The sequence below is a fragment of the Camponotus vicinus genome, unplaced genomic scaffold (genome assembly GCF_025532165.1).
Source record: "Camponotus vicinus isolate PSW18456_S1 unplaced genomic scaffold, iyCamVici1.0 SCAF_2, whole genome shotgun sequence".
NCBI lineage: Eukaryota > Metazoa > Arthropoda > Insecta > Hymenoptera > Formicidae > Camponotus > Camponotus vicinus.
Window position 1 is genome coordinate 22,203,382 of NW_028141956.1, and position 143,124 is coordinate 22,346,505.

At 34.5% G+C, this 143,124-nt stretch overlaps 16 protein-coding genes, 3 long non-coding RNA genes and 2 pseudogenes across 41 annotated transcripts in view; 10 read left to right on the forward strand and 11 right to left on the reverse strand.

Annotated features, from left to right (window-relative positions):
* Positions 1–5,334: 5,334 nt before the first annotated feature.
* LOC145966763 (uncharacterized) lies at positions 5,335–7,519 on the reverse strand (annotated as a pseudogene).
* A 1,358-nt stretch (positions 7,520–8,877) lies between these two features.
* Positions 8,878–10,487, forward strand: LOC145966129 (uncharacterized; annotated as a pseudogene). Its single transcript, XR_014436967.1, has 5 exons — positions 8,878–9,087; positions 9,247–9,387; positions 9,470–9,737; positions 9,853–10,003; positions 10,104–10,487. The product of XR_014436967.1 is annotated as an uncharacterized LOC145966129 (transcript).
* Positions 10,488–12,293: 1,806 nt separating this feature from the next.
* Positions 12,294–13,994, forward strand: LOC145966134 (uncharacterized). Its single transcript, XR_014436971.1, has 2 exons — positions 12,294–12,721; positions 12,877–13,994. It is a non-coding gene; the product is annotated as an uncharacterized LOC145966134 (long non-coding RNA).
* LOC145966131 (uncharacterized) lies at positions 13,863–15,877 on the reverse strand. 4 transcript variants are annotated; one of them, XM_083089948.1, is made up of 4 exons: positions 15,583–15,877; positions 15,072–15,457; positions 14,494–14,986; positions 13,863–14,405 (listed from the first exon to the last, which is right to left on the reverse strand). In XM_083089948.1, exons 3-4 carry the CDS (start codon positions 14,980–14,982, stop codon positions 14,295–14,297), a joined length of 600 nt encoding a protein of 199 aa, XP_082946074.1. In that variant the 5' UTR covers positions 14,983–14,986; positions 15,072–15,457; positions 15,583–15,877; the 3' UTR covers positions 13,863–14,294. The 4 variants fall into 4 exon arrangements, with proteins under 4 accessions (XP_082946074.1, XP_082946072.1, XP_082946071.1 ...); XM_083089946.1 differs by having other exon boundaries at positions 14,494–14,982; positions 15,583–15,874; XM_083089945.1 differs by having other exon boundaries at positions 14,494–14,982; positions 15,072–15,302; positions 15,583–15,873.
* On the forward strand, positions 15,775–18,665 carry LOC145966130 (uncharacterized). Of its 4 annotated transcripts, XM_083089942.1 has the most exons (7): positions 15,803–16,154; positions 16,302–16,478; positions 16,570–16,769; positions 16,907–17,033; positions 17,153–17,862; positions 17,994–18,202; positions 18,317–18,662. In XM_083089942.1, exons 1-5 carry the CDS (start codon positions 16,061–16,063, stop codon positions 17,305–17,307), a joined length of 753 nt encoding a protein of 250 aa, XP_082946068.1. In that variant the 5' UTR covers positions 15,803–16,060; the 3' UTR covers positions 17,308–17,862; positions 17,994–18,202; positions 18,317–18,662. The 4 variants fall into 4 exon arrangements, with proteins under 4 accessions (XP_082946070.1, XP_082946068.1, XP_082946067.1 ...); XM_083089944.1 differs by having other exon boundaries at positions 15,775–16,154; positions 16,570–16,824; positions 16,905–17,033; positions 17,153–18,202; positions 18,317–18,665; XM_083089941.1 differs by having other exon boundaries at positions 17,153–18,202; positions 18,317–18,664.
* Positions 18,666–19,154: 489 nt separating this feature from the next.
* LOC145966128 (uncharacterized) lies at positions 19,155–22,539 on the forward strand. 3 transcript variants are annotated; one of them, XM_083089940.1, is made up of 5 exons: positions 19,155–20,594; positions 20,923–21,229; positions 21,497–21,745; positions 21,902–21,975; positions 22,118–22,539. In XM_083089940.1, exons 2-5 carry the CDS (start codon positions 21,068–21,070, stop codon positions 22,479–22,481), a joined length of 849 nt encoding a protein of 282 aa, XP_082946066.1. In that variant the 5' UTR covers positions 19,155–20,594; positions 20,923–21,067; the 3' UTR covers positions 22,482–22,539. The 3 variants fall into 3 exon arrangements, with proteins under 3 accessions (XP_082946066.1, XP_082946065.1, XP_082946064.1); XM_083089939.1 differs by having other exon boundaries at positions 19,155–20,171; positions 20,422–21,229; XM_083089938.1 differs by having other exon boundaries at positions 19,155–21,229.
* A 9,902-nt stretch (positions 22,540–32,441) lies between these two features.
* Positions 32,442–33,463, forward strand: LOC145966132 (uncharacterized). 2 transcript variants are annotated; one of them, XR_014436970.1, is made up of 4 exons: positions 32,442–32,499; positions 32,568–32,727; positions 32,814–33,029; positions 33,114–33,463. It is a non-coding gene; the product is annotated as an uncharacterized LOC145966132 (long non-coding RNA). The 2 variants fall into 2 exon arrangements; XR_014436969.1 differs by lacking the exon at positions 32,442–32,499 and having other exon boundaries at positions 32,511–32,727.
* A 6,937-nt stretch (positions 33,464–40,400) lies between these two features.
* Positions 40,401–41,880, reverse strand: LOC145967003 (uncharacterized; the record flags this gene model as incomplete). The annotated part of the gene is made up of 3 exons (XM_083091545.1): positions 40,401–40,956; positions 41,479–41,706; positions 41,788–41,880. Coding segments are annotated over 3 exons (732 nt in total), but the record flags the coding sequence as incomplete, so codon positions are not given.
* Positions 41,881–49,167: 7,287 nt separating this feature from the next.
* On the forward strand, positions 49,168–50,903 carry LOC145966151 (pre-mRNA-splicing factor RBM22). Its single transcript, XM_083090011.1, has 3 exons — positions 49,168–49,329; positions 49,420–49,473; positions 49,681–50,903. Exons 1-3 carry the CDS (start codon positions 49,276–49,278, stop codon positions 50,806–50,808), a joined length of 1,236 nt encoding a protein of 411 aa, XP_082946137.1. The 5' UTR covers positions 49,168–49,275; the 3' UTR covers positions 50,809–50,903.
* Positions 50,904–51,150: 247 nt separating this feature from the next.
* Bbs5 (Bardet-Biedl syndrome 5 protein) lies at positions 51,151–55,458 on the forward strand. 2 transcript variants are annotated; one of them, XM_083090013.1, is made up of 8 exons: positions 51,151–51,194; positions 52,984–53,132; positions 53,252–53,301; positions 53,369–53,496; positions 53,774–53,909; positions 53,993–54,094; positions 54,294–54,485; positions 54,825–55,458. In XM_083090013.1, the coding sequence occupies exons 1-8, from the start codon at positions 51,154–51,156 to the stop codon at positions 55,038–55,040; spliced, it is 1,014 nt and encodes a 337-aa protein (XP_082946139.1). In that variant the 5' UTR covers positions 51,151–51,153; the 3' UTR covers positions 55,041–55,458. The 2 variants fall into 2 exon arrangements, with proteins under 2 accessions (XP_082946139.1, XP_082946138.1); XM_083090012.1 differs by lacking the exon at positions 51,151–51,194 and adding an exon at positions 51,789–51,889 and having other exon boundaries at positions 54,825–55,427.
* On the reverse strand, positions 55,164–66,667 carry Adp (WD and tetratricopeptide repeats 1). 10 transcript variants are annotated; one of them, XM_083090002.1, is made up of 16 exons: positions 66,415–66,666; positions 65,655–65,744; positions 65,087–65,143; positions 64,788–64,901; positions 64,470–64,600; positions 64,288–64,399; positions 62,439–62,822; positions 62,259–62,373; positions 61,972–62,142; positions 61,763–61,890; positions 60,307–60,434; positions 60,144–60,224; positions 59,687–59,829; positions 59,395–59,542; positions 59,082–59,274; positions 55,164–55,757 (listed from the first exon to the last, which is right to left on the reverse strand). In XM_083090002.1, exons 4-16 carry the CDS (start codon positions 64,851–64,853, stop codon positions 55,551–55,553), a joined length of 2,007 nt encoding a protein of 668 aa, XP_082946128.1. In that variant the 5' UTR covers positions 64,854–64,901; positions 65,087–65,143; positions 65,655–65,744; positions 66,415–66,666; the 3' UTR covers positions 55,164–55,550. The 10 variants fall into 10 exon arrangements, with proteins under 10 accessions (XP_082946128.1, XP_082946129.1, XP_082946130.1 ...); XM_083090003.1 differs by having other exon boundaries at positions 65,655–65,801; XM_083090004.1 differs by lacking the exon at positions 66,415–66,666 and adding an exon at positions 65,838–66,057.
* A 4,949-nt stretch (positions 66,668–71,616) lies between these two features.
* LOC145966504 (uncharacterized) lies at positions 71,617–72,721 on the forward strand. Of its 2 annotated transcripts, none has more exons than XR_014437057.1 (2): positions 71,617–72,394; positions 72,437–72,721. It is a non-coding gene; the product is annotated as an uncharacterized LOC145966504 (long non-coding RNA). The 2 variants fall into 2 exon arrangements; XR_014437056.1 differs by having other exon boundaries at positions 72,458–72,721.
* Positions 72,722–81,391: 8,670 nt separating this feature from the next.
* On the forward strand, positions 81,392–85,354 carry Trmt61 (tRNA methyltransferase 61). The gene is made up of 4 exons (XM_083090132.1): positions 81,392–81,944; positions 82,002–82,274; positions 82,471–82,640; positions 82,970–85,354. Exons 1-4 carry the CDS (start codon positions 81,590–81,592, stop codon positions 83,126–83,128), a joined length of 957 nt encoding a protein of 318 aa, XP_082946258.1. The 5' UTR covers positions 81,392–81,589; the 3' UTR covers positions 83,129–85,354.
* LOC145966204 (tubulin gamma-1 chain) lies at positions 81,702–87,273 on the reverse strand. 2 transcript variants are annotated; one of them, XM_083090131.1, is made up of 9 exons: positions 87,120–87,273; positions 86,624–86,826; positions 86,395–86,541; positions 85,350–85,486; positions 84,979–85,285; positions 84,395–84,526; positions 84,097–84,279; positions 83,438–83,673; positions 81,702–82,186 (listed from the first exon to the last, which is right to left on the reverse strand). In XM_083090131.1, the coding sequence occupies exons 1-8, from the start codon at positions 87,166–87,168 to the stop codon at positions 83,470–83,472; spliced, it is 1,362 nt and encodes a 453-aa protein (XP_082946257.1). In that variant the 5' UTR covers positions 87,169–87,273; the 3' UTR covers positions 81,702–82,186; positions 83,438–83,469. The 2 variants fall into 2 exon arrangements, with proteins under 2 accessions (XP_082946257.1, XP_082946255.1); XM_083090129.1 differs by lacking the exon at positions 81,702–82,186 and having other exon boundaries at positions 83,049–83,673.
* A 13,374-nt stretch (positions 87,274–100,647) lies between these two features.
* Positions 100,648–104,963, reverse strand: LOC145967204 (uncharacterized). Its single transcript, XM_083091860.1, has 7 exons — positions 104,529–104,963; positions 102,456–102,837; positions 102,136–102,394; positions 101,603–101,816; positions 101,264–101,497; positions 100,931–101,113; positions 100,648–100,848 (listed from the first exon to the last, which is right to left on the reverse strand). The coding sequence occupies exons 1-7, from the start codon at positions 104,961–104,963 to the stop codon at positions 100,648–100,650; spliced, it is 1,908 nt and encodes a 635-aa protein (XP_082947986.1).
* A 1,693-nt stretch (positions 104,964–106,656) lies between these two features.
* Positions 106,657–109,718, reverse strand: LOC145967205 (uncharacterized). The gene is made up of 4 exons (XM_083091861.1): positions 109,068–109,718; positions 107,634–108,966; positions 107,394–107,525; positions 106,657–107,279 (listed from the first exon to the last, which is right to left on the reverse strand). Exons 1-4 carry the CDS (start codon positions 109,716–109,718, stop codon positions 106,657–106,659), a joined length of 2,739 nt encoding a protein of 912 aa, XP_082947987.1.
* Positions 109,719–132,695: 22,977 nt separating this feature from the next.
* Positions 132,696–133,491, reverse strand: LOC145966863 (uncharacterized). The gene is made up of 2 exons (XM_083091270.1): positions 132,951–133,491; positions 132,696–132,853 (listed from the first exon to the last, which is right to left on the reverse strand). Exon 1 carries the CDS (start codon positions 133,454–133,456, stop codon positions 132,971–132,973), a length of 486 nt encoding a protein of 161 aa, XP_082947396.1. The 5' UTR covers positions 133,457–133,491; the 3' UTR covers positions 132,696–132,853; positions 132,951–132,970.
* A 183-nt stretch (positions 133,492–133,674) lies between these two features.
* Positions 133,675–134,702, reverse strand: LOC145966495 (uncharacterized). The gene is made up of 2 exons (XM_083090592.1): positions 134,585–134,702; positions 133,675–134,502 (listed from the first exon to the last, which is right to left on the reverse strand). Exons 1-2 carry the CDS (start codon positions 134,689–134,691, stop codon positions 133,944–133,946), a joined length of 666 nt encoding a protein of 221 aa, XP_082946718.1. The 5' UTR covers positions 134,692–134,702; the 3' UTR covers positions 133,675–133,943.
* Positions 134,703–138,162: 3,460 nt separating this feature from the next.
* On the reverse strand, positions 138,163–139,153 carry LOC145966497 (uncharacterized). Its single transcript, XM_083090594.1, has one exon. It carries the CDS (start codon positions 138,787–138,789, stop codon positions 138,163–138,165), a length of 627 nt encoding a protein of 208 aa, XP_082946720.1. The 5' UTR covers positions 138,790–139,153.
* Positions 139,154–140,202: 1,049 nt separating this feature from the next.
* Positions 140,203–140,947, forward strand: LOC145966496 (uncharacterized). The gene has a single exon (XM_083090593.1). It carries the CDS (start codon positions 140,320–140,322, stop codon positions 140,944–140,946), a length of 627 nt encoding a protein of 208 aa, XP_082946719.1. The 5' UTR covers positions 140,203–140,319; the 3' UTR covers position 140,947.
* Positions 140,948–141,373: 426 nt separating this feature from the next.
* LOC145967206 (uncharacterized) overlaps positions 141,374–143,124 on the reverse strand; it is a 6,132-nt gene continuing 4,381 nt past the window's right edge. The window contains exon 3 of the mRNA XM_083091862.1: positions 141,374–141,383. Coding sequence (XP_082947988.1) covers positions 141,374–141,383 — 10 coding nt within the window. The remainder of the gene's footprint in view (positions 141,384–143,124) is intronic.

Sequence of the window (143,124 nt, forward strand, 5' to 3'; positions counted from 1 at the left end):
GACAGTTTTGGAAATCTTCGACCATTCAAGGAACTTGTGCGATATTTCGGACGAGTGAAAATTGAATACAATTATACATCTTATCAAAGTTACAATCAGAGTATCTGTGGACAGTTGTGTTTAAAATTTCTTCAAACAGTTGACGATCAATTTAAAGCCTGACAATTTACCGTCACGACTCAGTATTCGCTCGACATGTCACTGACACTTACGTTGACTGGCAGAAGCAGCGTTCTCGCTGTAAGCTATTTTGCCGCTATAGATTTGACTGATGCCGATTACGAGCTCGGATTAACGGATTTCGAAACTTATCATACGATTCCGAACGTAAATTTTTCGAATAATAAATTTTACTTTGGCAACGACGACAAAGAAATTATGATTCCCGAAGGATCGTACGAATTGCACGCTATAAATGACTATCTCAAACGCGCAATTTTGCAAGATGAACACATTTCCAGAGATGTTGAAAACGATTATGATGAGGAATATCCAATAGCGCTTCGCGCCAATCATAGCACGCTAAAGAGCGAAATCAAATGCGCCTACAGAATAAACTTTACCAAACCCGACAATGTAGGATCCTTGCTTGGATTCTCGTCGAATCGTATATTGCAACCTCGCAAGTGGTACGAATCGGACGAACCGGTTAATATTAAAAACGTAAATATTATTCGTATAGAATGTAACGTGACTACTGGTGCGTACAGCAATGGCGTGCGCGTACACACGATACATGAATTTTCACCGAGCGTACCGCCAGGATATAAGATATCGGAAACGCCGGCACAGATCATTTATCTGCCGATCATCGTACGGAGCATTACGGATTTAACGATATTGTGGATCAAAGAAGTCGATTGCTCGATTTTCGAGGAGAGGAAATTACCGTAAGATTGCATATACGACGGCGACAAACATAGTATGCTCGTGCTGAACGAAATGGAGCACGCGAGAGACAATACTTTTACGAGGGACAATACTATTGCGGTATCGGGTGATAATAATAAAATAACCGTTAAAGAGAAGCTGAGCGCGTTGAATCGTGAATATTTAAAATCATTGGGGTTCACCGTACGAAAAGAATGATTGATATTTTGAATATCGGAAATGAGCCAGTCTTTGACGATCGCATCGTCAAGATTGAGACTCATACGTACAATCCGTACGCCAATACGACGCTTGGATACAGCGACGAGATACGAATATCTATACAACATCAGGATTTGTACACATTACCGTGCGAAAGCTTTTTTTACATCGAGGGAAAGTTGAATGTGCGTAAAGCGAATGACGAAATGAATATTGTATTGGGAAACAATTGCGTCGCATTCATGTTTGATGAGCTTCGATATGAACTCGACGGAGTAGAGATTGATCGTAACAGAAATGTTGGAATAACTTCGACGCTCAAAAATTATGTCTCTCTGACGCATCAGAAAAGTATAAACTTGAAGAACGCTGCGTGGGATTTGACGTACAACGGTGACAAAAATTATTTCAACTATTGCGTACCGCTCAACATGTTGCTAGGATTTTGCGAAGATTATAAACGCGTTGTGATTAACGCTCGTCACGAATTGATTCTGAAACGTTCGCGCAACGATAATAATTGTCTATTCGGACATCCATCGTCGGAAGCTGAGATTGAATTACTCAAGATACAGTGGCGTATGCCTCATGTAATATTGAACGAGATTAATAAATTGTCGATGTTACGAATGTTGGAAAACGGACGATACTTGAACTTGAGTTTCCGATCTTGGGATCTATACGAATTTCCTCTGCTACATAGCACGACTAAGCATTCGTGGACCGTGAAAGCCGCCTCCCAGCTAGAGAAACCACGATAAGTGATCTTTGCACTGCAAACTGGTAAAAAGAATTCAGTGTCACAAGATGTTACATTATTCGATGACTGCAAATTGACCAACGTTAAACTCTATTTAAACTCGGAATTTTATCCCTACGATGATTTAAATTTAGATTTTGAAAAAAATAGATTCGCCGTCCTATTCGACATGTACTCTCGTTTTCGCAAATCTTATTACGGATGCGATAACAGCACCACGCTATTAACCATTTCAAAGTTTCTACATTGCGGTCCTCTCGCGGTCATTGATTGCTCGCGACAAAACGAGTCTGTCAAAACTGCTACCGTGGACGTGAGAATAGAGTTTGAATGCAGGGAAAATATACCCGCGAATACTACCGCCTATTGTCTCATCTTGCACGATCGGGTTGTCGAATATAATCCATTGACCAATGTAATCCGCAAAATTACATAAGTCAGCAAATATCCCCTCCAATGCGCATGAAGAAAAATATAAAAGATTGAGATGTTTGACGATCGACATCAGTCTGCGATCGGATCTTGTCATCATGGCTGCGCCAACGTTTGTGGATCTACAAGGATTTATTATCGGGAGAAATTTTGTCGTGAAGGAAGCTGCGGTTCTGAGAAATGGATCCGTACTTTCTCATTACATTTTTACATGTTCCGTACCATGGCACATGTTCACAAAATCTGAGAGATGTCAGGTTTTATGGTTGATTAAAAATCACCATGGATTATCGTGGGATGATGGACACGTTTCATATTGGAAATCGAAACGTTTAATTACGACGGCAGTGATGAGTGCAACGGAGGAGGATGATGCGTCACCTCTCGTATACGTTAAAGGGCACGAAAAACGATAATGGCTAGCCGATATACTGGGCGATGATGCGAGAAACAATGTTATTATCGAAACTTTGGATGCGGACTATGAGGATGTAGCTTCTTTAAATAAGTTAGATGTTAAGAATACTGTGCGTTGTGAAAATCATGTAAAAAATTGCGCTTTACAAAATGTATTTAAGATTTATAATTGATGGTTGAAACATCATGATAATGATTCATCGAATCCATATTTATAATAAATTGATGATGCAATATATTTTTATCGTCTTTTTTATTCTCTCCTTTCTTTCCTTATCTATGCACGTGGGCAATATCGTGTTTCCGTACGTGACACAGCTGTCATTAGATATTGTATTTCGATTCATGGTAATACATTTAAATAATTGTTTGATAATTGAATATTGTTTTGCGTTTGATAGTCGTTGATTTCCATTCATTTCCGTTCATTTCCGTTCGACGGGCATTCATTTCCGTTCAACGATCGTTCAATTATCGTTCGATAGCCGTTCAATTATCGTTCGATAGCCGTTCAACAATCGTTCAATAGCCGTTCATTTCCGTTCGACGGGCGTTCGATGACCGTTCATTTCCGTTCGATGACCGTTCAATTGCCGTTCGACGGGCGTTCATTTCCGTTCGATAGCCGTTCGACGGTCGTTCGTTTCCGTTCAATGACCGTTCGACGGTCGTTCATTTCCGTTCGATGACCGTTCAATTGCCGTTCGACGGTCGTTCGTTTCCGTTCGACGGGCGTTCGATCAGGGTTGACGCATTATATTATAGCGTTATATTATATCATGCTAAGTTGCATGGGAACATGCATACTTTTGTCTTACGACGCGTTTTTGGTAAAGCGATAATGATACGTCCCTATTCTAAAGTTTCGTACCGATACGATTGTCTCCTCAGAAAGTCACGATATGATAATATTAATATTATATTATACCATGCTGAGTTGCATGGGACCGCGTATACTTTTGTCTTACGACGCGTTTTTGATATAGTGATAATGCTACATCTCTACTATAAAATCTCGTGCCGAGACCTCGTTGCCTCGTCACAGAGTTGCAAACAGTGCGCGAGTCAAGAAGTCAAATTAAGAAAAAAAAATGGATCGCGTTAATATCTATCCCGAGTGAAAGAGGAAATTTTTTGACCTATTGTGCATCGTGTTCCTGAAGCTGACGTTCATGTGGAACGTAAGTAGTGTTTTGTGATTATTTTGTGAAAAATTGTTAAAAATTGTGTATTTTTTTAAAATAGATAATTTTATAGTTCCAGGATGAAGTCCAAATACCGGGCTTCATCAACATAGAGCGTCGACAATAGGTGCGGACGGTGCGCCGGACAAGGAGAGGACATTTTTCTTATATGTGGGGTGACACCCCGGAGAGTCGCCAGCTCGAAGATATTTTCGACCTGCGACGGCTCTTCGAGGAAGAGCCCTACGATGAAATAGAAGAGGAATGGATCATTGAAGAGGAAGAGGAGGAGGAAAGAGAAGAGGAGGAAGAGGAGGAGCAGAAGCAGGAACAAGAGGATGAGGAAGAGGAAAGAGAAGAGGAGGAGAATGACGAAAGACACGAGAATGAAAGAGAAGAGGAATGGATTGATAGATGTGTTTTTTATTTTATAAATCTTATTGTAACTAGGTTTCCATTAACGCAGTATCTTTTCTCTTTTCTGTTTCAGGAGCGGTCTCCCCCTAGCCCGGCGCATCACCTCCCCCCATATATATATATATTTTTATATTTTTAAATTAAATTTTATATTTTATTATTATTAAATATTTTATTATTATTAAGCACACATACACACACACACACACAAATGTACTATTACATATTTCAATAAATTTTATATTTTATATTTATAATTGAAAAATGTATTTATTTACACAAATTTCCCTTGCGCTCCCATCCTTTGCGCTATCTCTCTCGCGCTAGTTATAAGTCTCGCGATATTATTGTTCTCTCTCGCACGCGTTGCTCTTGCGATATTATCGTTCTCTTTCGTACGCGTTGTTCTCGCGATATTATCGTTCTTTCTCGCACGCATTGTCTTGCGCTATTATCGTTCTCTCTTTCGTACGCGTTATCGTTCTCTCTCTTTCATATGCTCGTCGCTATCACTCACTCACTCACTTACCTTTGCGTCGTCCTTCTCCCACCTATGCGTCATCTTACAATGCGTCGTCCTTGTTCCACGTTGACGCCATCCTTGTCGCACGTTGATGCCATCCTTGTCGCACTGTCCTCTTCACACACTTAGCGCTATCCTTTTTCCACAACTAGCGCTATCCTTCTCACACCTTAGCACCGTTCTCTTTCCGCGGATCCTCCTTTCCCGCGCGGACCCCCTTGTCTATCGGTCGCGCCGCGGTTCCCCCTTCCCCGCGGACTCCCTCGTCCATCGGTCGCGCCGCGGTTCCCCCTTCCCCGCGCGGACCCCCTCGTCTACCGGTCGCGCCGCGGTTCCCCCTTCCCCGCGTGTGACGTCACTCACCGCGCGCCGCAATTCCTCCTTCCCCGCGCGTAACGTCACTCCCCCCGCACCGCGGTTCCCCTCGCACCTCACCCCCCCTGAGAGGACCTGGGTTAGAACTCTCCTATAACATCTACTCTCGGCTCCGAGTTATTTTTTGTGTGTCCGGATTTAGTAATCGATAACTTTGGTTTCCGAACAATATCCTACGAAAATCAATTTTTCAGCCTTCGGATCCCATTTTTGTCGACTCGCCTTTGGTATATGTGCGAATGCTTTGCATCCAAACACCCGTAAATGGCTCAAATTTGGTTTTAGACCCGTCCACATTTCTTCCGGTGTTTTTTCGTCGAGTCCTTTAGCCGGTGATCTGTTAATGAGGTAGGTCGCCGCTGCTACTGCTTCAGTCCAATATGCCTTAGGCAGGTTTGCTCCAAACAGCATCGTCCTCGCCTTTTCGACGATAGTTCTGTTCGCTCTGCTAATCCATTTTGTTGCGGTGTGTGGGGTGTCGTTAGCTGATGTCTTATTCCGTGTTGTTTAATAGTTGCTTGAAGTTTGTGATGTAAATACTCCCTTCCGTTATCTGTTCGAAGGATTCGTATTTTTTTACTTGTTTGTCGCTCAACGGAAGCTTTGAAATCCTTGAAAATGTCCGTAACCTCGCTTTCTTCTTTAGGAAATAGATGAACGTTTTTCTCGTGAAGTCATCGATTAGTGTGAGAAAGTATTTAGATCCTGCCAGCGATGCTGTTTCCATTGGTCCACATAAATCGGACTAGCATTTCTGTCGCCCGACTGCCTTTCTTTGGAAACGGTTGTCTATGGTGTTTTCCCTTGACACATGGTACGCATGGTATGTTTTCTATCTTTTCAAGGTGAATTCCACTGGATGGTTCCTTGCTCAACTTTACTATGCTCTCATAATTCAAATGACCAAGTCTCTTGTGCCACAGTTCTGCAGTCGGTCTTTTTGCTGCCAAGTAGCTTCTTTCTTCTCGTGTCATGAGTTTAAATATACCTCCTTCGTTTGTCATTATTCCTAAGCAGTGTCCATCGCTATCCTCGATTTTATTTCCGCTTGGAGTGAAATGAACAGAAAGTCCTTTTTCTACGATCTTACTTACAGATAATAAGTTCACTGTGCTGTCTGGCACATGCAGTACTTCCTCCGCCTTCACCTCTTCGATGCCTGTATTTGTTAGAGCGCTAATTCTAACGTTTCCTATAGACTTAGCCCGCATATCCTGACTATTGGCAGTAGTGATGGCGGTGCTGTCGCATGTCCTGACCTTCTGTAGATTATCTCCATAGTCGTGATGTGCGTTGATGCGCATGAGTCCACGTACCATGCGTCCGATGGGTTGCCGTTTGCCGATAATAGCACTAAAAAGGTTCTATTCTTAATCACTTTATTTTTTGTAGGTTCTTTCTTCGCAGCTTCACTATTTTCAGGCTTCTCCGGGCATTTGTTAGCAAAATGTCTCTCAGCATTGCATCTGTAACATTTTAAGGACTTTTTCTTAAATTTCGATTTTTTGGTGTAAAACGCGGTTTCCGAGTTCGTTCCTTTAGTAGTCTTAGACTTAACTTTCTGGAGTAGCTTTGTTTTGATAGCATCAGAGGTAATTGGTGGCCCCGAGCTCTCCAATCCCATGATCATGGGCCTATATTCATCCGGTAAACCGGCCAGAAGTAGAGTTCCGATCCATTCATCCGGTACGTTTAATCCTACGCCATTGAGCGTGTGTGCCATACTAATAATTATGTTCACATATTCCTCGATGGATTTGCACTTATCCAATCATGTGACCAATGTTTTTAATAAACTGACTCTTCGTGTCAATCCTGAATCCTCAAAGGCCTTGCCTTAACTTTTCCCAGGCTTCCTTTGCTGTGGTCGTTCCTTGAATATGAACATAATTAATAGAATCTACCGCTAGTAAAATTCGAGATCTTGCCTTTGAATCCTTTCTGGCATCCGCAGTGTACGCCTCCTTTCCCTGCACGCATCTCCACAAATCTTCCTAATCCAGGTACGCTTCCAATGCAATTTTCCAGGTTGGATAATTTTCGCGTCCTTTCAGCCTGTCTACTGGTAAGCCTAGTAAACCTTGTTGATTTGCCATGATGCTGCCTCGTGCGTACTTTTGTCTTTTCACTATTCGACGGATAGTTTCAATTTTATATATTTTTTGCTCACGTTTGCTATTATTACTTTTCTTACTATTCCGCGTAAGCCTGGACCCATAACCTGAAGGTTTTTGCATATAATAATAACGAACACCTTTAGGATATATGAAACGTGTATTCTTGAAAAGGAGGGAATCTTACAGATAGAGACCGGAAGAAGGTAAGTATATTGCACACAGAAAGTGACAACGAGAGAATTAAAAATTCTCCTAGTTATGGACTAGTTACGTACATCAGGTTCATATAGTATGGCGCGCAATATAAATGTTGATTTATATTCTAATACTCTTACAGCTACGAGTACTATAATCGCTACGCGAATGAACCTGACTGACTATCATTTGAATTCAACGCTACATGACGCTACAACTAACCCACCTCATGAGGAGAGGCATTTGAAGCATCTTCGTAGCAAATAAATATAATGACGTATTTTATAACGTCATAAGGGTTACTGAAGCGTCTCGTAGCATTAAGTGAATCGATTGTAGCGCTGCTACAAATGCTCCGCAGTACTTGTAGCGCTTACTGGACCGCACCATTAGCGGTAACTAACGGTGCGTTTCACTTAACGACCGCAACGATCGCAACGCCCATAAACTCGTTCCACATAACGACCGCGGTCGCTATGGGGTGGGTTCGAGGAAACGTTATTAGCGCTACGAAACGCCAATGCTAATAGCGCCGTTCTGGGAGTTATTGTGGCGCTCACGGCTATAAGCTTCTAGAACGTACTTTTTATGTTTTGTGAGAGTTAACATGGATGACAACGGGTACGTAAATATTGATGAGAACATGGATATTGACCTAAGAGCGCAACGGATTGCAATTTTACGTGGAATTACAACAATTTTAATGGACATTATTGATTTTTCTTCATCGTCAGAAAATGAAGAAAGTGAAGATGAAGGGTGCGTTCCGATTTACGCATGTAACGCATAGACTGCATTATTATTGCGCAGCGCTTCGAAATCGCTCCGTTTTATCAATGCGCATGAAGCGCTTTAATTATTCGGAACGGTGTCTGCGCATTCTATGCGCTAATACGATTTGAAAATGGTAAAATAGTAAAAAAAATAAATAAAAATAGAATAAAATAATAAATACAAATAAAATAAAAAAATAAATAATAAATATAAATAAATAATAATAAATATAAACATAAATAAATATTAATAATAATAAATATAAATAAATAATAAATATAAATAAAATAAAATAATAAATCAAGGTAAAATAATATATTAATATTAGCTTGGCTTGTTTTCTCCATATCATTTTTATTTAAAAACAGTTATCATTTCATTAGTTTCTTCAATTAAAACTGGAAATTCATATAATTGTTGTTTTTCCATCGTCACAAAGAATCTGTTATTTGTTATTGCGTTCCGAATTACGCATAAAACGCATAGATCGCATAAACGCATCAACGCATCAACTGCCTCAAGTCGAGAGTAGAGGCAGTCAATGCGCTGGAAGGGTGCTAAGAATTTAGTACGGTTAGTACAATCTAGAGAATTCTCAGCGCTACTAAAGCGCTATCAATGCGCGCATTGGTTAAACGATTTTCTATGCAGTCTACGCGCTTCATGCGTAATTCGGAACGCACCCGAAGTAGAACATGTCATGCAATTAATGGAAAAAAGAAAGAAGTTGCCAAGATTGGAAAATTATGTTGAAAACATTGTGTTTGCTTATAATAATCAACAGTTTAAATCACATTTCAGGTTATTTAAAAATTTTGTGAATTGTACATTTTCTATTACATAAATTATACACAACACACACACACACACACACATATACACACACAATCTCAACTGTTTTGTATGCATTCATAAATGTGTTAAGGTTTATTTGTCTTGTGTTTTTATTTTATCGTGCAGAATATCTAAAGGCACATTCGAGTATGTACTTCGTATTATTGCCCTAAGATTAAAAAGAACACGTGTAGGACTGCCAATGATTTCTCCTGAGAAGCAATTTTTAATTGCAATATAGCGCATGGCAACTCCTGATTCCTATAGGTAAATGTTGTTTATAAAATTAATATTTTTGAGTATTTCTATCAAAGTAGTTTTTGTCTACAGTCGCCAATTTGTCTTTTAGATCCATATGTGAAAAATTTGACGTCGGTCGAGCTACTGCTCTCAGTGCTGCACAAAGAGTTATAAAAGCATTATATGATTTAGCACCAAATATCATCAAATGGCCATCAGGCAATAATATCAATGAAGTTTGGACTGGATTCGAAGCTGTTAGTGGTTTCCCAAAAGTTATCGGTGCTATAGACGGCATTCACATTAATATTCCAGCTCCTCGTGTTTACCCAGCATCATATGTGAATCGTAAAGGACATCATTCCATTCAACTGCAGGTATGTCATGTTTGTTGCGACATGCAAATATTACTACTTATTACAAATTTAAACAAATGTAAGTTTTATCTGCATTAAAATATAATGATTAATGTAAGTTTTTTCTGATTTTCAGGAAGTGTGTAACCATAAAACACACTTTCTTCATTGTTTCGCAGGTCATCCAGGATCTGTTTATGACCAACGAGTTTTCCGTTTATCAGAATTGCAAGAATGGTTAGGAAATCCAGAAAAATTTCCGGATGATTGTCACATTCTCGGAGATGGTGCGTATAAATTACATCAAAATCCCATTGTTTCTTATCGTGACAATGGGCATCTCACTCCTAGATAAAAAAATTTTAATTTCTGTCATTCCTCTGCCAGAGTAGCGATAGAAAGGGCCTTTGGACTCCTGAAGACAAGATTTCGTAGTCTACGGACTGTTCTTGCAATGGATAGAGTTGATTTGATCCCAATGTTTATAATAGCATGTTGTGTCATGCATAATATTTGTTTGCTAAGAGGAGATGAAATCGAGCTTAATGAAATAAATGAAACAGAAAACAATAATCTGCATCAAGGTGTTGCACCATTCGAACAAGCAGGTGTTGCTAAAAGAAATTTAATATGTGAGAGACTTCCTATGCGATGCGTTTAGAAAATAAGTGTAACTTTGTGATAAATGGTTTATATACAGATAATTATGAATGTATGTAGCGGTTATGAATTGTTTTGGAAATAATTATTCTATTAAATGTTTACAAAATATATTTATTTACTTCTTCGTTCTAGTCATTACAGGAATAAAGATATTGTTACGTCCAGACCCTGGAATGGATGGGCCGTATGGAAGGACGCAACTTACTTACCCCGTGACACACTTTATTCGGGCGTGTGTATGGACCGGGTCGAACGAATGTGAAGGGCCTGACACAGGCGACCGAAGGTCTCTTTAACGCTGCGTTTTTAAGCCTATTCATTCGATGGCCCCTTTTCGGTAAAGGAATTTAATCCTTGTTACGCGGGATGGGACCTAGTGCGATCTCAGGATTTAGGGAAGAGAACGGTTTAAATAATTAAATTATACATTAAATTAAAAATACATATATTAAAAAAAATAATGAAAGAAAAATACATCTTAGCAGTTGTAGGTATGCGTGAGTGGGTATCTGTGTGTGTATGTATATATTCTCGCGGGTGTTACAATCGTTCGGAGGTCATCAGTCAGAATATACAGGGAAGAATTTAAGTTAAGAATTAAATTCTGACTGGTTAATACAATATACATATAATTAATATAATATAAGAAATAAAATAAAATAAAAAGTGAATGTGTAATAATAAAAAAAAATATGAATAACTCTTATTAATTAAGGGAAGTATAGAATTCGTTGCGCATATGTGTTATAGTTAAAATTAAAATTTTCTAAATTCGCTGAAACACAGGTCTAAATTAAAATACAATAATAAAATTAAGATAAGAGATTCGCCAAGTCTAAGTTCGAAAATTATTCATCTATTTCAACGGTTTCTCCCAAAAGTAATGATAATTCAAAGGAAAATAATATAAAGAGAAAGAAAATGATAATAATAATAATAATATGAGGATGGAAAATTAAAAGGAAACGGAAGGGAGTAAAGAAAAACTACAAATGAAAAGATATATATATATATATATATATATATATATATATACACAGGGTGACCCATTTTAACTTAGGCAGCCAAATAACTCGAAAAATAAGCAAGATAGAGAAAAATGTTTTAGACAAAAGTTGTATGGTTTCGAGGGGGCCATAAGATGGTATCATTGGTTTGACCTTGAAGAGTCATTTGAAGGTCACGTGAAGGTCACTTCAATTTTTTTAAATGGAATATCCTATATATTTTTGTACATTCTTGTAGCTCATCTCGAGAGCTTTCCAAAACACTATAATTAAGTACATTTTCGTTAAGTACTTTTTGAGTTATGAGGCTTGAAATAATTTCTTAATTTTACATAAACCGTAAAATATCTTGTAAAATATTCATTTTTCGATTACCTTACCTTAATAGTTTTATGTACAAAATAATGAGAGGAATCAATTGGTGTAAAGAAAACACATAGTTATTTCGAAGAAAAAATATGTAATTTGCAATTAACAATTCCATATTTTTTCTTAAAAACAACTATGTGTTTTCTTTACACCAATTGATTCCTCTCATTATTTTGTACATAAAAGTATTAAGGTAAGATAATCGAAAAATGAATATTTTACAAGATATTTTACGGTTTATGTAAAATTAAGAAATTATTTCAAGCATCATAACTCAAAAAGTACTTAACGGAAAGGTACTTAATTATAGTGTTTTGGAAAGCTCTCGAAATAAGCTACAAGAATGTACAAAAATATATAGGGTATTCCATTTAAAAAAATTGAAGTGACCTTCACGTGACCTTCAAATGACTCTTCAAGGTCAAACCAATGATACCATCTTATGGCCCCCTCGAAACCATACAACTTTTGTCTAAAACATTTTTCTCTATCTTGCTTATTTTTCGAGTTATTTGGCTGCCTAAGTTAAAATGGGTCACCCTGTATATATATATATATAGAAGGGGTGAAACGAGATATAAAGATAGAAAACAATATAAATTCTCGCTAAATAAATCTGAAAGAGCTAATAAAGAGAAATAAGGAATTGTTCGCGAACCACCTTGCGGAGATTCCAGGCAAATGGGGAATCGTTCGTGAACCGCCTTGTGGAGATTCTAGACGAACAGGGAATCGTTCATGAACCGCCTTGAGGAGATTCTAGATGAACGAGAAATCGTTCGTGAACCGCCTTGTGGAGATTCTAGACGAACGAGAAATCGTTCGTAAACCGCCTTGAGGAGATTCTAGACGAACAGGGAATCGTTCGTGAACCGCCTTGTGGAGATTCTAGACGAACGAGAAATCGTTCGTGAACCGCCTTGAGGAGATTCTAGACGAACAGGGAGAGATGAGGAAGATGATTAGGTGAGACAAGGATTGATTGATTGATAGTAATTAGTAAAAATTTAGTGGTTATTAAACCGTTCGAAATTATTTGTCAGACATAGATTTTAAAATATGAGATAGTAAGATATGGGAAAGGGAGAAAATAAAAATTACTCAATTTTACTCACAACTAGTTGGCATCACAAAAATGAGTGCGTTGATAAAATGCAATGGCTGAGGTCGGAGGTTTATAACATGAAGAGCTGGGTAATGGAGATGTTCATCAGAAAATTCACACGATGCACAATTAAATGTTAACAAAATCATTTTCACTGTGATAAAACAGATTAATAACTCAATTGCATAATGCAAGAAAAGAGGATCCCCGAGGCTATATAATTTTAAAATTGAATGACTAAAAAATCTTGACTGGAACTGTGAACTGAACTGTCAACTGCACTGCTGCTCGTCGGAAGAATTAGCGTACTGAACTGTCAACGGTAGTGTTAATAGCGCGCGTCGCGCCTTGCGCTTGCATTTTAAAGTTATTACTCCTCCTCCTTACTGGATGGTGGGAATCTTTTCTAATAATTTTAATACTCCCTTCTTAAGGACAAGGAGGCTGATTTTTGGGAGGAGAGGCGTTTCTTAAGATTTTTATAGGTTAAGCCCTTTGGCTCGAGACTTAGCTCCATCCAGTAGAGAGTGGGAGTAAGTTGATTAGCTTATCGTTCTTGATGATTTAAGAACGATGATTCGAAGAACGCTTGAGGATGGCCTGTCGAACGAGCGCACGTGCACTATCAATTTCAAGAATATTGCTGTATGTTTAGATTTTGACAATCTTCCCGAGAACCAGATCTTTATTTTAAAAATTCTTTAGATAGAGAGGCTTCGAACATAAAGCCGTACCAATAGATACGGGACAGTTGGAGTTTCTTATAACAACTTTTCGTCTTATAATTCACGAATTTATTTAGAGTTCCGTTAGCGCTATCTCGACTGGCCATTCTCTGAATTAGATTTGTTAAAGTTTAGTGGCGATACACGCGGGTTAGGTTGCGTTCTTCTACGCGTTATCTTTATTCCTAAGAAGAATCGCTTTACATTCCAAATGCAAGTCGATCCTTAATTTCTTTCTTCCACGAAATCGTTTCGAGGAAAGAAAAGAATTGTGGAGTCCACCGGACGTAACAATATTTTATTTTCATTACACAAAAATATTGTATCTTATTAGCTACTTTTTATAACAGAAATAAAAATATTATTTTACTTTTCATAACAAATAAAAATACCTAACTTTTTATCATAAGTCTTATTTTACTTATCTTACTTTTCATAACAAAAATATATCTTAACCTTTTTCATAAAAATAAAAGTCATATTTTACTTATCTTACTTTTTGTAACAAACATTGAATTTTTTATTATAACAATATTTTATTTGTCTTATCTGTTTCATTATAGAAATAAAATTATTTGCTTATTTTTCATCGCAGAACACAACATTACATTACTTTTCATCACAGAAATAAAATTATCTTACTTTTAATCATTTAATAAAAATAAAGATATTATCTTAAGATCTTGTCTTATATATCTTATTTTAATTTTCATAAGAAAATATCTTTTTTATCAAAAAAGTATCTTGCATTTTTAAACTCATTTCTATCACAGCATTGATTCCTTACATCACAGTTAACTCCATAGTGTGCTTCCATTTTCTACTAACAAAATCAAATTTATTGTACAAAATTTAATTTTAGAACAATCAGTCTGAAAGTAAAAATTAATAATTTAAGAGAATCTTACTTGCAATTTATCAATAAGCTTATTTAAAGCTTTTAATACTTCAGCTCGCTGATCCATTGTTTGTTGATGACGCCTTGATTTATTTTCTTCAGTCATTTTTCGACCATCTTCAGCCATCTTTCGACTTTTTAATATAACTTCCGCAATTTCAGTATTTTTTCTTTTGCGTGAGTTTAAAGAGCCAACAGAAACAGCGGTGTCATAGCTATCAAACGAAAAGGCGTCGCTTTCACTTTCTGTACAAGCTCGATTCGTGGATGAAGCCAGAGCAACGGGATTCATAAACGGTTTCTCTCCTAATAAAGATTCCATCAGCTCAGTGTAAAGCCAAGACCGTGGATTATTGCCTGATTTGAAATTATGGTCTTTGATGGATTTGAATGTTCTCTTCATGCTATTAAATTTGCTTTGGCACTGCGGACCAGTAACATTGTGTCCATGGTTACAAAGAATATCACTTATTGCATTCCACACTCGTTTTTGCGACATCTTGCTTGTAAAAAAAACAATAAATCTGTGAGAAAGCTAAAGATCATGCACAAATCATTATAACAAATAATCTAATATAATTTTCTTACCTGATATAACATCTTCCTCTCGCTTTCTATATTCCTCAATGAGGAGGAGAATGGCCCGGTGTGACCATTTAAAACCTGAATCTTCTGATTCAGGAGTTTCGACATCAGGAGCATTTCCTGACTGAGCAACTCCTGTTGATGATCATTGAGACTGTGGATGCCAAACTTGATGGTTCTGGTTCCCTTTTGCTTTTTTTAATGAAGACAGAATTTTATAAGCAAAAACACTATCTAAAAAATGTAAAAAATGAAAGTATTAGTGAAAGAATAGAAACACAATGTATTTTATAAGACTGTACTTGCATCACTCTTATTTGATATAAATTTCCATTTCTACATTAGGTTTGTTGTTTATAGCTGAACTAATATAGCTATGAAAAACCGATCTATTATAAATATTAATATTATTTTATTAATAATAATATGAATTTTCAATAATATAATTTATAATATATAATTATAAATATAATTATATAATTATAAATAACACTGATAACCTCTCATTACTTACCGATTTTTATTTTCCGCGCATCTTCTTGTGAAACATACGTTTCATATATTTCACCTGTTTCGGCATCTTGTAAAGAGATTAAATTATCCATTTTTATTTTTTATTGAATATTGGTGCAGAGAAACCTGGTGCACAGCACAGTACACAGCATTCGAGGAACGTATTTGAATGCTATGAACGCTATAAGCATACCGTGCCTCACCTCGAGATCATGAGCATGAGTTTGCGGAAATGATGACGTCACAACGTACAAACAATGACGTCATCACCATTTTGTTGGCGCTACAAAGCGATTCCACGAACAGCTTTAGCGCCCTCATAACACCAAAAGTGCGTTCCCCGAACGCACCCATGGTCGCGCGTGAAACGTCATAGATGACGTTATTGATTGCGACCACATCGAGCCCACGACGCCCACAGTCTGTAGATGGGTCGTTTCGGCATTTTAGCGCGCTTTTAAATTTCTTCGAAGGCATCAATGGCCACAAAGACAATTTCGTTTTACGATCCTATCAATGACAGGCTGGTGGAATTAAACCTGTTGACAGAAGATGCCACTCGTGCCCAAAATGGTAAGTAATATTATATTTTTTGTATATTGTGAAATTATGTAGCTTTTCTCAGAGAAGCAATATAACCTATGTTGCTCAAATGAATCTATGAACAGCCTACTTTTTAATGTTAACTCATCAGTATATCAGTAATATCCCTTTTTTCAGACATGGTATTTGCAACGTCACTGATGAATGCTGCTCTTCAAGAGCAGCAATCATGGAGAGTTACACCAGACAATCAGTTACCATCACCAGCTGTGGCATCAGCACAGCAAGAAAATTGTCAAGTTGTTAGCATAACAGAAGAAGAAAGTGTCGACAATTTAGATCTTGACAATGGAGGTATGTCAAAACTTTTATAAATCACAGTTTCAATCCTTTACAGTGACGCTCTAAATGAAGCAATTAGTGACATGTTATTGCATATTTTCAGGATGTCTTTATAGGTGGACAACTCCTTGTGTGCTGCTCCTGCTCGAGACCTACAAAGCAAATGAGGAAAAATTCACCAATGGGAAACAATCCCAAAAGAAAACGTGGGAGGTTTCCGAGATACTAAAACATAATGGACATAACGTGACAGGGCCAATGTGTGCTGCCAAACTGAGGAGTTTGAAGAAGACTTACAAAACAGTTAAGGACCATAACAATAAGTCAGGCAATGATAGGAGAACTTGGCAGTTTTTTGGAAATAAGAACATGGGAGACTTGTGAGTATACTAACTCCAACATCTTCATCGTTCTAATACACATTATATTATTCTTTGCAGATCATGGACGAAATTTTCTCCAAGAAAGCATGGTGTGCCCCTGTGGCCCTCGCATCTTCCTCAGGCTTATCTAAAAAACAGGATGAAGAAGGGAGTAGTGTGGGATCTGACAGTGGATTTACAGTTGGTTAGTTCCTTCTTTAACGTCTGTAGATTTCTCTTGAATTAATTTTCATTTTCTTATTGTATTTACGTGAGTGTATTTATATGATTGAATTCACGAATACTCTTTTTTTGTTTTTTTAGAACCATCAAAATCCAAACTGAATGCAAATACACTGCTTACTAAAAGATTGAGACAAAAAGAAGAACATGAAAAAGCCAAAGCAAAACGACACAAGGAGAGGATGGAAATGGACGAAAAATTCCTTACAGTCCTCGAAAAGCTAGCTAATAAATAATTCAATTAGTAATTCTCATTACTTATTGTGATACATCACGAGACTGTGATAAATGTGCCAAAGTACTTCGTTTATTTTTTTAAATAAACTGCAGATCTCATACTTTTTACGTTCTGTATATGATATTTTAGCATATTTATCATTATGAATAAAACCCATTATTTCGAAATCATTATAAATACATAATATATTTAACACATTTCACATTTATTTCAGATTTATAAGATAATCACTATATAATAATTTACAATTTATTTTTATTACAACTAAACTGACTTACAATTTACCTTTATTACAATTAATTATATAATAATTTACAATTTACTTTTATTACAACTAAACTTGCCTAAGCTATCAAACTATCCATAATCAAATTTCTCTTATGGACTCCAGCATTCTGTTTTGCTTGATGCAAAACATTGTGATCTGTCACATTCTCTTGTGGAGGTGAAGGTAGTACGACGACAGTTATTTCATCTCCTCGTAACGTGCAAACATTGTGAATTACACAACAGGCTACAATATACTCTGCCATCAAGTCTACCCTTGACATTGGTAAGCAGTGTAATAAACTTCGCATACGTCCTTTTAATAAACCAATGCACCTCTCTACTGCTACCCTGGCTGCTGAGTGTCGGTAGTTGTAATTGTTCTGTCTCTAAGTTAAATGGCCATTATCTCGGAAGGGAGTGAGCAGATGTTGATGCAGCTCGTATGCGGCATCACCCAAAATATGGCTGTCTGCAGGAAACTTCTCTTCATCGTTCAAGAAGTTTGCCACTTCCGAGTATCGAAAAATTCGCTGATCATGGACAGAACCAGGATATCCAGTGTAACAATATGTGATTAAAGTCCTATGATCGCAAACTAACTGCAAATAGATGTACACATAGATGTAAGTAAACAATTACAACATAGCTCGCAGTGTTTGCAGTCAACGCATTAGGATAAATGTTATCTACCTGCAATTGAATGGAATGAAATCCTTTGCGGTTAACGTAATCTGCAGGATTCTCCTTTGGAGCATTAATACGAATGTGGGTATCGTCGATGGTCCCGATGGTTCTTGGAAACCCACTTGCTTCTTCAAATCCCCGCATCACAATGACAGCGATCACCACTGGGCCACTGAATGAATTGTGCAGCCCTTCTGAACACAGCATGAGTGACTCTTCGTACAGCTCTCACAGCAGTAACTCTTCCTACATTGAACCGATCACATACTGATCTGTAACAAAGTGATACAATTAATCAAATATGTTGTATATTTCAATATGCATTTATTGTGAACAGAGTTCATGAATAAATTTTATTCCATCAATTCCTAAACTTGTTCCAGAATATCACCTGTATGAGTCCATAGTAGCCATTTTCCAAAGAGCTATCATTAACTGTTGGTGAGCAGGAATCGTAGGGCAGCCTTTCACTTTCCTAATTAAATTCTGATAAATGATTTTGAGGAGAAATTCAAATGTAGCCCTTGACATTCTACAAATAATGGGAAAATGTGTTAATATCAATAGTTATTTTCAAGTCGTATATACGATTGCAAATAAAATGTAACACTAGTAATAAGAGTAAAAAGAAACAGTTACACCACTATCAATACATTCCCTACTGTTTCTCTTTACGCTTAGCACTATTACAATGACTAACCTAAAATGGCTTTTAAATTCATAATCCATATAACGATCAACAACGTTAGCGCAATTTGTTATGCGCGGGCGAAATTTTCGTTTTCCTCTCTCCCGCAAGGCTGCTTCCCAATCTTCATCGGAACTTGATGAGCTTTCAGACACATTATTTCTTCGACGCATCAACAATATACTAACCACAACGGCGTCCATGTTTGCGTCGCCCACACTCCGTTCCACTACAGTTAGAGCCCGCGACGCTCGCAAGTTAGTGGAACGGAAAATTTTGCGGTCGTGGTCGTTGCGGTCGTTAAGTGAAATGTAGCCGATATCTCTTCGAAGGGGAAACGTTTATGGCGCCAAAATATTGGTCTCGGATTGGCTGAGCCATATTATCTAACTCTACGATTGGTCGCAATCTAATCATCATCGTGCATCGTGCATGTGTCGCAGACTCTCACTCTTTCTTCAACTGTCGCCCAGCAAGTAGCAAGCTGAAGACTTTGTACTCACAGTGATTTTAAGAAGTAATAAGAAGTAGTGGATATACGAGACATTGTTTTGCAGCTGCAACATTCAAAAGAAAGATAAGTAAACATGAAATGTAAAAATAATATTAAATTTACTGTTTCACGGAAATTAATAAATACATTATCGGTGAGACAGCGTAGTAGGGTTATGTCTGAAATCAGAAATAACATTGTGCAAAATGTTTCTTCTTCTACAATTATCAATAGTATTGATAATAACATACAAGATATTAATATTTCGTCAAATGTAGGTTGCAGTTCTTCTATTGATATTAATTTGATTAATGATACTTCGAATATGAGCCATGTGAATATAGAAGAGGATGAGCTTTCCTCTTCTTCATGTATTTCTGATATCAGTGATATATCCTCCTTGTCATCTACTAATTCTTTTGACTCACTATTTTCTGAACGTTTAGCATCTTGCTTTGTGAGTAACAATTTAACTCATGTTCAAGGTAACAGCATATTAGCTATTCTTCGAACACATCCTTGTTTTTCAAATTTGCCAAAAATGTTAGGACTCTTCTCAATACACCTCGACATCCTGCTATTGTATCCAACGTAGAACCAGGAAAATTTATCCACTTTGATCTCGAAGCAACGTTAGTAGAAAATCTCTTCAATGTGCCATTCATATCCACTGTCAAGGAACTAGAATTGGATTTTAATACGGATGGATGTAATTTAGATAAATCAGGTATTATCCATATTTGGCCTATTCAATGCAGAATTGTTAACATACAATGCATGAAACCAATAGTTATAGGAATCTATAAAGGTTCACAAAAGCCATTCGATCCCAATACTTTTTTTGAAAAATTTGTCGCAGATATCATTAGAATTATGTCCTGTGGAGGAATTATTTTTCGTGGCAATAAAATCCCAATACGTTTGAGAACTTTCATAGCTGATGCACCAGCTAGAGCTTTCATTTTAAATCATTGCAGTCATGTGTCTAGCAAACCCTGTTCCAAATGCAAAATTTCCGGTGTACATATGGAAAGTCGTATGGTCTTCAGTGGTATTAATCATGCTCTTCGAACTGATGAAGAGTATATTAGATGCTTAGACGAGGATCATCACAAAGAGGGTAAAAGTCTTTTAGCATCGCTTCCAATAGGTATGGTATCACAAGTACCTTTTGAATACATGCATCTTGTATGCTTGGGCGTTGTAAAAAAACTTTTAACTGCATGGGTCCACGGTAAATATTCACAATTGTCAAAACTTTCCGGAAGATCTATTTCTATTGTATCTGAAAGATTAAAGATTCTTAAAGTATATTACCCTTCAGATTTCGCAAGATGCCCTACATCTCTTGATACTTTTTCTAAATATAAAGCAACCGAATTCCGCCAATTTTTGCTATATACAGGTCCTGTTGTAATGTATGGTATATTAAACGAACAATTGTATAAACATTTCTTATTTCTTCATGCTGCTATTAGAGTTTTGGTTTCAAAATCACCATCGAGACAACATTTAGGCCCGTATTCAGAACGCTCTAACATGTACAATAATATCTACACATATAAATACGCGAGATGTATGTGCTTTTATTAGAGTACGTATTCACAACGCTCTAACAAAGCAATGTTATCTAAACATGCAATATCAGCCAATAACAGAAAGCAAATTCAGTCAGAACTGTACAGCTATTGGTTCCTTTTTTGTCGCATAATGTGGATTCATCTGAAGAAAATGTGCGTGGCACGATATTCAAATGTTCGGAAATATTTTATCGCAGTGTGCATAGTAAGTATATTTGCGTAAATTATATTACAAAATACGTTTTCTATAAAATTCTATAAAATTAATGTATGACATGGTATAATCGTGTAATGTGGACATAAATTCTTAATTATAAACATAAATTGTTAATTAAATTATTTTTTAGATGAACGACAAGAGAAAAGAAAATTTCTCTCTTGACGAGAAAAAATGTATCATTGATTTTGTCTTTCAGAATAAAAGTATTTTGGAAGATAAAAGTAATTATTAAAAAACAAAACGCTTCGGCAGGAAAAATGGAAAATAATTGCCAACATTATTTCATCAAGAGGCATTGCGCGCGATTGGAAAGATGTACGTGGTGCTTATCAACGCTGGAAAATGCAAGCCAAAAAAAATTATTCGGCGCATAAAAGATCACTACGTGCCACTGGTGGTGGTCCGTGTGATTCAGAACTTACTCCTTTAGACGATATGTTGAGGCAAATCACACCGGAAGATTTCGAGGAAGATGAAAACAGGTTCGACTCTGATGCAATGGTAAGAATGTAACATATAATTATATGATTGTACTATATTTAATGAGATAAAATAAATTAGATATAAAATCTAATATTTATTTTATATTTATTTATTTATTTTTATTTATTTTATATTTATTTATTTCATTTATTTATATTATTTATTTTTATATAGAGACCATCTTGCAATGTGCAGGAAATAGAAAGTGTACCAAATGAAGGAAATTATTTGTTGGATCCTGTTACAGGGTGAGAAAAACATGTACATTAGAAATATTATAAATATACATTAAGTACATTAAGTACATTATAAATATTTATTAATTCTTACTAATATTCTGTATACACATATTTATAACATTGTTATAATTTTAAAAGATTTGTACTTTAGAGAACTGATATGTGAAACTACACCTGTGACACAAGAATTGGAGAATATCAACAACACTGATCAATCTGATTCTCAACCTTCAGATAAAACCAGTGTTTCTGCAAAAAAGCGACAAAAGAAAAATAGTATCATGTCAGCATTTGAAGAAGCAATGTTTAAGATGCACGAAGAAAAAATTTTAAAAGAAGATAAACGTAATAAAACTGAACATGAATTAAAGTTAAAAATTTTAGAAACTGAACATAATAAAAATATAGAGTTAATAGAAGTAAAAAAAAAGAAAGCAGAACTAAAGTTAAAACTGTTAAAAATAGAATTAAATAAACAATTAGAACATTTAAGTAATCAAAGTGATTTAAATTGAAAATTAATTATATTATTTTATATTATTTTATATTAAAAAAATAAATATATTGCAATAATTATAATATTTATTACTTACATTATTATTTAGAGAATGTTAAGAAAAATGTCGTTGTGCAAATTCTAATCGAAATGCTGTACCAGCTTGTACAGTTCTATTTGGGATAGCAGCGTTGTTTTCTTCATTTCCACTGCTATTTTCTTCATCATCTGAATCTGTAAAAAATATATATCATTATGCTTTATCTTATCTTTAAAATATAATATTATAGATTCAACTAACAAATTTTAATTGCTTCACACATTTAAATGTTAATATTAATATAAAAATGTATGTATATTTATTCTTAATTTAGTGTTTCATGATAAATAGTAAAATCTTTTTATTTTATTATGCAAGACTTACCATAATCAAAATAGTCAAATTGTTTCTGTATGTTGAAGAGAATAGCCATAGCAATGATAGCAATCTTTACTGTTTTCAGAGATATTTGCATATCATTACGTAATGCCCTAAACATCCCTTTCCATTCCCCAAAACATCTTTCAACATAAAGACGAGTGCGAATATGAGCCCAATGTACCTTTCTTGACAAGGAGTTTGGGGATGCAAGAATGGAGTTAGGAGATATGGCCTGCAAGGATAACCTCCATCTCCTAATAGTATTCCTGTCATTCTGCCTTCCTGTAATATAAATAATAGAGATGAATTTCTTATACCATAATTCAATACTTATTGTAATATTAGTAACAGGTATATAATTACTTACCCAGCAAACACCAAGTAACATTTATATAACTGTTAGTTGTAATTTCCCACTCAACAATATAACAGTTACATAACATATCTGTTATGTAACAATTATATTGTTGAGTGGGAAATTATAACTAACAGTTATATAACTGTTATTTGGTGTTTGCTGGGTATTAGAAATCATCATAATGAGTGCACAGAATGTACATAATTGTAATTTTACCTCAAACTCTTCCTTCAAACGACTTGAATCCCATATCCGAGAATCATGAACGCTGCCCCTCCATCTAGCAACAATATCTAGAATGCGACGCTGTGCATCACAGACCACTTGTACATTGATGGAATAAAAACCTTTCCGATTCACATATAACATAGCTTGTTCCTTAGGACACTTGATGCGCACATGAGTGCAATCAATGCATCCTATCACTTGTGGGAAACGAGCTATGTTATAAAATTCCGTTTGTAAAGGTTTAATATCATCTGGAAAATGCACAAAACGTGGTAAATAAGCTGCGATGGCTCTGGATACTTTAGTCACAATCCTAGATACTGTCGGTTGTGACACTCCATGCAAATCTCCTGAAATAATATAATACAATAATACAATAATATACATACAAACAATATATATATAACATAATATACAAATTTATTACATGATATTACATGATCTTATACACAGTGAGAAATGACGTTCTGTCGAATTGACATCAAAATGACATCGAATTGATATAAATTACATCGATTCGACGTCAATTTGATTTTAATTATATTACAATAGATAAAACTTACCTAATTCCAATTGGTAGCATCCTTTCGCATAAAATCGTAAAGTAATTAGCACTTGTAATGCCGGTGAAATGTCCTTCTCATGTCCTGCCTGAGAAGATAACCTCTCCTCTATCAAATCTATTACAAATCGCACTGCTTCTTTTGACAGTATATATCGATTTCGAAATGCAATATCATCAAACATTTCAAATGGATCTATTCTTTCTTGAACAACTCGCGGTCTTCTTTGTAATATTTCGTCAACATTTCGCACATCTCGTACCTCGTTCATTACGCGTACATATTCCATTTTTAGTTATCAGCGTACTTAAACATGCCCCTGATCACTTTTCTCGCGCATTGCTACAATATTGATATGTTAGCGCACTATCAGGGCTTATTAGTGGTTCTGAATAGGAATTTTGCCTTAAACATGCGTGATTATCAAATTTTTTTAACAGAGCGTTGCTATCATCGCGTTTTGAATACGCGCGCTAATAAAAGCGCTAATATTTCGACTTATCAGCGCGCTAACATAGTTGTAAGCGGGTTCTGAATACGGGCCTTAATGTTTGCAGATCTTGCATTACAGAAATTTGTTCTTCGTTGTGATGATCTTTATCCAACTTTTCATATGTATAATATTCACGGACTCCTTCATCTCACTGACGATGTCAAACGTTTTGATAGTCTGGATTCATTTTCTGCTTTTCCTTACGAAAGTAATATGTCAATTTTTAGGAAATATTGTAGGAAACCAGGTCAACCCTTGCAACAGTTTTTTAATAGAATGGCAGAGAAACGGGTTCATGATTTAAACAATATTTGTGAAGTTGATTCCTCTATTCGTGTGTCTATACCGCATAATAATGATGGTAGTAGTCGTCTTCAATAGCGTAAAATACAATTCAACGAAATATCGCTAAGTATAGATGAACGCGATAATTGCTGCATTTTAAATGACGGATCTATCTGTATTGTCGATAACATTGTTATGAACAATAATACCTACTGCTTAATTATAAAAAAATTTTTAGAGATTGATAATTTTTACGATGTTGGTATGGTATCATCGGTTTTTCGGGTATATAAATGTACAACGTTAAGCAATGAACTCTTTTGTATTAATTTGGAAGAAGTTAATGCAAAATGTTACAAAATGCCTTTTTGGAATTCTACATCGATGGACAATGATGAGGAAAATCATTTGGAAACATTGCAATACGTGGTCGCAGTTATTATACATAGTGAGAAGATGTAAGATCTAATGTTGTAAACATTTTTAATTTTTATAAAAATGCGAAAATATTACATTCTTTTTTTTACATTACATTTTATAATACTTTTCTTTTCTTTGCTGTCTCTATTCGTCTTATTTTTGTACCTTCTTTTCAAACATTTGCAAATATTGTAATTGAATGTTATTTTATATATACTGGCTATTTTATTGTTTTTCTTCTACAGTTAAAATCTGCTTCTCATCATCTGCGCGTTTCATAAGTAATTTATATATTTATATATTAGCATGTTTATTTTCCATTTTCTTAATACTCTCACTATGTTTGTTTCATATATATCTCATCAACGTGTTAAAATATTTTAATATTCTTTTATAATCTTTTATTAAACTGTATACTTAAAATTAAGAAAAACTAATTTTGCTCCCTTTTTACTGCAACTACATGAATTTTCTATATACTATGTGTTATAATATGTTAATATGTACTTACAAGGCAGAGATGACCGAAGCGAAACATCTCGAAACCATCGCGGTATTTGACGACGTCTTCGGATGAGGCCCCTCCGAAACAAAGAGGGATCGCAACAACCAACAATGCTGCAAATGTCCAGGAAGATATCCAGGATATAAGGAGGACTCTCTCGGAGAAGAACCTACTTATTTTTATAATAATAATAATTATTATTATAATATTACAGAAAACTCTCTCTCTCGCACACATACATTCCATCACAAACAAACATTCTTCAGACGTAGCCGCTCCATCAAATACAAATTTTCAATCACTCGGTCAACAAGATACATTCGTTCAATCACACGCAGACAATGAAGCACATACATTAACTCGATCATACATCAACATTCAACCTTCAACCTCATTTCATAACACTAACATATCACAAACACCACAAACACAAAATTATAACACATTGCGCCAAACGGCAACCTATGCCGATAATGTTTTTGCGGAATTTCAGGATCATCGTGGAAATTCTGGTGCACGCAGAGACGTTCCTTCGCAAAATTTGAATGTTGGCAGTGGAGAATCAAGGGCACATAGATATGATTCAACGCAATCAGAAAAGTCGGACATTCGGTAAATTTATACATATTTATTTATTACATGTTTATGATCCCCGGTAAAAAATTTTTCATGTATATTCATGCAGAATTGAATATAATTGTACAAAACTATATATAATTGTGCAAAAATATGTATAATTATAAATGATAGAGTACAACAGGACATTATATATATTTATATATAAGTGCAATAACTGTTACATATAATTATATACAGGGCGATCCTGAAAAACGATCCGTCTATAAAATGACATATTCCTGACACCATTCTAAGACAATTTTTCCTTTACCAAAATTTGATTTGAAGCGTAGTTTTTGAATTATGAGCAAAAATAGTTAGTAAATCACGCGTCGGGTACAGAAGGCAGGCAGGAGCGGCGCGGCGTGCCGCGAGCGCGGGCGCAGCTGACCGCCCGACGGGTGATTATCACCGCATGAGTCGCTAACTATTTTATCTTATAACATAAAATTATGCTTTAAATAAAATTTTGGTAAAGAAGAAAATGTCTTAGAATTACGTCAGAAATACGTGTTGCTTAAAATAACGTTATTTTAATAATGAAAAGTTGTTCCGGATCGCCGGCCGTCCGACGTTGCAATCAGCTGATTGCTACACGCGATGTGTGTATGGCGGAGTGTGTGCGTAAGAGAGAGAGAGAAAGAGAGAGAAAGAGGGAGAGAGGGAGGGTAGGAGGGACAGACATTCATACACACGCACGCACTTTTTTTCTCGCTCTCTTTCTCTCTTTTACGCAACACTCATACACTCTCTCATTCAGTCTCTCACTCACACTCTCTCGATCACTCACTCACTCACTCACCTGCTTACTCACTTGCTCATTCACCTTGTAGCAGCGTAGCGAATCTTCATACTATGTATTGTTGTATCTGCTGCACGGTTATGATTGCTAGAGATGCGCGACACATTGAAATTTTTTCGATTATTAGTCTCACACTCGATTGACACAATACAGATTACGCGATAACGAGTTTACTGTTTATTCACTCACTATTGATTTATCGATACCAAAAATTACTTTCAAAGAAACGCGAATGCAAACAGCACATGACTCGACGCGAAGCGACGGACCGCGGAGACTGCGCGACCACAAGAGTTATGTTGCGTTGATGAGAAACGCGACACGCGACATCTAACAAACGACTTGCGCGTGGCGCGTGATTGACGCGAGATAAGACGAACGATCGGCTAAAACCTTCGCATTGCGAATGCGGTAGAAAACATGAAACGTATAATGACATACTTAAAAAATTAATTATTTATAATAAATAATTATTATAATAAATAATTAATTTTTTAAGTATGTCATTATACGTTTCATGTTTTCTACCGCATTCGCAATGCGAAGGTTTTAGCCGATCGTTCGTCTTATCTCGCGTCAATCACGCGCCACGCGCAAGTCGTTTGTTAGATGTCGCGTGTCGCGTTTCTGGCAACATAACTCTTGTGGTCGCGCAGTCTCCGCGGTCCGTCGCTTCACGTCGAGTCATGTGCTGTTTGCATTCGCGTTTCTTTGAAAGTAATTTTTGGTATCGATAAATCAATAGTGAGTGAATAAACAGTAAACTCGTTATCGCGTAATCTGTATTGTGTCAATCGAGTGTGAGACTAATAATCGAAAAAATTTCAATGTGTCGCGCATCTCTAGCAATCATAACCGTGCAGCAGATACAACAATACATAGCATGAAGATTCGCTACGCTGCTACAAGGTGAATGAGCAAGTGAGTAAGCAGGTGAGTGAGTGAGTGAGTGATCGAGAGAGTGTGAGTGAGAGACTGAATGAGAGAGTGTATGAGTGTTGCGTAAAAGAGAGAAAGAGAGCGAGAAAAAAAGTGCGTGCGTGTGTATGAATGTCTGTCCCTCCTACCCTCCCTCTCTCCCTCTTTCTCTCTCTTTCTCTCTCTCTCTTACGCACACACTCCGCCATACACACATCGCGTGTAGCAATCAGCTGATTGCAACGTCGGACGGCCGGCGATCCGGAACAACTTTTCATTATTAAAATAACGTTATTTTAAGCAACACGTATTTCTGACGTAATTCTAAGACATTTTCTTCTTTACCAAAATTTTATTTAAAGCATAATTTTATGTTATAAGATAAAATAGTTAGCGACTCATGCGGTGATAATCACCCGTCGGGCGGTCAGCTGCGCCCGCGCTCGCGGCACGCCGCGCCGCTCCTGCCTGCCTTCTGTACCCGACGCGTGATTTACTAACTATTTTTGCTCATAATTCAAAAACTACGCTTCAAATCAAATTTTGGTAAAGGAAAAATTGTCTTAGAATGGTGTCAGAAATATGTCATTTTATAGACGGATCGTTTTTCAGGATCGCCCTGTATAAGTGCGCATTTTGCATACTTATACAGGGTGACCCATTTTAACTTAGGCAGCCAAATAACTCGAAAAATAAGTAAGATAGAGAAAAATGTTTTAGACAAAAGTTGTATGGTTTCGAGGGGGCCATAAGATGGTATCATTGGTTTGACCTTGAAGAGTCATTTGAAGGTCACGTGAAGGTCACTTCAATTTTTTTAAATGGAATACCCTATATATTTTTGTACATTCTTGTAGCTTATTTCGAGAGCTTTCCAAAACACTATAATTAAGTACCTTTCCGTTAAGTACTTTTTGAGTTATGATGCTTGAAATAATTTCTTAATTTTACATAAACCGTAAAATATCTTGTAAAATATTCATTTTTCGATTATCTTACCTTAATACTTTTATGTACAAAATAATGAGAGGAATCAATTGGTGTAAAGAAAACACATAGTTGTTTTTAAGAAAAAATATGGAATTGTTAATTGCAAATTACATATTTTTTCTTCGAAACAACTATGTGTTTTCTTTACACCAATTGATTCCTCTCATTATTTTGTACATAAAACTATTAAGGTAAGGTAATCGAAAAATGAATATTTTACAAGATATTTTACGGTTTATGTAAAATTAAGAAATTATTTCAAGCCTCATAACTCAAAAAGTACTTAACGAAAATGTACTTAATTATAGTGTTTTGGAAAGCTCTCGAGATGAGCTACAAGAATGTACAAAAATATATAGGATATTCCATTTAAAAAAATTGAAGTGACCTTCACGTGACCTTCAAATGACTCTTCAAGGTCAAACCAATGATACCATCTTATGGCCCCCTCGAAACCATACAACTTTTGTCTAAAACATTTTTCTCTATCTTGCTTATTTTTCGAGTTATTTGGCTGCCTAAGTTAAAATGGGTCACCCTGTATATAATGTTCACAATATTTTATGTATAATTATATATGGATTTCTGTTAATTTAATATATAATTATATATAAGTCTTGCGTCATATATATAAATATATATAAGTAACAAATATAGTTCAGATACAATCATGCATAATTGTATACGATTCTATATAAACGAGAAATTTTGATCGAAATGTATATGTATCTTTTCCTCAATGCACTCATGAACAACGGGTAGGTGAAGCATTTTGTTTTGTGCTTAATAACTGTGATTGGGATATACTTATATGTATACACATTGCAAAAGATCTAGATACGATGTCAATAAATAAATAATCATAAAATTATCTCACTGTTGATATAAATAAATGTAAAATAAATTTTCTTCTAATATTATGCTTTCTACAACCGTTTCGTTGTTGCTTTCAGGTATATATACTCAGATAGCCAAATCTGTTAGAACAGATTTTCGTCAAACACCCATTACAAATTTTAAAGGCAGGAAGACTACAGTTTGCATAGAGGAATTGATATATTCGATCATGTTGCCAGCATGCCAGCAGACATACAACAAAATCTGTTCACATAACTGGACAACAGATCGTCAATAGAAACCGAGCAGAACTTGTTGATGTAACTGACGGCACATTGATAGCAGAAACCGAGCAGGATCTGTGAGGCGCAATGTGATAGCAAATTGATAACAAAAATCAAGCAGGATCTGCGCACACAATCTCTGATAGCAGATTGACGGCAGAAACGGAACAGGGTTTGCATGATTCGATAGTTCCTTCACTTACCGCTATGTGAGCTGTACTTTCTCGTAATCTAATTTCTGTCAGAAATATATATAAAGTCGCAAATATGAATAAAAGATTAAAAATATAGTAATTATCATTTTAATTTCTATCACTTTAATTTCTGATATCTGATACAAACAGATGAGATTCAGAATATTAAACTGATTGGAATCAATATGATAAATGGAAAATTATTCATGTATTGCCTATTTGAGGCATAAAGCAAGAATTTAATTTAAATAAATTACATCTCCAGTTTTACAAGTTACATTTACTTTTATCATTTACTTTATTATTAATTTAATTAAATTGAATTAGTCATTCGCTATATAAGATATAACTACGATATAACATATATTACATTAACATATATTACGATATAACATATGACATATATGTCATTTTAGAAGAAAATTGTAATTAACTTGCCGATAATATTCTTATTTAGCACCTGTAATAATCAATTTTGTTGCATTTATATAACATTAATAAAAGTAAGCGCAAATCTTGTGCAGTTTCTGCTGTCAATTTGCCATCAGGTTGCATGCGCAGATTCTGCTCGGTTTCTGCTGACAATCTAACATCAAATTGCACGCGCAGATCCTGCTCGGTTTCTGCCGACAGTGTTTACAGGTTATGTTTTACAGACTCTGTCGCCAAAACAAAAGCTTAATGCGGACACAGATGGCTACGGTTCTGGTGTGGGATTCTGATCGAATTTGCTGCCAATCTGCTGCCAACCTGCTAACATTTTGCTTACTGGGTATATACTGACTGTCATTATTCGACCGCGGCGCGACGTCGGCTCAAGCAAGGTTAGCCGACTTTTGCCCGATACCGACTCTCGGATCGACGTTGGCGATATCATGGCAACCGACTGTCACTATTCGATCGCGGCGCGACATCGGCCCAAGCGAGGTTAGCCGACTCTTGCCAGATGCCGACTCACGGGTCAACGTTGGCAATACCGCGACAACTGGTGTCCGACATTGACCTGACATTAAAAAAAAAATTATATTCGTATATTTATTTCGAAATTTTATTACTTTCTTAAAACTGAATTTGTTTCAAGGCAGTTGGCTCACGATCCAGAGATCCCGAGTTCAAGTCCCACCAAGGTAAGTGTGTTTTTCAAATACGAGAAAACATTTAATCCATTATAAAAAACGCTAATTTTCAGATAGAATCATCATATAGGCTGCATCTTAAAAAACAAACTTAGTTTAAAAAAGTAATAAAATTTCGAAATAAATATACGAATATAATTTTTTTTTATGTCGGGTGAATGTCGGAAATCAATGTCGGAAATCAATATATATATATACAAGTGATTACAAAGGATATTGTACTGTATCTAGTTAAATGTAAGACAATAAAAATGCGATGTAACACTTAGTAAATAATTTGTAACAAGCACGCAACAATAAAAAACAAAAGAACCTATATTTGTTACTTTCATTATAAAAATATACCTTTATATAATAATATACAAATATATATATATTCATATCCATTTATACATAAGCATATCTGTTTTTATATGGACAAAATTGATATATAAGTTTGTATAACTAGATATAATCAGTTTTGTCTAATTATATATGAAAAATTTTTACCGGGGAGGAGTTTTGTGTTATTATATTATTATAAAGTTTAATGTTATTAAAAAATAGAAAAATATTAAAAATATAGATTAAAATATAAAATATTAAAAATATATCTATAGTAAAAAATATATTTGAAAACATTAGTAAAATGTATATATTCTTATAGAAGCATTAATATTTAAATGTTATTTTATGTTTACAGGAAAATACACGAACGCTTAGATCGCATGGAAACACAAATGAAGCAAGTATCACATCGATTAATACATTTAATGACATTTTCATTGTACTGATTTGTCGTTATATTTTATTTGCAGATCAATAAATACTAATCTGGAAAAAATTTTGAAATATGTCCAAGATCGTCATCGCGCACCACGAAAACCGGCCATTTTCCCTATAGCGTCACGTCAGGACATGAATGCTTACGGCGTTGGAATATCCATCTTCGTCGAAAGAATCGACGAAGATGGATATTCCAACGCCGTAAGTGAAAAGAAAAATTGTACTTTTTTTTATTTCTAGTTCTTCGTATTCCAATATATAATTTTATTAATCTTTGATATGTTGTAGGTGAATTATTTCCGTTACATTGGCGGTTTTAATTTGAGAGAAGCTGTCAACATCTGCCTAAAGAAAAGTTTGAAGAATATCATCGCGTCATCTTTTACATGGTGGGGCCGTGAAGGACACCGGTCATTGTACAATACTCGTTTTGTTGCGGCGATTTATGGTACGAAATCGAATATATTTGTTTATGCATTGTTGATATAACTTTGTGTGTCCTTAATGATAATGCAATTTGCGTTTATTTTTCAGATGGTGTATGCCAAAATAAACATTTTGAAAAACCTACGCGTTCTGAATTCCAAGCGCAAATGCGAGAGGCCTTGAGGATGTCCAAGGAGAGACACAGGAGCAGATCACGCAAGACCATTCCGCACGGCGGCGGCACAAGGGTTCAACGCGATCTATGGAACGACGAGCAGTCGAACGAAAGTACGGATCGAGAAATTATTGACGATTAGATAACGTGTATGTAAAAATTTTGATTTTATTTCTTATTTAAATATTTTTGTAATTTTTCGTAACATGACAAATTTTTTTATACATCTTTAGATAATGGAAACTATACTTGCGAGGACGAGGACGAGGAGAAGGACGAGGACGAGGACGAGGAGAAGGACGAGGACGAGGACGAGGAGGAGGACAAGGACGAAGAGGAGAGGAAGAGGAGAAGGAGGAGGAGAAGGACTACTACGCGATCAGTGGACGACATATGTCGTTGAATGAATCGCATCTCTCTCGAGAAGAGCAAACGGCACTTTTCAGCGCCTTTTTTAATCATCCTACTTGGATAACCTCGATTATCGCAATAAAGAGCACTTTTCAACGTTAAATTTTAAGAACCTGCCATACACACAAATACACACACATGCACACGCACTCACACACAAAAAATATGAAATATTAGAACGCTATAAAAAACGTTGCAATTATAACACGCACGCGCGTACGCGCGTGCGTGTTATAATTGCAACGCTTTTTATAGCGTTCTAATATTTCATATTATAAAAGCTTTCTCGCGTATATTTTATATCGTTTGTCGCAAATACAAATAAATGAGTAGATTTTTAAAAACTGTATTCATTTATTTGAAAATATTGACATGCGCGATATAATATATTACGTTATTAAAATAATATACAAAATAATATTTTAATTTTCTATTTGTTGTCTGTTTAGGTTCTTCTGGTCGCGGTCATCGGAAAATCCATCAGCAAGTTTATTCATTAATACTATAATTAGAATTTAACATCATGTAATTAATATCATGTAATTATTAAAAATTATAGAATATTTAAAGGTCACAATTTAATTATAATAATATTTTTAATTTAGTTTAATTTAGTTTAAATAATTTTAATTAATAGAAAGTTATATACCCGACAAAAACAGTTACGTCACATCCTCGTCGAAACCACGTATTTTACGTGGCTTACGTGGATGCAGATTTATCCACGAATTATCTACGTGGATACAACTTTCTTTTTTCATTATTACATCGAGGTACTTTATTCTCGAAATATAAATGTAGATTTCATGTGGATATTTCTATTGAAATTATGATTAATCATTCAACGACTCGGTAATATTGTAATGTTAAAAGATATTTTATTAAAATTTTTCAATTGTAATTTTGTATCTGAAATATTTCAGAAATATACCTGCATCATGTTTTTTATAATATTTATAATATTTATATTATAAATTATAATATTATAATATTTATATTTTATATAATTTTGTATTTGCAATATTTCTGAAATCTTTCAGAAAGATAAAAAAGTTTGCTAAAAAAAAGATTATATCTGTATGTTTCTAAATATGTAATAGTACATATGTATATAGAATATGCTTCCTCGCTTTGCCGCTATGCGGCGCTGCATCAAATTAGCTAACTCGTATTCAACTTTTCGTCATAAAGTGTATATAAAGAACTGATACTAACACGGTCCGAAGTTTATTTTTTCTTTTAAGGACCGTCTACGATGGAAGTAATATTGGTGGAGTGGACGGTGGAGTAAGGCGTAAGCGAATGGTTCTTTTCCATTTCGCATTACTCCTAGTCTTACGCCTTACTCCACCGTCCACTCCACCGATATTATTTTCATTGTAGACGGTCCTTTAGTCAGTTTAATTTAATAAACTGATTTAATTTAAAATAATTCGTTTAATAACACAGACCCACAAAATAAAAAAGTACTCTGTGCTGGCGATCTGACTAGGCTAGTCTTATGTATTTTGGCCCGCTGAATTCGAATCTGACGTCAGAATTGCTCCATCACGTCACAGTTTTTTTTAAATCTCAAAAGAGAAAGACGAAAATTTCGTAAAAATCGACATTCTAGGGTAGTAAGACTGCGCTTCTTGAGGGAAAAGTTACCGAAATCATATTTCCATGTATTTTCTGGCATTATAAATCCAAATCCGATTTGTCACCCCAATCATACCATCGATTCCATTAACATTTGTCATGAAAAAGTAGCAATCTTCCGTATTCCATATTTGATTTTAGTTCATTCATAAATCTTATATTGGAAAGAATTAATCTTATATTCTCCAAGTCCAAATTTTGAGAAAAATTTTTTCGAAACTTACATCTTCTAGCTGTTGAGTTCGTATAAGATGCAGAAATTTCTTTATATAGGTCACAAACCACTTTTCATGTCTTTAAAGCGCTAGAGGTACATGAAAAAAAAGATTGTGCTATCTGGAGGTAGAAACCTATCTTAATATCTTCGCATCTTGATAAATAGAATCTGTTTGCAGTAAATTTTAGGTGTTACAACCTGAAAAGATAAAGAAAATAAAAAATGAGCACAAAAAAAATTGAGCACAACGTTTATATTCTAGGTCGGATTTGGATTTATAATGTCTGAAAATACATTAAAATATGATTTTGGTAACTTTTTCTTTAAGAAGCGCAGTCTTCCCATACAGCACAGAAGCTTGCATCAACATTGCTGCAATGTTACAACATTGCACATAGCAGTGTAATGCTGCAGAAATATTGCAGAGACATTATTTTATAATATTACTTTGGCAATGTTGCAGCAACATTTTAACATAGCGAAAATGTATAACATGTGTTTCTTTACTTGCCGCTATGTGGCGACACTAAACTTAACTAACTCGTATTCGAATTTTCATCTAAAGTGGATATAAGGACTACAAAGGACTAATGTAATAATTATACTTCTTGACTTGTGTCAGTTAAATTTCTAATAAACTCGATTTATTTAATATTCTGAATCCTAAGGGATCTAGATTATTTAAACAAATAATTTGTTTAATAATCTGGATCCCTCGTTGGGATTCAGAATATTAAACAGATTTTTTTTCATTGAATGGGTAAATGGGAAATAATTCATTTATTGCACGTATTAAAATATTCTAGTATCGAGGGTATGTAAAATAATTGTATGTATATTACTGAGATAAATATTTAATAAGACACATTTGATAAAAAACATTAATAGATGTTTTTTTTCAAAGGCGGTAAATGTTTTTTTCCTATCTTTCTTAAACATTTCTTTATATTTTCAAGGTTTATTTATTATATTTAAAACATTCTGCATTTGTAGCAAAACGCGTTTTAATATTGCAAATACGTTGCACCGTAACATTACTATAATCTTACATTGTAATATTTCTGAGGGTGGACATTTCAACGTTGCTGCAAGCTTGCAGTAATGTTGCAGAAACATTTCGCAACTTCTATGCAATATTACAATGTTTCAATGTTAGATCTATGCAACGTTTTTGCAATCTTTCGGTGCTGTATGGGTTATTACCCTAGAATGTCGATTTTTACGAAATTTTCGTCTATTTTTGAGATTTAAAAAAAACTGTGACGTGATGGAGCAATTCTGACGTCAGATTCGAATTCAGCGGGCCAAAATACATAAGACTAGCCTAGTCAGATCGCCAGCACAGGGTACTTTTTTTTTTGTGGGCCTGTGTAATCTGGATCGCTTGTTGGGATTCAGAATATGGAACAGATTATTTGAAATTAAACGGATAAATGGGAGATAGCCTATTTATTGTGTATATTAAAAATAAAATATAAATAAAAATAAAATTATTCTTATTATTCTTATGGCCGAGTGTATTTATATATTTTTATAAATGTCCAAGATATTCACTTATCAAAAATGAAAAAAATAATATGTCTCGAAAGTTTATGAAATTTTCACATAGATTTTACGTAGATTCTAGTACCGTTTTTGAGCGGATTATCCACTAGAATATCCACGTGGATTCAAGGATATTAATCTACGTGGTAATAACGTGGATTTCACGTACTGTTTTTGTCGGGATAAGTTTATATTTTTCATAAATATGATTATATAAAATTATGTAAAAAGTATATGTAAAATAATGTCTAAATAGTTAAAAATATAATTATAAAAATATCATTCAGTTTTCATTTTTATTTAAATAAATGTAAAAATCGGACTTTAAATCCATTTAAATGCATTATTTTATATGAATGGTAAAAAATTGCAGATTCTGCTCGGTTTTTGCTGCCAATCTGCCGTCAGATTGCGCGCGTACAGATTCTACTCGGTTTTTGCTGACAATCTGACCTCAAGTCATGTTAACAGATTCTGCTCGGTTTCTATCGCCAATCTGCTGTCAGATTCTGTGAGCAGGTTCTGCTCGATTTTTGACACCAATTTGTTGATTACATCAGTAATAATTATTTCTGCAACAAATTTGTTGCCTTTTTGATGACAACATTTGGTATCAGACACTTGGCATGATCTGATTTTGGCAGACTTGGTTATCTGGGTTATTATAACTTTCATTTAACATATGAGATATTTATTAACTATCTGATTCCTGTATTTAATATAAAGCACACTTACTTCTTTTTCGTTTAACAATAATTTTCGTAAACAAATTTTTCATATAAAAAACTCCTATATATAATTTAAATAACATTCATAAAATTACATAATATTACATAATATTACATAATATTATATAATATTCATAATATTACATGTTCCAGAAGACAGAAAATCAAAGTGTGACGTAACAAGTCTAGTAACTTTATGTGATTGGTTCACCGTAGACTTAAAACATAAGAATTTCATCCTTATGGAATTTTTTAACCTTACGTTTTAAGTTTTAAGTTTTAAAATGGCTGCCTTATTGCTCGACCGTGATTGGTCGATTCGTTTAAGTCTTAAGTTTACTGTCTAAGTTTTTTTATGTGCTCCAGGCTTTATGGCCATCACACATAAAATTCCATAAGCACGTAAAGGTGAAAGCACATAAAATTGCATAGGCGCATAACCATAAGCATAAAGAAATTGATTGATCCACAAATATATGCATAAGAAAATGAACCAATCAATTTTCTTATGCTTATGGTTATGTGCTCCTGCAATTTTATGTGCTTTCACCTTAAGACGTAAGCGTAAGGAAATCGACCAATCACGGTCGAGTTTTGACCCCTTGGAGGGGCTAATACTTGACCGTGATTGGTCGATTTCCTTACGCTTACGTCTTACGTGCTTATGGAATTTTATGTGTGATGACCATAAGGGCCCTGGCACACAAAAATACGTAAGCAGTAAAACGTAGTCAGTAAGGAAATCGACCAATCGGAATTCTTACGTTTTCTTACGTTTTAATATGGCTGCCTTACTGCTCAATCATGATTGGTCAATTTGCTTACTGACTACGTTTCACTGCTTACGTTTTTTTATGTGCCATGGCTTTAATGGTCATCACACATAAAATTCCATAAGCACGTAAGACGTAAGCGTAAGGAAATCGACCAATCACGGTCAAGTATTAGCCCCTCCAAGGGGTCAAAACTCGACCGTGATTGGTCGATTTCCTTACGCTTATGTCTTACATGCTTATGGAATTTCATGTGCGAAAGCCTTTACTGGGGCCCTTACGTTTTAATATGGCTGCCTTACTGGTCAATCGTGATTGGTCAATTTGCTTACTGATTACGTTATTTAAGCCTTAAGCCTTAAAGCCTCGTCTACAATGAGTCGCAAGTCGTAAGTAAATTGACCAACTACAGTTGATTATTCTGAGAAATAATAAACTGTGGTTGGTCAATTTGTTTACGACTTACGACTTGCGACCCATTATAGACGAGCCTTAAGAGATTGACCAATCACATTCAAATATGAAGAGAATACTCGGCTGTGATTGGTCAATTTCTTAAGGCTTAGGGCTTAAATTATCTATTGTAGATCGAGACTAAGTTAAACAGTTTAAGGCCCAGTTCCACAACTTACTTTAACTGAAGTTTAACTCGTTAAAGGAAGATTTACATTGCGTCCCAAATCCATCCAATCGGACGTCATACATCGGACATTCAACGTAATGTAAATCCTCTAACGAGTTAAACTTCGGTTAAAGTAAGTTGTGGAACTGGGCCTAAGGGCCGCTTCGACCAAACTTAGGGCCCTCACACACAAAATTACATAGCTGCATATGCACAGCATAAGACCATATGGACCAATGAGCATCGAGTATTAAGTCGCCATATTGACTTACATAACATAATACTCGATGCTCATTGGTCCATATAGTCTTATGTTATGCATATGCAGCTATGCAATTTTGTGTGTGATGGCCCTAAAGCCCTACGCACAATGAAAAACACAGGCAACAGGAACAGAGAATAACACAGGCAATAGATTTCAACCTATCGGAAACCGTGTATCAATGGCTGCGTTCAGCAGGAAATGCTGCTTTGCAACTGTTGTAAAATTCGTGAATCTGATTGATGTATGCTCTTAGATTCAGTCAAAATTAAGAGCATACACCAATCAAGCTCACGAATTTTACAACAGTTGCAAAGCAGCTTTTTCTGTTGAACGCAGCCAATGCACAATGAAAAATATAGGAACGTGGAACAGGCAATAGGAATAAAATTTTCGACGCGTTGGATTTTTATTCTCTATTGCCTGTACCTGACCAATCACAGTGATTTGATTTTATGTACTTTCTTTAGCGCTTTTTCGAACGAGCTCTTTCGAACGAGGTTATATGTGCATTCGCGATACATTCAGTAAACATGACATTTAATCACGATTATTATGAAAAAAGAAGTTTTGACGATAGGATGGAAGATATTACATTCGGAGACATTGACAACATGGATACAGAATACTTAGCTCAAGGTGAAAAATGTGGAGACGAGCTTTACAGCCAGAAATAGCAATAAATTATCCTCAAAATCATCCATTGCGAGGAAACCTATAAAAAGCAATCATTCCCGTGTTGTATTTTATGTTTAATAAAAATAGTTGTTAATTGCCGAAACACAGAAAAATTGTTCAAAATTTAATCTCTTTGAAGAAGGTTGTACTGTATTGACAGTTCGTATTATTGTAGGTTATGTACAGAATTTATACCGCTGAGTTCTGATTGGACGGCTCTTGTCGCTATCGCCGTCATTGTGAATTGACGGCGATAATTTCTTATTTCTTGTTCCCTGTTTCCTGTTCCTGTTGCCTGTTCTTTTCATTGTGTATAGGGCTTAAATCGTCGATTAAAGGGTTGCCAACATGACAAAATAATTCAGTGTGACCAATTGTATTTCTGACGATATACTGTATTTCTACAATTATATTGGCTAGAGACACAGGTCCGCCATTTTTAGGCTATTCCCGCCGATTTTTAAATTTATTAATAAAAAGTACAAAGAATAAAATAAAATTTTAATATTTTTTTGCAATACTTTTTTTATTGATTATTATAAATAATAAAATTATTATTATAAATAATTTATATTATTCATTAATATTATTTATCATTAAGTAATGGATTTTGTACTTAAATAATAATAATTTTGCATTCAAATAATAATAAATAATTTTATATATTATTTATTATTATTTAAATGTTAAATGCATAGCCATAGATTTGCTATCATATACATTTTTTAAATCAGTCGTCTTTCTTATACAAAATTTTTAATCTAAAAACTATAAATCTTTTTATAATTTTAAGTAACAAAAGTGTGACAGAATAATATATGTTCCGCTTTTATATTTTTACATTTTTTTATTAGAAATAATTTTAAATTAGTATTTTTTATATTATTAAAATCTTTACTATAGTATTGAAATATTTGTTCTAATTTTAAAAATATTTCATCCTCAGTAAAAACTGAACTTAAAGCCTTTTTGTATTTATCACTATTAATTTTTCTTTTTAGCGCCTGTATTTCTAGTGCTTTTATAGCTATTGTATTTCTCAGAGCTTTCATAATTCTTCGTGATTTAATCAAGGATAATTGTTGCCTTTGAATGATCTTTTTGTACTTTTCTTGTTCATATTTCTTTTCTTTATCAGATTTATTTATAGATGAAGTATATGTAACTGATGTACTAGGCTCGGACATGTCATTTATAATCTAAAAAATCATTTTACATATTAAAATATTTTTAAATATATTTTGTATTTTATGTAACTTCATTATTTTAATACTAACCTAATTATCTTTGTTTTGAATATTATTCATTATTTCATTATCTTCTTTGTGTTTGTCAAATTCTACTGTAGATGAAATATGTGTTGTTGATAGTGTATTAATTTCAGAGACATCATTTATAATCTAAAAAATTCTTTACATATTGTAGAATATACTGAAAATTTGCTATACAGTACAGTATTATCAGATAAAGTTAATATAAAGTTGCATCTAAATTTGATCCAAATTTATACATATTTATACAATTACCTAAGGAGAACGCAAAAATCAAAGTAATGTCATTTGATCATATTGACATCAAATTGACGTTACTTTGACTTTTGTATTCTCCTTGAGTATTTTTGTGTTAAGGCATTTATATATCTAATATAATTCTATTATTGTGTTAAGGCATTTATATATCTAATATAATGCTATTATTTCAAATATTTCAAAACTACTAACTTGATTTTTTTCATTTAGAACATTAATTGGCTGATTAAATTCTAATTCATTTCTTCGCACAATATTGCTTGCTTTAATGCTTTTAGTTGGTACTTCAGTTGACGCTTCTTTTTCAGTTATTCTCATTTTTTCTTTGAAAAAAAATCCAAATATAGTTGGAATTGCATTTGGTTTTAATTTTGGTTTATGGTCACCTCTTTGTTCCCACATTTCTAGACTAAAATGTACCTACAATAAAAATAATTTTAATTTTATAATTCAATAATTACATTTACGATTACATTTATGACTACATAAAAATAATTTTACCTCACAGAGAACAGAATTATCTGTTGGTATCCAATTTTCGCGACCAATATTGTGAAGCCATTGAGCTCGACGTTCTGGATTTTTTGGAAAAACTCATAATGTAACCTTTTTTTGAGGAATTATTGCAAAATGGGGCTGAACATCCACCCATTTTGCAATCAGTCACAATGTATATAATGTAATTAATAAGTATAATAATGAACTAATCAAACGCACGTTATGTTACTTACACGTATGTCTCATTACGTTACATTAGGTTAGGTTAGTGAAGTTAGAGCACAGTATATACAGTAGCGCAACTCCCTGTCGGCACATTCGTATTAAGTTAGCCGGAAATTTTTCAGCCAACCAAAAATCTCCTTATGGAATCGTTTGTATTTCGTATGAAGATGTTTGAAGTGTGATTAAAAACGTTTGTGAGTAATTAGAATAATTATAAAAAATTAATCATTTTTACAGTATGTAGTTAGCCAACATAACTAAATATTAAAAATTCTCCTTATGAATCGTTTGTATTTCGTATGAAGAGTTTTGAAGTATAATTAAAAAGGTTTGTGAGTCATTCGTTTAATTTTAATTAAATTTTTTTATATTGTGAAGTTAGCTGGAAGCTATATAAAATGGACGCCGTCCTGTGATTGGTCGATTTGCTTATGGTAAATACTAAAATTTTCTCATGTGTACTGACTTTAAGTGTAAGCAAAACGAGCAAATTTATCTCTTTTGTAACTTTTAATCCATGACTAATTTATTATTAATTCTGCATAATCGCATAATATATCATGGATCGTGGATAAGCGTAGATAATTGAAATATGTTTTTCTACCAATAAATAAGTAAATCTTTTATAATTGTTTTATAATGTAGTCATCATTCAGAAAATGATCACAATTTGTGATTATGTATTTAATTGTTATTTTATATTCGCTTTCAAATAATAAACTATATAATAATAAAATTTATATAAAAAGATGGTAATATATATAATCCAATTAATTATAATTGACAAAATAATTTCTTGTGAAAAAATAAAAGTAAAAAATATAGAAGAATTTTTTTTATAGCTTGTATAAAAAATCAGTTTTATGCTAAGTATATTATAATTTTCTGGACTGTAGTAATATTTAATATATAATTTTTGCTATATAAATATATATTTCTTCTTAATTGACAATAATTAACAAAGTAATCAATAATAATTAACAAAAAAAATGATAACATAAAAGAATATGCTAAAAATGTGCGCTTATATATATTTGAAAATACAAAAGAAGACTTAGGCCCATATTCTGAATCCTCTTTTATCGATAAAAGTGCTCCTAAAAGCGGCCTGTAGCCAATCAGAAGGCTTATATGCCACTTTTAGAGGCACTTTTATCGATAAAAGAGGATTCAGAATATGGGCCTTATTTCCGATAAGGCATGGGCAACTTTCAAGTTTTCGGATGCAAAAATAATAAAATCTACAGAGATATCTATTTTTGCTCTTACAACATCAGCAATGGATTCATATTGATATATGCCATCTCCTCTCTCTCGCATTTTGATGTAAGCCTTCCGATATTCTGTGACATAACTCAACCGATCTTACTATCTGTAGAAATAGATTTTATATCAGAAATATATATTTATATAGCAAAAATTATATATTAAATATTACTACAGTCCAGAAAATTATAATATACTTAGCATAAAACTGATTTTTTATACAAGCTATAAAAAAAATTCTTCTATATTTTTTACTTTTATTTTTTCACAAGAAATTATTTTGTCAATTATAATTAATTGGATTACATATATTACCATCTTTTTATATAAATTTTATTATTATATAGTTTATTATTTGAAAGCGAATATAAAATAACAATTAAATACATAATCACAAATTGTGATCATTTTCTGAATGATGACTACATTATAAAACAATTATAAAAGATTTACTTATTTATTGGTAGAAAAACATATTTCAATTATCTACGCTTATCCACGATCCATGATATATTATGCGATTATGCGGAATTAATAATAAATTAGTCATGGATTAAAAGTTACAAAAGAGATAAATTTGCTCGTTTTGCTTACACTTAAAGTCAGTACACATGAGAAAATTTTAGTATTTACCATAAGCAAATCGACCAATCACAGGACGGCGTCCATTTTATATAGCTTCCGGCTAACTTCACAATATAAAAAAATTTAATTAAAATTAAACGAATGACTCACAAACCTTTTTAATTATACTTCAAAACTCTTCATACGAAATACAAACGATTCATAAGGAGAATTTTTAATATTTAGTTATGTTGGCTAACTACATACTGTAAAAATGATTAATTTTTTATAATTATTCTAATTACTCACAAACGTTTTTAATCACACTTCAAACATCTTCATACGAAATACAAACGATTCCATAAAAAGATTTTTGGTTGGCTGAAAAATTTCCGGCTAACTTAATACGAATTGTCGGCACCTTTGAAGTTTGTGTAGCATAAAATGAAATGCGCATGCGCGAAGTCAGCGAGTATACTAGTACTGCCATCTGTACTTTCCTCTCATTCTCTCCTTTGGTTTTCGTTCTCTTTCTAACACATTATAATATGTAATATAAATTAAATTCAATAAAACTTGAATATATGTACATAAAGAAATTGTGAAAAATATAGTACAAAATATATAATGCAAATATATATAAAAAATAGTATATATGACATGATGTGAATATTAATTAACCATTTTATATGTCATATATAACTGATAGCAGAAAAGATATATACTCATAATACTCATATATAATTTATAATATATTTACATATTAATACTTATATATATAATTTTTAATATATTTATATATTAATTGTACATACGTATATTTTATATATATATTCAAAAACTTAAAATTAAAAAAAAACATTTAGATTGAGACTACAATCACTTAAATTTTATTATATAAAATATATATATTTATGAGCAAAATGAATAAAAAAACAAGAAATATATATTTGTTAATAATATATATTTATTTATAAACAGTTGTATTTCGTTAAAAATATTTATTTCACAAACAGAAATAATCTTGAAATTAAACTTTTTCTCTCTCAAATCAATCATCTGACCATACCTCAGCTACTCGATCCACCTCAGCATGAATCAGAAAGAGAAAATGAGAGAGTAGAAGAATAGAAACAAGAAAGTGTTTTACATTCAATTAAAATACAAATGTGAAATACGTTATAACATATATGTCATATAAACGTTTGATGTTTATATAATGTAATTTACATTTATATATTTCTTGTTTTTTTATTCATTTTGCTCATAAATATATATATTTTATATAATAAAATTTAAGTGATTGTAGTCTCAATCTAAATGTTTTTTTTTAATTTTAAGTTTTTGAATATATATATAAAATATACGTATGTACAATTAATATATAAATATATTAAAAATTATATATATAAGTATTAATATGTAAATATATTATAAATTATATATGAGTATTATGAGTATATATCTTTTCTGCTATCAGTTATATATGACATATAAAATGGTTAATTAATATTCACATCATGTCATATATACTATTTTTTATATATATTTGCATTATATATTTTATATTATATTTTTCACAATTTCTTTATGTACATATATTCAAGTTTTATTGAATTTAATTTATATTACATATTATAATGTGTTAGAAAGAGAACGAAAACCAAAGGAGAGAATGAGAGGAAAGTACAGATGGCAGTACTAGTATACTCGCTGACTTCGCGCATGCGCATTTCATTTTATGCTACACAAACTTCAAAGGTGCCGACAGGGAGTTGCGCTACTGTATATACTGTGGTTATAGTTACTTTTTTTTGGTAACGGACTGGTAACGGCGTTACATTTTTTTTTCTGTAACTGTAACGATAACGTAGTTACATTTTTTTAGTAACGATAACGATTTTAACAGTTACTTTTATCGTTACTTTTCATATTTTGAAAATACTTATGACATCGTATTTCTGTCATATTCAATTTTTAGTCATCGACTGACATTCATATAAAATTCGATAATACTTCGGATGAAATTTATTGCTCTGAGAGGTGTCTGTGAAGCTGGCACGACAATCTATGAATTTCAAAAAAATACTAAGTGTTCTGATAGCACTTTTCATAGTTCTACAGTTCCTGATAAAAATTAAAAAGAGTTCCACATTCCTTATATTAAAAAATCGAAATCGAAAAAATGTGCTAACTTCGCGAATCTAGCACGACACTCTTCCCTCTAAAATACCAAAACGCGTTGAATGTTATTATTTTTAGCAAGAGTTTCCGATAGTTCTGCTATAGTTCAGCCTATATATGCAATTTCAGATCGATATTCAAAAAATTAATAATTTTTTATGAATTTTTAATGTTCTTGACCAGCACGACATTTAGGCCCATATTCTGAATCCTCTTTTATCGATAAAAGTGCCTCTAAAAGTGGCATATAAGCCTTCTGATTGGCTACAGGCCGCTTTTAGGAGCACTTTTATCGATAAAAGAGGATTCAGAATATGGACCTTAGTGAAAATGTGTCGTGCTAATGATTTTCCGTAGTTTTAACGGCAGTTCTGGACGGTTCTATAAAAGTTCTACCCTTTAGAAACATTTTTGCGCAGAGTTCCGACCGTTTACCATTTTATAAATAATTATTTAATTATTTATTAATTTTTAGGAACTGTAGAACTATGAAAAGTGCTATCAGAACTCTTAGTATTTTTTTGAAATTCGTAGATTGTCGTGCCGGCTTCACAGACACCTCTGAGAGCGATTAATGACATCATTGGTCAATCATAGTTATTCCATTCTTCTGAAGAATGGATGTGATTGGCCAGCTTTTAAGTTTGACATAATATCGGACGAGAGCGCACAAAAAGAATGTAAATTTAGCTGTAGTTATAAATTTAATGGAAATTAAAATTTTTTTATTTACATGTGAAGTTACATGTTAAGTGCTTTAAAATCTATATCTCTTTAAATTTTTTACGGTTTTGTAAATTTAAAATAAAAAATTTGTTGCTTTTATTAATATTTTAATAAAAAATATTACCAAAGTAAATTTTTTATTTAATTCTATCTTGTTTTAACATTAAAAGTAACGAGAAAAGTAACGAATCGTTACTTTTGAAGTAACGGTAACGGTAACTAGTTACTTTTAAAAAGTAACTTTCCCATCCCTGAATAGTTTATATACCTTTGGGCAGAATGGCTGCCTCATAATTTTAAGACTATGTTTTATGCCTTAGGTCTTTGTCTTAGGTAACGCACAATACTGTGTGTTATGTCTCGAGTCTTATGTATACGCGAACGTTTGTAAGAAATAAACGTTCGCGTATACATAAGACTCGAGACATAACACACAGTATTGTGCGTTACCTAAGACAAAGACTTAAGGCATAAAACATAGTCTTAAAATTATAAGGCAGCCATTCTGCTCAGGCCCTTAAAATTATAAGGCAGCCATTCTGCTCAGGCCCTTTCTCTCTCGTAGGATTTAGCCAAAACATGGCGAACTTCCGGCTTGTGTCCAGTCTCTGATTACAGTGGTCTAGTTTCCACCGAAGTCTTCAATCCGATTCTGCTTCGGTGCGCATCGGATTTAACATACTGTTTCCATCGAAAGTAAAATAGAAGTGAGGAAGATTAAATTTCAGTGCAGCCAACTTAACTTTTGTTGAATGTAATACAGTATGTGATCTAACCTCTAAATATATGGTTGGCACTATTTATTCTCAAGCGTTTCCAAGGACTAAAGCCGACGGCACACGGTACGATTTTTCGTACTGGATTTGATAAGATTTAGTAAAATACTAAAAATGCACCAATCAGAATGCAGCATTTCTAATATTTTACTAAATCTTATCAAATCCAGTACGAAAAATTGTACCGTGTGCCGTAGGCTTAAATTTGGTATCAGTTCGCTGCCACTCCGATAAAGCTTGTAGAGCGAAGCGGGAGTGAAATGAGTACGGTTAACCGCGTTTCCATCGACTTAAATTTGATTCTACGCCGCACTAGATGCGAATTAACGCTTCGGTGGAAACTAGACCAGTGTCTCTAATATTGGCTTCTCTCTGTATATTGTTAAGCCTTGTGTCCACGATGCTAGAAATCGGTCCGAGTTCTCGGACCGAGAAATGTGTAGCCAATGAAATTGCTGCCTTTCCGTAAAAACTGCATATTAATTGGCTACACATTTTTCGATCCGAGGACTCGGACCGATTTCTAGCATCGTGGACACAAGGCTTTAGAAATACAATTGGTCACACTGAATTATTTTGTCATGTTGGCAACCCTTTAATCAACGATTAAGGCTGCATTCCAAAATTCACTGCCAGTCCTGAAAATCTATAGTTTACGTGACGTACACTATAGATTTTCAGTACTGGCAGTGAATTTTGGATCACAGCCTAAAGCCTACGGCACACGGTACAATTTTTCGTACTGGATTTGATAAGATTTAGTAAAATATTAGAAATGCTGCATTCTGATTGGTGCATTTTTAGTATTTTACTAAATCTTATCAAATCCAGTACGAAAAATCGTACCGTGTGCCGTCGGCTTAAGTTTGGTCGAAGCGGCCCTAAAGGCCATCACACACAAAGTTGCATAGCTGCATATGCATAACATAAGACCATATGGACCAATGAGCATCGAGTATTAAGTCGCCATATTGACTTACATAACATAATACTCGATGCTCATTGGTCCATTTGGTCTTATATTATGCATATGCAGCTATGCAATTTTGTGTGTGATGGCCTTAACAGTTTGCATCACAGTATCTATACTATATACTAGACCGCTAACTTGCGTCAAATACATGTCCACGAAATTTATGTACTAAATTCTCACGCGTGCGTAACGTTGGTAGACAGCAGTCACGTTTGTGATTGGTTGATGTTATGTACAATGTACATAAGTGTAATTTGTGTATAAACTTACAGTTGAATATAAGTTATTTTTAAATAATATATAATGTTCTTCATTTTTAATTAAAATTTATTACAGCCTTTAAAGATAAAATATATCAAAATATATTTAAAAGGTATATGATATAATTAAAATTAAGATTAAAAATATATATAAAAGATTAAAAATATATAAAGATTAAAATTATATGTATATAACATTTATATATATATTTATATTTATTTTATTACAAAATTAAAAGTTTATAATGTAAAAAGTACAAGTTTTAAGGTGAAAACTTAAATATTAGCTGGCTACAAGTGTCCACCATATTAGTTTTCCACCAATATTACGCATGCGCGACCGCCATATTACATGGGGGACACATTTTATGTACAAAATCAATGGGAGTTAGCGATCTAGTTATAGTATAGATATCTGTGGTTTGCATTCGATGGAAGCTAGTATCTCAATGTTTATGTTGTAAGTGGTGAAAATATAATATTAATTGCTTTTGTATTGAAGATAAATTAATGCATTATGGCTACATCGAAAACTACCAATACATATAACAGACAAAATTGGGAGGATGCCGTAAGTATAAGGAGATTAAAGAATTTTATATTGGTGTTCTCACATTCTTAAAAATGGAATTTTTTCTTATACTTTGTATTATTCATATAGGAATTTCCAATACTATGTCAGACATGCTTAGGAGATAATCCATATATCCGTATGGTAAGTTATACAGTTACTGCACGAATATTTTTCTTTTAAATATTCTTTATATTGTGAAGTAATATATATCAATGGGAACTTTTACCTGAATTTAACAAATAGTGACAAATAGGGTTGCAAAACCTAATATATTCTCTTTTTTTTTTTTTAATGAAAATAAAGTATTTTTATTAAACTTTATCATAACCATTATATATTTGTTTGTAGACAAAAGAAAAATATGGAAAAGAATGCAAGATATGTATGCGACCATTTACAGTATTTAGATGGTGTCCTGGAGCAAGGATGCGATTTAAAAAGACTGAAGTCTGTCAGACATGTAGTCGATTGAAAAATGTTTGTCAAACATGTTTATTAGATTTGGAATATGGTCTGCCTATTCAAGTTCGTGATGCTGCTTTGAAGATTAAAGATGATTTGCCACGTTCAGATGTAAATAAAGAATATTATGTACAAAATATAGACAATGAAATTGGAAAAATTGATCCAACAACGCCAGCTGGTGCTGTTGGCAAATCTGCTGCAGCTAGCGACCTCTTAATGAAATTAGCTAGAACGAGTCCATACTATAAGAGAAATAGACCACATATTTGTTCATTTTGGGTAAAAGGTGAATGTAAGAGAGGCGAAGAATGTCCTTATCGACATGAAAAGCCAACAGATCCCGATGATCCGTTAGCCGATCAGAACATAAAAGATCGTTATTATGGTGTGAATGATCCAGTGGCAGACAAACTTATGCGAAGAGCGGCAGCTATGCCCAAGCTCGATCCACCTGAAGATAAATCTATCACGACATTGTATATTGGCAATTTAGGTGATGTACTAACAGAGAAACAATTGCGCGATCATTTCTATCAATATGGTGAGATACGTTCGGTAACTATGGTGCCACGTCAACAATGTGCCTTCATCCAATATACACAAAGAAATGCTGCCGAGGCAGCGGCAGAAAGAACGTTCAACAAATTGATATTGGGTGGAAGACGACTCACTATAAAATGGGGCCGTTCTCAGGGAAGGCAAACAATATCTGCAACAGAAGCAATGAGAGAGATTCTCGAACCTGTTCCGGGATTACCTGGAGCATTACCACCACCACCAGAAACTATGGGTAATAATTTTTTCAACCTGCAGACCACACCTGGCATGATGCCGCCAATGATGATTCCACCACCGCCTGTTGCACCTCAATTTATGTTCCCGCCACAAATGGCGGCTGCAGCTGCGACGCCGATTTTCCCTCCAGGAACGACTCCTATACATTATCCAAGTCAAGATCCATCCAGAATGGGTGCATCACAGGGTATAGGCAAACCTTGGCCGGAAGAATAGTGTAATGAGATATAAGTTTTTGATGTACTGTAAACTTTTGATGTAAACTGTAATGAAACAGGGCAGAAATATATATCCTTTGAATTCCTTTGAAATTAATATATATATATATATAGTTTTTCGACTCTTTTGTTATTAAATTTTTTATTTATGCTATTTTTATTTTTATGTAATTAATTTAAATATTTGTTGTTGGTAACACAAGATAAGTTTGATTTTATGTAGAAAGAATCTCCTTCAACATCACAAAGCATATTGTTGTGCATCTCTGTAGATATGACAACAGTATTGATTTTCTGTCTGACTAAAATCAGCTATAGTCGCCTTGTTTAGTTGATATCCAAAATGTGGCAAGACAATGAAGTCAGATTTGATATATCTCACTCGTAATTATAAAATTTTAATTATTTTCAATTTTGTTTAATATATGTTATTTAATATGCTAAATGTAGTTATTCAATTCTTATTTCACATTTATATATCTAAATGTATCTCTTATATTAAATGTCACATATGTGTAATTAAATAGCCATATTAAAAATGAAATCCATGAGAAATTATTATAGAGTGCAATGCACCTGTGTGAAGTTAACCCCGCACTTTTTGAATTTTATATTTTTATTAATTGTGCTGCATTGTGCTACGTTTGTGCTGATTTGTGCCGCAAACCGTAGCTTAATAATTTAAACCATTTTTTAGAAAATTAAAAAAATGAAATTTGCGGCAGCCCCGCACTTTTCGAATTTTGAATTTTTATTGATTGTGCTGTATTGTGTTACGTTTGTGCTAATGTGTGCCGCAAACCGCAATAACTTGAACCATATTCGAGAAAATTAAAAAAAAAAAAATTACTAGCCCCGCACTTTGTCCCAATCGAATTCCATTTTTTTTTTAAATAAATTGGCATTAGTTTGTGCCGTTAAGCAAACTTTGTTATCTTATTCCATTTAGCTAAAAAAAATTCGTAAAGTTAAAAACAATAATAATACATAAATCATTTTTTATAGCATTAATTGAATTTCTATCAATTGTGTTATATTGTCCTCATAATTAGGAAGGAGAAACAGATAAAAAAATATAGGTAATTATAAAGTTTGATTAAATATTTAATAAAAAGGAGTGGGGGGTGAAAAAAATTTAACATTTTTTTTTCTCTTGTGCTAGATTGTGCTAAACGAGTACAACAACTTTTTCTAATGACAAAATGCCGTCAAATCATTAGTTTTTGTTGTGGAATAGAAATTAGAAACGAATTTTTAGGAATACAAAATTTTACATGCATGCATTTTTCAAACTATAACAGATAATCTGATTCTGCAAGTTGTGCTATATTGTGCTACCAAAGACGAAGAAATAACAAGCAAAAGATGCATCAACAATCCCAGAGATTAATTAAATATCGATTAAAAAGGGGGTGAGGGTGAAAAAAAATTTAATTTCTTTAATTTTTTTCTCTTGTGCCAGATTGTGCTAGACGAGTACAACAACTTTTCCTAATGACAAAATGTCGTCAGATCATTAGTTTTTGTTGTGGAACAGAAATTAGAAACGAATTTTTAGGAATATAAAATTTTACATGCATGTATTTTTCAAACTATAACAGATAATCTGATTCTGCAAGTTGTGCTATATTGTGCTACCAAAGACGAAGAAATAACAAGCAAAAGATGCATCAACAATCCCAGAGATTAATTAAATATCGATTAAAAGGGGGTGAGGGTGAAAAAAAATTTAATTTTTTAAATTTTTGTTCTCTTGTGCCAGATTGTGCTAGACGAGTACAACTTTTCTTAATGACAAAATTTTCTCAGATCGTTAAATTGTGTAGCACATTTTTTTTTTTTTTAATTTTCTCGAATATGGTTCAAGTTATTGAGTTGCGGTTTGCGGCACACATTAGCACAAACGTAGCACAATACAGCACAATCAAAAAAATTCAAAATTCGAAAAGTGCGGGGCTGCCGCAAATTTTGTTTTTTTTAATTTTCTAAAAAATGGTTTAAATTATTAAGCTACGGTTTGCGGTACAAATCAGCACAAACGTAGCACAATGCAGCACAATTAGTAAAAATATAAAATTAGTAAAAATTAGTAAAAATATAAAATTCAAAAAGTGCGGGGCTAACTTCATACAGGTGTGCAATGCTTAACAGTTAAAATTATTTTTGTATGTAGTAATATGCAACTACAATCTGGTGAACTGACAGTTGATAAACTTGACATGATAGAAGATACAAAAGGCAATGCTGGAGATTTAGGAAAATTGATTGTCACAAACTTAAGAATCTTATGGCATTCTTTATCCTTACCACGAATCAATTTAAGTATGACACAAAATATCGTACAGTATAATTTGTAATTTAACAAAATATAATTTTAATTTATTTATTTAATATAAATAATTTCTCGAACGGTGGAGAGTATAAGATGCATAATTTTATAGGTATAGGCTACAATACATTTATCACAGTAAACACGAAAATTCTTCATACGGTAAGAAACATTTTAGCGCGAATATTTATTGCATTGTTGAAGTAGCAAGCAATTATTTTTTTTTTAGATTCATGGAGGATATATGCAAGCTCTTCATATATTAACTTCATTTCGAAACTGTCGATATGAATTTATATTTACGAATCACGATATCAAAAGTACGAGACATTATACTTCGGTAATAGGTGTTTACAGGTGATAATTATCATCTTTTTATATTGCTATTTATCGCTATATTAAAATTCTTTTAAATATCTAGAAGAATTTCTTTAAAAAAGATTAGATTGACCTTCACATAATCTTGAAAAATGATCTTCGTTAAAATTCAAGGTTATTTTCCCTCAAAATTCTATTAATTTGTTCTGAAATATTTTTTTATATGGAGTCAAGTTTCGGAAAACTTGTAACATTTTATGTGAAACATCTCATATACATATTAATAGGAGCTATTTTTATAAACCGTTTTTTACAGAGCTTACATATCGTCGAAAGTTTACAGAGAAATTAAATTAAGAAGCGGTATTATACGTGAAAATCGGCTGGTTTTGTTACCTCAAGAAAAAGTACATTCTTCTGTGCAAGATGTTTGGAATTTGTCTGTTGAACAGGTTCCGAATGTTTTAATTTCTAACATTTTGAATTACATTGTTACGCATGATAATCGCAAATTAAAAAAATAGGCTTTTTACAGGGAAATATCGGAACTTTTATTATAACAAATATACGTTTAGTATGGTATGCAGATGTAAATCATCAGTTTAATGTGTCAATACCTTATCTTACAATTGAAAATGTAAGTGTGAAAATATGAATATGTATGTATGTGTGTGTGTAATAATAACAATCTAATATATAATAACAAACAATTGTTAAATCTTTAAAAGATATATTTTTTATTACATTAGTATCTTTAGAAGTTGGAAAAAAAATTTATGAAACATATACATTTAACATTTTTAATAAATTGTATGGTTTATATAAATTTCTTACAGATTACTATTAGAACATCAAAATTTGGACCAACTTTAGTAATTTTAAGTACAGAAGCTAGCGGAGGATATGTTTTAGGTTTTCGTGTTAATCCCTTGCAGCAACTTCACATTATTCACAAAGAAGTATCAATACTTTTTTCAGAATTCAGAAAGTTTCCTATTTTTGGTGTGGAATATACATTTGAACATCAGGTACTTTATAATGCATACTAATATACATTTTTCCATAATATTATGAGTGATTTATTAATCAAAATAAAATTTTCAATAAAATGTTTGAGATTTCTTTTACTGGAACCAAAAATAGATTATGGTTAAATTAAATTTATAAGTTTGAGTCTTAATAACTAACTTATTTTTCTTTTTTAAAAATACTTTTACACCTATTTAAAATCAAATTGTTTGATAAATTTTTTTCAATAACATCCCATAATATATTAATATTTTGTTAAATGAATCTGGAATATAAGTAAAATGCGCACGCGTCGTCCAATGAAAAAAAAAATTAAATATTGTGTGTGTGTATTACAGGCATCTTCACAGGAGGAGGTTAATGTGGAACACTTTACTGAGATACAAGATAATCAATCTGAAATATCAAATGTGTTTGGTTATTATTTTTCCGAAGGAAATACAGGTCAAAGAAAACCTAATTTTTCAATTCATTTAGGACTTGCAGCAGAAGAGCCAAGAGAAAGCAGTACATTGCAAAATTTATGGGAACTTATACCATCATGTGTTAATTAAATTTTTAATTTAATCATTTTTAGAGTTTTAAATTTTATTTATAATTATAAATTTTATTTATATTTTATATATATTTTATTTTAAATCTTATTTATATTAATGCCATAATAACATAAACTCATGTTGAATTTTGAGTTTCTTTTTCATTATAGAAAACAATATGCTTACAAGAAAATAGAAGCAAACTCATTTTGTACAAAGATACACGCGCACAATACACGCACATACGAACACACACACACACACACACAATATGATATATTAATTATAGATTTGAAATATATAATTCTTGCTCAATTTTGGATTACATTTCTTAATACACTCATAATATCATCTTAATAAACAAAACTTTATCTTGTATTCAATCTTACAAAAATGCTTTTATTATTATATAATAAAAATAATTCAAGATCGATGAAAAAATAAATTAAAATAGTGTGAAAAATCATAATATGCATATTAATATAGATATTCAATTATCTATTTTAGTCTGTTTTTTCTCACAAGAATTTAACTTGGCCTGCAATTTAAAGCTTGTGTTATCGGTTGACTAAATTGATTTTCACCATTTTCGTCACCAAATTCATGCTGAGGATCACGAAATCTGTATCCCATATTCATAAGCATTAATTCAAACGGATCACTGTTCATACGTATTTGATTGGCTGATGCAGCATCATCCAGATTCTGAATTTCCCTTTCATTTACACTACCATCCTATAATTAAAATTAAATTAATAGCATGTGTCTTTTTGCCATAATATAAAGTTGTGCTCTATGAATTAAATTATGATAAACGACTTTTGCATTTTTAAATCTTCAAATGCTAAAATAATGTATGAATACTCGACAACTTTTCATACTTATTTTTCTCGAAAACAAAACTTCAATTGAAGAAAATAATCGAAATAATTTATTTATAAACTTTTATTCAATCGAATAAAAGTTTATATATAAATTATTTCGATTTATATTGAGATATAGACTTATTTCCTTTTTATTGTATTATGAATTTTGAAACCAATATTTTCAATATTTTCAAATACCTAAATATATATTGGACTAAACATAAAAATATTAATTACACTCATATTTATCATTAAAATTTTCTAGTAAGTACCAGTTAGGATAAGAAATCTTTGTCTCTTTTCTTTTAATTGGTCAGAGTAAAAAAAATGATATGAAAAGTTTAATACAAATGGAGAATGTATACTTTTGTATATATACATGTACATATGTGTATGAGTGTGCGTATGTATGCGTGCGCGTGTGTGTGTATGTGTATAATTCTGTATATATAATGTACAAAGTAATTTATATTTTTTTAATTTTATCAAATAATTTAAAAGGAGGAGGCCCAATAAGGTTGATTTTTGGGCACTTTTTTGATTGCATATTTGTATAGTTGAGATCGAGAGCTTTCCAAAACACCCTATGAAAAGCTTTTTACGTTGGGGAAAGTGAAAGTTATAAGTCCTCAAAGTTTCAGTTGATGATAATCCTCAGCGATTGTCTTACATTCTACTTCTTCATGCAATTCGGTATGCTAAGACTAGCAGTTTTGAAAAGAGGTGACTTTGAAAAATTGAACTTAAATATTGTTTTTCTATTTTGCATTACTCTATTGATGTTTGCTGTGTGAAAGTTATTTAAAAATGCCAAAGCAATTATTATGCCCTTCTTGTAAAGTGCATCTTAAACCAGGACGTCGTTTATCGTCTATTAAAGATAATACAATGTTGACTACATTAAAAGCTGTGTATAATAGTTCAATCACACTTCACTCAAAGGTGTATGACAGTCATTTATGACGAAAAAAACAAAATAAATAAAAAAACAAAAAAAACAAAAAAGCAAAAAAAACAAAATCATTTTAAAAAACCAAAAAAAGTAACTCTGCCATTGACGGTTCCAAGCCCGTATTTAAAAAGAGGAGGGTAAAATAACAAATACATGTATATATTTTCAATCTGTCACACACACACACACACACACAATTAAGGCAGTCTACTTAGCACAAAAAATCATAAATCAGATAGTCTTGATAATTCTCATGCTTCCTACATGCCATGTTTCTTAAACTTTGAGGACTTATAACTTTCACTTTCCCCAACGTAAAAAGCTTTTCATAAGGTGTTTTGGAAAGCTCTCGTCCTCAACTATACAAATATGGAATCAAAAAGTGCGACGCTCTGGCCCAAAAATCAACCTCATTGGTCCTCCTCCTTTAATAAAAAAAATAATAAGGAAATAATAAAAAAATTAATTAAAAATTAATTAAAAATTAATTAAAAAATTAATTAAAAATTAATTTAAATTAATAAACAATATAAAAATTAATTATTAAATTATAAAGAAATAATATGGCAATAATGGTCTTTGTAAGATTGTATTATAGTCGACTTGTTTTTTAAGGAACCCTCTAATTTTTATTATAGCTAACATTTTCTCGTAACTATCATTAACAATAAGACATTTTCAAAACCTTTTTGTAAATCCTATTTTGATTCAACTATTTTTTAGTTTTATGATTTAAAGTTCTATTAACACTACAATACACTGTTAATGTGAGTTTTCTTACATTTTTCTTCCTGTTTATAAAGCAGGAAAGAAGATTTAGATCAGTATAGATATTCCTTTTTTCAACAATTCCACTATCTCTATTATTGGAGGCTGTCATTCTAAGTATATTATATAATTCAATTTTCTCCTCTATCTACTTTCACTATAAAATATTTTTTTTATATTACAATCCATAAACGGATCATGAAAATGAAGATGGATTACATTACCACAGTTTGAGCCATTTGAGAATTTTGGAGTAAACAGAATGTGAAAATAGCTCCAAACAAAATATTTTTATTGTGTATATCCTATTCTTGGTGAAAATTATAATCAATATCTTTTCAAAATTAAAATAGAAAATTGGCTCAAGTAATAATAAATAAAAATTAATTGTTATAATATATGCATTAAATATGAATGTTTCAGATCATTTTTTAATCCATCTTCAGCATGACATTAATGTTAAACATTACAAAATATCAGACAATAACGAAATATAAAATTAATCATTTCGCAATCAAATACAGAATTTTGCCAAAGGGAAAAGTTGTTTCTTTTAGCACGAACTATCACGCTTGTGCATTCCGCATCCGCGAATTTTGATAAATTGTGCGTGTGTGTGTGTATATTTATATATATTATTAATATAATTTCATATATTATGTCTAATATTCTATAACTTTTAAATAATAATGTCACATTGAAGATCACAAAATGAAACATTTGTGTTTAATGTATATATTATAATAAATATTTTTAAATATAATAATAACTGAAAAAAAAGAAATTATAAAAAAAGAGTAAGGCTTTCTCAATGTAAAACACAAATTTAATCGCGGACTACAACAGTCAGATGCGAATGGTCGTGCGTCAGTTTCACAGAAAATTAATTTATGTGTGCACGAATCCTTCTTGGTTAATCCAAGTTAAATTTCAATTCGAGATTTCTTCTTATCTTCCAGAGAACATGTGGGCGAGAAAAATAGAAGGTAAACAAAGAAAGATGTATTTTTTCTTCCTTGCGATCCAATTACCGCACCTTAGCTCTTACTTGCCAATTTTTAATTAATTTGTATCTTTTCGTAATTAAAAAAAATAAAAATTTTATTTTTTTAAGGTTTTGTATTTAAAAAATTATTCAGCTCATTAGTCAATTATTCAAAATTATTATAGTTAGCAAAAATAGATTTTAATCTACAAATATTCCAAATTTTTTCTTTTTGAATAAACTTCAAAATTAATAAATTAATAACTTGTATTTTTTATTTTATATTTGAAAATTATATAATCTCATTAAGAGAATAAGATATAATTAATCAAAGAAAGAGAAAAGAGAGAGAGGAAGGACAAAAGGCGAGAGCAATTTTAGCAATTTACTTAAAAATTATATTGCATAATAATGCATACGCATTATATGCATTATATTTATATACATTGTGCACTACAAAGAAAAAAAAAGTAGAAAAAATGATTTACCTCTGGCCATGGACTCCATAATCTGATCACAGGATCAATACCACTGGTAGCTAACAAGCACGTGGATGGATGTGGTTGTAAACAATTGACAATTCTATCATCTCCTCGAAGTACACGTATAATATTAGTAGTATTACGATCCCAGATGAAAAAAGAACCATCATCTGATCCAGCTACTATATATTGATCATTGCTTTAAACAGGAATTAATATTACACGATCAAAATAAATTATATAAATTATATAAAATTAAAAAAATGAAATAAAGAACAAAATTTTATTATACCACTAAATGTTATTAAAAGTTAGTTACCTTCCAAAGAAGTTTGCTTCTTTTATATCAGTTGTAGTATTACAATGACCACAAAATCTCATTTTGTAGTCGATTGTATTACGTCTCCATTCTTGCTCATATTCTGATATTGGAAAAAATGGTTGATTGGTTTGAGTTACATCTTTTCCTAATGAATAATAACATAAAAATGATTTTTTAAATAAAGCATTAGTAATTATATGTAGTTTATAACATAAATTTATATACAAAAATTTATATTTCATATTGTTATTTTGTACACATTTTCATGAATGAGATCGAATAATGTTACCAGCATCAATAGCTTCCTTTATATCCATCTTCAATGCTTTACACGCTGAATTAGATGAATATTCTGGAAATTTTTGTTGAAAATTCTTGAGTACTTTTTCAGCTTCAATTGATCGATTTAAATCAAACAGACAACGCGCCAATCTGTACATATGTATAAGTTAAAATAAAAATTTAATGATTGAAAAAAAAACTTATCGATTCCAGCATAAAAAAATTAAATTAAAAAACTTGATAATAAGAATGTTTGTTGAACTAAGATTAAAACTTACATTTAATGTTTTTTACTTTTAGCAAATTCTTATTATAGCTTTTAAACTAAATGTATTATCTTTTAGACAAATTTTTGAGCTATAATTGAAATTGTATAATAATAGACAACAATTTCATATAATTAATTACTAATATGATTAAACTTTCTCTTAAACTTATCAATTATAAAAACTAATTTGATTTACCTAAAATGAGCTTTTATATGTTCCGAATCGAGAAATAATGTTGTCTGACAATCTCGTAAAGCGGCATAAATATCGCCATCCCTACATTAAAATTACATAGCTGTATGTTTTTTTAAGTTATTTGATGTATACATACTTTTAACGAAATTATCAAAATAGTTACCAAGCACGTTTCATGTAAGCAGCTGCTCGATTAGCAAATAGTACTGCTGCCCATGGACAGTAAGAAATTGCTTTATTGTACAAATTAATAGCTAGTGAATACTTCTGCTGCTCAAATCTTTCATTTGCCTGTTAATAAAAAATGTCTTATATTAATTACAATGTAAAAATTTTTCTATATAATATTTTATTTAACTTTTGAATATATTTTGGTTCTGTTCTGTTTTTTATCTTTTCATTTCTTTTAGATTACGAAGTATAATAGTTGGAAAATAAAAGAAAATGTCACAAAAAATACAAAATTTATATATAGTATAAAATTTATCATGAAATGAGTGAAAAAATGCTTCTTAGAGAGTATAAATTTAACTTTATAAATTATGATATATACAGGGTGATTCTGAACAAACGTTTGTCTTTAAAATATCAAATTCTTGAATGAATTCTAAGACGATTTTTCCTCTTGCAAAATTTTGCCCGGAGCTTAGTTTTTAAACTATAAAGGAAAATAGTTAACTACTTACGGAACGAGTACAAGACGTAGGCAGGGACGGCGCGATATAGGCGATTACGTGGAGCGCTCGCCGCGATCAGCTGATTGCTATACGCGATGCCTGTAACAATCAGTGTGTGTGTGTGTGTGTGCGTACACATTCTCACACACACACTGATTGTTACAGTCATCGCGTATAGCAATCAGCTGATCGCGGCGAGCGCCCCACGTAATCGCCTATATCGCGTCGTCCCTGCCTACCTCTTGTACTCGTTCCGTAAGTAGTTAACTATTTTCCTTTATAGTTTAAAAACTAAGCTCCGGGCAAAATTTTGCAAGAGGAAAAATCATCTTAGAATTCATTCAAGAATTTGATATTTTAAAGACAAACGTTTGTTCAGAATCACCCTGTATATATATATATATATATATATATATATATATATATATATATATATACATATACATATGTATGTATGTATGTATATACACTATTGACTTATACAGAGTGTATTTATAAAAAGTATTTTGTGTATGTGTACAGACATACATACAAAAAAGACGTAAATCCGATCTCCAATACTGTAATTTTCCTCATAACTCAAAAAGTACGGAATGAAAAAATATTTTATTATAGCGTTTTGAAAAGCATTCGAGGTAAGCTATAAGAATATGTAAAGAAAAATTATGTTTCCATTTAAGAAATTAGTGGTGACCTTTACGTGACCTTGACAACTATTCAAGGTCATAATATCATGTAATGTGCTACATAAAACCATATAACTTTTATATAAAATATTTTCGAAAATGTTTATTTTTCAAAATATTAAGGAATTTCGATATTTTTTATGCACCCTGTATAATAGAGAAATAAAATAAAAATTTTATTTCTAAAGATATTTGTATCTTATGATGCAAATTCCTTATTTAAACACACATGTAAGAAATAATTCTATAAACTCACTTGACGTTTTAATTCTTCAACATAGGGTGGCAATATTTTTACAGTTTTTTCTACAAAATCTTCTGTATAGCTTATGTTGTTTTGTTTCATATAATACTTGCCAAGATCTTCATCCCGCTCGATTGAATCTAGTAAAACATAATTTAATGTGAATATAATAATTTTGCCACGTGTACATACATAAAAATGACGAGTTTTGTGACAGTTACTTGAATATTTCCTTGATGAACTAAGAAATGTTTTTGAATTACTTGACTCATTGATATCAAATAAATAAACTTGTTCTCCACCCATATTCACAAGTAATTCATTTCCATTATCACTGAATGTCAAATAGGTAGTTGTAATGCTCTTATTACCATCACGAGAATGCAGATGGCCTATTCAATATTTAAATTATGAATTGTATGATAATTTTAGTTAAAATGATCGTACTATATTTAGCAAAGAAAAGTAAAGGTAAAGATACATGCTATCTCTGATTGTATGGACAAACCTGCTATAAAGTATTGTGTGCTACCCAATGGGATATTATCATCTGGATCACCTTTTCCTGCTCGACTTATATTTGCCCAATCTGAATTATCATGTATAGAGGGAGATGGAGGTAGCTATAGATTTTCAAAATTAGATGTTATACTTATGAAATTTATTGGCTGCAGTATGTTGAAAATACCTGCGATAACTTTATCATTCGTCGATCATACATCCGAATATAAGCATCGTTAGCGCCAATAGCTATCAGCTCAGGTTTTCTCGGATTTATGGCAATGCATTTGCCCTCCGCATAACGACCCATATGATAAACCAAGTTCACGAGAACACTGTGGTTGTTGCTCCTGCAAATATGCGGTGTACGAATGTCATATTGTAAAAAGAGTCCATCTTCGCCCGCGCTCCAAAACAAGAAGGGAATACTGGGCACAGTGGCGATACGTTTAATACGCTGTCTGTGGCATTTACACGTGAATATTGGTTCGGAGAGTGTTAGATCATGCACCCGAATCTTGCAATCCCCTGCACCTGATACCAGTATACTGTCATTTGATTTTGGCATAAACTAGAAGCAAATACAAATAGTATTAAAATAAATATCTCATGCAATATCTTAAAAATTTTAAGAAAAATTATATTAAAATGTCAAGTATAATAAGATCATTATGTAATTCTAACGAATCTTTTTACACACACATACACACACACACACACACACACACACACATACAAATTTTTCAATATTTATATTTATCGATCTTTATATTTATATAATACAAAATAGTAATATTTATATAATATATATAAATTTTAATATCTTAAAGATTAGAACAATATTAATTAATATTAATTAAAGAAAAAACTATATATATATATATATATATATATATATATATATATATATATATATATATACAGGGTGTCCCATTTTAAAAGTTCCACCCTCATAACTTTTCAGGATCAACGTTTGAAGGAAAACGATAAAAGTTGTAGGGAACAAAGGGGGCTATCTAATAGTGACCTTGGATTCGACATTAAAGGTCATTTTCAAGGTCATTTGAAGGTCAACTTCCGTTTTTTAAATGGGAACCCCTATTTTTTATTACCTATTCTTGTAGCTTATCTCGAGAGCTTTCCAAAACACTGTAATAAAGTATTTCTTCATTCAGTACTTTTCGAGTTATGAGGCTTGAAATAATTTCTTAATTTTATATAAACCATAAAATATCTAATAAAATATTCATTTTTCGATTATCTTACCTTAATACTTTTATGTACAAAATAATGAGAGGAATCAATCCAGACTTTTTCCAGACTTTTCTAACACCCTGTATACAGGGTGTTAGAAAATAATGAGAGGAATAGTTTTCATTAAGTACTTTCCGAGTTATGAGGCTTAAAATAATTTCTCAATTTTACATAAACCATAAAATATCTAGTAAAATATTCATTTTTCGATTATCTTACCTTAATGCTTTTATACACAAAATAATGAGAGGAATCAATTGGTGTAAAGAAAATACATAGTTATTTTTAAGAAAAAATATGTAATTGTTAATTGCAAATTACATATTTTTTCTTCGAAACAACTATGTTTTTTCTTTACATCAATTGATTCCTCTCATTATTTTGTACATAAAAGTATTAAGGTAAGATAATCGAAAAATGAATATTTTACTAGATATTTTATGGTTTATGTAAAATTAAGAAATTATTTCAAGCCTCATAACTCGAAAAGTATTTAATGAAGAAATACTTTATTATAGTGTTTTGGAAAGCTCTCGAGATAAGCTACAAGAATAAGTAATAAAAAATGGAGGGTTCCATTTAAGAAATTGAAGGTGACCTTCACGTGACCTTCAAACGATTTTTCAAGGTCAAACCAATGACACCATCTTATGGCCCCCTTCAAACCATACAACTTTCGTCTGAAACATTTCTTTCTAAAGTGCATAGTTTATGAAATATTCGACCGTTCCGGGACTTTTAGGACACCCTGTATATATACATATATGTTTATAGATATTTACTTTTACAGAGAATATATTCCCACGATGACCCGAATGAAGTACTAATTTCTTTTCATAACGAAAAGGGTCCCACAATATGATATCCTTATCATCTGATGCCGATGCAAGTATTCTGGATAAATATAGTATTTTGAATCATTGATACTATACAATAAAAAAATATGAATATAAGAGATACATACTGTCCAGTTTCATTCCATTCTAAACAATTAACACATCCTGTATGACCATTTAATTCCTTTTCTAAACCTAGACGTGATATTAGATTTTCGGTAACATGTAGTTTTTGCAAAATTGTATGTGTGACTGAGTCCTAAATTAATTGAATATATAACATTGGTAATTATAACATACTTAATTAGAACATAATTATAATGTACTTAATCAAAAATATATAGTTATAAAAGTTACTAATAGCTCATTATAATAGTTAATACATATAATTAAAAATTTATTAACGCAAATATAATATTTAATAGTTAAGTTATTTCATGGCATACTTGTATTTCCCTTTGTCGTATTAGATCCACAACTCTATAATCCTTTTTCTGGATGTTAGAAAACATTGTGATGTTATTCCATTTATGTATTATTGCATAAAATAAATTAGATTCCTGGAAATAAAGAAAATATATATAACTACTGCATAAAAAGAAATTCGTTTATGCAATTTCAGATTTATGAAATTTCATTTAAATTGTTAAAAAGGAAAAAAAAATAAGTATTTTGTGTGATCAAAAAATAAAAAAGTTTGCTCTTTTTACTTAGATTTGACTTAGAAAAGTTTGCTAATTTTTACTTAGATTTTAGGCCCACTGGGCCCAGAGATAAGGCTTATGTCCAATTGTAGGCTATCCTGAAAGAATTGAAGATTTTTAGGTGTTAATGGCCCTTGCTGATCAATATTAAGACTTTATCAATGTTGGTGCATAAAATGTTCTCATTTGGTTATTTATATGATGCTTTTACACTTTAAATTAACTAGTAATTTTTTATTTTATAGTTTCCATTTTAGAATTTCCAGAATTTTTTTTATCTCTTCTAAACATTTCTTTTTGCATCTAAGGCATCTTCTTATAATGACAGTGATAACAAATGTTGAATATTTTTTAGATATATTTATTGATACATTTGGTTGGCTATATCCTTGATCTATTAATTCATTACATTGTTATGAAAAAAGAATTGAAATTAGTGATGTCCATGACAATGATAAGTACCTCTGGAATACTTTTTAGAAGGAAAACATACAAACAGCAAATGCTGGGAAGTTGCAGCCATTAATATAGGTAAATATTATTATTGCCATTTAATCATATATATCTACAGTATACTAAAAACTTTCCTAATGCTATTCCTACAGATACCTTCTGGATTAGCAGTGATGTATTTGTTATTTTGGACAGCTCTGATGATAAGCCATTGAATGAGTATTAACACTTTCTGATCAATAAGTCCTAGCGAGTAAAATGATAACTTTAGGAGGTTAGAAGTTCTTCCAATGGTTTAAAGATCTAAAATTATTTTTTCCTTAATACTACCATTATTACCTGCAAACTTATATATAAATGATGACTGAGCCTGGAGGATTCAAAATGGGTGAATTTCTCTTATTTTATTGTAGTATATGATATGTTAGTACATAATATGCAAGTTGACTTGAAATCGCTTTTTTTTATTGGAGCCATTTAAAAAATTGCATATGTTAAGTCAAAGAGGTATCAATCACTGATTTCATTACAATTATTGAAATATATTGAGTATATGTTAATCACTTATTTGAATCACTAAGTCTTATTCTACAATTTTTTTTATTTTATAATTACATTGTTTTATAATTTTGTTTTAATGTATTTATAAAGCATGATTTTATTATTACGGCTTTTAATTTTATCATAAAATTCTATTGAAGATTCCAACAATCTTTAAATTTATTAATATTTTTGATACACTTCTATTAGTTCCATTAATAAGATACATATTGATAAACAAAATAATACGAGAAAAACGTATGAATATATAAAAATTTTTTTCTTAGTAGCCACATATATACCCATACAAATAAAATCATAAGTATATTTAAGAAGTATTAAAATTCTAAATATATAAGAATGTGAATAAACTTACTTGTTCATTTGAAGCATGTTGCATATAAATTCCACATCGTCATACTGACTGATTCGTTTCTCATTTCATATAAATATTCATTTACTTGCATATATAATTAAAAGCACAGTATACAGCAAAAAGTATAAGAAACTATTTAATAACTATTACACACTATCCATCAGAATTCGTTAGAACTAAAAAGAATAATGTACAGAGATACAGAGAAAAAATGTATGGAGCACAATGTTTGTGTGTGATGTGCACGCATAGTTAATGCGTATGTATGATATATGTATGTATATACACACGATACAACTATTGATATATATGATATACATACATACGCACATATAGCTAGTATAATATAAATATATAGCTTCTATGGGCCTGTTCTTTTTAGCTGCACTGCTGCACTAGTGTAATTAGTTAGAGTGAAAGAAAGTATGTTTGTCTCTTTCTAACTTATTGCACTAGTGCAGCAGTGTAGCTAAAAAGAACAGACCCTATATATTGGGTGCTTTCCATTTAGCGACATAGGGTCTGTTCTTTTTAGCTGCACTGTTACACTAGTGCAATAAGTTAGAAAGAGACAAACATACTTTCTTTCACTCTAACTAATTGCACTAGTGCAGCAGTGTAGCTAAAAAAGAACAGGTCCATAAGTTCACAGTTCGCTTAAGGCACAATGCACAATGCTAGGCAACAGGCAATAAAAACAGAAATAGTATCTATTCTCTGCTCCTATTGGCGAATATTTTCTATTTCGCGTATTTATTAGTGAATAGTTTCTATTCCCTATTCCTATTGCCTGTTGCCCAGCATTGTGCAAGGGCCTTAAGCGTCGTCTACAATGAGATTTTAAGGAGACTTAAGGCGTAAGACTTAAGAAATTGACCAATCACAGTCAAGTATTAAGAGAATACTCGACTGTAATTGGTCAATTTCTTAAATCTTACGCCTTAAGTCTCCTTAAAATCTCATTGTAGACGACGCATTAAGGGTGCAATCCCATTAAGCATGGATCGAAATGACGGATCGGATTTCTCACTAGAATTAAGCGGTCCATTCCAGTTCCGTTCTGTATTTTTCTTTACCAGTCCCATGTAGCAAACACGGAACGAAATGTGGGGCGGCGTGTGGCTAAGGCGACAAAGTACTTGCCTGCCATATAGGCCAAAAAGGGGTCTTGAGGCAGAAGTCCCGCTGAGGCAGAAAATTTATTTCTGCGATATAGCCGCCCCAATCCCCCTCCTACTCCTTCCCCTCATCCTTTCCCCTTCCTTACCTATGACCCCTGATTGTTATACTTTATTTAATATAAGAAACTCTGCTGATTATTAATACTCACGAAGATATCTGGCAGCATGGGCGAAAAATAATATTGCCCAGTGCCACAACAGAAATACAGAATACAGAATACGGAACGAAATATCGCATCGATCGCAGGTAAATGTGCTTGATTCGTCAATATTTCGTTATTTTGATGCGACTGAAGCAATAATACGTAATTTGTGCAATTATCTTGCCGATAACATTGGTCTAGTTTTCACCGAAGTCTTCAATCCGATTCTGCTTCAGTGCGCATTGGATTTAACATTTCTGTTTCTGTTTCTGTTTTGGCACTGGGCAATATTATTTTTCGCCCATGCTGCCAGTCGGATTTAACATACTGTTTCCATCGAAAGTAGAATAGAAGTGAGGAAGATTAAATTTCAGTGCAGCCAACTTAACTTTTGTTGAATGTAATGATCTAACCTCTAAATATATATAGTGCACACAGTTATTCGTATTAAGTTAGCCCGAAATTTTTCAGCCAACCAAAAATCTCCTTATGGAATCGTTTGTATTTCGTATGAAGATGTTTGAAGTGTGATTAAAAACGTTTGTGAGTAATTAGAATAATTATAAAAAATTAATCATTTTTACAGTATGTAGTTAGCCAACATAACTAAATATTAAAAATTCTCCTTATGAATCGTTTGTATTTCGTATGAAGGGTTTTGAAGTATAATTAAAAAGGTTTGTGAGTCATTCGTTTAATTTTAATTAAATTTTTTTATATTGTGAACTTAGCCGGAAGCTATATAAAATGGACGCCGTCCTGTGATTGGTCGATTTGCTTATGGTAAATACTAAAATTTTCTCATGTGTACTGACTTTAAGTGTAAGCAAAACGAGCAAATTTATCTCTTTTGTAACTTTTAATCCATGACTAATTCCGCATAATCGCATAATATATCATGGATCGTGGATAAGCGTAGATAATTGAAATATGTTTTTCTACCAATAAATAAGTAAATCTTTTATAATTGTTTTATAATGTAGTCATCATTCAGAAAATGATCACAATTTGTGATTATGTATTTAATTGTTATTTTATATTCGCTTTCAAATAATAAACTATATAATAATAAAATTTATATAAAAAGATGGTAATATATGTAATCCAATTAATTATAATTGACAAAATAATTTCTTGTGAAAAAATAAAAGTAAAAAATATAGAAGAATTTTTTTTATAGCTTGTATAAAAAATCAGTTTTATGCTAAGTATATTATAATTTTCTGGACTGTAGTAATATTTAATATATAATTTTTGCTATATAAATATATATTTCTGATATAAAATCTATTTCTACAGATAGTAAGATCGGCTGAGTTATGTCACAGAATATCGGAAGGCTTACATCAAAATGCGAGAGAGAGGAGATGGCATATATCAATATGAATCCATTGCTGATGTTGTAAAGATAAGAGCAAAAATAGATATTTCTATAGATTTTATTATTTTTGCATCCGAAAACTTGAAAGTTGCCCATGCCTTATCGAAAGTAAGTCTTCTTTTGTATTTTCAAATATATATAAGCGCACATTTTTAGCATATTCTTTTATGTTATCATTTTTTTTGTTAATTATTATTGATTATTATTGATTACTTTGTTAATTATTGTCAATTAAGAAGAAATATATATTTATATAGCAAAAATTATATATTAAATATTACTACAGTCCAGAAAATTATAATATACTTAGCATAAAACTGATTTTTTATACAAGCTATAAAAAAAATTCTTCTATATTTTTTACTTTTATTTTTTTACAAGAAATTATTTTGTCAATTATAATTAATTGGATTACATATATTACCATCTTTTTATATAAATTTTATTATTATATAGTTTATTATTTGAAAGCGAATATAAAATAACAATTAAATACATAATCACAAATTGTGATCATTTTCTGAATGATGACTACATTATAAAACAATTATAAAAGATTTACTTATTTATTGGTAGAAAAACATATTTCAATTATCTACGCTTATCCACGATCCATGATATATTATGCGATTATGCGGAATTAATAATAAATTAGTCATGGATTAAAAGTTACAAAAGAGATAAATTTGCTCGTTTTGTTTACACTTAAAGTCAGTACACATGAGAAAATTTTAGTATTTACCATAAGCAAATCGACCAATCACAGGACGGCGTCCATTTTATATAGCTTCCGGCTAAGTTCACAATATAAAAAAATTTAATTAAAATTAAACGAATGACTCACAAACCTTTTTAATTATACTTCAAAACCCTTCATACGAAATACAAACGATTCATAAGGAGAATTTTTAATATTTAGTTATGTTGGCTAACTACATACTGTAAAAATGATTAATTTTTTATAATTATTCTAATTACTCACAAACGTTTTTAATCACACTTCAAACATCTTCATACGAAATACAAACGATTCCATAAGGAGATTTTTGGTTGGCTGAAAAATTTCGGGCTAACTTAATACGAATCACACAGTTGGATAAAAAGAAAATGAATATTAAAACAATTGGAACATTGGATAACATTTTGGATTGCATATGTGTGTGCTAAAGGTTAGCACTTGAAAAGTAAAGGTTGGCACTATTTATTATCAAGCGTTTCCACGAACTAAAGCCGACGGTACACGGTACGATTTTTCGTACTGGATTTGATAAGATTTAGTAAAATACTAAAAATTCACCAATCAGAATGCAGCATTTCTAATATTTTACTAAATCTTATCAAATCCAGTACGAAAAATTGTACCGTGTGCCGTAGGCTTAAATTTGGTATCAGTTCGCTGCCACTCCGATAAAGCTTGTAGAGCGACGCGGGAGTGAAATGAGTACGGTTAGTCGCGTTTCCATCGACTTAAATTTGATTCTACGCCGCACTAGATGCGAATTAATGCTTCGGTGGAAACTAGACCATTGTTATGAGTACTCTGAAATACTGAATTGTAAGGGTGCAGTCCCATGGAGCGTATCGCGCGTATCGCGGATTGCGCATATTGAAAATCTGACCAATCGAAACGAAACTTTCGCGTATCAAAAACAGCGGAACGTCTGCGATTGGTCAGATTTTCAATACGCGCAATCCGCGATACGCGCGATACGCTCCATGGGACTGCACCCTAAGGGTGGGGTCCCATGAAGCGTATTACGATACGCGCGTATCGGGCGTATTGAAAATCTGACCAATCGCAGACGTAACTTTCCCGTATCACAAACAGCGGAACGTCTGCGATTGGTCAGATTTTCAATACGCCCGATACACGCGTATCGTAATACGCTCCATGGGACCGCATCCTAAGGCTGAGTTTCCACTGAGCGCGTCACGCGTCGCGTCATCCAGCGCGAGCCAATCAAAACATCCCATTGTAATAACACGGAAAACATGTTATTACAATGGGATGTTTTGATTGGCTCACGCTGGTTGACGCGACGCGTGACGCGCTCAGTGGAAACTCAGCCTAAGAGTGAAATCATAAGTGAAATATATTTTGTAACCAGATCCCGTTCCGTTTTTGCTACATCCCAAGCAGCACCAAGTCGACTGTTAAGCCGACGGCACACGGTACGATTTCTCGTACTGGATTTGATAAGATTTAGTAAAATACTAAAAATGCACCAATCAGAATGCAGCATTTCTAATATTTTACTTAATCTTATCAAATCCAGTACGAAAAATTGTACCGTGTGCCGTAGGCTTTAGTTGACTGTCAGTTGGCAGAAAAAATCTAAAGTCGACTTCAAAGTCAGACCGAATGTCAACTTAAAGTTGACTAACAGCCGACAAATGACTCGACTATAGTCGACTGTCAATCAACTAATAAGTCGATTTAAAAGTCAACTTTATGGCAATTATAAGTCAATTTTCAGTCAATTTAATGTCATGTCCATTAACTACTAAATTTTTATTTTAATGTCATTTCTCAAAAACTTGATCGATTTAATTCTCAATAGAAAATAATTGGTATTAGATATCCACTAGATATTCTTCATAGGTTTAAAGCTAGCGCCAGACTATGTGATTCGTAATTCGCGATTCGTAATTCGTGATTCATAGAGATTCGTTGGACATTCAGGCAGATTCGTTATTCGTCAGTGTAAACCTTCCACACTATTCGCGATTCGTTGTATATCATTCGTAATTCGTAATTCGTCGTTTCTTAATTCACGTTACTTCGACCAGTTTTTTTTCATGATATTTATCTTTTGGATCCCATAAACATCTATGTTCTCTTATGTCTTTAACAAGTTCAAGCGATTATTTGTCCAGCTTTCCATTGTCTCTCTCTTTGTTATAATTGATGCAATAACCTATCAAAGAGAAACACGAACTGGTTACGTATAGTGTAGCGCGACACGAATGGATTGATTCGTAACGATTCGTCTCCTTTGAGTTTCGTCAAAAAACCGCTCCGTTAGCGAATCAGTGAGGAATCGCACATGACAAATCGACGAAATTTCCCTCCACATTATTCGCGAACGTTATACGAATCACGAATCACGCATCACGATTCGCGAAAACGCGCATAGTCTGGCGCTAGCTTTATCCATTATTGCGTTCCGAATTACGCATGAAACGCATAGATCGCATAAACGCATCAACGCATCTTCTTCTTCTGTTGTGGCACTGGGCAATATTATTTTTCGCCCATGCTGCCAGATATCTTCGTGAGTATTAATAATCAGCAGAGTTTCTTACATCAAATAAAGTATAACAATCAGGGGTCATAGGTAAGGAAGGGGAAAGGATGAGGGGAAGGAGTAGGCGGGGGATTGAGGCGGCTATGGCCCGATCTACAATAGATGGAGTAAGGAGTAAGAGTAGAAGTAAGAGTTTTGGCGTGAAGATGCTTACGCTGGTCCCGTCTACAATACGATGGAGTAGAAAGAATTAAGAGCCAATCAGAACACAAGAGGAAAATTGCATCGAGTGTGTGAGAGATTCGAGATTATTTACCTTGACACTGTAATGAATAAAAAGGTTATATTATGAAATGGAGTTTAATGAATTAATATTGGCAAGTATATTAGTCATTGCATGGCACCATCAATTAAAATTAGAATGGAAACGACAAAAACAAAGACAAAGGAATTGCAGCACTATCCAGCACTTCGTATGCGGAATTCATCATTAAATTAATTCTTTATTTATCAATATTAATAATTTTTTTTATTAAGTGTAACCTATATTTACAACGAAACGGATTCACTCCCGCAACTTCGAATCTCGCATACTCGACGCAACTCTTCCTCCTGTGCCCTGATTGGCTCGGCGTAAGAAAAGCAGGAGTAGAAGTAAGACGAAATGGAAATAATTTATTTCGCTTACTCCCTTACTCCAACTCCTTACGCCGCTCTTAATCCTTAATCCATGCTTACTCCATGTATTGTAGACGGGCCAACTTTTTATTGTAGATCGGGCCTATATCGCAGAAATAAATTTTCTGCCTCAGCGGGACTTGAACTCGAGACCCCTTTTTGGCCTATATGGCAGGCAAGTACCTTGCCGCCTTAGCCACACGCCGCCCCGCATCAACGCATCAACTGCCTCAAGTTGAGAGTAGAGACAGTCAATGCGCTGGAAGGAGTGCTAAGAATTTAGTACGGTTAGTACAATCTAGAGAATTCTCAGCGCTATTAGGCTGCTTTCACATGGAGCGTAACTTGCGTATGCGTAACTTACGCCAAACTCATCAACCAATCACATCGTTTTAGTTATCATACGCAAATTCACCTAGTTATTTAACGTAATGCCAATACGCTAAATTCAATTTTTTGCGTAAGCCGCCGAAAGTCGCATATAGGCAACATCAGTCAGATCAGTGTATTTGCGCGATTTGCACTGAAAAAATGAACCAAATTCGGGTAAGAACAAATTTTAACAAATTTTATATAAAATAAAAATTATCCATTCAATTTAGATGTAATTCATCGCTTGCACAATATAACGAAATAATTTTAAGGTTATCTCTGGTTAAAATTATTTTCAGAATCTCTCATAACAATTTTTTAGATTTCTTTTTTTGAACATTTCTGAAAGATGTGTCAATTCATATAGAAAATCTTAAAATTTTCTGAGAAAGTTTTAGAATTTTTATACGAAAGATAAAAAAATCTATATCTATGTCTCTATCTATATCTTTATCTTTAATAAAGATTAAAATAATAAAAATTAGAATATTTTATTTTTAATTAGTTATTGTGTGGATCAAAATTAATAATTGTTATTATTAGCACTTTTGAGTATTTGATCGCGGAACTATATGTGTGAAACCTGTTAAAATATTATTTTCATTTATTTATTTATATATTTTTTTATTTATTTATTATTATTTATTATTTACATACTTTTTATTTATACACGCTGCACCTCATCCATTTACTTCACCGTACATTACGTTTAACCGTATGATTACGTACATTTTTAAGTACCTAATTCACATGGCGCGTATTTAGCAATACGCCTAAATAATAATAACCAATAGAAAATCGATTTTAGTATTTTTGCTATGTTCTACAACAGAAAGTCTAATTTTTATTGGTTAAATTTGTTACGTTTTACGCAAAATTTAACGAAATACGCTCCATGTAAAAGGGCTTTTTTTAAATGGCGTAAGTTCTGGCATATTACTAGAATACGCAAGGTACGTAGCAGTACGCGCGTACGCAAGTTACGCTCCATGTGAAAGCAGCCTTAGGGGTGCGTTCCGATCATAGACCTTATAAATATGGACTGGCAATTGCCTATAGTTTCTGTAGAGAAGCAGTGTCCGGAGGAGGTTAGAGAGAGAAACATACTTTTTAGTACTTCTCTCTCTACAAGTGTTCGGACACTGTCCGGACACTTGTAGAAAGAGAAGTACCAAAAAGTATGTTTCTCTCTCTAACCTCCTCCGGACACAGTCTGATACGTATTGCCAGTCCATATCTGTAAGGTCTATGGTTCCGATTTACGCATGTAACGCATAGACTGCATTACTGTTGCGCAGCGCTTCAAAATCGTTCCGTTTTATCAATGCGCATGAAGCGCTTTAATTATTCGGAACGGTATCTGCGCATTCTGTGCGCTAATACGATTTTAAAATGGTAAAATAATAAAAAAAAAATAAAAATAGAATAAAATAATAAATACAAATAAAATAAAAAATAAATAATAAATATAAATAAATATAAATATAAATATAAATAAATAAATAATAATAAATATAAATATTAATAAATATTAATAATAATAAATATAAATATAAATAAATAATAAATATAAATAAAATAAAATAATAAATCAAGGTAAAATAATATATTAATATTAGCTTGGCTTGCTTTCTCCATATCATTTTTATTTAAAAACAAAGTTATTATTTTATTAGTCTCTTCAATTAAAACTGGAAATTCATGTAATTGTTGTTTTTCTATCGTCACAAAGAATCTGTTATCCGTTATTGCGTTCCGAATTACGCATGAAACGCATAAATCGCATAAACGCAGCAACGTATCAACTGCCTCAAGTCGAGAGTAGAGGCAGTCAATGTGCTGGAAGTCTGGAAGGAGTGCTAAGAATTTAGTACGATTAGTACAATCTAGAGAATTCTCAGCGCTACTAAAGCGCTATCAATGCGCGCATTGGTTAAAGGCCATCACACACAAAATTGCATAGCTGCATATGCATAACATAAGACCATATGGACCAATGAGCATCGAGTATTAAGTCGCCATATTGACTTACATAACATAATACTCGATGCTCATTGGTCCATATGGTCTTATGTTATGCATAGCTGCATATGCATAACATAAGACTATATGGACCAATGAGCATCGAGTATTATGTTATGTTAAGTCAATATGGCGATTTAATACTCGATGCTCATTGGTTCATATGGTCTTATGCTATGCATATGCAGCTATGCAATTTTGTGTATGATGGCCTTTAATCGGAACGATTTTCTATGCAGTCTACGCGCTTCATGCGTAATTCGGAACGCACCCTAAAGTCACAGTGTATCCAGTAGCGCAACTCTCTGTCGGCACCTTTGATGTCTGTGAAGTCTAAAATGGAGTGCGCATGCGCGAAGTAAGCGAGTAAGTCCAGTAACGCCATCTGAACTTTTTTCTCACTCTTTCTCTTTCGCTTCATTTTCTTTCTTTTTTCAACATATTACTAAATGTAAAAGAAGTAAATTTTAGTAAAAATTATATATAATAACAATGTAATACACAAAGATAAATAAAAGAAAAAAGATACAAAATTTATAAAATTATATATAACATAATATAAACAATATATGTATAACATAAGTACATTAATAAATAATGAAATATATCATATATAAAAAACATTAATATGTAACTATTAAATAAAGACATATTTAAAACATTTTTAATATTAGTATAAATGTACTTATTAATAAATATGCATTTTTTATAATGAATATAATTTATTTCACACATACATACATATATGCATATATGTAACATAATTAAAAAGTAAAAAATAAGTACATTATTTTATAATGAATAATTTATTTGACACATATATGCTAAAGTTAGTATTTCCATTAGCCAAATATGTGAAAATAAATTTTTATAAAATTCTTATTTGTTTAAAATCTATATAATCAAATATTAAAATAAAATTATAATTCCAACAGTTGATCCACTTTTTCATTAGAAAAATTACATACATACAAATTATTTAATATAAATTATAATATTAATAACAAAACCTTTAAATGCAGAGAGAGAGCGAGAGAGAGAGTGACCGTAAACAATGAAGGAGAAAGTGAGAGAAAAGTTCAGATGGCGGTACTGTGTTTACTCGCTAACTTCGCGCATGCGCCATAGACTTAAGCCTACGGCACACGGTACAATTTTTCGTACTGTATTTGATAAGATTTAGTAAAATATTAGAAATGCTGCATTCTGATTGGTGCATTTTTAGTATTTTACTAAATCTTATCAAATCCAGTACGAAAAATCGTACCGTGTGCCGTCGGCTTTATACTAATAGACTGCGCAACCCAACGGCCGCGCTGTCGTCGGGACCAGAGAGAGAGAGCATGAGCGGTCGGGGCTCTGTCCTTGTTTAACGGTGCGAGTGGTGGGGATGACGATATCTCCTCCGAGTGAGGGAAGACTCTCTCCCTCCGTCTCACCTAGCCTTACCCTAAGCTACCTCCACCCAGGCACAACTTAAATACAAATTATAGCCCGTGTACTCCAAAGTCCACGGTAGCCCAGTGGGCTACGAGTTTTTGTTTCTTTCAACGGTGCTCTCTTCGATTCCACATTTAATATTTTTTTTTTTATTGTTGCTGTAATAAAAATAAAAATTTTTTAACTAATTTTTAAAATTTTTTTTAGCTAATTTTTTTATTAATGAAAATGAATATAATTATATGACTGGCGTAACCAAATATCCAGTGCGTCACGTGTACATATGTAAGCCGAGAAAACGGAGCAAAAGAAAACAAAGATATTTTATGTATAAATCATATTGTTAGTGTAAGTAAATGTAATAAGGATTGACGAATAATGGTTTCTGATTGTTGTGTGTGTAAAATATCGCAAGGAGTTATTGAAAATGTATCGTTTCACAGGTAAATAAGAATTTATTGTACGATTTAGGTTATGTTTTGTACGAAAAATACATAAACATTAACATGAATTAATATTTAGTTTACCTAAAAACGACGAACGAAGAGAACAATGGTTGAAAGCTCTTAATAGGAAAGTTTCTAAAAGAAGTTTCGTTTGTAGTCGGCATTTTCCCGATACAGATTTCGAATATAAAGTCGTTGGTGATAATGTACGTCGATTTTTAAAGCATACGGCATGCCCAACATTATTATTTGACAACAATGCTATAAGGTAAGAAAAATAATAGTTATAATTCCTTTAATGTATTATGGTTTTATGAATGAAACTTTTAATATAAAATTATATTTCAGCGAGTCCTACGCAGGAGGTATTTGTAACTCAGAATCAAAGGACAATGACAATCAAAATGAAAACTCTCGGGATATTATGTCTAAAGAAGTTGAAAGTAGCTGTAATACCGAAACTGTATCTACCAATAATACAAAAATCTATGAAACAACAAAAAGGTTTGTCACATCATTTTTCGCAAAATTCTTAAAAACAAATTCACACATTCTTTCTTAAAAATACATGATACAATTATACAATTTTGCAGGAAAAATTCTGAAGAAATACAAAATGATGCAAAAAGAGTGTGTAATCCACGTTACATAGGAGATCTTCGTCAAGAACACTTTACTTGTGAGTCAGCTTACATGATTGTTAAAAATTATCACGAAGAAACTCAAAAAAAATTAAATACCTTACATCAAAAACTTAATCGACTTAAGAAGAAATTCGATAATATGGAAGATTTAATTAAACATTTAAAAAGTATTGGACTTTTATCTGATGAAACAGTAAATGCTTTAAAAGTAGGTACTCAAGATCAACTGATAATGACTTATTTCGACAATTAAATTCCAATAATAAGTATTTAGGTAATCAAATTGAAAAGTAAAGTTTAATCTTTTTTACAATGATTTGTTGAACATTTATATCTTGTAATTTTTTAATCGAATTTTACTGTATTTATTTTTTATTTTCAATCATGTTTGAAAGATTTTTTTTTTCTATTGAAAACAATTAATTTTTAATTTTTTTATTTAGTACGTAGCGGTCATTACTTATGTATAATTTTATTTACAATAATACAATAACCAGTCGATAAATATTTAGATTTAGAGTAGGACATTTTTACACAGAAGGACTTTATTAATGTTATGTAATTTAAGTGAAGTACTTGAAGTCTTATATATTTATCAACAAATCATGTATCGATAGATTTTTATTTTTTTTTTCACACGAGCTATAACTAATATATTATTTTGTAATATATGGTGATTATTATTTGTAAAGTATCTTCGATGAAAATAGTAAGATTTGTTACTTATTAATTGTATAAGTATTTAAGGTGTGAATGAGTGTGAAAACAATTTCATTGAATTATTTTATTTAATTGTATTTTACTTTTGTTTGGATTAAATATTTTTCACTTAATAATCACTATTTTTTTCAATAAACCTAAACCTTATTAACTACTTACCTACAACATTTTACTAACATTTTACATAATAAAACATTTCAGAAACAAACGACACCTGCCCTTACAGAAATTTTTAAGAATTGTTTAACAAACAACAAACCACCAGAATATTCAAATGAACTGAAAAACTTTGCATGCACGTTACTTTTCTGTTCCACGCCTGCTTACAAATACGTACGAGAATCATTTAATAACACTTTGCCGCATCCTCAAACTGTCAGAAGATGGTTTTCAAAAGTTAATTTCAGTCCGGGAGTAAATAAGTCTGTCTTAATAAATGTTAAAAACATGATCGAATCAGAACGTTTAAAAAATAAAGAACTGCAATTCGGTATGCAAGTAGACGAAATGTCGTTAAAAAAACAAGTGGAATTCAAAAATGGTCAATGCTATGGTTTAGTTGATATTGGTGGAACAAATGACACTGGCAAAAGTGAAGAGGCTTCTTACGCACTTGTTTTTATGCTGGTGTGTCTAAATGGACATTTTAAAACACCAATAGCCTACTACTTCGTGAAAAGCTTAAGTGGAGAAGCAAGAGCAAATATTTTAAAAGAGTTATTAATTATACTCCATGAAAATGGCATAAGTGCCATACGTTCCGTAACATTTGACGGAGCTGCTACAAATTTGGCTATGATTTCTTATTTAGGTGCAAATATAAAAAAAATAGACGAGGATTGCTTTTTCGAACATCCCGTGACTGAAGAACCAGTTTATGTTGTTCCAGACGCATGTCATGCTTTAAAGCTTGTTAGAAACACTTTTGCTGGAAGTACAATTTATGACCGTGAAAATAATGTAATAAGTTGGAGCCATTTAGTCAATTTGGTTGAAATCCAAGAACGAGAGGAACTCTATCCAGCAACTAAATTACGTCGTCGTCATATATATTTTCAAAATGAAAAAATGAAGGTGAAGTTGGCTGCTCAAGTCCTAAGTGAATCCGTAGCCAAAGCTTTATTGTACATGCAAAAAAGGTTTCCGAGTAAATTCATTGGTGCCAGTTCAACTTCAATTTTTTGTCAAATTTTTAATGACTGTTTTGATATTTTGAACTCCCGTCGTCAATGCGGTAAAAATGTTTATCAAAAAGCTATAACACGCACAAACATTATCGAATTGAAAGAAAAAATATTTGATTTTATAGAGTATATCAAATCTCTTCGCATACTAGAAGGCAAAACTATTAAACCAATACTTGAGAGCTCGCGAAAGATCGGCTTTTTAGGAATTATCGTTGGCTTAAAAAGCGTACTGAATGTATCAAATTATTTATTTACAAACGATTTAATGTCATACGTGCTAACATATAAATTTTCACAAGACCACCTGGAAACTTTTTTTTCAAGTATACGGAAAATGGGTGGATTTTGCAACAATCCAACATGTTATCAATTCAGAAGTAGTTATAAAAAACTAGTATCGCATGTCAATGATATTAACGTCAGCAGTGGCAACTGTATTTCACAAAACGAGACGAGCATTTTACAAATAAAAAAAGAAACGGATGAATTGAACTTGCAAAATTTACTTAATATGGCATGTGATCACGATTATGACGGATTGAAAGGATGGTCTTGGGACGAATATCGGTTAGATATCGTGACGGTACATTGCCGGATTCATTGTTAAAAGTATAAAAAAAACTAGTCATTGCGAAATGTGCATAGAAAGCTTAGAAAGGAAACGAAATGCGAACTTATTAATTTAAAAAATAGAAAAAAAAGTACTGACGTAACAAGTGTTTCTGGACTAGTCTTTCCGAGTAAGAATGTAATTACTGTTTGTAAAATTGCTGAACAAGTATTAAGAAACACTAAAAAAATATTCGCTATTAAAAAGATTTTAGATTTTTTAATGATTAGTGCTAGAAAACAAATTTTACCGTTGCATCTATTTGAAGAATTAGATTTATGTCCCAATAAACACGTTTTGTCCGACCATAAGTTTGAGTTAACTAATAAAATTTTAAAAAAGTATTTTACCATTCATCTACAACATAAAAGTAAAAGTTTACAAGACGCAATCCCGAGAATTCGTACACATTTTAATAGACTCGTATTTAAAAATCAATAAAGTTCCTTCTTAATTAATAATTACTTTTTCTTCTGTTTGCCTTACTTTTTTTATTTTTCAGTACTTGATTACAATTTTTTTATTATTCATTACATTAATAACGTTAAAATAATCTTTGCAACAATAAAAAAAAAAAAAAATATTAAATGTGGAATCGAAGAGAGCACCGTTGAAAGAAACAAAAACTCGTAGCCCACTGGGCTACCGTGGACTTTGGAGTACACGGGCTATAATTTGTATTTAAGTTGTGCCTGGGTGGAGGTGGCTTAGGGTAAGGCTAGGTGAGACGGAGGGAGAGAGTCTTCCCTCACTCGGAGGAGATATCGTCATCCCCACCACTCGCACCGTTAGACAAGGACAGAGCCCCGACCGCTCATGCTCTCTCTCTCTGGTCCCGACGACAGCGCGGCCGTTGGGTTGCGCAGTCTAGGCATGCGCATTCCATTTTGGACTTCACAAATTTTAGGGAGTTGCGCTACTGGGTATACTGTGCTAAAGTGCTACCAATGCGCGCAACGATTTTCTATGCAGTCTACGCGCTTCATGCGTAATTCGGAACGCACCCATGGTGTCTCTGGTTTTGTACGAGATCTTTTTATCAATTTTTTTCTCTTTTTATTTAGTTAAGTCTCCTTACATTTGATTCCATATTTGCGAGGAATATGAGTTTCAATAAAACTAAGGAAGTTATAGAAGAGGGAGATGTTGTTATTTTGTATTTGAATCCAAACAACATGTATTCTCTGGAAGTAAAAGCAAAAACTTTTAACAAGAAAGCCGAACTCGTAGATAATGTATTTCAGACTACATATGGTGCATTGAAAGTCATCTCGCTTGTAGGACAAAAATACGGTTCAAAAATTGAGTTAACTAAAGGTTGGGCACATGTATTACAACCAACACCAGAGCTCTGGACAATGATATTGCCACATAGAACACAAATTATTTATAGTCCAGATATAAGCCTTATTACACATTTAATGGAACTTAAACCAGGCAGTACAATTATTGAAACAGGTATGCTGTAATATTAATTGAAATGAACTTTATATTCTTTTCATAAATCAATTTTAGGCACTGGTAGTGGCTCATTATCGCATTCTCTAATTCGAGTGATACGTCCAAATGGTCACTTATATACTTTTGATTTTCATGAACAGCGTGTGTCTATTGCTAGCACAGAATTTGATAGACATGGACTGAGTGATTTTGTAACTTTGAAGAAAAGAGATGTTTGCTTAGATGGATTTGGAGAAGAACTGAAACATAAAATTGATGCAGTTTTTCTAGATCTTCCACATCCATGGTTAGTTATAAAACATGCTACTGTTGCTTTAAAACAAATAGGTGAGACTTTTTTTTAAATTTAATTAATTAATTATTTGTTTAAAATATTGATCAATATAATAAATAATTTCTGACAAAAATATTTTAATATATGTATATGATAGCAATGTTGTATAAATATATTCCAAGACATACCATTTATATTATGCAAAAATTATATTCTATATTATATATAACAATAATTGTTATTCAATAGGTGGAAAGCTTTGTTTTTTTTCTCCGTGCATTGAGCAAGTTCAACGTACTTGTGCCAAACTTATCTGTGAGGGATTCATAGAATTAAATACATATGAATGTTTGCAAAGAGAAATGAACGTTCAATACAGATCTCTGCCAATATTAGATTTTGAATGTTTAAAATACAAGGTTTTGTGCATTTTATTATTCACTGAATATTTATCTTTAATTGAAAATGAAATAATTATATCTTATATTGAAAATCTATAGCATATTGATATAAATGCTATATTAAATTTGATAGAATGAATTTGAAATGTACAGAATATTTTTGAATATCTTATTTTAAATATTTTTTTGTACAATTCCCTATTAATATTTTTCTTTTGACATTTATTAAGATAAATATACAGATAAGATTTTTTAAGATATTGAAAAAAAATTTTAAATCAAAATATAACATAAATTACAAATGTTAATGCTTACAAAGTACAAAATATATAATTGTTTAATTATAGCACACAAATGAGAATATGACTGAGAAGAATGAAAGAAGAGAAAGGAAACATGAGGGAAAACTTCTTACAGTTATTCATGCTCAGTCATTGCCTGGGCATACAGGCTTTATTACAATTGCCACTCTTCCCCCTTCTTGTCATCGTTATACACAAAAGTAAAAAAGAATTATTAATCCTATTAAAATTCAGATCAAGACAAGCAAACAATTTAAAAATACAAAAGTAAAATATGCTATGTGCATTTAACAATTAAATAGAATTCATAAGAAATTTACTGAAATTCACAAATAAAAACTTCGTAATTTTAATGCTACAGAAAGCTATAAAGAGCACTTTGATTTTGCTTATTTTTTAAGCTATTTTACTATTGTAATATCATTTTAATCTATTGTGTTATCTATGAAATAAATATAAAATATTAAAATATTAGGAAAACGGAATTATAAAAAATAAAAAAATCACTCGTACATTTGTTATTTATGTTTGTTATGTTAAATATTTTATGCATCTGTCTTGCTTGGATTCCAACTAAGATAATCCAGTCGAGTTGCAGCTTGATACTCTTTCACCAAATATTCTACAATTTCTCGCGAATTATCTAATTCATCAAGATTGTCTTCAAACATTTTTTCTTTGCGAAATTGTTCTAGAAACGCTTCTCGCTTACGCAGTTTGTCATATTGTTGTAAAGCTCTGTCAAAAAGCTACAAAAAATATATATATAAATATGTATAAATAAATATATATATATATATATATTTATTTATTGGAGTACATTTAAGTTTTAATGTTATATTATATATCTATAAAGCATATACTGCTGATACTGTCTGAAAAGTGAAGCCAACACTAGAGTGCAGACATATCATTTTCTCTCGACATAAAAATATTGAGCGATATGTGCATATGCATAACAACGAATGCCTCTATGAGTAAAGAGGGAAATAGAATATTTTTTTACTCTCTCTCTCTCTCTCTCAACTTCATTCTCCACTTATTGTTAGGCTAAGGAATCAGCAATATATACTTTATAGATATATGTATTGTATACTATACTATATATTGTATACTATATATTGTGTTGATCAATTTAAATGATTGTGTAATGTCGAATTGCCAGCACTCACTGATGATATATTAGTGTGATTGGCTAACATCAGGCCAGAAACACGATGTGTACTTTGTATATAAGGAGATTTTCTTGAAAGAGCTACTTGTATACTAGCTGGACCCCAAGGAATAAACTGTGCAAGTTTTCGTTCTCTAATCCTTTGCAAAGATTTATGCACTTGTGTTGGATCTATTTCACCCTAAAATACATTATTAGTCTTTTGTGTTATATGTTTTATAATTTGTATGTCTGATTTTTAAGTGAATTTCAAGAAATAATCAATTTTAAATATGATCATTTTTAAAGAAATTTACCTGAATTATGTTTAAGATAGATATATAACAATGAGATGCATTTCTATCTAATGCTGTAGAAACCATCATATTTTTTGGTTGCAACAATCGTCGCATTACGTCCAAAACAGATGTTTTCCTTACAGATGCGCCCTATTATTAAATAATATTTCTTATAAGTATAGATATAATAACATCGTATATTTTATACAAAATTCAGTCATGGTTGACAATTATACATGATAGGGTTTAAATAAGATTGAACTTAGATAAATATAAAATAAAAATATTAAATATACTTATAATAGTACAATACTATATACAATAACTATATACAAGTATACATATATAATTTCAATGTATATAATTAGCAAATTTCTATCCAAATAAATCATTGGCAAAGTTCAAAAATTATTGTCTCTTATGACTGATTGTTCCATTTTAAACATCTATTACTACTAGATTGCAAATAGTAATATCATAAATCTGGAGCTACTAATTGTTACTTGTCATAGCAATGCTTTCATTTGACATGAAACAGTAAGATTATATCAGTAATCAGCCATAAAGTATAAGATAAATTCTGAACTTTGATCATTAATTACCTCTTGATCGGTTGTAAGTGGAGTATATCCAGTCATTAAGAAGTGTAAACGAGGAGTTGGTATAAGTGGTGCAATCAAACCAACCAAATCATTATTCATATATGAAGGATATCTCAAGGTGGTTGTACTGACGGACATTATTGTTGAAACAAGTTTATTAATTTGTGTAAAGCTAGGATTCTGAATATGTAATCTATCTGAGGCAATTCTATTCAAAGCAGTATTATCTAAAACCACCACACAATCTGCGCATTGAGTCAGCCTTTTTAATGTTAACAGTGAATTATATGGCTGTACTACGACATCGCTATAACAAAGAATTGATATGTATAAACATAAAAGAATAATTTTCTTAATAAATAAATATTTACCTTATCTCATCTTGATTTGGAAAAACACTGTATGTCTCAATTAATTTTTTAGGAAATCTATCAGCAAGAGATTCTAACATGAAAGAACCCATACCAGAACCTGTACCTCCTGCTATCGAATGGCACAAAACAAAACCCTACAAATTCAATAGCTTTTTTTAATTATCTTAAACTGTAAAATTATATGACAAAAAATTAATATCTTTTTTATATATTTTTTATAGATATGAAATTAAAATCAGAGCAAAATTAAAGATTCAATTTTTGTCAATGTTCTATGAGTAAAAATAAGAAAAAAAATGTTATACAGTTGTAGGTTCAAAAACATATATTATATTGAAAAAAAAATTTAATTTTCCATTTCAAAATACTGTCTGCTATTTCTTATGCAATATTGACACCATTGAGAAATTAAATACCTATAAATTTCATATTTATTTTGCTTTAGTTCAGTTTCATTTATCATTAATCTTGCTTATCAATTCTTATCACAGATTAACTCTTGCACAGTATATTAGCATTTTTACATTTTCTCACAGAAAAATCTAACAGTGTAAAATCTGGTAATAAAAACCATAAGCAATCATATTTGCATATTCTTCATTTGAGAACACTCATGGCATTTTAATATAAAATTGTATTACATACTGATATAACACACTGATTTCAGGGCAGATACAAATTGCTAATTCACCAAAACTAATTGTCTTCAATGATTTCAAATAATAAATAATAAAATAAATAGATTAAATCCATATTGCTAACTTAGTCTACATTGACCTAATGTCTTATTAATTCAATATTCATTACTTTGGTATATCTTTAAATCATAATACATTAACAGCAACTTCATGTTATTCACTATAATATAATATATTTTAATAAAATGTTTCTGGATCTTAAAATTATATAACATTTTTTGGATCTATAACATTATATAACATTTTTTTCTTACCTTTACTCATAGAATATACTAGCAAAATTTAATTGTTTAATTTTAAATTATATCATATATTATTATTGGTAAAAGAATAAAGATAATTACTTCTAAACTGTCACTACCATCAGCTTCTCTATCCAATATATCAAAGATTTCTTCCTGTAACTTTTCACCCTGATGGTATCCTGATGCCCAGTTATTTCCAGCACCACCACCATGTTTTGATAAATAGATATTTTCAGGATTATATAGCTTGTAACAATTAAAAAATTTTGATTTCTTTTATGTCAATTATAACTATAAAACTATATAAAAATAATAATATGTATATTACCTTTGAATATGGAGAATTCATAATAGTGTGAATTACTCTAGGTTCCAAATCTAATAATACAGCACGAGGTATATAATGTTCATCATCTGATTGGTAAAAAAAAACATCCTTTCTGTCTGTTCCATCTACAGCATAATCTTCCAAAATTCCTTCTGGGCTAATTCCATGTTCGGCACACAATCTCTTCCAAAACTCAAATCCAACTATAAAAAAATACATGAATAAGAATACATAAGTTTTATTATTAGAAAGAAAATATATATGTTTTATGATAATAATAAAAAGTTTAAGTTTATAAATCTTAAGTCACAAAATGAATCAAACTCTTTGATCTCATTGCTAAGTATATTTTCTAGCATGTAAAAAAAGTATCATACAGATTATTTTTATATAATCATAATATTTGGTTTGCTACTCTGTTTGGAAATTATAATTGCATCAAAAAATTTTAATACATATGAAAAGAATATATCCATAGCAAAATAACATATAATACTTTGATTGCCACATTGGCCAAGCTGTAAAGTTATCATTTCGCAAGGCATTTTGACGCTTTTGTAGACGCTTCAAATATAAATCACTTTATTTTTTAACTTGGTACAAAAAGAATACACAACTGACACTATTAATGTCATAGATATGTAAAATACATAGAGTACGTTTACACGGCACATTCAGGCTGCGTTCGGAAACATCACCCGAGTGCATCCGGGTATCATTTTATCTTTGTTTAACATTCGGTGAATAACAAGGATAAAATGATACCCTGGGGCACTCGGGTGATGTTTCCGAACGCAGCCTAATCTGGTAAGTAACAATCGTAGTTATAATTCCCTAAAAGTGATGTTCGTTTACACGCAAGGATTTATTGGGTGCATCCAGAAGCACAACCGCTCACTGAGCGGCTAAGTAGCACTCGACTGTGATTGGTGAATTCAAAGATAGAGACCAATCACATTGGCCGCATTCAGCAGACTCAACCGCTAAGTAGCAATCGAACATGATTGGTTTCTACTTTCAGGTCCGACCAATCAGCGTCGAATTACATCGGAAAATCTAGTAATGTTGCCCAACTGTTGAGTCTGCTGAATGCGGCCATTCAATTGCTACTTAGCCGATTCGTATTAAGTTAGCCGGAAATTTTTCAGCCAACCAAAAATCTCCTTATGGAATCGTTTGTATTTCGTATGAAGATGTTTGAAGTGTGATTAAAAACGTTTGTAATTAGAATAATTATAAAAAATTAATCATTTTTACAGTATGTAGTTAGCCAACATAACTAAATATTAAAAATTCTTCTTATGAATCGTTTGTATTTCGTATGAAGAGTTTTGAAGTATAATTAAAAAGGTTTGTGAGTCATTCGTTTAATTTTAATTAAATTTTTTTATATTGTGAACTTAGCCGGAAGCTATATAAAATGGACGCCGTCCTGTGATTGGTCGATTTGCTTATGGTAAATACTAAAATTTTCTCATGTGTACTGACTTTAAGTGTAAACAAAACGAGCAAATTTATCTCTTTTGTAACTTTTAATCCATGACTAATTTATTATTAATTCCGCATAATCGCATAATATATCATGGATCGTGGATAAGCGTAGATAATTGAAATATGTTTTTCTACCAATAAATAAGTAAATCTTTTATAATTGTTTTATAATGTAGTCATCATTCAGAAAATGATCACAATTTGTGATTATGTATTTAATTGTTATTTTATATTCGCTTTCAAATAATAAACTATATAATAATAAAATTTATATAAAAAGATGGTAATATATGTAATCCAATTAATTATAATTGACAAAATAATTTCTTGTAAAAAAATAAAAGTAAAAAATATAGAAGAATTTTTTTTATAGCTTTCGGGAATTATCGGATATGCGACGGAAACACCCGAAGGTTGCTTTTGGAAAGAGACAGAGCTATACACCTTCCTTACCGCAAATTTCACAGCCCCCTCGCCCATATGAGCGCTTTAGATTCCATCCATATCTTCTTAGGTCCATGAGAAATACAGTATATCGTCAGAAATACAATTGGTCATACTGAATTATTTTGTCATGTTGGCAACCCTTTAATCAACGATTGAGTTAATCGGAGTTTGGTCGAAGCGGCCCTTATTGGCAGTTTTTGTATACTAGTATTCGTCACTCGTTGATACTTGATTATTTAGGTTGGCAATACGATTGTTATAACTCTCGTAGCGTTTACACGTCTTCTTAAAGCCGGATTTGTAAGTCTATTCCTTTTCCTCAGCAGGAGTAGCATTACTACAACTGGTGTAATAACATCGGCGTAAAGCACGGTTTAGGGCCTGAGCACAAAGATGTTGTAACTGTTTCCGACAAAGTCGTATGCGTAAGTCGGAGACGTTAGTTAACGCACAAGGATTTTACGTAAACGTAGGCCGTATCTTGTATTGCATGTTATGCGATACCTACGTTTACGTAAAATCCTTGTGCGTTGACTAACGTCTCCGACTTACGCATACGACTTTGTCGGAAACAGTTTGTGCTCAGGCCCTTACACGGCATCTAACACCAGTAGTTGCAACAGCGGTTGTTACTAAACCTGATTTAACGTTGCCGTGTAAACGTACTCATTGATCGAAAGTTTACACTAGAAGTCTTTAGGGCGCATTCGCACCTTGGCAGGAAAGCAGAAAACAGAAAAGCAGTAAGCCAATCAGAACTCGCGCTGGTAATAAGTAGTGTCACCGACGAGATAGGGCCCGGCACACAAAAATACATAAGCAGTGAAACGTAGGCCCATATTCTGAATCCTCTTTTATCGATAAAAGTGCTCCTAAAAGCGGCCTGTAGCCAATCAAAAGGCTTATATGCCACTTTTAGAGGCACTTTTATCGATAAAAGAGGATTCAGAATATGGGCCGTAATCAATAAGCAAATTGACCAATCACGATTAAACAGCAAAGCAGCCATATTAAAACGTAAGAATTCCGATTTGTTGATTTTCTTACTGTTCGCGTCTTACTGCTTATGTATTTTTGTGTGCCAGGGTCCATATTGTTAAGCCTCCGCTTCTTCTTCTTCTTCTTCTTCTATTTTGACACTGGGCAATTTCAGACTTCGCCCATACTGCCAGATGTCAGTATTTCAGCGAGAAAGAGTAGCTCATCCGGTCAGAGATTGATCAATTATATTAGCACCTTGCTCTTGTGAAAAAAGGTAAAAACAGGATGTATGATTTTAATGGAAGGTCTCTCAAGAGTTCGAATATGTTATAAGGTGGCGGAGCGCCCAAAGCGCCCTCAAGAGAGCGTGTCAGTTGCGTTCGGTGGCTCTTCAATAGCGGACAGGACCATAGGATGTGGTTTATGTCTTGTCGGGATGAGTCACAAGGGCAGTCAGGCGGTCCAATGATACCACACCTGTGAAGGCTGTAATTTAAATTGTAATGATTAGATCGGATCCTACAAATCGTTACCGCGCGACTCAGATTAAGCTTTGCAAACCAAGGACGTTTCGCGAAGGTCGGATATAAACTAAAGTATTGCTCGCCCCGGATTTCAGCCTGAGCAAGCAAGTACTTCTCGACCGTTTTATAGTATTTTTCCCACCCTGGCGAAAATAAGAAACTTTATAAAGCGTTAACAACCGTTGAGTGAGGGTTTTCTGAGAGTTTATATGCTTTTCAAACTTTGTAAGAGCACTTACATAACGCTGTTGGGTTTTGAATGCTTATCAAACGCTGCAGTGTTGCAATTTTTGTTCTACAAACTCTTTATATAATGTTACATGAAAGTTTTGCAATGCTGAGGTAACATTTTTCAGAGTACGTTCAGTAAACGTTGATCTTCGTGTACAGAGTTTACTCAGACTTTTCAAACGTTTACGTTTACGCTATAACGTACAAACGTCTTTTAAACGCTGCAGTGTTGCAATTTTTGTTCTACAAACTCTTTACTAATCGTTTTTAAACTCTCGACGAACTTCCACAAACGTTCATGTAAACGCCAAACAAACGTCTCATTTTTGCCAGGGCGTACGACCGAATAAAAATCAGTATGAGGAGGGAGATAATCAATAGCTTCGCCATGTCGAGTTGCTTCCCCCGCCAAGAAATCCGCCGTCTCGTTGCCGAGAATTCCCACATGGGACGGAATCCAGATAAGTACAATGTCAATGTCCTGGAGAAAGGCTGACCTCTTCTTCAGCTTATTCTTCAGTATCAGGATAAGATATGTGAGATCCCTGCCCAGCGTACAGTTGGACACGGTCTCTACAACACTGCGGGAGTCTGTAAAGATCGAGGCCTTCCTGATGCCCCTTTCCAAGATGCAATCAATAGCGCAGATGATGGCGATACATTCAGCAGAGAAGATTGAGAAGTAGCCATCGAGCTTATATATTCTCTGTATCGAAATATCAGGAGAATAATAAGCCGCGCCAGTATGTAAGACTTAGTTGTAGATGCATATGTGAAAAAGGAACTTCTGCCCACGATATGATGCGAGAAAAAGGACCGAAAAACAAGTTGAGGGTAAGCGGCTGAAGTAAGTTGTTCCATCACATGCGGCGGGGTAAAATCGACTCTAGGGCAAAGCTGCCAGATCTTCTCCGCAAGCAACATGCAACGCGCAGTGGAGGGGGTAACGGAGATGTGAGCGTAAGCGTACGTGTGAGCTCGGCGCTTCGGCTAGCTTCGGATAGAAGAAGAGGACAGAATATAGTTTTCTGTCTCCTTCTTACCAAGCAGGCAACGAAAGCGACGGGCGACGCGCGACGCTGCTCGCTCCACAATATTTCAATATATGCTCGATATGTTTCTCTGTTACAGCTTTTCTTTGTTTTATATTTTTGTTACAACTGTATGGTAAATATGTATAAATATGTATATATAAATAATATATTTATAATATATTTATAATATATATATATATATATATATATATATATATATTAAATATATTATACGTTTATGTGTACATATTTATACATATTTACCACACAGTTGTAACAAAAATATAAAACGTAAAGAAAAGCTGTAACAGAGAAACATATACAGGGTGTATCAGATCACCCGTGCCAGCCAAATATCTCGAAAACCAAGAACGACAGACAAAAATATTTCAGACAAAAGTTGTAGGGTTTCAAGTAACGTATTATATAGTAATATTAGTACGACCTTGAATAGTGTTGTCAAGGTCACGTGAAGGTCATCTTAAATTTCTTAAATGGAACCCCCTATTTTTCATTACATATTCTTGTAGCTTATCTCGAGGGCTTTTCAAAACACTATAATAAAGTATTTTTTCATTGAGTACTTTTCGAGTTATGAGGCTTGAAATCATTTCTTAATTTTACATAAACCGTAAAATATCTTGTAAAATATTCATTTTTCGATTATCTTACCTTAATACTTTTATGTACAAAATAATGAGAGGAATCAATTGGTGTAAAGAAAACACAAAATTGTTTCGAAAAAAAAATGTAATTGTTAATTGCAAATTACATTCTTTTTTTCATATTAAGGTAAGATAATCGAAAAATGAATATTTTACAAGATATTTTATGGTTTATGTAAAATTAAGATATTATTTCAAGCCTCATAACTCGAAAAGTACTCAATGAAAAAATACTTTATTATAGTGTTTTGAAAAGCCCTCGAGATAAGCTACAAGAATATGTAATGAAAAATAGGGGGTTCCATTTAAGAAATTTAAGATGACCTTCACGTGACCTTGACAACACTATTCAAGGTCGTACCAATATTACTATATAATACGTTACTTGAAACCCTACAACTTTTGTCTGAAATATTTTTGTCTGTCGTTCTTGGTTTTCGAGATATTTGGCTGGCACGGGTGGTTTGATACACCCTGTATATACATATATGTATACTGGGTGTTAAAAAAGTCTGGACACGGCTGAATATCTCGATAAGGAAGAGTTTTACTAGAAAGTGTTTCAGACAAAAGTTGTATGGCTTAAAGGGGGCCATCAGATGGTGGCAATGATTTGAACCTTAAAGAGTCATTTGAAGGTCACGTGAAGGTCACCGTCAATTTCTTAAATGGAACCCCCTACTTTTTATTGCATATTCTTGTAGCTTATCTCGAAGGCTTTCCAAAACACTATAATAAAATATTTTTCCCTCAAATACTTTTCGAGTTATAAGGCTTGAAATCATTTCTTAATTTTACATAAACCGTAAAATATCTTGTAAAATATTCATTTTTCGATTATCTTACCTTGATACTTTTATGTACAAAATAATGAGAGGAATCAATTCATGTAAAGAAAACACATAGTTGTTTCGAAGAAAAAATATGTAATTTGCAATTAACAATTACATTTTTTTTCTTAAAAATAACTATGTGTTTTCTTTACACCAATTGATTCCTCTCATTATTTTGTACATAATATTGATGTCAAAGATTCAAGTGCAGAAAAGTTGTTTCAGGCATTTAAATGTGAAATGTGGAAATTACAGATACCGTTTTTAAATATCGTAGCTTTATCGTGCGATAATGCATCTGTTATGACAGGAAAACATTTATCGTTTAAAAAAAAAATTGGAAGAAATATGCTTACATTTATTAACATTTTCATGCCCATGTCATTCCTCCGCATTAGCAGCGCATGCTGCTTGTTCTAAAATGCCTGCATATTGCGAGAATTTCTAAAAAAAATTGCTACTTATCTCAATAGTAGTCCAAAACGTTCGGCTATTTTTCTTGAATTTTGCGAATGTTTCCAAGAAACAAATCGCAAAATATTGAAATTATGTGATACACGCTGGCTTTCACACTATTTATGTATCGAAAGGCTTCTTGAATCTTGGGATACAATTAAATACTTTCTTACTGAAATGGTTGTGAGTGAAAAAACAAATTCTGGAGAATATCTATTGTCTATGATGAACAACGTAGAGATGAAAGCTTATTTTCTGTTTTTAAAATACGTTTTAAATTTCTTTAATGCATTTAATGCATTTTTTCAAGCATTAGAAACAATGATTCATTTATTACATCCTAAATCTATAAACTTTCTTTTCCAAATCTGTCGAAATTTTTTAAAAGAAGAATATTTAAAACCATTTTCTACAAACATTATATTCTCATTAAAAGAAAATCAAAAAACTATGAATGAAATTATTTTGGGAACAGAATGTGAAGAATATTTAAAGGAATTAACGCTGAAAGATCACATAAACATAGTTAATATTGTTCGAGAGAACTGTTTAACATTTTATGTGACTGCTGCGGAAGAAATTCGTAAAAGATTACCTATAAATAACATATTTTTATCAAAGTTACAAGTTTTTCGGCCATACATAAGTTTATTTGATAATAATAGAGAAACATCATTCAATGATGTTTCTTTTATAGCTAAAACTATCGGCGGTTTTGATGAAAATGGTTTAAAAAAAGAATGGATTGCTTTACCATTAGATTTTACAATAGAAGAAAAACAAAGCTTTTCCAAATTAAATTTCGACAGCATGTGGAAAAAAATTTTACAAAATCAACATAATAATTTTGCTAAATATCCCAATTTAAAAAAGGTTATAAGTACTATAAGATCTCTTCCAAATTCAAATGCCGATCCGGAAAGAATGTTTTCTCTTTTGAATAATTTAAAAACGAAAAAACGTAACAGTTTTTTGTCAACTACTGTAAATGCTATTTGTGTATTTAAATCGGCATTAAAAACGAGGGGCGAAACAGCTATAAAAATGAAAATTGATAAAAAGCATTTATCTCTTATGTCAGCGGATAAATTATATGCTACCGCTACTAAGAAAAATAAAAGTATTTTAAGATTACATGCTGCAGATACTGACATAGCTGGCCCCTCATCTCATTAATAATAAATTTATTAAAGACATTACGCTTGTATAAAACATCTTGTCTGTCTAACAGACACCATACTTGCAGAAAGCAAGAATATAAAAAAACATCTTGTGTGTGTGTGTGTGTCTGTCTGTCTGCTGTCTAACAGACACCATACTTGTAAGAAGTAAGAATATAAAAAATATCTTGTCTGTATAACAGACACCATACTTGTAGAAAGCAAGAATATGAAAAACATCTTTTGTGTGTGTGTGTGTGTGTGTGTGTGTGTGTGTGTCTGTCTGTCTGTCTGTCTGTCTAACAGACACCATACTTGAAAAAACTAGATTATAAAAAATATCTTGTCTGTATAACAGACACCATATTTAAAATATAACAAAATAATGCAATGTGGCATAATAGGGCTTCAAGCGAAGGTCCACATGAAAAACCTAACGCGCCATTGGTGATACCTCATGGGTGGTATGGCATATATATATATATATAAGCTGTATCAGAGAAACATATCGATATATATATATATATATATATATATATATATATATATATGCTCGATATGTTTCTCTGTTACAGCTTTTCTTTATGTTTTATATTTTTGTTACAACTGTGTGGTAAATATGTATAAATATGTATATATAAATAATATATTTATAATATATATATATATATATATATATATATTTTTTTTTTAAATATATTATACGTTTATATATATATATATATATATATATATATATATATATATATATATATTTATACATATTTACCACACAGTTGTAACAAAAATATAAAACATAAAGAAAAGCTGTAACAGAAACATATCGAGCATGTATCGAGATATTGAGGAGCGAGCAGCGTCGCGCGTCGCCCGTCGCTTTCGTTGCCTGCTTGATAAGAAGGAGACAGAAAACTGTATTCTGTCCTCTTCTTCTATCCGAAGCTAGCCGAAGCGCCGAGCTCACACGTACGCTTACGCTCACATCTCCGTTACTCCCTCCACTGCGCGTTGCATGTTGCTTGCGGAGAAGATCTGGCAGCTTTGCTCTAGGGACGAAGACTGAAGTTTCGTAAGAGAACAAGAACAACGGAACCCTGGTAAATACAGCAACTCTGAATTTGTAGTCCTTTACAAAGCGATAGGCGCAGTATAGAGGGACTTTATTGAACAAATCAGAACGAAAACCAGAATCAATATGAGCAAAGTAAAGATTCTAAAGTTTATCAATTAAGATATTGGGTCTTGTGGCAAATGATTTGAATATAAATTTGTGAGCTAGTAGATCCGACCTAAAATGGGCGGGACCGACACTAGATTCAGCATATACAACATTGCATGGTGTGGAACGCCTAAGGCTGATGCAGTATATCAAAGTTCTACGCGAAATACGCTTTAGGCTCTCCGTGAGACTCTTATTATGGAACGGGAAGAGGAAAGAGGTGTAGTCGGAGGTTCCCCTGATCATGGCTTTGTATATATTTAACAATGTTTTAGGGTTGGAACCCCATCATACTCCCCTAAGGAATTTAATAATGTTGGCCAGCTTTCCGCATTTATTAATGATATGTTTAGCGTGGAGTTGGCCTGTTAGATGGGGCTCCAAGAAAATCCCCAGAAACCTGCAAGAAGGTACGGGGTAAATGTTAATGTTCTCTAAGGAAATAGAGAAATTCAGGGGGTTGATCCCTTTTTTAGTAAAGATCATAAGGGCAGATTTGGGAGGAGAAACCACCAGACCTCTGTTCAAGAGGAAGGTCGAGAGAGCACCTGCAGTCCGCTTAAGCGACAACCGGGAAGGCTCGAGATCCGGAGTAAGCCTCCGCTACAATGACTTTCGAGCTTTGACTATATACCTATGCACAGTATATACAGTAGCGCAACTCTCCCGATTTTGTGTTGGCCAAAACGGAGTGCGCATGCGCAAAATAAGTAAGTTGGTCAGTAATGCCATCTGAACTTCTATCTCGCTTACTCTTTCGTATTCATTCTGCTCTCTCTCTCTCTCTATCTCTTTAGCTCATGATACAATATTAAGGGTGCGTTCCGATTTACGCATGTAACGCATAGACTACATTACTGTTGCGCAGCGCTTCAAAATCGTTCCGTTTTATCAATGCGCATGAAGCGCTTTAATTATTCGGAACGGTATCTGTGCATTCTGTGCGCTAATACGATTTTAAAATGGTAAAATAATAAAAAAAAATGAAAATAGAATAAAATAATAAATACAAATAAAATAAAAAATAAATAATAAATATAAATAAATATAAATATAAATATAAATAAATAAATAATAATAAACATAAATATTAATAAATATTAATAATAATAAATATAAATACAAATAAATAATAAATATAAATAAAATAAAATAATAAAATAATAAATCAAGGTAAAATAATATATTAATATTAGCTTGGCTTGCTTTCTCCATATCATTTTTATTTAAAAACAAAGTTATTATTTCATTAGTCTCTTCAATTAAAACTGGAAATTCATATAATTGTTGTTTTTTCATCGTCACAAAGAATCTGTTATCCGTTATTGCGTTCCGAATTACGCATGAAACTCATAAATCGCATAAACGCATCAACGCATCAACTGCCTCAAGTCGAGAGTAGAGGCAGTCAATGTGCTGGAAGTCTGGAAGGAGTGCTAAGAATTTAGTACGATTAGTACAATCTAGAGAATTCTCAGCGCTACTAAAGCGCTACCAATGCGCGCATTGGTTAAATCGGAACGATTTTCTATGCAGTCTACGCGCTTCATGCGTAATTCGGAACGCACCCTAATTCAAAATGTATTTTAATGTTATTTTAATTTTATTTTAATGTATTTTAATTTTAAATTTTAAAAAACATATAGAATAAATTGTTAATAATATATCTAAAAAAGAAAAACATAAAAAAAATAAATAATTGATATAAACGAAATATATTACATGTAATAAAAAATAGAAAGTAAAAAAATAAAATATATAAAAAATGTTAAATACTTTTATGCTCAAGAAAATAGAAATTATAATTATTAAACTATATAATATTATAATATAATTATATTACATAATCAATTATATTAAATAATTAATATATGAAATTAAAGTACAATTATACTAATATATTATACATATACATAAAATATACATAAGCATGTATAAATAAATATTTTATTGTTTAAAGTTAAAAAATATAGAGTAATGACAGGTAGACATTTAATTGGGCATTTAAATGTGTGAGAGAAAGCAAAAACGGAAATATATTAGTATAATTGTAATTAGTATAACTGCCCATACAGCACCGAAAGATTGCAAAAACGTTGCATAGACCTAACATTGAAACATTGTAATATTGCATAGAAGTTGCGAAATGTTTCTGCAACATTACTGCAAGCTTGCAGCAACGTTGAAATGTCCGTCCTCAGAAATATTACAATGTAAGATTGTAAGTTACGGTGCAACGTATTTGCAATATTAAAACGCGTTTTGCTATTGCAAATGTAGACCGTTTTAAATTTAATAAATAAACTTTGAAAATATAAAGAAATGTTTAAGAAAGATAGGAAAAAAAACATTTACCGCCTTTGAATAAAAATATCTATTAGTGTTTTTTATCAAATGTGTCTTATTAAATATTTATCTCAATAATATACATACAATTATTTTACATACACTCGGTGCCAGAATATTTTAATACGTGCAATAAATGAATTATTTCCCATTTACCGATTCAATGAAGAAAAATCTGTTTAATATTCTGAATCCCAACGAGAGATCTAGATTATTAAACAAATTATTTGTTTAATGATCTAGATCCCTTATTAGGATTCAGAATATTAAATAAATCAAGTCAGTTTATCAGAAATTTAACTGACACAAGACAAAAAATATAATTACTACATTAGTCCTTTGTAGGCCTTATATCCACTTTAGATGAAAATTCGAATACGAGTTAGTTAAGTTTGGTGTCGCCACATAGCAGCAAGTAAAGAAACACATGTTATACATTTTCGCTATGTTAAAATGTTGCTGCAACATTGCCAAAGTAATATTACAAAATAATGTCTCTGCAATATTTCTGCAGTATTACACTGCTATGTGCAATGTTGTAACATTCCAGCAATGTTGATGCAAGCTTCTGTGCTGTATAGGTGTACTTTAATTTCATATATTAATTATTTAATATAATTGATTATGTAATATAATTATATTATAATATTATATAGTTTAATAATTATAATTTCTATTTTCTTGAGAATAAAAGTATTTAACATTTTTTATATATTTTATTTGTTTACTTTCTATTTTTTATTACATGTAATATATTTCGTTTATAACAATTATTTATTTTTTTATTTGATGTTTTTCTTTTTTAGATATATTATTAATAATTTATTTCTATATATTTTTTAAAATTTAAAATTCAAATACATTAAAATAAAATTAAAATATAACATTAAAATACATTTTGAATTAATATTGTATCATGAGCTAAAGAGAGAGAGAGAGAGAGAGAGAGAGAGAGAGAGAGAGAGAGAGAGAGAGAGAGAGAGAGAGAGAGAGCAGAATGAATACGAAAGAGTAAGTGAGATAGAAGTTCAGATGGCGTTACTGATCAACTTACTTATTTCGCGCATGCGCACTCCGTTTTGGCCAACACTGAAATCAAAGGTGCCGACAGGAAGTTGCGCTACTGTATATACTGTGACCTATGAGGAAATATATCAAGTGGTTTGTTGGATAAAAATCAATAAAAACTCATTCAAAAGGCTAATATGAACCAAAAGCGTTGAAGTTCGACACAAATAAGCTACAAAATAACAAATTAATAATGCAAAATTAAGTAATCATAAATAACACATCGAATATTCTTCAAAAAGGGACATAAAGACATTAAATCAAAGTTCAGAGTAAATAAAAGCGTAGACGTTTCGATCCTCTCTGGATCATTCTCAATGCCGAAAACGACAAAAATCATACAATAATATACAAAAAACGCAGTCAGTACAATGTCCGATGTAATAATGTCGAATCGCTATCATACAATGTTAAAAATTTTTGGACACTACAATCGAATGAAATTATAATAATAAAAATTATATAAATAGAAATTATATAAATTAAGTAAATTATTAATAAATTAAGAAATTATATAAATAGAAATTATATAAATTAAGTTTTGTAAAGGAAAATTGCTTAACCACATTGGAAATGTTCGAGGGGCCGCGCGTCACTCACCAGCGCTCCAAAACGCAGATCGGAGTCGTGTGTAAAAAACGACACAAAAATTCGTCGAAATCGTTCATTCCGATGGTACAAGCAAAGAATGTATAAATATACTGCGGTGACCCCGAAAAAGCAAAACCAAATAATTATTAATTTTGCAACTTTATAATGTCCAAAAGCACAAGCGGTGGAGATCTGAAATAATAAAAAAGAACAGAGCAACACGCATTCCCACAAACAAAACCAAGCAACAAAGCAAACAGAAAGTTAAAAAAATAATAATTAATAAAGCATTATGTACTGTTGTGCCGGGAGCGACACGGGATGTTGCCGGGATAACTCGATAGAGGCCTCGAGACCAACCAATACTATAAGGTCGGGAAAAACAGTAGTCAATTCACCTTGTCTATATTATCAATAATTTATTCTTAATAGAAAACTGAGAGAGCGAGACTAAAAAACAATGCCACTCTTGTCTTTTTCGCCATCTTAACTTGTACAATTCTGGCGCTTCTTGCGGTCATGTAGGTAATTATTGCGTAATACAGGAGCGTCTTAAACGTACATCTTTATCATCATACGCTCAATAACTTATCCTAGGAATATAAATGCTTATAAAGAAAAAAATCAATAATTTATTACATGAGCCACAAACGGCGCATACATCGGCGGGCTTGAAAGGCTGGACTTTCAATAAAAACATAAACATGTTCCAATATAAATAAAGCTAAGATTCTTCAATAGGTAGAACGCATATCTTTGGTAATGTTCTTTGGATAATTCCGGTTTAAGTTTTTATAGTAACAGTACGAATTAATCCATCCTTTCCAGGAAAGGAACTTCGGTTATTCTGCCCAAACGCCATTGAAGTGGAGGTGTAATGTCACGTATTAACACCATAGCATCGACCTTGACGTTTTCATTAACATTTTCAGATTTCCATTTTGTTCTCTGCTGTAATTGTGTAACATATTTTCGCGACTAATGATGCCAGAAATCCTGCTGCATCTTGGTAATAAGCTCATAACGAGTCAAGCGATTCGAGGGTACATCTGAAACATCATTTTCAGGAAATGCAGATAAAGAGGAACCAATTAAAAAATGCTCAGGCGTGAGCACCTCGAGCTCGCTAGGATCCGACGAAAGTGGGACCAGAAGGCGCGAATTTAGACATGCTTCAATCTGACAAAATATAGTGTAGTTCTTCGAAACTGAGACTAGTATCTCCGATCACGGCTTTAGCATGTGTCTTTGCAGATTTTACTGCAGATTTCCACAGCCCTCCTACATGTGGAGAGTGCGGTGGAATAAATTTCCATTCTATTGACTGATCTGCAGCGTAATTTGTTACCTTTTCTTGATGGGCTTTACTTGCTAGTAAGTTACCGAATTGTTGCATAACATTATTGGCACCCACAAAATTTGTACCGTTATCGGAGTAAATAGTCTTGCATCGACCTCAGCGTGCTACATATCGCTTAAGTGAATTTAAAAATCCTGAGGTAGTCATATCGGAGACTATTTCAAGGTGAACAGCTTTGGTTGCTAAACAAACAAACAAACATAAATAAGTCTTTGTGATTTTATTTTGCGATACCCTGATCGTGTATGGACCCGCATAATCAACGCCTACATTTGAAAAAGGCCTACGAGGAGTAATTCGATCCGCAGGCAAGTTCCTCATTAATTGTGTCGGACTAACAGGTCGCAACCTAAAACTAGTGACGCATTTTCTTAAAACACTACAAATCGTACCTCGCGCAGAAATTATCCAGTATTGTTCACGTATTGAGGCCAATAGAGCCGACGGTCCGGCATGTAAATTTCGATGCTGAAAATGCAATATAATTAATTTCGTTAACGGATGTTTCGTAGGTAGGATAATCGGAAATCGTTTTTTGTACGATAGCGGAGCGTTTCTCAAACGTCCACCGACCCTTATAATTTCATCTTCATCAATAAACGGGTGAAGGTCGAAGAGACGACTCCTTGGGTTAACAACTCGTCTGTTTTTTAAATCGTTGATTTCTTGCTTAAATGAATGTCGTTGTACGAGTTTAACGAGCATGTTAATTGCGTGTTGTAATTCTTTGATAGTTAGAGGTCCAGTTTGGAGTTTGTTTTTCGTAATTGAGGCCTTCATATTGCTACTAAAACGAAATATATGCGCGATTATGCGCTGTAACTTTCGCAGAAACGAATATCTCGTGAAAAACTCTTCAAGTGTCACTGTGGTGGGAAATGAGAAGGAAGATGTTCTTACTTCATGAACCGGCGGGCATGCGGAGATAGGCCAATTTGATTCGTCATTTTTGAGCCACTCGGGACCACCAAAGAGTAGACTTGATTAGCTGATTAGGATTACTTCCACGTAATATAACATTCGCAGGATTGTGCTCGGATCTTACATGTTTTCAACGACTCTTGTCAGTTGTGTCTTGAATCTCTGTTACCCTGTTACGTACAAACTCCTTCCATTGATATGGTTGGCCACTTATCCATGCAAGTGTCACGCTAGAATCGCACCAGAAATGCGTACTGTTGATTTCAATTGTTAGTGCAGTTTTCATCTTTTTGTATAGTTGAGAAAGTAACAGAGCTCCACACAATTCCAAACGGGGCAATGTAGTTGGCTTCAGCGGGGCTACACGTGATCTCGCACACAACAAATGAACGCTGGTGACACCTAAGGAATCTGTTGATTTTAAGTATATACATGCTCCATAAGCTACGGTAGAAGCGTCGCAAAATCCATGTAATTCAATATAATTAGGATCAATGCATAGTACATGTCGTGGTACTGTGATTTGATTTACTGCTGCGAGGCTTTTTTGATATTTCATCCACCTTGATGTCCATTGGAAGGCCTTCATCCCAGCCTAGTTGTAATTGCCATAAATGTTGGAGAAGAATCTTGACCTTAATCGTTGTCGGCCCAATAAATCCAAGAGGGTCAAATAATTGTGCGACGAATGATAGAATTGCTCGTTTTGTTGGTCTTTGTCCTTGATTGGTGATAGATACCTTGTAGTGCAGCCGGTCGTGATCCGTGCTCCATCGTAACCCTAGGATTTTCGTCTCTTCGCCGATCGTACAGACACTTGACGTGTTGCTGTCTTCTCCTTCATCTAATACTGTTACGGCAATAACTGTGTAAAGAGTAATAATTACCTAATTTAGTTTGTTAATTTAAGAGAAGGAGAAAATATAAGGGATCTTACAACTGCAACAAATACAGACAAATAATACAAGGTTTTAGTCATACAAATCAGATATACAAATAAAATAAAATCATACAATATAAAAAAGACTTACGTATATCTAATTCTTTGAATTGAGTGGTTTAATAAACGCAATATTCACTAGATAACAATAAAGAAAAAGAAAAGACAATAATATTATAAAAATAATCAAATATTAATAATAAGACTTAACTAAGTAGAATGACGAGTAAGTGTTCAATTTATTAATGAGTATAAATAATCATTCAACGACTTGACACATGATCCCAAGTATCAAATTATGTCTTTGTCTTAGAAAATAGTAATTAAAAACAAATCAATATACTTCACAATGGATATTCAAATTTCTTGTTAACGTATGAGTTACCTGAATTATTTGAGTTAGAGATACTAAATGTGAAATGTGTAATCCAACTTGTAAATGATAAAATTGACTGATATTGTGTATGTCACTTAGTCCATTCGTCGTGTTATGTGCTCGAAATAGCTCGTTGTGAGGGAGCTTAGAGAACGCGGGAGCGAGTGAGTCGAGAGGAATCGAAGAGGAGACAAAGAATAGTCAGCTGAGTCGCGCTTAATTTTATAGAACGTAACACTTTAATAGAATAAGAATTATTTACAAAAAAAGATTAAATAATAACGTCTTTCGTTCATGCGATTTGCGTATCGCGATACCGCAATATAAATCAGCGAGCACCTGATAAAAATCCGCTAGCAACGGAACTGAATATTCGAAAAATCGCGAGCAACGAGATTACGTGTTTTCTAGCCGTGATACTTTTGGAAGTGAGTGCTCGATTTTTGAGGCTGCGTTTATATAGGCTTTGTCCTTCAAGAACGATCTGGATTTTTTATGAAAATAACGTATTTCCGATTATATTTTTTATTGTCATGATTTGCCGTTTTGATCATTCTCAGAGGACAAAATTGTTATCGCGGGCTCTTTTAGGCAATTCGCGGTGGCTGCCCATGATTGGCGTCACCGATACGCCAGTGGCGTATCGGTGTGATGCGATAGGCGCTAGGTGACGGCAAGTATAGAGCTCGCGATTTGCCGGCGGTGCTTGCCTTCTATACGTCACTGACGTGCCAAAATATAATTGCGGGTAACGTAACTTTTTTGCTTCGGCTTAATTCTTAACATTATGCATCAAGAATAGTCGAATGGCCGAATGGTCGAACTCTACTGTTGCTTTCTATCGTGACTGATCTTATGATATGAGAAGAGCTCGTTGATATAGATGATCGGCCTTAATAGTCACCTTCGTGATTGAGAACCGATCAAGAGATTCGAAGAATCTCACCTTTGTGAAAAGTCTTATTGCACAATAAAATCAATTAATATTGCACACACGAGAACCGTGACTAGCCACGGCCGTAACAAAGAAAAGAAGAAGGAGGAACAAAGAAAACCAGAAGGCCGACTCCGTCCCCTCCTCCTCTAGTATCTGATAGTGGCGCCGCGCGGTGATACCGGTTGGAAAATCCGGCCGTTCGGTTGATGCGCGCGTCATATGAATTGAATGATCTCGTAACATTCCCCGCCTGCCTTCGTTGACCGGGGTTAACGAATATGACTCAAGATTCTGTTCGTTCGATAGGTAATGGGCACAGCTTTACGATAGGACGTTTGAGTACAGACGTCTGCGTGCGGACTGTAATAACTCTAACGTGCCCATCTGCTCCGGGATGAACGTCTATAATTCGGCCGAGAGGCCACTTAGATGGCGGATACCGTTCATCCACAACCAGAACAAGTGAATCTTTTTTCAGAGATGGTACTGGTTTGTTCCATTTGGATACATCGTGAAATCTCTGGAGACATTCCTTCGACCACCGTGACCAGAACGTGTCCAGCATTTGTCTAAGTAACTGCCATCTAGACAACCTAGAACAGTTAACAGTGTTTAACATAGATTCAGGTATGATTGTGGGAGCACCTTCAACTAAAAAGTGGCCTGGTGTTAATGCTGAGAGATCCTCAGGATCATCTGAGAGAGGGCTCAAGGGTCTCGAATTGAGAACTGCCTCTATTTGTGTTAACAAGGTGGTCATTTTTTCGTAAGTGAGGAGCTGATTGCCTACGATGCGTTTGAGATGATACTTAACCGATTTGACTGTAGCCTCCCACTTTCCTCCAAAATGGGGAGCGCTTGGTGGATTAAAAATCCACTGTGTACCATCGTTTGCGAGTAATGTTGATAACTTCTCTGACTCTTTCGATGAGGACGAAAACAAGTTCCGTAGTTCTTTGTCAGCTCCAATCAGATTAGTGCCGCAATCACTTGAAAGTGTTGAACATATATCTCGTCTAGCTGCGAAACGTTTATACGCCGCAATGAAGGCGTCTGTAGAATAGTCTGTCACTAATTCAAGGTAAAAAGCAGAGGTTGAGTAGCAAACAAATACGGCTATATAGGCCTTGTACTGTCGTGCATTTTTTCCTTTCCAGGTCTTGATAGAAAATGGCCCTGCATAGTCCACACCAGAATTTAGGAATGGACGTATTGTAGGATTGACTCTTTTCGTTGGAAGTTGGCCCATAATCTGCTGTGCTCTTTTCTGTCTGTACCTTGTGCAGATAATGCATTTAAGGATGAAGGACTTTACTGGAATCCGACCTCCTACTATCCAATAATTTTGTCGAAGATATGTCAAAGTGATTTGCGTCTCTCCATGTAGGGTTTTCAAATGTGCATCTGAAATAATTAAACCAGTAAGTAGTGACTGTTTGGGTAATATTAGGAGGTGCTTAGAATCTTCAGGTAAGCTCGAATGTTGAAGACGTCCCCCAATTCGTAGAAGGTCGTTTGTATCTAAAAAAGGTATGAGGCGAATCAACGGACTGGACTTGTGTAACGTAGCGCCTTGAGAGAGAACGTTAATTTCCTGCTTGAAGTATATTTGTTGAATGTGTTTAATCCAAAACATCCGTGCTTTGTCGATCTCATAAACGGTTAATGGATTTGTCAGTGAAACTGACTGTCTAAATCGCGCCGCGGCTCTCATGCACATAGCTGTAATGCGTAGCAATTTCTTGAGATCTGAATATCGTGCCAGTAAATCCCAAGGTTGTAAATTCTGACAGGATGTTACTGTAGTAACCTGAGTTGGACGCTCTTCTAAATTATCTGATGTCGAGACGATGTAAGATTCAACAGGTCAAGTGTCGGGGGATTGAGAAAGCCACGTGGGTCTTTCCCACCAGCAGGTAAAATTGCTCAACTGTGAAGGAGACACTCCTCTCGTAGCAATATCGGCTGGGTTCTCTTTTCCAGATATGAATCTCCACCTTGCTTGTGGTAGAGTCTCTTGGATATAGACTACTCTATTTTGAACGAAATCTTTCCATTTTGATGCAGGTCCGTTTATCCACGTTAACGTTACTGAGGAATCCGTCCAGAAAAACACTGAGACTCCTTTGAGATCTAAAACTTCAAGGATATGAGAGATTAACTTAGTAAACAGTACTGCACCAGATAATTCTAGTCTTGGTATGGTCAGTCTTTTTAACGGTGCTACTTTAGTTTTTGATACGATCAACATAGTAGTGGAATTTGTTTCAACATTAGTTGTTCGGAGGTAAACCGAAGCTGCAAATGCCTGCTGAGAGGCATCGCAAAAGCCATGAATTTGAATATGATGATTTGGTTTACTTCCAATCCATCGCGGAATGCTAATGAAATTAATGTCTGTTAACTCTCTCAAAAATGTGACCCATTTGTCGGCATTATAAGTTGGTAATGGATCACCAGTCTAACTTTTGAGTCCGTAATTCTTCTATAAGAATTTTAGCTTTGATAATGATAGGTGATAATAAACCGAATGGGTCGAATAATTTTGCTATAAGACACAACACAGCTCGTTTAGTAATGGAATGACTTGTTGGAGAATTGAAGATAAAATGAAACGTATCAGATTGTGGCTGCCATTTTAACCCAAGAGCTTGGACACAAGAATTTCGATCGATGAACTTGGATGATTCATTATCTCGGATATTTCTTGGTAGTGAATCAAGTATTGAATCCAAATTACTTGTCCATTTCTGCAATTGGAATCCGCCTGCCATGCATAGCTGATTTAATTGTACGATTTGTGCCTTCACCGCTTCAGGTGATTCTGCTCCTCCAAACACATCGTCCACATATCTGCCTTTAGTGAGGCAAGGAATGGCGAGAGGATAATTCATTTTCTCATCTTCCACCAGTTGCAGGATTGTACGGAGTGCTAAGTACGGAGCGCAAGCCATTCCGTACGTTACTGTTGTCAATTCGTATGTATCGAAATGATCTTCCAACGTTGACCATAATATTCGCTGGTGTTTCCAGTCCTTTGGATGGACATTGATCTGGCGATACATCTTTTCGATATCTGTTGAAAAGACATATCAAAACTGTCTAAACCATATAAGTACGTCTAGTAATTCGAGTTGTAATTTACGACCCGTATGAAGAATATCATTAAGAGAAATTCTTGATGTTGTACGGCTTGATCCATTAAATACAACTCTAAGCTTGGTAGTCGTATTATTTTCTTTCCACACGCCATGATGAAGTAAGTAAAAATTGGGTTGAGGTTCAGGTTGAGTGTCGTCTATCAACCTCATATGATGTAGATCTTTATATTCAGTCATGAATTTTCAATAAGCGTGAGCGTAAATTATATCTGATTTGAATTTATTCCATAGAGATGTCAACATCCGTGAAGCTTTATGTCGTGAATTACCTAACTCTTTAACAGGTTTCTTAAACGGTAGACATACCACGTAACGACCTTGTGGGTCTCTTGAGTGTGTGTCTTGAAAATGTTTCTCGCAATCTTGCTCTTCTGGTGATAGGGAGGAACTCTTATTGATAGATACTTCCTCTAGTTCCCAAAACTTACGGAGCACATCATACAATTGTTGATCCATAGAGACATGGTAACTCTTGACCAATAATGATGTTCGTTTTGCCGAAATCGGGCCAGAAATAATCCACCCAAAGGCAGTAAGCTGTGCGATAGGAGAGTCAATTGGTCCTTTCTTTAACCCCTCACGGATGATCTGGTGGTATACATCAGCTCCAATTATCATATCAACAGATAATGGTTGTAGAAAATGAGGATCTGCCAAAGTTAATCCGTTAAGATGTTGCCAGTGTTGCATATCAATTTGAACCGAAGGAATTGCGTTGGTAAGCTTGGTTAGAATATGTGCTGACAATTCAAGTTGTTCCGCGTTTTCATAAATAGCAGACATCTTGAATGATGTGAAGCCATGCGTTTTACAAGACGACTGTCCTCCAACTGCAACCAAAGGAATCCATGATTGCGACCCAGGAAGCCTTAAAGTCTGAACTACTCTTTCTGTTATTAAAGTAACCTCTGAGCCTTGGTCAATTAATGCTCTGATCTGTGAGGTACTTCCTTTCTGATTGATGATGACAACTTGAGCTGTTGCTAACAACACACATGAGGTAGCATGATCTGAATTAGTATTCAAATGTAAGACTTGAGAAGAACCAGCTTTTGTGACAGTCTCCTGTGGTGCAGTAGCTTTTGTTGAATCAAGATGGTTTTCCTTATCTAAGCTGATTTGTTTATGAATGGTGGTATGATGTTTTCGACCACACTTTATGCACCGTTTAGTTGAACGACAATCTGAAACTCGATGAGCTCCCAAGCAATTATAACAGCGTCCGTGTTTTGTGAGGATTGAGTAACATTGTTGAGTAGTTCTTGATATGTATTGTGGACATCCACCTAGATAGTGCTTGGAAGAACAGATGACACATGAAGATGAAGACTTGTCACCAATGTCCTGATTCTTAGCTTGAAAGTGTGATTTCAAGGTGTTTTGTTGTGCTTTCGTCTTAATACCGCGAGATTTCTCAAAGGCTTGCAAGGAGAGTAATCGCGTGACTAAAAATTCACAAAATTGTTTCCACGTAGGCGGTTCTTTGGCAGAACCTAGATGTTGTTCCCACGCTCTAACAGAGTCAGAGTCTAAGCGTTGTACAGCTAAAAATACAAGGAAATCATCCCATTTGTCCACGGGCGTTGTAACGTCTCTAATGTTCTAAAAATTTGCATAAGATTTGTATATAAGTATTCAAGATCCGTTGCTGATTCCCTTGTCATTCTTCTCAACGACAGTAAAGCTTGTATGGCAGCGTTGACCAAAAGGCGTTTATTTTCATAAAAGGAAATAAGATCGTTCCAGGCCTGTTGAAAGTTATCTGCTGTTAATGCAGTATTTTTCAATAAATGAGATGCCGTACCTGTCAAACTGGCTTTTAAATATTGCAATTTTTCCACAGAACTGAGCGTAGTATTTCTGATGATAATAGATGAAAATAAGTCCTTAAACGACAGCCACTCCGATGGCGCACCATTAAATTTAGGAAGATCGATCCGAGGTAGTCTTGTGTGATGAAAGACTGATAATTGGTTTGCTGTGGACTGAGACAGAGATTGAGTCGATGACGTGCCTTCTCTCAATTGTTCTTCTGAATCAAGATGAGAGTTCATTCTGTCAAGACACTCTAAATAACGTTCGTAAGTCACAGAGTGGATATTGTCAGTAAAGTAAGTATGACTCCGTATGAGTCCTTGATCAGAAGCGCTAAGCTGATTAATTGATATCATAATAGCATCATGGATTATTGAGAATTTGTCCCAGTTATCATTGAGTGACGTTAAGCGAGCATTAATCACACGGGATGTGAGATCAGCTGTTGGAATTTTACTGAAATTTTCTAAAGATTGAACGATGAGCGTGCTTAAAGAGTGTTGTTGTTCCAGGCGACCTTGTATGTGAGAAATCCTCATTGTGAAGTATTTGATGAAGATTAGATATGATGGCAATTATAACTCTCCCTCAGATTGCACTGTATTCGGACTAGATCCGGCTCGAAGGACCAAAAATTATGTTACGGCAATAGTAACTGTGTAAAGAGTAATAATTACCTAATTTAGTTTGTTAATTTAAGAGAAGGAGAAAATATAAGGGATCTTACAACTGCAACAAATACAGACAAATAATACAAGGTTTTAGTCATACAAATAAGATATTCAAATAAAATAAAATCATACAATATAAAAAAAATTTACGTATATCTAATTCTTTGAATTGAGTGGTTTGATAAACGCAATATTCACTAGACAACAATAAAGAAAAAGAAAAGACAATAATACGTATAAAAATAATCAAATATTAATAATAAGACTTAACTAAGTAGAGTGACGAGTAAGTGTTCAATTTATTAATGAGTATAAATAATCATTCAACGACTTGACACATGATCCCAAGTATCAAATTATGTCTTTGCTTAGAAAATAGTAATTAAAAACAAATCAATATACTTCACAATGGATATTCAAATTTCTTGTTAACGTATGAGTTACCTGAATTACTTGAGTTAGAGATACTAAATGTGAAATGTGTAATCCAACTTGTAAATGATAAAATTGACTGATATTGTGTATGTCACTTAGTCCATTCGTCGTGTTATGCATCAAGATGGCCGAATGGTCAAACTCTACTGTTGCTTTCTCTCGTGACTGATCTTATGATTTGAGAAGAGCTCGTTGATATAGATGATCGGCTTTAATAGTCACCTTCATGATTGAGAACCGATCAAGAGATTCGAAGAATCTCACCTTTGTGAAAAGTCTTATTGCACAATAAAATCAATTAATATTGCACACACGAGAACCGTGACTAGCCACGGCCGTAACAAAGAGAAGAAGAAGGAGGAACAAAGAAAACCAGAAGGCTGACTCCGTCTCCTCCTCCTTTAATATCTGATAGTGGCGCCGCGCGGTGATACCGGTTGGAAAATCCGGCCGTTCGGTTGATGCGCGCGTCATATGAATTGAATGATCTCGTAACAAATACCGTTCGTGAATTCGATTTCTATTTTTGTAACGAAAATAATGCTGATTGTAAAATATCTGTTTTTCTTCGTAGGAGTTCTGTAACTGAAGATCCTCCTGTTATGAGATCGTCTACGTAAAAGTCTCGCTTGATAATTTCACTGGCTTCAGGAAACTTGATGGCATTTTCGATAGATAATTGTGCCAAACATCTTGTTGCGAGGAATGAGGAAGGTCCAGTTCCATACGTTAATGTGTTTAATCTATAAGTTGCTGGAGGTGCGTTCACATCCGCTCTCCACAAAATCCTCTGAAGATTTCTATTTTCTGGGTTGACCGATATTTGTCGGTACATCTTTACTATGTTCGTTGTCATCACATATGCGTGTTGTCGAAAGCGTGCTAAGATGTCTACTAGCTCATGTTGGATGACTGGCCCTACCATCAATATGTCATTTAATGATTTCCCTGATGTTGTACGACTTGAGGCGTCGAACACAACTCTAAGTTTTGTCGTGCTTTTTTCTTCATTCATCACCGCATGATGTGGCAAATAACATTTCGTTATTTTGGGATCTTCTTCAATTTTGCACATGTGTTTTAACGCTTCGTATTCCTCCATGAATGTCGTATATCTACCTTTTATGAGTGGATATTTTGCGAATTTACGTTTTATTGCTCGTAATCGCTTGAGAGCGTTATCGTAAGACTCTCCCAACTGACTTGGGTCCTCGCGAAAAGGGAGTCGCACTTTAAATCTCCCAGATGGTAATCTTTTATGAGTTTGCTGGAAATCCCTTCCACACGCCAATTCCTCTTGCGAATGAACTTGACCCGTCTGTATGTCTTCAATCTTCCAAAAACGTTGTAATTGATCTTGCAGATGATTTATCTTGGAGAAACCACAGAATTCTCGAGTTATTGCTTGTTGAATTTTAGCCGTATAAGGGCCGCCGATTATCCATCCTAATTTTGTTTTTTGCATGACCGGTTGATTTTTACCATTTCGAATTTGTTCTGCACAAATTAGATCCCAAAATACTCCAGCGCCTAAAAGTAAATCTACATTTTGCGGAATGTGATAAGACGGATCAGCTAAAATAACATGGTTTAGAATCTTGACTGATTGCGCATCGAATGTCATGAGCGGGATTTTATTCGTGATTTCGTTAAGTATAGAAAATGATAATTTGATTGAAAAGGCGTTAAACCTTGACTTAATGGTAGCGTTTGTAGCTGCAGAAATGTGTGTTACGGATTGAGCTATTGCTCCAATTGAATGACAAATTTTTCGTTTTGGAAGATTCAGCTTATCACACAGTGCCTGAGACATAAAATTTGACTGTGAGCCATTGTCTAAAAGGGCTCTAGCTTTTATTTTATGACCCGCGTTGTCTTCAACATATACGATTGCCGTTGACAGTAGAACATGTGATGGTTGTTTCAAACTACAAGTTGATATGGACTCCAGAGAAAGATAGGGATGTATGTGGGAGGAGGTCGGACGTGTCTTTACGCCCATTTGATCAACGAGCGACAGAATCCATCCGTGGCAACGGCATTGACGCATATCCTGTGGAATTGCTAGAAAACAATATTCACAGACTAGAAAAATATGTGAGGCGCAAGTGGCTGGATCGGGAATCGAACCCGAGTCTTTCGCTTTCCGGGCAACTGCTCTAGACCACTGAGCTATCTAGACCTCACACCTAATGCTGCTTTTTAACACAGTGATATGCGACTCCAGAGCGATGTTGGTATCTCACTCGATGGATGCAATGCCGATTGCCACGGAGGATCCCTGAAAGCTCGCTCGCTGACCAAATAAGTGCCGGTGGAGGTATTCGCGTGCATGCTGGCTTCCGACTGGCCTTCCGTATGAAACGGCACCGACGAGCACAACGCCGTAGAGTGACCACATCCCCCAAGATCCCTCTAGTATATATTAAAATCCCCACTGTACCAAATAACAGTGGCGGATGGACCCTAAGATAGGGCCGGGGCAGGCCTCCAGAGAAAAATCGGATGCTTCTCATTTGTTGAGGGCGTAGCCTCGTCATGTTAACGCTTTCATTATGATTTATTCGACCGATGCTTGCCTTTTGCTGTGCACTGTCCGAACGATCCTCTAGATGCAATAACGAATTATGTTTTTTGTTGCATTGTTTACAACTTCCCGCTTTGCAATTTTTCACTGTATGTCCTCTTCCAAGGCAATTTAAACATAAATTAAGACGTTTGATTTCATTTATTCTCGCTTGAACAGTAAGATCGCGCATTTTTTGACATTGATATATTCTGTGATCTTCTTGACACATAAGACAATTGATTTTGTTATCTCTGTCTTGAGTACTTAATGAGATGTGGAATGATCAGACCTTTGCTTTGAATTTGAATCTAGAGATTTACTATTAATTTCCTTTTTTTGTTGATCCGCCTCGAGAATTTGACATCTGTTTGACAAAAAAGTTTTTAGGTGTTCAACCGTAGAAAGGTTTTCTGAAATTACCTTTTGTTCCCATTCGCGTTTCGTAAATGGATCTAATTTACTTATTACCATCTCGACTAACAATGTATCCCAAGTTTCTACCGGTTCTCCCAGATTCTTGAGAGCTCTTAAATTTTTGCACAGTTCGTCGGACAGTGCACGCAGAGCGCTTGCAGACTCCTTGATAACTAGAAGTCAAGAAGAGCACGAACGTGATGTCTCGTAGTAAGCCGCTTGTTTTCGAACCGATTTTTTAATAAATCCAAAGCTATTGGATAATTTTCTCCTGTGACTTCGAGTGAATGTATAACTTGTGCTGCTTTATCCTTTAGTACGGACTATAAATAATAAAACTTTTGAACATTTGATAGAGATGCATCTGAGTGAACAAGAGCTTTGAATAAATCAAAGAAATGATTCCATTTCTCGTAACTCCCATCGAACTGTGGCAATGCAATCGTAGGTATTTTTACATTGTGATGAGTAATCTCATTATTTGCCTGCGTCGCATTTAATGGATTATTGGGGGAATTTCCCGATACTAATAACTGTCGCGCTTTTGCAATCGCAGGAAAATAAAGAGATTCAAAAGATGTGTTTTCCTCGTTTAATTCATCAGTTAATGTTTCGTCAATATCTAAATCTCTAATTTTATCCTGGCAATTATTAAATTCGCTCAGGAGTTCTTCTGCTCTTTCTAAACGCGCCTTTAATTCTATTTGATTAACTTCATTAAGTTCATATGTGTCGATATATTGTCTAAATCTTGTCAATCTGGATTTTATGCCTGCACGAGTGCGCTTTAGCGATGTAATATTCGTTGCCAATATTTGTATATATGTAAAAATTGTATATATATGTGTGAATTTTTGTGTCGATGTTTTTATTCTACTTACTCAACTATAGGTTGAAGCATGTCTAAATACGATAGAAAGAGAACAAAAAATGGAAACCGACAATGACAATAAATCAAGAAAAGGATGGACTTACATATAATAAATTGTAACGTGCGGTTTTCCCGTATACCGCGAAATCTTAATTTTAAGGATAGCCGTCGGATCCAGGTGGCGGAGATAAAATAATCCGATCATGTATAGGTGTGTGTGTGTAACCAGTGTTTATTGTAGCTAAATGTATGATGTACAGTTGTGAGTGTGCGTGTGTGTGTATGGGTGATACAGTGTATGTGTGTGTGTGTGTGTGCGTGTGTATGATACGCGCGTCGAATGATCGATATCTTCGATCTATGCGTGCCGAGAAATTACGGACTCCCGGCGCGAAGTAATCGCCGTTTATAACTGGCGTAATCGCTCGCTATTTATGCGTCCGCGTTATCAAGTTCGGCCGTGGACGTGTTACGGATCTTGTAAAAAATAGCCGTTCGCACAATGCTCGTTCAACGGTGAGACTATTGTTGCGCCCGCGGAGCGATATATCTCGAATCGCGCGACACAACGATCGGCACTCGCGTACATGCTCGCGCACACACTCGCGCACTCGTAAATAATAACATGATTCTTTGTAACACCGAAACTTTAATAGGCAACACAGAAACACAAGCAATAACTCGGAAAGATAATACAACGGCTCGTAAATAGAAACACGTCCGCTTAGCTTGACAGCTGGCTCCAGACTCAAATGACGGCTGCTCCATCAACAATTCCTTGACAACGAGATCTTCCTTTTTCAAGACAGACTCGACCGCGACTCAAACCAGGGACGTAACACTTGCCCTCCTCTTCGAAAGATTGTCGTCCCGACAATCACAAAATGGCAAGTTTCTTCAGGAATCTGATCGAATTATAGTTCTCGATGTGTCTTCATATTCTCCCTGAACTGCTGTTCCAGGTTACCGAACTACACACCTTCTTGGGACCAAACGACTCCAGTGATTCCACAAATTTCCTTTAAAGACTAAAATCTTCAGGCCAGAGGGGGGGTATCTTCCCGTGGACCCTCCGTTCTCCCAAGAGAACTCCTCAGACCCCTGCCTCGGCATTCGCCCGAAGACCCACGGGAAAACCACGGGTCAAAAACCGTGGGTGAGGCAGCCTTTATCCCTTCTGGTTATCGTCGTCTCTCTCTCTCCTTCTTTAATCTTTCTTTTTCTCTCGTTGTCAAATTCAAATGAAATTTTCCTGGAAAGAATTATGCAGCAGAAATGTAAACTTTTTTAAAAATAATTCTAAATGAATAGCGGGCTCCGAAAAACTCCCTCAAAACAATCTTTGCCGCTCATGAAAAGTGGCCAACCTATCAGAATGAACTACTTTACATTTATGTTTATTCGATTTCCTAATTCCATAGACGACGTCACTAAGTTTTTTAAGTATTTTATAGGGTCCCTCCCAGTTACTTTGTAACTTGGGAGATTTTCCTCTTTCTCTACGAGGATTATAAAACCAAACATTCTGACCAATATCAAAATTAACTTTTCTAGCTCTCTGATCGTGGGGAATTTTAGAACGAAGAGATTGAAGATTTAAATGCCGCCTAGCATCATTATGAACATCATTTAACTTTTTCCTTAATCTTTGAACATAATCCTCGGAAGAATCCTCCTCTCCTCTCTCCGGAGGGCTTCCTCGCAATAAATCTAATGGTAATCTTAAATCTCGAGCAAAATACAGTTCCGCAGGAGAGGCCCCCGTAGCCTCATGTTTTGAAGAACGTTATATGCTAACAAATACATGGGAACCCAATTATCCCAATCTTTTTGATCCTCTGAAATAAATTTAGCTAAATAATTCAGAATTGTTTGATGATGACGCTCAACCTGACCATCTGATTGCGGATGTAGGGCAGTCGTCCTAGTTTTCTTAATTCCTAGAAGACGTGTTATTCCTTGAAAAATACTCGATTCAAAATTCTTCCCTTGATCTGTGTGGATTTCTAATGGAACTCCATGACGAGAAATGACCTGTTTCACAAAAACACCCGCTATCGTATTCGCCTTGATATTCTTTAACGGGAGAGCCTCAACCCATTTAGTGAAACAATCGATGACTACTAAATATCGATTTCCAGCCGAGGTAATCGGAAGAGGACCAAGTACATCCATCTGTACCCTCTCGAAAAGAGAACTTGAATCATAAACTTGCAAAAGAGATTTTCCCTTTTCTGACGGACCTTTCTTTGCCACACAGATTCTGCAGGAACGACACCATTCTTCCACGTCACTTTTACAAGTAGCCCAATAAAAACGTTTCCGAATCTTCTCTAACGTTTTGTTCACCCCAAAATGGCCACCAGATACAGAATCATGGGCTTCCTCCATTATTTGACTGATGAAATCCTTAGGAACGATTATCTGAAAAACTTCGGATTTAAAATTTGGAGATTCCCATTTCTTAAATAAGACTCCTTCCTTTAAAACTAATGCATCCCAATAAGTCCAATAAATCTTTGCAGAAACATCTTGTTTAACTACTTGCCAACAGGGACGTTCTCCTAACTCCTTTCCTCACAAGAACATTGAAATAGTTGAATCCTCTATTTGCCTACTACGCCATTCTTCAAGATTATCTTCCCTCAAAATTATTCGGGCAACAGAACTCTCCTTAAGTTCCACTTTTGCACAATAAGCATAGCCTAATTCAGAACAAGGGCGCCTTGACAATCCATCAGCATTTAGATGTAGATGTCCCTTTCGATGAATAATCTCAAATTCATACTGCTGTAATCTCTCTAATCATCGGGCCAATTGTCCCTCCAAATCCTTGAAGGACATTAACCATTTAAGAGAAATATGATCCGTCCGAATTTTGAATTTTCTTCCATACAAATAATGGTGGAAAGATTTTAATGAAGCCACAATAGCTAATAACTCCCGACGTGTGATACAATAATTCCTTTCTGCTTTGTTTAAGACTCGACTGAAGTAAGCGATAACTTTCCGTGCCATTCTGAACCTGCGACAAAACTGCTCCAACTCCGTGATTCGAAGCATCTGTATCCAAAATAAATTGTCCCTGTGTTCCTTGGGGAAGGATAAAATTGGCGAAGAAATCAATTTCTGTTTTAATTCCTGAAATGCTTTTTGGCAAGAAGAAGACCATTCGAATTTTACCTGATGTTCTGTAAGTGTAAATAGAGGTTTAGTTATTAAGGAGAAATCTTTAATAAACTTCCTGTAATAGGAACAAAATCCAAGGAAACTTTGAAACTGCTTCCTATTCTGGGGAACAGGCCAATTCTTCACAGCGGAGATCTTCTCAGGATCCGTAGAGATGCCTCGTTCGGAGACAATATGTCCCAAATATTTTACTTCCTTACCAAATAGAGAGCATTTTTGGGGATTGATTTTCAAGGTTGCCGTATGCAAACGAAGAAAAACCTTCCTAAGATTGGCCATCATTTCTTCAAATGTCTTGCTGAAAACAATGACATTGTCAAGATATACCAAACAAACTTTTGATAGAATATCTTGTAAAACCTTCTCCATTAACCGTTCAAAAGTCGCCGGAGCATTGCAAAGGCCAAATGGCATGACTCTAAATTGCCACAATCCATTACCTACGGAAAATGCTGTCTTTTCCTTGTCTTCGGAGTTTACCTTCACCTGCCAATACCCACTCTTTAAGTCCAGAGTGGAAAACCAGGAATTCCCTGATAATTGATCAAGAATATCTTCAATTCGAGGCAATAGATATGAATCCTTCACCGTGACTGCATTCAGTTTCCTATAATCCACACAGAATCTAAGCGAACCATCCTTCTTTTTCACCAAAACCACAGGGAAAACCCAAGGACTTCGAGACTCCTCGATCACACCTCGTTGCTTCATCTCTTGAATAATGTGCTCAACCTCTTCCCTAAGGTGTAACTTCGAGGAGCTTGTTTAATTGGTTTGGAATCTTTCACGTTGATAGAATGTTCCAAAACTTCACAATTCCCTGCAACTAAATTTTCCGAGAATACATCCTGAAATTCTATTAGAAAATCAGCAAAAATATCTCTCTGAGAAGAAGACAGATTTTTAGAATTTTCTTCGAAAAACATTTGCAAGAAATTAGGTACCTTCTCTTCTAAAATTCGGGAACAAGAAAATTCATTTGTATCACTTTCTTTTTCAGGTCTTCCAAATTCCGACTCGAAGATCTTGTCTAATTTCACTTTTTCAAGAAAATCAGTCCCTAATATACAATCACCGGAAATATCTGCAACTAACATTGGAATCTCCAAAAGATACTTTCCTAACCCGATCTCGACATTGACTCTATATTTGACTGAAATGGTCTCCCCAGTCGGATATTTAAAAAAACAATTTTCTATTTCGAAACGAGACTTCGACCCTCCAATCAATTTCTCACTCACAACCGAAACATCGGAGCCCGTATCAATTTTAAACAAACAAGTTTTCCTGTCAATAATTCCCTTATAACAAAAGAAACTCTTCTTAATTCTACTTATTCTAAAACATTGATTAACAATTTCTGGGGCTTCGGCCATAATAGTCGAACCTGCCTCACGAAGCTCGACTAGCCCTTGTTTTCCGCCAAAGACGGACATTTCGAACGAAAGTGCCCCTCAGCGCCGCACTGCCAACATTCTTTCTTTTGTTGACTAAATTTATTCCTTTGAAATTTATTATTTTTACCATTTGCAAATTTCTTTCCATTTCCTTCATCTTCTTTTTTAATATTTTCCTCATTCATTTGTTTACTAAATTTGTTAAATTTGTTAAATTTATTATATTTATTGTTATTGTCATTTTGACCAAATTTATTTTTCGAGAAACTATTTTCCTGGAACTTTCACAGCCATTGCTCTTTCTACAGCGGTTTTTAAAGAATTGATATTTTCTAATTGTAATGTTCTTTTAAGAAATCCGTCTGACAGCGCGGCTATAAACTGCGCGCGAGCAATTTTATCTCTCATTTCATGAGAGCATTCGGGATAAGCTAGGCGCGAAAGTCTTTCCAAATCCGCACCCAATGAAGCTAAATCTTCTGAATTTCTTTGTTTTCTATTAGTGAACTGTGTATAATAAGTCTGGGCTAAATGCCCGTCCCCGAAACGCAACTCTAATTTCGACTTCAAATCTTCAAATTTCAAATTCTCAATTTCGAATATCCCATCTAAAACTGAACGCGCCTTCCCCCTCAAACAAGCTGCCAAAGCTACCGTTTTATGGGAATCGCTTCAATTATTAGCCCGCGCTATCAAATCGAATTGGGTAATAAATTCGCGCAAGGGGATACTTCCGTCATAATTATCGAGTTTCAATTTAAAACCTAATTCGGGGTTTAAATTTTCGGTTCGCGCTCTATTATTGGGAGGACTTAGCTGTTGCGAAGGCTGAGACCGGCTCCCCCGCAGAAGCTCCTTATCTTGCCGGCGAAGCATTGCGGCGATTTCTTCTTCTCGTCGCGCCTGCTCCTCGCGCATTCGCCGCATCTCGAGCAGAACGATCTGCAGAGCCGTCGACTCCGTCGCTGCCGTCTCCGACGCCGCCGACTCCGACGCTCTCGATTTCGACGGCGGCTCAGATTGCTCGCGCCTCCTTCTCTTTGCAGCTATAGAAGCCATCGCACAATATCACTGCGTGTCCGTTTATCCCGGACGAGCCCCCAAAATGTTGCGCCCGCGAAGCGATATATCTCGAATCGCGCGACACAACGATCGGCACTCGCGTACACGCTCGCGCACACGCTCGCGCACTCGTAAATAATAACACGGTTCTCTGTAACACCGAAACTTTAATGGGCAACACAGAAACACAAGCAATAACTCGGAAAAATATAATACAACGGCTCGTAAATAGAAACACGTCCGCTCAACTTTACAGCTGGCTCCAGACTCAAATGACGGCTGCTCCATCAACAATTCCTTGACAACGAGATCTTCCTTTTTCAAGACAGACTCGACCGCGACTCAAACCAGGGACGTAACACTATAATTAATAATACGTGCGAGATGCGCTGCACGATTCTTGGTACGGTGCGCTCGCGTTTTTGCGACCCGTCGGGCGCGTTTTTGCCCGAATTTCTTGCCGCGATGTTTACGGCTCAGCTGTTCGGCGCTTTAAAGACCCGGCGGTGCGGTATTCAATTCTTAATTATTTCCCCGATGGATGTAGGGATTTTGGAAGGCGTTGCGACGCTAGCAAGCGTCGGAGGCGGCTCAAGTTCCACCCCGGGATAGGCGTGACGCCTGATATTCGGATCTTGGTTCGGAGGCGATCTCTAAGCACCGATATCAATCAGTAGAGGCAGCGTTCTCACTACCTTCTGGCTTTTGGATTTCGCAAGGATTTCTCGATTCGCTTTGCTCGTCTTCTGACTAGCTCGGCTGTTGAGAAGGATCGGAAGGATCTGGTCTTCGGTGCCGCCGAGAACCCGTTTTATATCCGGTTAATTACCCGCGCTGGCGTATTCGGTAATTACTCCCACCGAGCGGCGGTAAAAATATCGGAGCGGTTCGGATCCGCCCGGGGGAGTTCGGGGTGCCGAGCGCGGGTTCTCAACTGTCCCGACGGCAGTGTCGTGATAATCGGTTATCCGATACGCGATTATCGCGTTTCCTACTCGGATGTATCCTAAGTCTTAAAAATGGGCGCATCGCGTCTCTGCCGATGCCCGACCGATGTTCGTCGGGCGGCAACTTTCGGCCGGTGTTCGCCGGGAACGATGCATTGCGGGGTGCATCGTTACAAAATGATATTTTCGACTTAATGATATTATATTATAATATAATATAATATACGCGTATACGCTTGTGATGCTTCGGCTTCAACTCGATGTCGTGATAGCCCTTTCCTTTATGTTATCCTGTGGGTACTATATTTTGCCAATGGACTTCGATCGGGAATGCTCTGCCGACCGATTGCCTTGCATGTGGTTGTATGCTGCCTTTCTCTATCTCGCTGCTCTATGCTTTGTGAACGTTCTTTTTACTACCTTTTTACATCCGGCTCGAAGGACCATTTGTAAGGTCGGGAAAAACAGTAGTCAATCCACCTTGTCTATATTATCAATAATTTATTTTTAATAGAAAACTGAGAGAGCGAGACTAAAGAACAATGCCACTATCGTGATCTTTTTCGCCATCTTAACTTGTACTTGTATTCTGGCGCTCCTTGCGGTCATGTAGGTAATTATTGCGTAATACAGGAGCGTCTTAAACGTACATCTTTATCATCATACGCTCAATAACTTATCCTAGAAATATAAATGCTTATAAAGAAAAAATAATTTATCATGAGCCACGAACGGCGCATACAAATAGCTTCTCCTTTTTCTTTTATTGCTTTCAAATCGTTTATTTTAATTTGATTTGTATAATTTGAGTCTTAAATATATCTTATCTTGTAATCCTTCTCAGAAGTTTCCGGTTTCTTTCCATCGCCTCTTCCTTCGTACCATTAGACTTTAAGTGTTATCAACGCGCTGAATAGTAATTAGCCCAGATTCGCACTTTTTATCGATTGATTTTTAATTAACGACTGTCCGCCGCGGACTCGCGGTAGACGGTTTTTAACATCTCGGTTTTTGGGGGGGATCGCCTAGCGACATGACCATATATGGTCATGGAAGATTTTTTTCGTGGCGGTCAAGTCTAAGTGCAAGCGAAAGAGGTTCAAAGTCGAAACCCTTCGTTGGCATTTTCGCGTTTCCGGCGAACTCGCGCGTGGTTCGCTGAGGTGACGGTTTTCACGCGGTTCGCGAACATTCCATTGCGTTTTAATAATAAAATTTATGTGAAATAAAGTTATGGTTTTTCTCTCGGACTATAACAGTACATACAGGTAGAAACCGCAATATTTTGTGTGAAAAGACCATGAAAAGAAAGAGAGAGAGAGTACATATCAATGAAAAATCAAATCAAAGTATCACAAGTGATGTGTCGCCGACCAAATGGCGCAATAGACTGAGGTGCGAGAAAAGAAGCGAAGGAATCCCGAAGACGGGAGAGGGAGGGGATAGTACAGGAACGGAACACGAGAAAAGCTTAGCCCTATTAATCAAGCACGGAAAGAGATTTTATAACAGGAAGATAAGCCTTATCTAAATTAACAGTGTCATTCTGCACATTTAAACCATTTTTTGCCTTGTAATATAAATCATTTTAGAAATTATTCTATTTAGAAGGATCTTCGTCTAATATTTTCACCTCGTCCCATTTGAATTCATGTCCCTCGAGTCTGTGATTAAAAACCACCGAGAGAGATTCAGCGGGCCTAATAATGTTAGATTTATGTTCTTTCAATCTAGTAGTAAGTTATCTACTAGTTTGTCCTACGTACGAGGCGGTGCAATCTTTGCAATTAATTTCAAAAATCACGTTGGCATGATTCAATTTTGGCAAAGGATGTTTATACGATTTAATGAATTAATTCAATTTATTGTTAACCACAAATGCCAATGATTTCTTCATGTCCAAGGCGATCTTTTTAAATTGTTTTGATACACTGTTAATATAAGGAATGACAAAAAAGGATCGGAAGGAAGAGGGGGGGGGGGGGAGAATCAGAAGGAGAAGAAATGACGATATTGCTATGGATAAGAGATTTTATTTTGTGTGAAATCGTTCTAAAAATAAACTCTATAGGATAACCATTCATTAATGTATCAATTATGAAATTAAAATTCTTTTCATGGTACCGAGGGTGGGATAGTTTAAACGCTTTCAGTGTCAGTAAGGCCAATAATAACTCCCTTCTTGTGCGTTAACGGATGTTGAGAAAAAAAATTTAGAAACCGTCCCGAGAAAGTAGGTTTTCTGTACCAATCAAATTCGACATGATTGTTGTTGATAATAATTAACACATCCAAAAAATTTAAACAATTGTTATCAGAAATCTCTATGGTAAATTGTAATCTCTCGTGGAACGAATTGAAAGTGTGGAGAACAAAATCTGAGAATGCAGAAGGAGCGGTTAGAGCAATATCATCAACATATCTATAGTAAAAAGGAAGATGGAAGAGGAGGCGTGCTATCGCTTTCTCCTCTAACAATAAGTCCTGTAAGACAAGATCGGCGCATATGGGGGAAAGCGGAGACCCCATGGGTGTGCCGAAAATTTATTTATAAACCGTCCCATTGAATTTAAAGAAGGTGGAATTTAGCACCAATCTTAAACCGATTAAAAATTCAAAATAAGGCATCTTAATTTTTTCTTTTAACAAATACCATCGTTTGGCTACATCTCCTATTATTAAGTCTATTGGAACATTAGTAAATAACGAGACAACATCAAGTGAAATTAATTTAAAATGATCTTCAACATGTAGATTGTTCAGCTTTGTGACTAATTCAAAGCTATTTGCTATGTAACTCTTAGAATTTGGTAAATTGTCATGTAAAATATTATGGAGGTAAGCCGCAAAATTATGGAGCAGACTATTGATTGATGAAACTATGATTCTCAATGGGTAAACAGTTTTATGTATTTTCGGCAGACCATACGCTCGCGGTAAAACGCCATCGCTGCGCAAAAGTGACCTCATAGTACCGGTAGAAATATATTCTTTTTGTTTCCATCTTTTAAGAAGGGTGTTAAGATTGTTAAAAATTTTTTTCGTTGGATCACTGAATAATGGAATAAGTATCTGTGTCTCCGAGTAAGACGTTCATCTTCGATAAATACGTGCCTCTATCAAGCACGACAGTGGCATTTCCTTTGTCCGCTCTAGTAATAACTAATTCCGGATGGTCCGCCAAAAGCGATTTAGTGATCTTTGTTAATTTAAGAATATGTCGATCAAGGTCAGAGGTACGTAAAGGAATGGAGAGATACTCATTTAAACAATGTACCGTGTGATTTCTAATATAATGAGAAACTTCCGGATCTAATCTTCTTATATTACATTCTATATATTTAATAAAATCAAATATATTACGATGTGAGATGTTATTCTCTGGAAGGCTAAATTTTTCCCCTAATTACAAAAGGCATTGAACATCTCTTGGGATATCAACGGATGAAAGATTCAAAAACTACTTATTATTGATGGTATATAGACAGGTAGGTAATTATTTAGCTTAGGGGAGCCACCTCGGATAACCTTGACCTTGACAAGGTATGTTGTCAAGGTCACTGTCCTGAGTAACATTCAAAAGGTTTTAGCCGGCGCTCATTGTTTATTTAAAAGTTATTAACAAAAGAATTTCACAATTTTAATGCTTTTTATCTTCGAAAATATTGATTTGAGAAAAAAAATTTTAAGCAACAAATAAAGCCGCTGAAAAACTCTACAAAAAAGGTTATATGCATTTTTTCTATAAACCTACTATTGTAGCTGTTATATAAAAAAATAATAATTTTAAATACATTTAATACAATTTAAATTTATATAGAATTTAATACAATTTAATACAATTAAAAATTATCAAATGTATGTGTACACACATACGTACACACACACACACACACACGCGCGCGCGTGCGCGCGGGGTGCAAGGGGGGGCCTTCGGCCCCTCTCCTGCAACCACCCCGCCGGTAGGCAAGGTGGACCTCGCTTTATAACTTACAGCATATATCCATTGTGATTCAACTCTTCGCAATGCGTCCCCTACCCTAGGGGGGAGTCCCCCCTTGCACCCCCCGCGCGCGTGTGTGTGTGTACACATACATTTGTGATATTTTTTAATCGTATTAAATGTATTTAAAATAAAGAATAATAATTTTAGGAAGTAGCATAAATGTTTATTTATTGTAATTTATAATTCATTTATATTTTCATTGATAGGATACATAGCAGCCATTATTCGAAAGGAAGCATCTAATCGGTTTTCATCATCGAATGTCTTTTTGAAAATAAATTCCACTAAATAATGATTAAAGTGATCCTCCAAGTGATGATTTAAAATAATTATTTTTTTATATAACAGCTAAAATAGTAGGTTTATAAAAAAAAAGGATATAACCTTTTTTGTAGAGTTTTTCAGCGGCTTTATTTTTTGCTTAAAATTTTTATTCTCAAATCAATATTTTCGGAGATAAAAAGCATTAAAGTTGTGAAATTCTTTTGTTAATAACTTTTAAATAAACAACGAGCGCCGGCTAAAACCTTTTGAATGTTACTCAGGACAGTGACCTTGACAACATATGTCAAGGTCAAGGTTATCCGAGGTGGCTCCCCTAAGCTAAATAATTACCTTGAATAATATTGACAACACGATTAGTCTCAATCGGGCATACAACGTTTGTACTAATATTTGTACATTTTGTTCGATCCATACTCATACTATTCAACACATTAGGATCTTTTCCTATATGTTGGAAAAAATTAAGAATTTTTTTTGCCGTTTGATAAGGAATATTTTTCTCAGCAATTAATGCGGCATATCTGATTTCTTACGCTCATCAAAAGATAAAAGTGATTCATTAATTTGTATATTTGAATCCTCATTCGAAACTCTTGTTTCAATATAATTTTTTTCTTTATTTATATGAACATTAGATTCTGCGTTACGATAGATTTGCGATAAACCGCCAGCGATAGATTTATCACAAATGGAACAAAAAAATAAGCTTGCATCATGTGGCACTTCACGTAACCAACATTTAAATTGCTGAATTTCTAACCATTTTTGTTGAAATTTTGATTTACGCAATTTTTTTATTGGCGAATCAACATTATTATTATCAGTTAGCGTATTTACCTTAATATTATTTTTTGTGACACGCAGAATCCACATGTCTTGATAGTGTTGAATTGCACGAATAATTATTATTGCATATACTACAATATAATAAAGACTATCGTCGGATGGTACTTTGCGTATCCAAGATTTATATCGATCATCACTAAGCCAAGCTTCTAAAAAATTTCGCTTACGTTTTTTAGTTAATTGATCACACATTTTGATTATCTATTCTTAACTTAATTTACTTTCTCGTCGTCACAATATCACCAATCTTTTGTCGATTGCTTTGAACTATCTTTTGACTGGGTCACGAACATATTCGCAAGACGAGCACAGTCAACAGTCAACAATTAGTCGATAACAGTCGACATGAGTCGAGAAAAAAACAATGTCAAACATATAATATTTTGAATATATATTTGAATATACAGGGTATCCCAGACCACCCGTACATCCTTTTTAAAATGAAAATAAATGGCTTTTATCAAAAATCGCGAACAATTTTTAAGTAAATCGGGTACGCTCTATCAAATGGTGATTTTCAACTTCTGATTCCGACCGGAAATACGCCATTCGGATCGGAAGTTGAATTTTTTTAGAGGAACATGGTACTTTTTATTACAGATTCGAATTGTACATGAAAAAATAAGAAACTTTTGTATCAAACGTTTTTTCTGAAAGTGCCTCTGTCAATCTTACAGTTTCAGTCTTACAGTTACTTTCAAGGTCAATTTTAAGGTTGACAGAGGCACTTTCAGAAAAAACGTTTGATACAAAAGTTTCTTATTTTTTCATGTACAATTCGAATCTGTAATAAAAAGTACCATGTTCCCCTAAAAAAATTCAACTTCCGATCCGGATGGCGTGTTTCCGGTCGAAATAAAAAATTGAAAATATCACCAATTGATAGACCGTATCCGATTTACTTAAAAATTGTTCGCGATTTTTAATGAAAGCCATTTATTTTTATTTTAAAAAGGGTGTATGGGTGGTCTGGGATACCCTGTATATTTCATTTTTATACCTCTATTTTTGTAATATAACATTTATCTTTTTATGTAAAAATTTATGTAAAATTTATTTATTAATTATTATTTATTAATGTTATACATTTTTTTATACAATATATAAAGTTTAAAAAAAAAGAATTAATAGGGAAAGATTATAGGGAAATATTATATGATAATAAACGTCACACATGTTGCATCGCCAACTCGCCAGCTCGAGATTTTGAGGATCACATAGCTATTGTATTCAGAGAGATAGGTAAGATACAATAGACCTCTCAGGAGAGAAGGGAACAGAAACTAATCTATCTGTCTTCCTCTGTAAACCGAAGATAACCGAACGTCGAGCGTACACGGATAAGAGCTCATGCCTTAGTGTGCGAAAGTGGTGGGGATACGAATCGTGCCGCCGCTGGACGCAGCGTATGCAATCTGGTAGCCTTGCTCCTATGGGAGATCCTCGATTTTTATGGGGACAAGTAAGAGAATCTCGGTCTTAATAATGGGGATAGAAGAGCGAGATCTCAATGAAGGTGCAAGGGGAGGCAAAGAAACGGGTTCGAAAGATAAAGTAGATGGGGAAACAAAGGGAAAAGGTTGTTCCTGAGAAACCGCGGGAGAAAATCGGAAGGTCGGATCAGGTGTCGGGACGGGGTCAGGAGCAGATATAAGTGGGGAGGAAGAAGAATGACCTGGAGAGGAGATAATTAAGGTATATGGACTGGAGAAAAGTGCGTAGGGAGATGAGTTATATCGTTCATTTCAAGTTATTAACGCCTATGCCGGTGTTGATAACAATATTTTCTACAGGATCGCTATCACTAGGGTTCACTAAGGACCGCTTCCTTAGCCGCTTGTTCCAACGATTCCGCCTACGTTTAACGCTCGATTGTGACTTATAACGCAGCACTAATAAAAATAAATATTCGCGGTTTAAATATGGGGATGGATGATTAATTGGTTATATTCTTATTATATTGAGAAACAATCATTAGAGTTCTCCTTTTCTTCTTCTTCCTTTAGCTTAAGTGGCCACTTCTGATCTGAAAGGCGATCAGTATAATCGAGCCAGCAACTGGTTTAAATGAGTGGATAATACAAGAGATAGAGAAAGATGAGTAAGGGGGATGATTCGATTAAAGGCGAAGGTTGCAAGACTTAAGGAAAGAGAGCAGTGTGTAGATAACCCCGGGGAAAGGTTGGTTTAAGATATTTTGAATTTTGTAAGGCCGTGTTAATTCTTCAAATCTTGATAGCTGCGAGAGCAATGGAATCCTTTGTGTGCTGTACGAAGGGCAGTTCCAAAAGATGTGGTCTGCGTCTTGAGTAGGATATCCGCATGGGCAAGAGGGTTCTGAAACTAAGTTGCAGCGGTATAAGCTGTAGTTGAGGGCGTAATGGCCACTTCTAAGTCTGCAGCAGGTGGTTATGCTTTCTCTATTAATTTTGAGTTTATGGAACCAAGGTTTTAGCGAAATGTCTTCAAATGAATTAAAATATTTGAATCCTTTGTGTCTACCTTGTGTCTTGAGTAATCTTCTAGAACTTTCGATGAATTTTTTTCGAGGAATGGAGTAAAAGTCTGAGTTAGGAAGTTGTCTTTCAGATAATTTGCCTGTTTGAATGGCTCGTTTTGCTAGGTAGTCGGCTGTTTCATTTCTAAGTATGCCAGTGTGTGCCGGGATCCAAACAATGGTAATTTCATAATCGACTGATCTGATTTCTTGTAACTTTTGTTTGATGGCGTACACAACGTAGTTATAAGAGTGAGCCAGATTAATAGAAGAGAGAGCTTCGGTGACGCTCTTTTGGAGTCAGTAAAAATGACGGATTTTGTGATTGAATTGGATAATATATGTTCAAGGGTGTAGAGGATAGCAAGAGCTTCCGCGGTAAAAATGGAAGAGTAGGAATGAGTTTTATACACTTCTCGCAAAAATTAAGGGAGCAAAAAAAAATTCCAAATTTTTCGGTGATTTTTGACGGGCTGTATTTAGGTGAAAAATGGTCGTATCGAGGTCGTTAAAAAAGCATTTTGAAGCTCCAAGATTCTAGTTTTCAGATTTTTTGCTCAAAAATTTTTAGGAACAACAGTTTTCACGTGACCATAACAAATAGCGCGAAAAAAAATTTTTGCAAATTTTTTGCATCTTATTTTTCGGTCCACGGGCTTGGAAAAATTTTTTTGAGCTAAACCATTGCATGGGTCAGATAGCCTGTTTATCCAGCTTTAATTTCTTTTTTTAATTTTTTCTCTACGTTGATTTCTCGCGGAGCTATCGGATTTTGAATGAAAAAGGATCCTTTTGTCTTCAACCACTGATATCTCAGCAACCAATGGGCGTATCGAAAATTGAAGGGCAGTTTTGAAATCTGGAATAAATTTCCTACAAGATTCCTCCACGACTTTTGGGAAAAAAAATTTTTTCTACCCTCGGTATTGAGTTGTAAAAAGTGAAAAAAAGTGACTTTTTCCCTTGTTTTGGTAAATCGACTGCATCTGCAAATATTGATGGAAAGGCTGATGTTTGAAGGAATTTTTACAGCTCAATATACCCCCAATAGCCCTGTAAATCGCCAGATCGATCCACTGAGCGGGTTTTCTGGACCGATTGATCAAAATTTCAGAAAAAATTAAAGGAGCAAGATTTTTGTTGCTAAACATCGTGTAATCTCCTTAAAAATGGAAAAATTGATTTTTTTTCGACTTTTCTCACAATTCTGCATCTGTTACTGGTTAATTTTGAAAAAAAAAAAAAATTTTTTTTAATTTTCAAAAAAAATTTTTTTATTATGACAAAATCAATTACTGAAGTTTTCTTGCGAAAATTTTGATTTGTTACTTATCAACCGCCGGCATTTGCGTTACCCAAAGCGTACCACGTGGAGATTGCACGGTCGGATTTACGCTTCTTTTGTGCTTACGCACATGTGTGTGTGTGGTTCTTTAAGAAAAATGAGACCCCGTGGTTCGTCAGTTCCACAGTATTTTATGACTCCAAACTCATTCTCTGAAGAGTGTGTGTGTGTGTGTGTGTGTGTGTGTGTGTGTTTAGTATCTAGTGTTGCCGCCTCTACTCCGAATCACCGCTTGCAACCTTGCACGCATATTCGAAATGCAATTCCGGATCATCGACTGCGGAATCCTTCGCCAAGTTGCAATTAAGGCGCGCTCTAGAGCAGCCAAATTGTTTAAATTTGGGTAATTTTCACGCAATCGACGGCCCAGGACATCCCAGACGTGCTCAATAGGATTGAGATCAGGGCTCATCGCAGGATGCCTCAACAACGTAATGTCATGTCTCTGAAAAAACTGACGTGTTATGTTCGCTGTGTGAGGGCGAGCATTATCCTGCATAAAAATGAATCCTCTCGTGTTTTGTCTTCGACGTAACACAAACGAAATTTCTACGAAATTCCGTGCAATAAATTCTCGACTTTTTCTGCGAAGCTAACAAGTGTAAAAAAAAAAACAGTGTTTCTCAAAACTCATCGTCTTTGGTAAAAAAAACCAATCAACAGTTTTTTTCAAAACTAATCATTTTTTTGAAAACTCGATAAAAAAAAATTAACGAAAAGTTTTTGTAAACTTTAATTTTTTTTAATTTTTTCATCATGCCTAGGCGGCATTTATCTGTACCAGAAGTCGCTCAGCTAGTGATATCTTTATGTGAAGAAGAGAGCAGAAGGATTTAAAGAGAAGAAATTTTTCAGAGGGATTCGTCTTCCGCGATTTGCGTGAATACCAAAGAAGTCCAAATAGTTTGTCTATGAGTGGGTGAGTATCGAGAGAAAAAACTTTTAATATATATTTGGAAGAAAGAAGTTCAAATCGGAATCTTAAGGGGCCCTCACCAGCCTCCGCAAGTATAACATTCGTTGGGGTGGTCCTGCGGAAGCCTAGACACGCGCGCAGGGCTCGGAATTGAATGTTTTCGAGATGTTTCATGGAGGAGTGATTGTTGAAAGGAAAGGTAAGGCAGCCGTACTCCATAGAACCTCTAATTAGTGCTTTGTAAATGTTTAAAACAGAGGAGGGTGCTCCTCCCCACCAGGTTCCTCTCAACATGGTAAGAATGTTAAGGAGTTTCGAGCATCGGATAGAAAGAGCGTGGATATGATTATTGCCAGAGAGGCGAAAGTCAAGAGAAATACCAAGAAATTTGTGTGAATTGATTGAGTGGATAACAGAATCTTTCAATTTGATAGAAAATGCAAAAGGATTGATGCGCTTTTTGGTAAAGATGATTAGGGAGGATTTAGAAGGTGATACTGTGAGGCCTTTTGAAGAAAGATATGTTTGAGCTTTCTTAGCTGACGTTTCTAATTCTAAGAGAGCTTTTTCAATATTATGAGAGCTGACGAAAATTGCTATGTCGTCAGCGAATTGGATTAGTTCGCAATCTTTGCCGATAAATTTATTCAATTTCGAGACATAGATATTAAAGAGGATGGGGCTAAGGATGGAGCCTTGTGGAACTCTCTTATAAGTGTAATATTCGTCAGAAAGTTTACCGTTGACTACAAATTGAAGTTTGCGGGCGTGTATAAGCGAATAAATAAAGCGGCATAAAATGGGTGGTAGACCCATATCCGCGAGATCTGAGATTAGAATGGAGGGAATGACATCATCGAAGGCATTGGAGAGATCTAAGAAGAGACATGCAGTGGAAGTACCTCGAGTAAAGCTAGTGTGAATTTCAGTGGTAAGTATAGAAAGGTTATCTTGACACGAGCGGAATTTGCGAAAGCCGAATTGTGAAGATGGAAGTTTTTCAAAACGTTCGATCCACCAATCTAATCTGAGCAGTATGAGCTTTTCGAGGATCTTAAGACAGCAGGAAGTGAGAGAGATGGGACGGAATTTTAGTTCTCCTTTTTTATATTATTTAATCTTTCCATTTACACATATCTTGCCGAAGGATTAATAAAAATATTTATGTATATATTGAGAAGAAGGGAGAAAGTTAAGGGAATGGATTGCTCTTCAGATTTCTCGGGGTGATTGGAGAAGAGTATTTACGGATTCCAGTACGACAACCTAAAATGAATAAAATATTCACGGTGTAACGTCTCGTTTCCGCCGGGTACGTAATTCTTAATAATAGGCGGACAGCTCGTCGGAAATCGGGGTTCCCACGGGATAGAGAAAGAGATAAAATAACGAGATATACAGTGTTTTAAATGTGTGAGCGTTTATTATGTGTCTTCAATACAATTGTATGTGGGTGTATGTGTGTGCATGTGTGTGTGTGTTTGCGTGCGAGAGTGTAGTTTATATTTAATTCGCGTCGGTTTTTAAATCGCGTTTCTAAATTGTTAGCCAGTAGTTAGCACTAGGAGAATTCTAACGCAGGGATCTCAGGGGGGTGAGGGGCGAGGGGATCTCAGCGGCGCGGGGGAATGACGTCACGCAGGATGGAGGGGGGATGACGTCACGTGGGACGGTGGGAATTTCGGAGGCGCGGGGGCTGCGGGGCGGGGGACGCACGTATAAACAAAAATGGCGGTATTCCTATGAAGAAGATTTTGGGTCTCTCTCTATTCCTCCCTCCCTCTCGCTCTCTCTTTATCCCTTTATATTTCTATCCCTCTCTCTCTCCCTCTCCATCCCTCTATCCCTCTATCTATCTCTTTATCCCTTTTATCTCTCTTTCTCTCTGTATTATCGCAAGTATACAATATTAGTCATAAACTTATATTTTGAGATATTTCGTGGTCCGTCGTTTTCGAGCAATCTGTGAATCATAGCGAGATAACAACACATTTTTGAGATATTATACAATATTACCAGTTAACAAACAATATAAATAGAAGTATTCTTTGAAGGATTGGGTGGATGGAAATGTGTGCGAAGAAAAATTACGTCATGATTTTGTTACAATTAAAAATATATATATAATTTATTTAAATGTGTGTTTAATAAAAAGTATACAATATAAAAAATAATAATAATAATATATAAAATAGACCGTCGGGCTATGTTGGGGAAGCCGTTTCTGAAAACAGAAGAAAACATACGCATTTCATTAGTTTAAATTATTTTAATAATTTATTTTAAAATACTTTTGATATATAATAAATTAAGATACTTACAATGTTATCCATCATCTATTTTAATTTGTGCAAATAGGGCACATGTTGCAGGCCAATATTTGATTCAAAGATCTTCTGCACTCTTTGCATGACATATTTTCCAAATGTTCATAATATGTGCATCTATGTTCCCGAACAATACCAGCTTCTAAGAACAGGAATGATAATCTGTAGAAGCACTCGGTACAATATTTGGACTCATCTTTTACATAGTAGTAAGATATACAACATATCTTCGTGTGATCCAATGCCATTATTTCAGTCAAGTCTAAATTTCGATGTTTAGTGTGTATTAGTTCATCACTACTATCACTCTCATAATCACTGTCTGCTATGGGTTCTATTTCTATTTCCTCGTCTGATTCATAGAGATTATCATCTTCCATCTCTCTCCTCTCTCTCTCCTCTCTCTCTATCTCCATCCTCTCCGCCACAACTGGATCCATCCAATCGTAATCATCATCATCAGTATCGTCGTCGATGATAATTATGTTTTCTTCAGCCATTGCACAAAACCACCGAAACACAGAAGAGCAACGAAAGAAATGATACTCTAGTGCAGCAGAGTCCTCTTCATTATATTTTTTTTTAACATACACAATATAAATAGAAGTATTCTTTGGAGAATTGGGCGGATGGAAGTACGTAGATAACAACACATTTTTTGAAATATTTCGGGGTCCGACGTTTTCGAGCAATCTATGAATCATAGCGAGATAACAACACATTTTCAACCCTAGGTTCAGTTACAAAAGAATTTTTCTTTTGTGCCTCCAACAATCTCTGAATATCCCTCTCTCTTTCTCTCTTTATCCCTTTTATCTCTCTCTGTCATCTCTGTATTATCGCAAGTATACAATATTACCAGTTAACAAACAATATAAATAGAAATATTCTTTGAAGGATTGGGTGGATGGAAATGCGTGCGAAGAAATTACGTCATGATTTTGACTTAAAACTCTTTATTTATATTTTATATATTTTTCTTACGTACTATGGACTAAAAACTAAAGCTGCCAGTTCGCAATCGACGAGTTGATGCTTGTTGAAAGCAGCACTCGCGCGTATTACATTTGATATTTCTTTCGGATTTATTACAGTGGACGCGATATTGGAGAATTGCGTAAACTTGACATCAACTGTTTGGATAATTTTATCCAATCGATCAAAAGTTACATCTATGCAGTGATCGAGATCGAACATGCGATGTAACGTCGATTCGACCATCATCAAGCATACGTTTGAAGATTCGAGACTTATGAGTTTGACGTCGTTAATCGTACGAACTCTCACTGTTAGCGGTCCAACGCTTATGAAATTGAAGTCATCTTTAGAGTCGTTCCGAAGGAAATTTTGAATATTACGACGTTGCTCGTAGAGTCCCTTCCACGTTTCGAGAGATAATATCAGTTCCTTTCCTCGATGATCTCCTATGGCAATCTCCACGTAACTCGGTGGACCCACGTTACCAATGTCGAGGAATTTGAATCCCGTAGCTGTCAATGCGTATCGTCTACCTAGTATACGAACCGCACGACGTTCCAACGAAATGCTACAGAAAAATTAAAATTAAATAATAGTAATACAATTTGTAAAAAATATAAAAATAGAAAGAAGTTAAACGAAAAACTTACTCGTCACATTTGTTCTCAAACGATCGAGTTTTATCACGACTCGATACGTAATTATTCACGCGTCTTCCGACGCCGCTGCCGCTGCTGCTTCTTTCGACGTAGTACATTTCTCTGGGAGTTATGAAAAGTGAACCACGAGAGCGGTGTTAACGCGACACTGATCGTATAAGAAATAACCGAGTATAGATGACGCTCATCTTCCAAAAGTATAATGTGGTGGAGGGATTAATACTTCTAACGTTTTGAGTTTTAGGAGAAGGGGAGATAACGCTCAGACAAAAAATTCTTAGAAACGCATGGAAAGGTTTAGGGAGGGGAAATAAGAGATAAAACATATTAATGTTTACATATTTTATTTTCTTGCAATTCTTTCAGGCGTTGCGACCACCAGTTAAATATTTTAAATACATTTTGTAATGCACAATTCTTAACATGTTTTCCACATCGCATACTATTGGTAATATCTAATTTATTTAGAGAATCAATATCTTCATAGTCAGCATCTAAAGTTTCAATAATATAGCCGTTTCCCACATCGCCTAGTATATCGGTCAACCATTTTCGCTTTTCAAGTCCTTTAACGTACACGACAGACGATTCTTCTTCTTCTTCTTCGTGTATCATACCAACGATAGCTGTTGTAATTACACGCTGAGCCAAGCCATACGGAACGTTTCCGTCTTCCCATTGTAATCCGTGATGATTTCTAATCACCCATGAGACTTGACATCGCTCAGATTTTGTTAGCACGCTCCACGGTACAGGACTTGCGAAAAAATAATGCGAGAGAACATATCCCTTCCTCAGGACTGCCGCTTCTTTCACGACAAAATTTCTCCCGACAATAAATCCTTGCAGATCCACAAACGTTGGTATAGACATGACGAGATCTCTCTCTTTCTCTCTTCGATACGTCAGTCGAGAGGAATGGCAAACTCTAAAATCATCTCGCAGCACTTTGATTTATATCCTCCTCCTCCTCCTCCTCCCCTCTCTTATGTCGATGTTATCGCTTAGGTGATTTTGCGTACAACGTTGGTCAACGGATTGTACTGGATCACACGATCGTGTATGATGAGACAGTACGCAGTAGTATTCGCCGGTACGTTCTCCTTACATTCGAATTCCAATCTCACATCCACCGTTGCGCTCTTGACCGATTCGTTTTGTCGAGAACAATCGATAATCACGAACGGACCGAGTTCTTGAAACGTATAGACGGAGAGACTCGGCTCGAGATACTCGTATCCGTAATAGTTCTTGCAGAAGCGCGCGTACGTGTCGTACAGAATGGACCATCTGTTTTTATCGAAATCCAGGTTCATATCGTCGTACGGATAACATTCCGAGTTCAGATAGAGTTTCACATTGATCAATTTGCAGTCGTCGAATTGAGATACATTCTTAGACAAGGCATTCTTCCGGCCTGTTTGCAGGGCGAAGACAACGTAGCGTGGTTTCTCCAGCTGAGTCGAGGTCTTAATGGCCCACGAATGCTTCGTTGTAAGCTGCAATAGCGGATACTCGTACAGATCCCACGAGCGAAAACCCATGCTGAGATATCGTCCGCTTTCCAGAGCACGCAGCATCGACAGTTTTTCGATCTCGCTCAACAGCACGTGAGGCATTCGCCATTGTATCTTGAATATGGTCATCACAGGCTCCAGCGTTGAACTTCCAACCAGACAATTATTATCGTTGCGCGATCGTATTAAGATCAATTCGTGACGAGCGTTAATCACCACTCGTTTATAATCCTCGCAAAATCCCAATAACATGTGGAGCGGTACGCAAAAATTGAAATGACCATGCGAATAGGTCGGCGGCTCCCAGCCGGCGTTTTTCATAATCACAATTCTATCGGATGATACCGTTACATAGTTTTTGAGCGTAGTAGTTATTCCTACGTTTCTATTGCGATCAATCTCAACGCCATCGAGTTCGTATCGAATCTCATCGAACATGAATGCGACGCAATTATGTCCCAGTATCACATCACTTTCTCCTTCAACTGTTGTTCTGTTTTTCGTTAGTTGTCCCTCGATGTATAGGAAACTCTCGTACGGCAGCGTATACAGATCCTGTTGTTGTATGGGTATTCTTATCTCGTCACTGTGTCCGAACGTTGTATTGGCGAACGGGTTATACGTGTGAGTCTCGATCTTGACGATACGGTTGTCAAAGATCGGTTCATCACCGATGTTGAGAATGTCGGTCATCGTTCAGCTGTTTCGCACCGCAAATCCCAAAGATTGTAAAAACGCAACGTTCGATGCGCTGAGTTTCTTTTTCTTGGATGATTTGATATTAGCAAACGTCGACGTTGTTGTTGTTGTTGTTGTTGGTGGTGGTGTTGCTGGTCTCGTAAAGATTGCGTTATCTCTCACGTCTTTCGATCCGTTCAATACGAGCATCTCATACGTCGCATACGTACATGCAATCTTACGGTGATCTCTTCTCCTCGAAAATCGAGCAATCGTCCGTTCTGGTCGACAACGCGTAACGTTAAATCCGTAATGCTCCGCGCGATGATCGGCAGGTAAATGATCTGTGCAGGCGTTTCCGATATCTTATATCCCGGTGGTACCCTCGGTGAAAATTCATGTATCGTATGAACGAGTATGCCGTTGTTGTACGCACCCGCGGTCACGTTACACTCTATACGGATAATATTCACGTTGAGAATGTTAATCGGCAGGTTTGATTCGTACCATTTTCGCGGCTCGAGAATACGATTCGAGAATCCTAGCAGCGATCCAATGTTGACGGGTTTGGTAAAGTTTATTCTGTAGGCACATTTGATCTCGCTCCTCATTGTATTGTAATTAGCGCGGAGCACTATCGGATATTCATCATCATCTTCATAGTCATCGCCGTCAATGTGTTTCTCATCGCGATGTTTCCGTGAAATTGCATGTTTCAAAAATTCATGTATATTTTGCAACTCATACGATCCCTCGGGAATCGTAATTTCTTCGTCGTCTTTGCCAAAGTAAAATTTATTATTCGAGGAATTCACATTCGGTATCGTGTGATAAGTCTCAAAATCCGTTAGACCGAGCTCGTATTCGCCGTCGCTCAAATCTACGGTGGGAAAGAAGTTTGCCGTGAGAACGCTACTCTTCCCAGTCAACGTGAATGTCATAGACATGTCGACGAAACTGTTTAACGAATACTGAGTTAAATAGCGCAATATCTGTCTTTAAATTCACATGCATCGACCGTTCGAAGAAACTGCAAGCACAATTGTCCGCAGATGCTCTGATCGTAAGTTTGAACAGGTGTGTAATTGTACTGTATCTTCGTTACGTTTCGTCCGAGATATCGCACCAATTCATTCGGCGGTCGAAGATTGCCGAAACTGTCGAAATATATAGCGCGATTCCCCCTCTTTGCATACGCTACCCAATGAGTACCTGGTCCTTCGACGCTATCCAAATTTACGATGCCGCTCTCGTTTCGATATATACCACCGATCGGTAAAGAGTCGCGCATGAAAACACCTCTAAAATATGGAATGCGCATACGTTTTGCCAATTGTAGCAATTGTACGTTGGTAGTTGCGCCCTGCGGCATTTTTAGCGTCTCTTTGACGTTTTTTTTTTTCTCCTTGTTGAGGCTCCTCGTCCGTATTTGTAAGGAGCGAGATATAATCCGTGACCTTCCATGGCGCGATTGTGACGTAGCATCTCTTGCAACTGACGTTGCGCGGCTTTTCCGTCGTTCACCACTTTCGCTACACCAGCCGCTCCACCGATCAGGGATCCGAGCGCACCCAACATTGGTAGAATCGGCAATACACCGCCGCATTTCGCTACCGGAAGTATCCGTTTCTTCACCGTTCTTTTCTTCGTCTTCGTCTTCAGACCCATACCGAGCTTCGTCTTGGCTTTCATCGCTGCCCAGACAGTTGTGGCGGCGGCTCTCTCACCGAGAGTCGAATCTTTCGCAACGATGCGATTCCGCGCTTTCTCAGCGAGTATCCTATCCGCCGCGTGTCTCTCGGTGAGATCGTTGCTCCGAGAGTATGCTATATCGTGTTCGCGACACGCCGCGTCCAATGGGTTGACACCTCGATCGCCTCTGACTAATCGCTTTTGCAACCGCGTGCCTGGTCCGCAAAACTGATAGCCGGGAATATGGAATTCGATCGGAAGTGCGTTTATCGCGTGATTTAATAGGCCTCTACCTATTTTCGTTGACATTCGCCGCAATTCTTTATCAACGGCGCCGGACCGTCGATGTGTGTTTCCTGACACGGCTGATTGTAGTGTTCGTAACAGCGACGATACGTCTGAACCTCCGGATCCGCTTTTATGTGTTCCGGAAGTTTGTCCCACACGTAGTGGACGTAATCACCGCACGTTCTCAATAGAACTGCTTTCGACACAAATTGTAGCTGTTCGACGCTCAAATCGCGAATATCGGAAGGATTTGTTAGCAGGATGAACATTTTTTCTCTACTGAGCGACTCGTGATTTCGCGCACCTATAAATAGGCAGGCGTTCGATCCAATCAGCAGTGTTGAAAAAATGAGATTCGTACGACAACCTTTGACGATATGCGTGACAAATTGCGACAGATTACGATCAATGGAGGACAACGCGGAGATGCGCAGGCATGGTACGATGCTACCGACTACTATACGCGCGATCGTTTGCGGCCCCTCGAATTGTGGTAAAACCAACGTTCTGATAAGTCTACTGGAAAGTCCGCATGGTGTACGTTTCGAGAACGTGTACGTGTACTCGAAGTCGCTGCAACAGCCGAAATATCGATATCTGGAGAATTTGTTGACGCCGATTGACGAAATCGGTTATTTTACGTTCTCCAATAACAGTGACGTCATTCCACCGAGCGAGGCACGTCCAAACTCGATTTTCGTCTTCGATGACGTGGCGTGCGACAAGCAAAATACGATAAGAGAGTACTTCTCAATGGGTCGTCACTCGAACGTCGACTGCTTCTATCTCTGTCAGACGTACGCGAGAATACCAAAACATCTTATACGCGACAACGCGAACCTGCTGATCTTGTTTAAACAGGACGGTACCAACTTGAAACACGTGTACAACGATCACGTGAATACCGACATGTCGTACGGGGATTTCAGTGAATTATGTCGTACTTGTTGGCAACAAAAGTATGGATTCCTAGTGATAGATAAGGACAGCTCATTTACGAACGGGCGATACAGAAAAGGATTTAACGTGTTCGCGATACCGCAAAACGATTAGTCGCTGCCGACACACTCTGTCGACATGGCTGAAAACGATAATATTCGCGAGCGTGAAAAGATTGCGAGGGAGATTGAGAAAACGAGCGAATCGATCCGCAAGAAACATCGCGCTTTGAAGACCGGTAAGATCGACGACGATATCGCGGTCAAGACCCATTTTAGGCCTATTATCGAGCCACTACAAAAAATCGTCGACAACTCTAGCTTAATCGCGGTGAAAAACGAGCCGGAGAGTAACGCTGACGCTATAATTAAAACGTTACCCATCAAGCGGTACAAGGAGGAAGAGGAAGAGGAGGAGGATACGACACCGAAAAAGAGACAACGATTGAAGGCGAATCGTTTATCGACACCGCATACATCGGATGAACCGCTGATAACCTCCACACCGTCCGCGACAACGAGAATCGTACAACCCACGATACCCGAATCACTCGCAATCGAAAATGTTTTCGAAACCACGGGCAACCCGCTCGAATCACCATCTGTTCGAAACATGTTACAAACGTTGGAAGGTCAAAAAATGTTACGAGAGCACTTCGGGCCACTGGCACAAAAGTACATGGGCGCTCTCCTTAGTGGCGATAAAAAAAACCAGATCGATCACGTGTACGGTGTCTATTTCGACGAGAATGAAATGTGGCTCGGTAACAAACGATTCGACATCGGCGCAGATGACTCTATAATCATAGACAAAGTGAGGTACATTGGTACACCTGGATTATACGAGTTGATCTTCAAGAGAATTCCCGATGATGACATATACACTGAGGACGATATGCAAAAATATAAGAGCATATTAATGGCGACGAGTGCGCATAAACGTCAATATGATGCGCAAGGTCAATTAAAGAGCAACAGGGGATACAAGTATAAACACATAATTGCACCGTTGATGTCGATCGAATTGAAAAAGAAAAAATGCGGTACGGGAGTATTCATGCCTCGCGCGATGACGCTAACCGACAATAAGATCGATTACGTGCACTGGGACGATCCCAACGAGCTAGTGGATCGTCTACGATTGCTCGACGCTTCGCGCCGAGCTGGCCACAACGCTCACGACAACGAGATCCTGTCGATTATAGAGGAACTTCGCGAAGTCGGCCTTATTATAAATTAAACGGTGTCTCGACGAAACTAATCAGTCGATCGACGTCACTCGCATCGAGAAAAAAATGCCCATCAACAAATTTGGATTATTCGAACAGAGAAATGAAGCAATTAGAACTAGCGATCATTGGGGTAAATCGGTGACAAGTTACTTGCGTCAAAACGCTCTGTGTCGCGTCGCTACGTACTATGACGCGAGGTCGCGCAAGATTCGCCGTGTAGCGCAACCTGAGGCTGATACCGATGCAGTCAACAAACTGTACGTGGAACAATGCGTTAAAACGTTGAAGAATCAGCAGAAAGAATCAGACGAGAAGCTGACTGCGTTCGAGAAGGATGTGCGAGCTTTGCAGACTGCGATAAACGAGCTTCGGCGTGCGATTAACACTAATTCAGAAACGGCTATCAACCTGTAATGAGCGGCTGTAGTGAACGGTTTAGGAACGGCTATTGTACAATTATTAAACATCTACAAAGGTTTATCGAACGGGTTGGGAACGGCTATCGAACAGCTAGAACGGTTATCGAACAGCTATGAGCATCTACAAAGGTTTATCGAACGGGTTGGGAACGGCTATCGAACAGCTATGAATGGCTATCGAACAGCTATGAACGGCTATCGAACGGCTATGAACGGCTATCGAACAGCTTTGAACGGCTATCGAACGGGCCAGGAACGTCTAGCAACGAATGATAAAACGCACGGTGATACTCGAGGCACACATCGTTTGATCGACGAATCGAAACAACGATGGATCGGCGATCGGGAATAACCGAGGAAGTGAAGAAACAACATAGTTTAGAGAAACGGCAGTTGGTGAACGAATTGCACGCGCCGGCGAGAAAAAATTTTCCCCGAAGACACGTCATAGTGCGGGGATACGATGACCTGTGGCAAGCTGACATTGTCGAGATGCGTCCGTACTCTCGTTTCAACAGAGGTTACCACTACATACTCACAGTCATAGATGCGTTGAGCAAGCACGCGTGGGCCATACCACTCAAGAGTAAAGGTGGAAGCGAGACAGCTGACGCTATCGCCGAGATAATTCGAGATAGCAAAAGATGTCCGAAAAACTTACAGACTGATATGGGGAAGGAATTTTATAACGCTGACGTGCAACGGCTCATGCGGAAACATGACATCAATCACTATTCTACATATTCGGTATTGAAGGCATCGATCGTTGAGCGATTCAATCGCACGCTGAAAAACGACATGTGGAAGATGTTTACGCTGAACGGATCTTACAAGTGGATCAGCGCGTTGCCGCGACTCGTATCGGATTACAACGCGCGCAAGCATCGAACAATCGGTATGCGACCCGTCGACGTTACTCCCGCGATCGCTGAAAGACTCTTGGCTACTGTGTACAACCATGTAAATATCGCGGGTCCGGCGAAATTCAAAGTAGGTGACTCGGTACGCGTTAGCAAGTACAAGACAGTTTTCGAGAAAGGTTACACGCCAAATTGGACAACCGAAGTGTTTAAAATTGCAAAAGTACAACATACTAATCCCGTAAGCTATCTACTGGAGGATTATCGCAAAAAATCTATTGCTGGAGCGTTCTACGAGTACGAGTTGCATCGCGCGAATTATCCGGACGTGTATCTCGTGGAGAAAATACTGCGTAGGAGGGGTAACGAGGTTTACGTGAAATGGTTGGGATTTGACAATTCGCACAATTCTTGGATACATAAGGACAATGTGATTTAATTCATACAAATTGTATTTATTTTTAAATTTAAGAAAAAATATGTACAACATATAAAAAATATACATGAAATATATAAAAATACAAAAATCTTTATTAATACATCCTTTCCAATAATCGTATATAATACAATATATGAAATACATATACATATGAGATACATATACAAAAATAATATCTGACATTATATCACATACTATATTACATTACATTATATATATTATATTATAAGGGTATCCTATAATGTCCCCATAGTAATGTGTCGGTCGAATCAGGTACGATATACCGCTTGTCATCGTACGGACTCAGAGCAATTTTCGTCTCGCGGACGGTATACACTTTGTGCAATTTCGATCTTATGCAAGATTGCTGTCGTGTCATTTCTATTTCGTCATTCAGACACCGCGTGTAATCGTCGAATGTTATCGTTCTCGCAACAACGTTACTTTTGACACCTTTAACCTTCTTCG

Bases quoted from the DNA above. Each gene is read 5' to 3' on its own strand.
- LOC145966131 (XM_083089946.1), bottom strand. From the start codon at position 15,185: ATGCTCCTGATGTCGAAACTCCTGAATCAGAAGATTCAGGTTTTAAAT. The intron at 14,983-15,071 runs GTAAGAAAATTA...TTTACAAGCAAG, and splicing joins AGAGGAAGATGTTATATCAG to ATGTCGCAAAAACGAGTGTG. The intron at 14,406-14,493 runs GTAAGATTCTCT...TTTTGTTAGTAG, and splicing joins AGCTTATTGATAAATTGCAA to AAAATGGAAGCACACTATGG.
- LOC145966130 (XM_083089944.1), top strand. From the start codon at position 16,061: ATGGCCACAAAGACAATTTCGTTTTACGATCCTATCAATGACAGGCTG. The intron at 16,155-16,301 runs GTAAGTAATATT...CCCTTTTTTCAG, and splicing joins TGCCACTCGTGCCCAAAATG to ACATGGTATTTGCAACGTCA. The intron at 17,034-17,152 runs GTTAGTTCCTTC...TTGTTTTTTTAG, and splicing joins TGACAGTGGATTTACAGTTG to AACCATCAAAATCCAAACTG.
- LOC145966128 (XM_083089938.1), top strand. From the start codon at position 21,068: ATGTTATCTAAACATGCAATATCAGCCAATAACAGAAAGCAAATTCAG. The intron at 21,746-21,901 runs GTAAGAATGTAA...ATTTTTATATAG, and splicing joins GGTTCGACTCTGATGCAATG to AGACCATCTTGCAATGTGCA. The intron at 21,976-22,117 runs GTGAGAAAAACA...TTTGTACTTTAG, and splicing joins TTGTTGGATCCTGTTACAGG to AGAACTGATATGTGAAACTA.
- LOC145966151 (XM_083090011.1), top strand. From the start codon at position 49,276: ATGGCTACATCGAAAACTACCAATACATATAACAGACAAAATTGGGAG. The intron at 49,330-49,419 runs GTAAGTATAAGG...TTATTCATATAG, and splicing joins GACAAAATTGGGAGGATGCC to GAATTTCCAATACTATGTCA. The intron at 49,474-49,680 runs GTAAGTTATACA...ATTTGTTTGTAG, and splicing joins ATAATCCATATATCCGTATG to ACAAAAGAAAAATATGGAAA.
- Bbs5 (XM_083090013.1), top strand. From the start codon at position 51,154: ATGTGGCAAGACAATGAAGTCAGATTTGATATATCTCACTC. The intron at 53,910-53,992 runs GTTCCGAATGTT...GGCTTTTTACAG, and splicing joins GGAATTTGTCTGTTGAACAG to GGAAATATCGGAACTTTTAT. The intron at 54,095-54,293 runs GTAAGTGTGAAA...AATTTCTTACAG, and splicing joins CTTATCTTACAATTGAAAAT to ATTACTATTAGAACATCAAA.
- Adp (XM_083090000.1), bottom strand. From the start codon at position 66,438: ATGCAACATGCTTCAAATGAACAA. The intron at 64,400-64,469 runs GTATGTATCTCT...ATATTTATCCAG, and splicing joins GAATGGAATGAAACTGGACA to AATACTTGCATCGGCATCAG. The intron at 60,225-60,306 runs GTAACTATTTTG...ATTTTAATGTAG, and splicing joins GCTTACATGAAACGTGCTTG to GGATGGCGATATTTATGCCG.
- Trmt61 (XM_083090132.1), top strand. From the start codon at position 81,590: ATGAGTTTCAATAAAACTAAGGAAGTTATAGAAGAGGGAGATGTTGTT. The intron at 81,945-82,001 runs GTATGCTGTAAT...AATCAATTTTAG, and splicing joins CAGTACAATTATTGAAACAG to GCACTGGTAGTGGCTCATTA. The intron at 82,641-82,969 runs GTTTTGTGCATT...GTTTAATTATAG, and splicing joins TTGAATGTTTAAAATACAAG to CACACAAATGAGAATATGAC.
- LOC145966204 (XM_083090131.1), bottom strand. From the start codon at position 87,168: ATGCCTTGCGAAATGATAACTTTACAGCTTGGCCAATGTGGCAATCAA. The intron at 85,286-85,349 runs GTAAATATTTAT...TCTTTGTTATAG, and splicing joins CCAAATCAAGATGAGATAAG to CGATGTCGTAGTACAGCCAT. The intron at 83,674-84,096 runs GTGAGTGCTGGC...TATTTTTTGTAG, and splicing joins ATCACACTAATATATCATCA to CTTTTTGACAGAGCTTTACA.
- LOC145967204 (XM_083091860.1), bottom strand. From the start codon at position 104,963: ATGACCACCTTGTTAACACAAATAGAGGCAGTTCTCAATTCGAGACCC. The intron at 101,498-101,602 runs GTCGGTGGACGT...TTGCATTTTCAG, and splicing joins ATGAAGATGAAATTATAAGG to CATCGAAATTTACATGCCGG. The intron at 100,849-100,930 runs GTAAAATCTGCA...ATATTTTGTCAG, and splicing joins GAGGGCTGTGGAAATCTGCA to ATTGAAGCATGTCTAAATTC.
- LOC145967205 (XM_083091861.1), bottom strand. From the start codon at position 109,718: ATGAGGATTTCTCACATACAAGGTCGCCTGGAACAACAACACTCTTTA. The intron at 108,967-109,067 runs GTCAACGCTGCC...GCAAATTTTTAG, and splicing joins ATGAAAATAAACGCCTTTTG to AACATTAGAGACGTTACAAC. The intron at 107,526-107,633 runs GTAATTCACGAC...CTGAATATAAAG, and splicing joins GAAACCTGTTAAAGAGTTAG to ATCTACATCATATGAGGTTG.
- LOC145966863 (XM_083091270.1), bottom strand. From the start codon at position 133,456: ATGGCTGAAGAAAACATAATTATCATCGACGACGATACTGATGATGAT.
- LOC145966495 (XM_083090592.1), bottom strand. From the start codon at position 134,691: ATGTACTACGTCGAAAGAAGCAGCAGCGGCAGCGGCGTCGGAAGACGC. The intron at 134,503-134,584 runs GTAAGTTTTTCG...ATTTTTCTGTAG, and splicing joins TTTGAGAACAAATGTGACGA to CATTTCGTTGGAACGTCGTG.
- LOC145966497 (XM_083090594.1), bottom strand. From the start codon at position 138,789: ATGTCAACGAAAATAGGTAGAGGCCTATTAAATCACGCGATAAACGCA.
- LOC145966496 (XM_083090593.1), top strand. From the start codon at position 140,320: ATGTTACAAACGTTGGAAGGTCAAAAAATGTTACGAGAGCACTTCGGG.